The sequence below is a fragment of the Leuciscus leuciscus genome, assembly GCF_965113295.1.
Source record: "Leuciscus leuciscus genome assembly, chromosome: 20".
In the NCBI taxonomy this organism is placed as follows: Eukaryota; Metazoa; Chordata; class Actinopteri; order Cypriniformes; family Leuciscidae; genus Leuciscus; species Leuciscus leuciscus.
In genome coordinates, this window is record NC_138744.1 from 21,824,263 (window position 1) to 21,946,484 (window position 122,222).

Sequence of the window (122,222 nt, forward strand, 5' to 3'; positions counted from 1 at the left end):
GCCAACTCATTTTCATTGTTACATTGTGTTAATTGTGTCTGTATCATGTCAAGGTATTTTTCTTTTAGTTAGAGAGGACAGATACAGGGCTGGGAATATCCAAGTTTTTGTAGCGAGTGAAAAAATATTAAAATCTTTATCCAGTACTCACAAACACCTAGAAAAGTAATGGAAATTGATTGGTCAAATCGTGTGGGAACACAGAAGAAGGCAAATGTGCTACAGTTTGAATGGCTGGATTAATCTGTGACTTTAACGTTACACGTTTGGGTTAAAGGTGCATTGTGTAATATTTAGGAGGATCTGTTGACATAAATGCAATATCATATACAATAACTATGTTTTCAGTGGTGTATAAATTACCTTACTTAATGAACCGTTATGTTTTTATTACCTTAGAATGAGCCATTTCTATCTACATACACCGAGGGTTCCCTTACATTGAAATGCGCCGACATGTTTCTACAGTAGCCCTCACTATGTTGTTCGTGCAAAGAAGCTAGCTAAAGTCAGCGAATAAAACACTGACACAATGAAGAACAAGTAACAATAATATTCGCAATAACATATCGTCTTACTGAATAATTAAGTAAACCTAATTTCTTAATTTATCTTTGTAAAGAACCCTCATTGCTTAACTGGCTACTCTCTGCTGTCTCAGAGGATTGTCTGTCTGCCATCATAACTTCTGTTGGCTGCAATTCGCAACATCACCACTAGATGCCGCTAAACATTACACAGTGCACCTTTAAATACATTCTTTTTTTTTTTTTCATCTAATAAAGTTCACTTCTCTCTCTAGGTTTATGACAGACGCAGCACGGCGGGAGCATGAATCTCTGAAGAAGAAAGTTCAGCCAAAGCTGTCACTCTCACTGACCGGCAGCCTTTCACGCAATAGCGTAGCCACGCCCCCCCGTCACAACAGCGGTAACCTCACCCCACCCGTGACCCCGCCAATCACGCCCTCGTCTTCATTCAGGAGCAGCACCCCCACAGGTAGTCCCATCAAACACACACTCATGCTGTTTATTCTGGTTTACACACACACACACACACACACATCATCTGTAACGGCTTTTATGTGCACTGTTTGTTTTATGCTTATTATGTTTCCTAGAAAGATGAATTTTGGGTAATAACTGCATTAAACCCTGTCATGCTTGTTTGATGTTCTCTTGTAATGCATAATAAAATAATCACAATCTGAGTCACACACTGTTTTTTTTTCATAGCTGCTGTTTCCCATGGCCTTCTCTAGAGCAGCATGTGCTCTCTCTCCCACAATTAGATGTTTTGGGGCATTTTATTTGTGTGGGTTTGGAACACAAACTGAATAGTCTCCAAATTACTGGTATCATACTATTACTGTGCGTTAACCTTCTTAGACCTTCTTATGCCTTCCAGATTCTTTGCATAAAATGCAAATGCTTTGCTGGCTGGGCACAGTATTCTGATGAGGACTGTGAGAAAGATTACTGTACCAGTTTGCCTTAAAAAAATGAAATCACATGTTTACTGGCACAAGGGCGGGACAAACTGTCACTCGCATGAGAACACAGCAATAGCAAACCACAACCATCCAATCAATTCCTGATGGATAAAACAATTTCTGTTTCATGCCGACTTTAAAGCTTTTGTATTTGGGCTGTGGTGGCTGATGGGAAATGCTGTTTTCTGGTTCTGGTGTTGTAGTGGTTAAATATGTGGCCTGATAAGTTTTGAAGCATTGACTGTTCCATAACATGATCAATTACTAAATGATTCCTGGCTATGTGCTCTCAGGCAGCGAGTACGATGAGGAGGAAGCAGAATACGAAGAGTCCGACAGTGACGAGTCCTGGACCACCGAAAGTGCCATTAGTTCTGAATCCATCCTCAGTTCCATGTGCATGAATGGCGGTGATGAGAAACCCTTTGCATGTCCCGTGCCTGGATGCAAAAAGAGATACAAGGTAAAAGGACTTCAAATAAATAGGTTCAAGTGTCTGTTCACTGTATATTTGTGAATGATCCTCAAGACTAGAGAAATCCTGATAACTTGGAAAAACATGCAGGACAAAAATACTTCTTGTTCAGATGTTGTATTTCAAGACATTTGTCAGGTTTTTGTTCTTAAAACGCTCTTGTGTGTAGGACTCATTTCTTACGCATTTCATCCCAAGCCTCCATTGCTAATTCCAAAACGTAATTTTAGAGCCAGTAACAGAGGTTTGAGCCACTGATAGCAGACTAATGTCATTATTAATGCAGTTATTAAAGAGAGAGAGATTAAGTGTGTGTGAATTACCTCAGTCTGTGCGTGTCTCAACAGTGTTTGGCATCAGTGTCTCTACTAATAGTGTACCTGTAAGTTTATCTGCTTCTAGAACAGCGCCATTATTACCTTGCTAGTGAGAAATGTCATGTAGCTTTTATTGCTATTTTATTGATCAAATCGCCAGGGCAGCGTATGCGTGCGTTTGAGTGGGAGAGAGAGTGGGAGAAAGAGAGGATGTGCTTTCCGTACATAATACAATGTAATTATGTGGCTAAAAACATGGAAATAATTTGTCGTTTTTATCCTATTGTTTACTATATTTTTTTGCTTGGTCATTGTGGGTTTTGGTTCTTTTGACCTTTTACAATAACTGAAATCATTTGGCGAAGTGATATGGAACTAGGGCTACACAATATATCGAAAAATTATCGTTATCGCGATAATAGTATATGCAATATCCGTATCGCAGCGAGGTGCGTTAAATTGCATTTATTTTATGCCAAGCATTTGTGTCATGCATGCATAGGTTGTTTATCCAAATTCGACCAATCAAATGGGGCCTTACTATCTTTATACCCGCCTCCCCAGTAGGTGCTATTATGCTATTGGCTAGATCGGGCCCAAAGGGGAACCTAGTGGCTCAGAGCAGAGAGTGGGAAAATTAAAACTAATGGCGGGAGTAGAGACAAGCGAAGAACCTGTGTCTAAAAAGAACCGTACGTCTGAAATATGGCAATATTTTGGCTTCAATAGAGAAGACGTGTCATAAATGCAGGTACTGTGTAAGGGGCCGTTCACATATCGCGTCTAAAAACGCATGGAAAGCGCGTCCGGGCCGCTATCTCCTTCTTTCCACAAGCGCTTGCGTCTGTCGTTGCTATGCAACCATGTTGCTACAACAGCCTGCTTCCATTTTGGCACATTTTTTCCAGGCCCACCTGTGCCGCGACGAGATGAGAAGAACATCTCCACTTTACAGAATTCCGCAAGCTCATGCAGGTGATTTTCCTGCATTTGAAATAACGGAATTTGCACGCGCAAAAATCGCGACATGTGAAGTTGTGAACATAAGGGACGGTGTCGTCGTGGCGAAAATTTTTGGCGTCGTCGAGAGGAAACTAATTTCCACAGTCATCTGGAACGCAACCTCAGGGAGCTATTATGAAGACTTCAAACAGTGTAAGCCCAAATCTACCAAAACATCTAACGAAATGCCAAGTGACAATAACAGACTCTCACAGACAACCATTAATCAAAGTGTTGCATGTGTAACGTTAACTCTTTATGAAAAAACTGAGATATTCTTCTGAAGATCAGAAGAATATCTATTAGCCTAACTTACCTGTTTATTTTAGTATGATCATTACATATATAAATTATTTAAAAAAAAATTAATAAAAATAGCATTTCTCTAGGGAAATGTTATATCGCAAGAAATATCGTTATCGCAATACTCAACAACAATATCGCATATCGCATATTTTCCCGAAATCGCGCAACCCTAACGTTATATGGAACTGTAATGTGGTCGAAACCTGCCTGGAACTACTTTAGCCGTGCGTTTCCCTGGAAATAATTGCACACCTGCGTTCGTCAACCAATCAGATTCAAGCATTTAGCAGCCCTGTAATATAAATTATTTGAATATATATATATATATATGAAGATAAATGTATTACCACCATTATTTAAACCTGTTTATTGAGGTTTTCATTCTCTAAAAAGCAAGTTTACGGCACACGTGTATCCATTAACAATACCAATCACCAGTGGCAAAAATGTGATCAAACAGTGAATGCTGGCCTCTCATTGTTTAGCCGTCAAACAGTTTAAAAAAAGAGCTGTAATATGGACAAGACTGGTAGCTTGACATACATTTTAAAGACACACATGCAGTCCACTGCAAGGCCTGTGTGTTTTATGAGATTTTCCACTGCCATCTGGTCCTGGCTGCGGAGATAAATGATGTACAGCCTGTGAGAGCTGCATTCAGGCCGAGGAAATGGATGATGACAGCCTGTTCAGATGTGGCTTTATTCGGGTTCAGTCTTCACCTCTGTCAAACAGCTGACGGGTTCCTTCATGATTTCACACAACACTGGATGGTTTATATGTCTGGAATTATTAAAGGGCCTTTTTAGTCACGGATCATTTTGTATGCCATCATATTATTGATATTTATATGTTATAATATCAATACAGAATTTAAAACTGGTGATAATTGAATTGGATTGTAAAAACATTTGTTTGCTCAGTTCCAGATAGGGACTGACAGAATTGTACAGTCCCTATCTGGAACTGAGTTTGCCTTGGACCTCAAAACCATTCCATTGGCTGAGAGAACTTTTGATGGATATTCTTTTCCCTTCCTGATTAGAAATCCTACATGCTGCTAACCAATTAGCTTGCTAGCTTAGCCTAAACCCTACCCTAATGTTCAATTATATGTTTTTATACACTACAATTTGGCGTTGGTAAGATTTTTTTCAATGTTTTTCAAAGAAGTCAATACAGTAAAATACAATAAAAACAGTAATATTGTGTAATATTTTTACAATTTAGAACCACTGCTTCTATTTTAATTAGTGCTGTCAAATCGATTGATCACGATTAATCGCATCTGGCATAAAAGTTTGTATATGTGTGTGTGTGTGTGTGTGTGTGTGTGTGTGTGCGTGTGTATATATGTGTACATACACACACACACACACACACACACTTATGTTAGATGTGATTAGTCGTTTTGACAGCACTAATTGTAATATATTTTAACATAATTAAATTTTTTCCTGTGATGGCAAAGCTATATTTTAAGTCTTCTCTTCAGTGTCACATGATCCTTCAGAAATCATTCTAATATGCTGATTTGGTGCTCAGGAAATATGTATTATTATTATCAATGTTGAAAACAGTTGTGCTGCTTAATACTTTTGTGGAAACTGGAAACTGATACCTTTATTTCAGTATTTATTGACGAATAGAAAGTTTAAAAAAACAGCATTTATTTGAATTAGAAATCCTTTGTAACATTATTGTCTTTACTATCACTTCATAAATTTATTAGAAGTATTAATTTCTTTAAAAATTCTTACTGACCTCAAACCTTTGAATGGTGGTGTTTATATTATAAATACATATTATGAATAATAAATATTCAGATACAGTTTTGTGGGTCAATCAAGAATTACTTCAAAACGCATCAGTGAATTGTTTAATTTTTCCTGTAGTCAATTATGGTGAATATCTGTTGTGGATAGTAGATGACTGTCTGTTTTATGCCTTTCTCTTTTGCAGAATGTGAATGGTATCAAGTACCACGCCAAGAACGGCCACCGCACTCAGATCCGCGTCCGCAAGCCCTTTAAGTGCCGGTGTGGTAAAAGTTACAAAAGCTCTCAGGGGCTTCGACACCACACCATCAACTTCCACCCGCCCGTCTCTGCCGACATCATCCGCAAGATGCAGCAGTAAAGAGTGCCAACATCCCACACACACACATCCATCCGCACCTGCAGCCGTGGCTGTCCGTTAACTTCCGTCTCGTCTGCAGAGTTTTGGAGGACATCCCAAAAAGATTTGTCTCGAGGACGTTTTTGTCTGTATTTTACTCTTTGAAGAGTAAGCCTCATTTTCCCTGTTCATTCCACTCCTCATGAGGAGGAAACTTTAATCTTTTTATATTCCTCTTCCTCAAGGAAGACTCCCTGAATCCCTGTATCATTCCGTACCTCCATGAGGAGGATTTGATCCAGCCAATCCTTCGAAACACTACACTCTGAATTGCATGCTTTACTTTTTTTGTTCATTTTGTATTATTTCTATTGCTTCTTTGTATATTCAGTTTTGTATTTTTGCACATTCGTTATTATGCTTTTTATTTTCCTTGTTTCCTTATTTTTTATGCAAGGTGCTTATTGTAAAAGACTGATGATATGTTTGAAAAGGAGATGATCGTGACTAGATGGAAGACAAGGATTTGACGTGACTTTGTGAGAAATAGGAAAGCCTTGAAAAGTCTGAATGTTTGTAATGTAACGATATCTATCCCTATATAAGCAACATTCATAGCTACAGATTGTGTATATAACTATATTCTATAATTGTTCATAGTCAGATCTAGATTCTATACTTTATTTCCTAAGTTTGATTTTGTATATTTTCATCCGAACTTCAGAGATGGATTGATTATGGATGTGCAGTTTTTCGGTTAATCTCAGAAAAGCACCAAATGACTCTCAGGTGACAAATCACCAGCATTTCACAACCATAATCCTGCCCGACTTCTCCGATAGTATTTTAGAGTAAGCTGTTACACGCTTCCCGGGTCCGCTGTGGCCGGAATGTTCTAGAGCGTTCTAGAACTCCACAGCGATCTTTAGGTGAAGAACATAAAGCACTTTGTAGTGACCAGTTGCCAACCTGTTTAGGGCATTTTGTATTGCCAACAAGTCTGATGCTGCAGAATGTTGTCTGCAAATCAGCTGCGAAATTCAAAGGACTAATATGGCACTTTGGAGGTTTCTGCTTCTAAGGTTTTTCTTCTTTTTCTTTCTAGCTAAGGGAATTCATTCTTTTGCTATACCTCCAGTGTGCTTGTTAGTTGTGAGATTATTGAAACTGGTTGCCTTGAATTGTGGTACACCACAGCATTCCAGTAAGTATATGTGTAGCCGAGTGATTCAGATTGTCTGTTGACCCTGATTCTGGCTCGTCTCCGGTGTTGTCCGTGTGACCTTTCATTGGGATGATGTATAGTTACAGCCAACCCCGAAGATTCTCAAACCTTGAATCAGAAAGGTACTTGGTTTGATTTGCTTTTGGGCTGGTCACTAGACCCTCCAGAGATCACAGCCAGATCAGGGCCTGCCAATCATTCATTATGACATCACTGCATGGACGTTAATGTTGTTGGAATTGCAGTGTCGGTTTAGATGCAACATTGTAACAGTATTACACTGCCAGTATAGAGGGAAGTATTTGATATATTGTGTACTTAATGTATTGTCTCATTGTGAGTGATTTAAATTATATTTTCTTAAGTTTCTGGACAACAATGTTCCTACATGTAATGAAGTCAGACACCAGTGGTTGTTTTGGAACTGGTGACATTTTCTGCAACAAAATTCAAAAAGGAAAAAAAAAAAGCTGCTTCGTAAATGTAAACCTGGTTACATTTTAAATATTAAAATGGCCTTTGATCTGTTTAATGACTTTTCTTTGTCATTTATTCTCTCTAGGATTTTTTTTTAAATATCAGGCTTAAAATGTGGATTTAATATATATTATACACGTACACACATTACATTTTATAGATATACATGTGTGTGTGTGTACAGTTATGTATAAAAGTGTATAATTATAATAATATATGTAACAGTAAAATATAATTCAGTTGTTTCAGGCCACTTTGTTTTTATGGAACCCATTTAGTATGAGTATTCAATAATAATGATAATGATAACATTTTGTAACCAGTATAAATTTAGTTTTTTGTCTTAACAATATTGTCAAAGTTCTGGTGGGACAACTTCCAAAAACTTAAGCTCCCAAAAAGTAGTTATTTAAAATTATACTATGTTCCTTTAAAACTTTCCAATAATAATACTACTCACTACTGTTATAAATATATTCTAATTATTTCTTGATTCATAATAAATGTTATTTATTACTGATAATCCCCAAAATCAAGTTTTACAATGCAGTTTTGTAAGCCAAGGCAAATATTTTAAATGATAACTCCACATGACCAGAATAAATATTGCTTCAGTAAATCTTTATTAGTTTAGATCAAGTTTGTAAGACACACTCACACAGTAAGAGACCAAATGTATTTAACTAAAGAAATGGAACCAAAAAAAGAGGTTTGTGATTTCAGTGCAGAGGAAATGTGAGCATGCAACTCAATTAAAATAAGTGATTTAAATAGATAAAGGAAAAAACGCTAACTGAAAGTGCGATTATCAAGGTTTATCTTTAAAAGCTTATTCTAAAATAATTTTATAATATAGAATCACCCTCTTAGCTGGTCACATATATGCCCAGACAGAAACAGCTCTGCTCTGCCTCGCACAGAGTATAGTAGGCGATACTTGACTTACACTATTGAACCTGGGGCCGGTTCTCAACAGAATGCTTTATTATGACATTTTCTCAGTGTTCTTAAACTATTCTTCACCACCTGCCCTGCCAACTTGATATGAGAGGCGTTAAAGTGAGCTACAACAAACAGTACAAGTCCTATAGACAAAATTAATCCCCAACTAAAATGGACACAAATAAAAGACCCTAAAACGCCACCCATTCATTAACAGTATCCAACCTTCACCTTGACTGTGTTTAAATAAAGAATCAGTTCTCTACAGATGAATGCTCAAAGCTAAACATGCTGTTTAAAGTGGCTGTTAACTGCAACACAAATGTGAATGTGAAGTGGAGGCAAGTATCCTGTTCCCCGACTAGAAGTTCAGCACGTTACTGTCGAAGTGGGTGAGGACGTGCTTCTCGAAGAGCTGCTGGTCGCAGTCGAGAGGGAACTGTTCGCTGCACATGGGGCAGATCTTCCAGTGGCTCTCCACGTGCTCCTCAAACTTCGACTGGTCGTAATGAGGAGGGAAGATGACTTCACACAGCGGACAGCGCTTCTGCTCCCCACTGCAAGAGAGAGAAATTACATTAAACTGGGTGAAACCTTTGTATAAAAATACAAAACAAAAGACTTATAACACAAATTGTGGATAAGTTGGTGCTGGACCAACAGGAGAGTAAACGGCAGTAAAACAACATCTGTGTGAAGGCAATGTGGGTGGGCTAACGCACATATTCACACCACAACCAAAGCTCAACCACATGATAGGTAACAGCCGTGAGGTTTGTGTGTGTGTTCTTACCTGGGTTCAAAGCAGAACGGTATCTGTCCATCATTGAGGAATTCTGCAGGGTCAGTGGCTGTAGGCTGATCATTAGTTGGCTGGGGAGAGAAGAAAAACATTTCCTGTCATTTTACTCAGGATTTAAAGCTGCAGTCCGTAACTTTTGGCGCTCTAGCGGTTAATAAACAGAACTGCATGCGTGTTGCGGAAGAACATTGTAGCCTGAGATACTTTTTTCTGTTTATGTCTATGACGAGTCACGTAGGTGCAGTGGTACCAGTCTAAAATAGTCCCAATATAAACACTTCCTATATTGTAGTGATTCAGGATAAGACAAAAACAAGGTTTGGAAAATGGATTCATGATGTACTCGCTTATTATATACACAAAAAAAGCTTTAAGGAATGGAATATATACTGTATGCAGAAGAAAGTAAGTCATACAGGCTTGGTAATGATGACAATTTTCATTTCTGGGTTAATTTAAAAGTTTACTTTTTCCATTTAAAAAAGTATGCTTTATTTTTGTGTTTGAAATGGTTTGTGAAATTTTTTTATACTTTCGTATATTTCAGTCACATCAAACTTGGTGTGAATAGGCCTCAAGTCAGTTCAGATGAAAAGGGAGTTTTACAGTAACTGACTGAAGCTCTTCCATGTTTAGTTGAGTATATCCACCATTATCCAAGCAAGGCTAATGAGCTCAATTAGTTGCGAGCGTGAGCACTTCCTTAATGGGTCTGCTTTGGGTTACCAGGGCTTTAATAATGCCAGCTTAGCTTAGCCGGAGGCCAGCGCAGTGAAGAGAGAAGCACAGATAAAAGAAAGACAGATTTGAGAAGAACTTAAACCCATCCGCAGTTCTGACTTGATTAAAACTTTAATCCCACCTCTATATCACTTCTAACGGCTGAACGTGGAGGAAGCCCTAATGAACTCACAGTGCTCTGCGGCTCGTCTGGTTCCTCCAGTCCATCAGGACGACTGAGGTTACGGGCGGGCTGTATGCACACCACATTGCTGTCCCAGGATGGGGGCCCAACTGGGGGCAGTCGGGGCATCTGGTCATCAGAGAACTCTCCATCGGCTCCATCTGTCAGGGAAGGAAACGTTTTAATGCCTTAATATCTAGATTTATACCTTTGAGAAAACCCCCTAGCTCAAACAAATACAGTATAAGCATCTACAGTTGGCCATAAACAGTATTTAAAGCCTTAGGACACGTTATATTATATACTATATTAGATACAAAATATCAAACCAAATGGCATTTATTTTGCCCAAAAAATAATACATAGCAATTCTAGGTGTCAGTGTCATTAAAATGTTTATTTAAAACAGAGTGCAACAGTTCCTGCCCCCCTTTTTCAGCGGCGCTGGTTCCAGAAGTACCTTTTCATTCATTTCTCCTATAGGGATTTTTGTTATAAGCCGTGAACCAAGCCAATCAGCTACGGGGTGAATCACAACAATACAAACTGATTTGAAGCAAAAAAGGTTTTGAAAATCAGACAAAAAGACAAAGGTACAAGAATGTGTACTTCACGGTTTTAGTGAGGGAAAGAACTACAATCCCATGAAGCATTGCAAACAGCATAATCGAACTAAAAACGATGGAGAAATATAAAACTACTCATTTACAAATGTTGATTACATGTATAAGAACATAAGCTTATTGCAAAATGTGCATATAGATCGACTCGATTACGTCCTTCGCAGTGCTTCATGGGAGTGGGCGGAGCTTGGTGATTTTTTCGACTCTCTGATTGGTGTAATTTTCTTTACAGCATCATGGGTAATGTAGTTCCAGAAGAAGCAAATACCATGGATTAACAACCTCGTAGTGCACAGTAGGTCTGTCTTTAATCAATTTCCTTATGGAGAAACTGAATGGAGATTTTCCTTCCGGAACCAAACCGTTGCACTCTATTAAACGATTAAGATTAGTGGCTTAAGTTGTTGTCATATTAGCGAAATTTTGGTGAAATATTACAGAAAAGAAAAGCTCCATTGTCTACCATCAGCAGTAGCGTAGTGATTTAAAGTTCAGGGATATTAAAGTCACTTTCAAACTAGACAGCTTAATATTGGTCAATGCTGCAAATCCGCATGACAAACTTGAACCCGTTGCGAAATCTGCTTTCATGCAGAATTGTCAATTGCATAGGTTCCTATTAAAAGGGCTGGACTTTTCCCACAAAATAATCTCTGAACAATGGTAAATGCGACCACACTTATGTTCTATGGTTCTATACTGATCAAATTTGACCCCTTATTTAAAGGTGAACAAATGATGAGATAGTATCGTACATACCCCTGGAGTCAGTAGAAGAGTATGGGTTCCCAAACATCAGATCAGTGGGGCGCTGGGGCACCAGCAGAGGAGATGGGTCGTCTAGAGGGTACGGCATCGGGTACTGCAAGAAAACCGACTGCACATCCAGACTGCCATCTTTCTTTCCGTGTTCTTCTTCCCTGCTCACACTCCTTTGCAACTCCTGAAGGGACACAGGAAACACCACGGCTGTTAAGTTTTGGTTGGCTTCAAAAACGATGACTGAAATCAATAGCTAATTATCTGATCCACACATGCCAATTGAAACTTTAATGCAAATTAAAAACTAAACTGGGTGAAATTGGCCTAAAAGTGACAAAACTGAAAGCAATGTCTAATTCGAGGCCAGGCATGATGTATTGACATTAATTGAGTCAGGTCCCATTTTTTCATCCTTCTCTTCCTTGTTCCCTCTATCTTTGAGTCCAGACAATACATCACTCACCACAGTGAGCAGCGGCAGCGGCGTAGAGAAACTCGCCACCCTCACACAAACAGTTTAATTAGGCCCTTCATTAAAACTCCTCTGCCTGTTCAAAGGGAGGCAGAGCTCTGCCTTTTATTGAAGTCTTCGACAGGCGCCAATTTCATTTAGTCTGAACCTCAAATTGGGCCATTTTGCTTCTCGAGCGTCGAGTTTTGTGTTATACCTCGACTACGCGTCCCTCTCTGTGGTCCAGGGTAATTGAATGGAAAATAAGGACTCACTTGCACTGCTGGCCCAATTAGAGAGATATGTTAAACCCAAACCAGATCCTGAGAATAAAACAAGCAAGCAAGCAAAACAACTGCATTTTTAGACTGGCAGAGAGAGGCCTACAGAAAATGAAAACGAAAGCACGCACCCCCTCCAGTTTCTCTTTTTCTTTGGTCAACGCAAAAAGACTGTCCTTCAGCTCCCTGAGTTCTCGGCCCTTCTCTGCCACCTGGCTCTGGAATGAGAAAAGGTTATTATTTTTTAGATTAATTTGCTAAAAACCTTGACTATAGAGTAGTCACATATTATCGGTTAATATGTTAGAAATAATGTACGGGGGGGGGGGACTGTAAGCCTTGAGGGTGACAAGTCCCCTCCAATAATCAGATATGGCCAAATTGCTGTCTCTCCCAATGTGTGATATTGGTGATGTACTGTTGTACTCTATCATGCACTGCTCTGTATGTTGTTAGGATGACAAAAACAGCACTTGTTAATGTCACAATTGTTAGAGATGGCCAATCAAATCAAAGACAGGCTTTCAGAGAAGCAAAACATGAATTCCAGCACATCACTTCAGTTTTTACAGTGAAAAAGTGCGAGGTAAGAAGAAGCGAAACATTTAATGTTAAATGATCAATCCAAATTTCACTGTTTTGATTTGAGAATATATAATCTGTGCGATTCATGTAATTTGATTGCGAGTGAATGCATGCATATTTTAAAATAATATTATTTGCAAATAGTAAAAAATCGATTACTTAAAAATACATTCTAAAAATACTATTTTACTTTTTTCTTTATTGCCTTAAAACACTTTAAATGCTTTTGTTATATTATAGGCTATATATATATAAAAAAAGAATATTAAATTAAAGTCACCTCAAAATCAAAATGGACAATTCTTATTTTTTTATGGATTACCGTATTTATTATAAATTATTTATCCATGCAAATCATTGTTTTTTAAAAATTCATGTGCCATCATAATCTTTAATCAAAATAACTTCCCTCCCTCTTGCAGCGACATCTCTCCTCTGATGACACTTTTCTCTGTCTCTCACAAACATCACAGCAATAGCAAACCACAACCATCCAATGATCCAATCAATTCCCCATGGACAAAATCAAGTTCCTTCCTACATTTTTCCTTGTTCGAGAAGCTGTTTTACTTGGATATACGTCACAATAGGGAAGAAAAGACTATTGCAGCTTTGACTTCATCCCGACTTTAAATAAAAAGGACCTTTACATTTGTGACCCGGCTCCCAATCCCAAAAATTGGTTTGGTCCCTCCCAAAGATAAAGACATGTTTATGGCCTTTCAGATAGGTTCGAGATCTTGAATCCACTGAAAAGGTTTATTTTTCAATAACAGCCAATAATTGCTGAGCTGACTATTCAATAACAAGATGCAGGAATGCATGAGTAAATAAATAAATGAATTTGAATTAGTTAGTTTATTATATAAAACATATTTCTGCCTGACTGACCAAATAGAATGAAGTATTCCAGAGCCATATAATAACATTTATTCACTAAAATGTGAGAAATAAAAAATGATAATAAAGGAACGGTCTTGAAAATGCTTTCTGATTGCAACTGATATGCATGCAAAAATCTCAATGATACAAGATGCCTTCTCTGCTACTCATTTACATCTGTCTTTGCATGGCTCCATGTGAGTCACGCACAGAAAAAGTCAACTTCACCTAAAGTATACCACTGATCTGTACATGACCTTACTACTTAAACAGAACTGAGTCCCTCGCTCTGTCTCCTGCTGTGTAGGGAGGCAGCCAGCAGATGCATTATCCTGTCTTGATCCCAGGACTCCCAACTGTCCTTCCTCCACTGTCTCCATGTCTCGTGTAAACAGCAGTAAAAGTCAGTCTCCTCAGTGACACACTCATAAACCAGCACAGTCAGAGTATTTGTGCTAATGCAACAATACCGGGCTTGACTCAGAGCAGCCGTAAACAGTGTGGAGGAGAAACGGCACTAAGGTCTTCCTGAATCTCTTATCAGAACATCTGAAGGTCTGCTTATCTGAGATCACATTTCCCCCTGATCTGAGTCATTTGGTTCTAAACTGTATAAAAGAAGAAAGAAAAAGAAAAAACAGCACAGCTTCCTTTTGTTGAGATCTTAGACGCTGAACATTGCTTTTGATACTTCCTATAGCAGAAAGAAACTACACTGTAATATTAGGAGAAGTGGAGATAAAGGCAGCCTCAACAAGAAAAAAATGAAGCATGTAAACGCTTGAATCCAGCTATTTTCAACTGGATTCAAAAATACCTTGCACACGTGCAGTGCAGTGATTAATAAGCGAATTAACAAATGGTGCATTTATATAGTGCTTTATTATGTACTATTGTACACCCAAAGCGGATTTAAAAGTCTCATCCGAAGGACTGTGCTTTTTACAGTATAGTGTCCCTGTCACTACTGGGGCGTTAGGTAAGCATCTCCTGCTGGCCTCACTATCACATCTTCCAGCACCAACCTAGTTTTCCCATGAGCTCTCCCATCCAGGTACTGACCAGGCTCAAACCTGCTTAGTGGTCAACCAGTCTTGGGCTACAGGGTGATATGGTGTTAGATGCGCAAGTTTACACGTGTGTTTCTTTACGTCTCATGTCTTGCAAATTAGTCAGTGGAAGAATATATTAACTAAACATTTGATAAAAAGTTCTTCTGATATACAGTATGTTATCTGTCTTTTTAGATATGTTGCCAAGGCAAAAAAACGGAATTATGCTCTCGGTAGCTCCGGTGACATTATCGCAGTAGTTTTCTCTGGTTCTGAACACGTTAACCGGGCACTGTGCATGCCTTTAAGTATTGTTCCAGATACAAGTAAATGTATATGTTCATCCGATTGCAACTTTTAGGGTTCCTATAAACAAAACTTTCAGAATATGAAATCAAAAAATTCATTGAACAGCGGTAAATGAGAACGTAACTTTAGACTTGATGGAATCTGGCTGAGCAGTGGTCATCTGGTTGTCATCTGTCTTTAATAACATTAAGTCTGGAAGCATGATTTTCTGAGTCGTGTAACTCAGAAATTCACCCTTCCAGACTTAAAGGTAAGGTAAGCAATTTTTTTAATAAACACCTTTTGTTATACTGGTTGAAGTTTTCTTCACATCCTGATAGCAATCAATACTAGAAGTGGTCTAAATATTAAAACATGCACATATATCTCCTGTGGAAGTCTCAGGACCAAAAGATTTTTCGTCCAATCATTGCATTCGGTCCGAATACAATGATAGGATGTCCTACCTGCCTGTCGACATATGTATTTCCATACCGCCAAGCATCCTGCTAGCGCAGATATCACACTTCATCAGTGCGTTCCGTAAGGCTATGCAAAAGATGCTGTAGTTGTAAACAAACAGCAACCATCTTTTACAGTTCCTCCAGAACCAAAACAACAAGCTTATGCTGCGTTCACGCCATGTCGTATCCGTAATTACAAGATGACAACCCGTCACATTATTCCAGGAGCTGTTCACATTCTCAGATTTATCCATTTCTGTGTCAACACTATCAATGCAGAAATGAATCTGCAGCAGTCACGTGGTACAAGTCAGAACCAGAACGTGGTACAGTTTAATGTTCCTTATTATTGTAATGACTCTGAAGGGAGGGTGGGATCTCATGCTTTCAAAGCTAGCTTGCTATTGCTAGCCTCTCTAAAATTGCCTACCCTACCTTTAATGTTATCTGTGTTTTTTTATAACATAGTAGCATGTTAAGCCCAAATGTCCTCTAGTATAGTATATAATACATTTTTAGTTTAAACTCTGGACCAGTAGGTAATGCTGACCTTGTAGCGATCCTCCTCAGCAGCCAACTGCATTCGCAGGCCCTCGTTGGTTTTCAACTGCTCCCTTAGCTTCACCTCCATCTTTGTGAGTTCATCGTTTATCATGCTGCACCGCTCTCTCTCCTCCTGCAGGGGGGTACACTAAATACTTAAGTATATCAAACAGATCCAGTATGTCAGGGACAAAAAAGAAAAAAGAAAAACCTACATTAAGCAGCTGTTTGCATTTCCTGTATTTGTCATTTTTGTCTGGCTCCTTGCTTGCACTTTTCAGCCTGCCGTGAATGATAGCATCTAGCACAGCATCTGAAGTACCTGGGCTTCCTGTTAGCGGTCAAGAGAACACAACAGCATGTCCATACATTGTCCCCAGACATCCTAAAAACATGGAATTTCTAGTTTATATCGCTTAGTTTGAACTTACCTGGTGCAGATGCCTCTGGACTGGCAGACAAAGGTTCAGACCCTGGACTTCTCTTCACCTGAGCAAAACACAAAAGGTAGGCCTACTTTAAAAACTAGCAAACCACTAAAAACTCAAAACACAAGACTCTGCAGGTGGTATAGCTATATAATTGCAAAGTGAGGGTTAACTCACTCCTGGCTGTTCAGAGAGCTTGGCCACTTGTTTCTGGAACTTCTGGCATTCCTTATATTTGTCTTTATAGTGTTCAGCAGCCATCTGCAGCCTGAGCCGTAAATCTTCAATTTCTCTCTGCATTTCGACAACAGCTAACCCTTCTGTCTCCTTACACTGCAGAGGGAAAGAGAGATTATTCAGTTACACCATGAAAACAAAAACAGTTCCTAACATTCTTTAGTTAGAACACAGAATGCAATCTACGGTATAGAATAGACTTATTCCTGGAAAGTGGCGGGCTATCTTGATTAAGGCGTACTGGATTCAGGTGATTATTCAAAGTGTAATTGTGGCCTGGTCAATAGGCTTTATGCCGAACATCATATGAGTCGACATCGGCATATGCGATGGAGAGCGGTTATGCTCATCTTTGTTTGCTCCTTTGAAGGCATCTTGAGTAAAACGGCTCTATATTTAACGAAGCATATACAAAAGACCTGAACTGGAAGCGATGCGACCTGTTTTACAGAATACAGAAGTCTGTTGCACATCACAAACATGATAAAACGGTCAAACAGGTGGGCATCTCTTTACCGCCTCCTGCTGGGTTGAGTTTTTCATCTCCTCCAGCTGCTTTTCCAGGCGGCTGCATTCAGCCCGGGCCTCTGTCTGTCCCTTCTTTAATGACTCTGCCTCCAGGCGGATACGGTACAGCTCGGCCATGCTTCTGTCACGGGCATTGGAGGAGTCGCGCAGCTCAGCTTTTAGCATGTTTGCCTGCTGCTGGGTAGCCTGCAACTGCTCCTCTTTCTGCCTGAGCTGCTCCTTAAGAGCATTACTTTCCCCCTGACAAACACAAAAATAACACTTATGTGAATACAAACCTACACAAATATGCACACATTTCTACTGCTAATAAAGCTAACAGCAAACAAATATAGCCATAATCTGTTTTCCAAACTGATACGTTTTCTGAGTGTTGGCCTTTTTGCCAATTTTATTGATACATACAAGAAATTATAAAAGAAAAGAGGTGGAAACGGGATCATGGAGCCAAATATGAACTCAAGTCATTCACGTGAGCACAATGGCTCAATGTGTTAACTAGCCCACAGCTCCGACCACAATGTTTTTAACGGATCAATATCCCTACAATATAGAGTGCTGCAGGGATGATTATATTTGTAGACCAACCTGGAAGTTGCTATCAGGGGTTCCTATGACAAAAAGCCAATAGGATTATTGGCTTTTGGATTATTATAGAAAAGAAGTCTGTGATCATCGAAAGTTTATGATTCTTACATGTTTGTTCATAAAGATAATTTTCACAAATGAACACAACTTTTATTAATTTTGAAGTCTAAATACAATTGCCAGAAGTAACTAAAGTTAGGCTATACACAAACTACACCATTGATGCATTCAACGTCACCACCACAAAGTTTCTGACAGCTCTTTCCATTTTTATAAAAAATCTACAAGCTGGAAAGTTTGAGTTGAATAATTTGCAAGAGTGCAAGTACAAACACAATGAGACTGTAAAAATGGACTAGGGAGTAGATGAGTTTTCCTGTTCACCCATTCGTCCCATTTGGCCACTTTTTAGCAAGCACTTTTTCAGGACACGTACAAGCTTAAAAAATCGTTGAGTACTGATGCATTTTATGTTGTAGAATAAAACATGAAAATATCTTAAGCTTGTTTTAAATACAGACCTTTTTTCAGGCATTTAACCGAAAACCCAATAACTCTGGTTGGAACCAGAGGTGGAAAAATTAACAAATTTCCGGGTTTTAGGATTCATTCCTGCAGCACTTTATACGAAATGTAGGTTAAGCAGAAGCTTTTTGTGTGTGTACCGAGGGTGAACTGTTGGCCAGTAGCTGGCGGTGCTGTTTTTCTTTCTCTGCCAGGCAGGATTTGACTCTAGTGAGTTCCTCCTTCAGCTGAGCAATGGTGTTCTCCTTATTCACATCCACTGATTTCAGCATCTGCAGCTCAGCACTTAGCTTAGTGTTCTCAAGCTCCCGGTTCTTCAGGTGAATCTGTGCCAAACACACACAGATACTTTATTCAAGTAGACTGTTTGACTTTCTCTTTGCACATCTGCTGTGCAATAACCTGGGCACATGGCACATAAAACTAGCAGTGTACCAAAGCCAGTCCAGATCCTGGACGAACCCCCAATTATCCACACAATCTCTACAATGAGGTGTATTTCCGCCTGGTGAGGAAGTATGTGAGCTAGACCTAATTATAATGCAGCAGTAAGAGAGCAGCAACTCTGCTCCACCCCCACTCTTCTCTGTCTGTGCCTCGGGCAGCTGCTGTGAAGTGCGTTTCCGTGGCTACAGCCCAGCGTTAACGCCCAGTTCCTGTCCCCGCCACAAGAAAGTGGGGATAGAGGGTGAGACAAAGTGAGTGATGGAGAGTGAGAATTACAAAGTGCTAGTCAGAGTAATTAGGAAAAGAATGAGGGCCTGTATTGCACTTCTCCATGGATAAATGCATAAGCCTTTTCAAAACAACAGCTCAAAAAATGTCTGTTTGTTGGTTTTAGGTAAATTAAATAGATTAGGGATAAAAAAGGAGATGAAGAGGGAATGAAGCATGGTATAAAAATGCCAAGAGAATATACTTAGATGGGTGATGGGTGTCACTTTTATTAATTAAAAGTCAAAGTATTATCAGATCCCGTCTACGGAGAGCCTGCCCACTCCCTATTAAGTCCTATTGTACTGAATTTTGGTTGTAGTTCCACCAGAGTTCCACTGGGGGCGATCGCCCATGAGTGAAAAATGAATGGGAGTCTATGGAGCTAGACGGCTAAATTTGTCTCTTTCACCCGATTGCCATAGAGAAATCTCAGATTTGATTGTAGGTTTTGCAAGTTCAACATGGGTTATAGGTCGAAAGTTGAATGAATGAGTATTTATGTCCTTTCGATTTCTTACAGGTTGAGTTGTTGTTGCCCATAACACGCTAGAATTCTGCTAATGAACGCTGATTGGTCAGTGAAGGACTGATTACGACCAGAGATACCGCTTGATGGCATCGTGGCATCCAAAGCGGGACCAGAAACAAACAAAACAAAAACTCTTCTAGCACGTGTATTTACCTGTGTCAGCTGTGTTGTCGATGCCTCGAGAGAAAAGAAAGTGTAGAGTGCGAAAGCACCAAAGTGACTGAAGGATTGCAGTAAAGCAGTAGGCCTATCTCTGGTCGTACGATGTGTATGACGTCATTGACACTTTAAAATACTTTTTAAAGCAAATAAGTGACTCTAAAAAATCTAACACCCAGCAATGTGTAATTTCTTTGCAACTCCTTTCGAATACAACATTCAAATTACTAGACAAAAAATTATATCCTGAGAAAAGTGGATTTTGACGGGTATAGCGCCATAGACCTCCATTCATTCTGCACTCGTCCTGTGAGCGCCCTCATATGGAATCAGAGTGGAACTGCAACCAGTTCAGAAGTCGGAAGTGTACTGAGTCTGAGAGTGAAACTTCTCGCCTTATTAGACATTCTCTGGTATTATAGTATAATTGCTTCAAAACCAGTGATGTAACCCTCTCGTTGCTGAGAAATATAATGTAGTAAATCAGTAGCAAAGCTATTTTATTAATAAAAGTCGTGGGGCAGCGTTAATAAGTTTCCGTGCTCCTGAATGTTACTGTGTGTGCGCAGCGCAATCGCTGGGTGACATAAGCGTGTGTGTGCTTCAATGAAAACAGCTCATTAATATAGAACGGAGATTAAACTGACTTGGAACTAGCTGTGTATTAAATGGTTTTATTGTACACCTTCCAGCCAATCAGAATCGAGTATTCAGACAGACCATGGTATAATGGAAAATGAAACAAATGAAAATGAAAGCCGCTCAAGCTGCAATTTTCACACTCTTTTAGGAAAACGATGACAGTCAAAACATCCGGTATGGTGGGTTTTCCAGGTAATGCGTGAACACCCTGGACCTTCGTTTCTCGTAAATACGACCGTGTTTTGTGCATGTTATTTTTTGACAGACATTGATGCAGTGATATTTAAATGATTCGAATTTGAAAACAGATGGATCGCAAGGTAATTATAATTTATTTCTTAGCCGGCAAGTATTCAGTTAAGTGATTGATGCCCATGATTGTGTTATGTCGATGTTTCTAGTTCTAATATTCCAACTGACAGCCAGCCTAAGTTTTTGACGGACATGATAACATGCGTAAGGGGTGAACTGTTTGATTTTTTTATAATTATAAAATGTGCTGGAGATGTTCAAAATGCTTTATGCATTGTTGTTTTATGGAATTAAGTTTAATTTGCGGCTTAAATAAATTATATGTTACTCAGACAGACTTATTTGAAATTTTACATTCAGCTGTCGCAAATTCGTTGACTTTTGAAAATCTAGTTCTTTTTCTTTAATTTTTTTTCAAGGAAAGGAGTGGTTTTGATGCACAAATTTGTTTTTATTGTCTCTTATAACAAAAATATTTTATTTAAACCCATGAAAATGCAGATCCTGTTGTAAATAGTGAAAAATCACTTTTCCACAAGTATTCAGTTTCAGTAGTAGTAGAGTAAAGTACAAATTCCTTAATACTTTAGTATAGAAATGAAGTGCAATTACTCAGGTACTTTACACCCCTAGCACAGAAAGCATATAATAACAGGGATGTGTGTGAGGTAGTGAGCAAGTGACATTACCTTATAGAGCTCCTTCTCATCTTTCTCATTCTTCAGCTGACACTCAAGAGCCTCTTTCTCCAGAGTTAACTTCTTCACTCGATCCTTCAGGCTGTCAAATCAGAGCCATTATCAATCATTCACTCACACAAGGAACATATCTTGGATACGTTAAATAAACTCGTCAAAGTTCTCCAATCCAGCAGTTGATCTTCTAAAGATATGAATCTAACAAATCTAATCTACAGTTATGACATCTTCTAATCTTATGATCATATGTAAACCGTACTGGTACTTCAATACCAAAGTCGATACTAGCATATTAACAATATCAGTTTTTCTACAGTATGGCTAGTACCAGCAGTTCTTGCTTAAAGTTTACTGAGAACTTCACTGAGAGAAACTATACTACGATAAGGCTACATGCCTTTGTTTTGATTTAATCTGTTAATAATTATTATTTTATTTATTTTTACGAAGAAATGGACCAATAGTATATTGTGTTAGCTGTGGTATCTTCATCTTTTAGTGCTTATTCCTGTTCTGTACACACAGTTCAGTAATTACGGAAGTGACAACTGCATTCTACAACCGAATAAAAAAATGCAAGTAGTGACAATGGCATTTAAAAAAATTATACGCAGTGTGTACGAACCGAACTGAACAACTAGTTGTTCATGACGTATTTTAACATGCATCAGAAATGTTTCTCTCTTCTTTATGTGCGGTGGAAGAAATCACAGGGAAAGCGGTACGAGCCTTGACTCATTCGTGTTGCAAGATCTTGCTAAGAAAAACAGCAAACAAGAACAAGTCCACAATAAACTGAAATAAATCCAAATGCTTTATGCTGAAAATAAGACCAAAATATCACGACCTGCACCTGCAATAATGATAATTTAGGGGACTCACTCCCGCATTTAAATGTGGTTGTCACTCCTGAAACTTTACAGTGTGTACGTGGCCATTGAGAATCACAAAATTTAACTGGAATTGACTGGAAATGTTGGTATCATGACAACCCTAGCTTGTTAATATAATCAAAGAGATTTGCATAGTTTTCTCTGATTAGCTAATCATGGCTACTTCAATATGGTTTAAAAAAGGCACCAGTCTAGTTCGGTCTCCTTCTGCAGTCCTTTCTGCGTGACTCCGATCAGGTCCTCCTCTAACTGTAACACTCGTGCTGTACTCTCCTCCATTCTCCTTTTCACCTCCTCTTTCTCCTCCTGCAAGCTCTGGGCAGACAACTGCAACTCCTGTGTACACATACAAACACATGAGCCATATATCGTTTTTTTCTTTCTTTACGCAAGTATGTCTAGCTAGTGCAGAAAGGATGGGGAGTTATTGCAGAAAAAATGTTGGCTTTTGAGTTGTGTTTGTGTGTGGTCTCTGAGAATCTGCAAACATGACTAATGGAAAAGCAGGTCTCCAATTCCCACTCCAGTCTCTTCTGCAGTACCAGTTCATGTGCAGAAATTTTTGAATTATTTTAGCAGCACATAAAAAAACATATAAAAGTGCGGTCATAAAATTAACAGCCAGAAATGGGTGTGCTTGTTTTCATCTTTAAACCAGCTCAGCCTCACAGCTGATACATTTATACTTTATGAAAATTGCCACTTAAAAGCAACAAATGGTGCTGATGATTGTCATGTCTGTAAAGATGTAAATTATTCTTATATTTTATGTATTTTTTTATGTAAAGAGTCTGAAGAGAGACTCTCACTAGGGGGTGCTGACAGCCTGTGAACTTTATATTCTAAAACCATTTAAAACCAAACTGTATATGACATAAAGACTTTTTTTTGTCATATTTGAGAGGGAAAATACTGTAAATATATATAAAAAAACATCCTATATTTAACTACTGCAATAAAACAGGGAAAAAGCATTTATATTTCTAAAATGTTATGAGGTCAAGTCAGGACAAAAAAGCCTGGAGAAAAACCTTTTCCTCTTTTTAACTTGTGAAATTTTGGCTCTCTCTCCTGTCTCACCTGCACATCTTTCCTGAGCTGAGCGCTGGTCTCTTGCTCCAGCTCATATTCTTTCTGTATTCTGTTCTTCTCATCAATCAGTTCATCCCTCTCTTTCTGAAACAGGTCCAGGTTTTCCAAAAGCTCCCTTTTTTCCTGTTGAATTTGTTCCATCTTTTGCTGGAAAAAGATCAAAAAGTGTCAACTCTGGCATGTGAAAACTGACAAGAAATCTATCGTTTTGAACTGAGTAGTTTGAATCACCTCCAGGTAACTGGCTTTAGTGGTGACCACAAGAATATCGGATCCTCCTTCATCCTCCACTGTCAGCAGTTCCTCCTCCGTGGGGCTGTTGGCGCGGAACTGGAAAGGAGTGCTGGCCCCGCGGATCTCTCCCTTGTGTGTCACATAGCAGAACTGGTAGAACTCAGCATCGTCATTTGGAACATAGTAACCTGCAAAATACCCCAGAATCAAGCAGAGATTTAGATAACGGCCCTATCGTTAAAGTAGGAATGTATTACAACAAACCTGTTTGTATTTCCCATAGGTATTAAAGCAAATGACTCAAATGAACGACAGCTAAGACTAATGAACATAGCCTGAAGTCCAACCTTTACATCAAAACTTTAGTTCCACAGCAGTTTTATGACAGACTTATGTCTATTCTGTTTAATGGTATTTTTTTTCTCAATTGCCGTAAGGAATCCGGACTCATGCCACAAAAACCATGTAATCCCTCACAAAGATTCCAGTATGTGACCTGAACCACTCCAGTAAAACTGGCCCATCAACACTTCAACCTTCTAATAGGAGGCGTCAGTGTTTCCTATTTTATTGCATCCGTCACCGCATACCCTGAACGCACCTTTGAGGGGCCTTTTCTCTGACACAACATTCATCGAAGAAATGGTTGCATAAAACCCCATTTTAGACAATGTTATTTTACCTTGGAAGACCACAGATCTGTTGATTGCGGTTCCCTCTGTGTAGTTGTCTGGAAGAGGTGACCACAGGAAAGTGTAGTAGTCACGAGCGGTGCTCCAGCCAACCTGTCAGGAAGAAAGAGAGAGATTTTAAAAGGCTTAGTATATTTGTCTTAAAACTAAATGTTGAAATACTTTTTCTTTTCCGAGCGTAATATGCTTAACACTGGCTCAACCAATGGCAGGCAGGCAGGCAGGAAACCTGTTTGAAAATTACCAAAACACTTGTGTGTGCAACTTGTCTTGCTTTCTTACAAATCAATAAGCCATCAGGGTGAAAATGGTGAAAATGTTGAATGAGTAACTTTTAAATAGCAAAACTGATTAAGAAGAGGGTAGGGTACTGCGGAAAACAAGGTCCTACGTGTGCGTGAGAGCTTCTGTGCACAGAGCTTTTGTATGTGTATATGTGCGTGGGAGAGAAAGAAAGTGAGCGTTGCAAAATACTTCAGATATAAAACAAAGTTCTTTGACATTTTTATCCTTTATCCTTGTCAAATTTATATGCTTGGTCAGTGTATTTGTTTTTTGTGGCTCTTTTGATGCAAGTAAGCCACTTTGAAATAACCAAAATAATTTGGCAAAGTGATGTGGAACTGCAACACGTTCAAGACTTGCAACAATTCTCAGCAGTGTACTGAAAAGTAGTCATCGCCTCTGGACATCTGTCAACCAATTAGAATCAAGCATTCACAGCACTTTGGTATAAGATATTATAAATCTATACTCTTTTAAACAAAATCAAGAATCTAAAATACAGATCTAAAATCTCCATTCTAGAATTCTAGAAAATGAGAACTGTTTAGTACATGTATAACCTAGCAAATAAATATATAAATATATATATTAAAAGATTAATACATAAATATGAAGACTGTAAAAGCTTTGTCAGGCTGTAGTAGTCTTGACCACTTCTTTTGGCACATTGTGCATTTTTCTCATCTCCATTAGTTCTAGTAGAAAGCCTTTGAGATGAGAGAATAAAAACATGGATTCGGCTGCGCTTTACGGGGCGAGTGAAACTCAGCCTGTCTGCCACGTGTTTCTCGCCAAACCCTCGTGAATATGTTCGGTTGAGGGAGCGCGGCTACAACTCAGCCTTAACAGGAAGAAGAAAATAGGTGAAAATTTTATACATACTTCAGAATGGAAACCAAGATGTAATTATATGAATTTTATGTGTTGTTAACTGATGGTTGATGAGGGGGGAGTACAGAAAATACATCCATAATTTCAGCCCTCTGTCATAAAACTGTCAAACAAAATCAGACTCACATCGGGCAGGCTGTGTTTGTGAACACGCAAACGCACAAGCCTAGTACCTGCTATTGGCATCTACATGGGAACTCTATCCTGGAAGTAACACACAGAGAGACACACACTAAAAAAATGCAAACTCACTACAGCTCAGTCATGTTAGAAAGCTGTGTGGCTTGTTTGCTCAAACCATAGCTGACCTCTATGTCCACAAGAACATTAGTGTTGCAGAAATCCCCTGATTGTATAAGAAAGTTGCCTGAGGTGCTGGAGCTGTAAAGAGCAGGAAGCCATTAAAGGCATAGCCCATACAGAGCGTCATTACTGCCTGGACCAAACTCCACTCATTAGAGACGTTTGGGGAGGGGGGAAAGGAGGGTGAGAATTAAGCCCCTGTGTGTCTCTCATTTAGGGCTGAGGAGTGAACGCTAACCGAATGGAGAAAAGATGGATGAGAATGGCATGAGAAAATACACAAGAACATTTCAGAATGAGAGCAGCTCCAGCAGCATTTCACAATAACGATGATGCACAAATAAAAATAGACTACAAAATATTACAGTACAAATACAGAGGAAAATTACTAATTAGGATGATTAATTTCCTGGATTACTATTTCAGTACTTACTTTATTAGTACTTACATTTAATTTAAAAAACAATAAAAAAAAACATAATAATACAAAATATTATTCTGTATTTGGATACTTCACACAGACCTAAACATTTATAATTTATATAATAACAAGCACACTTTTGAAGCAACACATTAAAAAATGATATACTGTTGTCACAGTATGGGGTGCCTAATGCAATAAAAAAAAAAATAATTTAAACGTGTATATGTATTATGCATATAATAAATGAATAAAACTCCACAGAGAACAACAGGACATCCCAGTGTCTGTGAGAAAGTACCTGATTCCCTGACTCAAAATGACGCACAGACTTGGCCCATGACTCTGTCTGTGCTGGCTACATGCTGCATTGGAACCAGCGGGTCTATATATCAGGATGCAGTACAGAGAACATCTACTGCGCTGACAGGATAATTATAAAGCAGTGTTCACCTTCTCCATGGTTAGTCTGATGGCATGTTCTGACAATCCAACATGACGCTCACAAGTTTTTCAACTAGACACTCTCTGTAACCATTCCAACTTCAAGAGAGCCACAGGCAGCATGCCTGCTCAAACAAGAAACAATTTAGGCAAAAAGGCAAATGTCAATGACACCGAGTGGATTTCTCCGTAAAAAAATCCCTACATGTCATCTTGTCACACAGACAATGCTATGGCTCGGATATAACTGACTGAGAGGGGGAAGTAGTTGTCGCTTTTCATTGTTTGAATCAGAATTAGGATTTTCTGATTTCAAGAAATGTACCCAGATTTTTCATAAAGCTGGCATTCAGGTAAGAACAGTTATTCTCCTGAACACTAGGTGGCAATGATAGCCTTGCGACTACCTGCCGCTCCAGGCAAATGACTCATGGAACAGGTCTTGCAATTTTCTGGTGTTTGGCATGGCTGCCTTTTGTCTGTCAACACAGACATAGCCATGTTAAGATTTATGATCTTATGCCCTTCATCGCCAGAGGTTATTCTGTTTCTCTGGGTGCAGTCAGTCAGCTCTGTTTGGAGGAACATGCCTTTCCTTCAGGGTATATGAAGACACTGCTATCCAATGGCACGTCACAAAATAATAATGTCGTAAAAATATATTAGTTATTTCACATAACAATGAAGTAAGTTCCATCATAATTGAGAAAATAAACATAGATTGCCATCGGGAAGTAAGAACAATTATCTATAGAACCGTTGTTCTCAAGGACCAACTGCCATTATGCATTAAATCAGGAGTTTAGCTTTGTGAATTGCATCAGCATTTGATATATATTGTGGCCTTCAAGTGGAGTCGAAAATATATTGGCCTTCAGAGTTTCAAGCATAATAAACATGACAGAAGCCTTTCAAACTTCCCTATGTCATCACGTGTCATAATAATAAACACGATTACCCAACTCAAAAGTAGGAGCTTCCCTGGTACACTCTAAAGCCACGTTCACACAGCAGCAGAATATGGTTGTCTCTCCTGCATTTGAGCCCTTAATATGGTTACATTCACACACAGTTCAGTTATTTACAGGAGTGACAACCAAATTCTATAGTTCACACCAAACTCAAACTCATACATTTTCACATCCAACGTGAGCGAAATGCCAGCGCTCAATTGTCTAATCATCATAGGTAAGTAGTGGCAATGCACTGACATTAGCTTTTGGATCTCAGGAGTTATGTCTCCAACCGTTAAAACATTACATTTAAGTGAAAATGAATGGCAGATTAATATCCAGCATGATGTATGTTTTGAAATCAGCGAAAATTGCAGGTTAGTGAAGTACAGCTACTGTTCAGGAAATATGCTCAAATGGAGTTAAGGTTTTTCACTTGTGAATGTCAGAGATTTGTGTTTAGTCAGTCATTAGAACGGTCGCATCTGAGACAGTAAGCGCATCGCATTTTGTTTTCATCAACTTGAAAGTTCAAAGTTTATTGTAGCTACGTGGGCGTTTAATACATTTGGCCAAAATATTGTGTTATAAAAGGCTGTATTGGCAAATACCAAACTAAGACACTCTTCTCTGCTCTTCAAATACATAAAATATTAGCCATTACAAACATCGTGTTTTTTGAGTGAAGAAAACGCTGTACTTATTCAAAGAACCAGTTCTCCATTTACCCTTATACTGCAAACAAGCAGAGATGGTCTCCAAAATGTGTGCAGGGCGGGTGGAGCTACTGTATGAGGTTTTGCCGTCAGTTTGAGGATCCACTGGAGTTACGAGGTTTAGTCACAAGAAACGTAAAATACAGATTCTGCTCATGGTGAAGCGAATGATTTTTATACATTGAAGTCCTGCCCACAACCGCATTCTAGGAAAACTCTTGCTGTGTGAACGAAACCAGACTTGACAACTAGTGCTCCGCTTTCCTCCCAGATATAAAAGATGCTGTAGGTTAAAGAAGATTTGACGGTTGAACTCGTGGATGATTGGACTCAAAGACTTTTAAGTTTTATGGATGTGGCAATCTTTGATATTACTTTGGTCATTGTTACCGTTGCACAATGACCGTATTCGACACTACTGTAAGTTGCTGTGTGAACGGGACATTGAGAGTCACACCTGTAAGTAACAACTGACAGTGTGAACGTAGCCTAAACCTCTCAAAACCAGATATTTGAATATCGCCATAAAGTCTCGTAGCTTTTTCCAGTTAAGAACCCCTTAGAGGGGAATATTTGTATATATGGATGTGTGAAAATAATATTTAATATTGCTGTAATGTACCACATTAGAAGGTTCCCTGAATAATTTACAGCATTAAGTGAAAGAAAATTTGATTTCCACCTGTAAGCAAAACAGACATTATAAGAATATGCCAAAATGATTCAGAATTGAATCCAATCAAATGAAAATTGGAATCAAATCTACCGCTTGTGAATCAGATATATTCATTCATTCATACATTTCATTAATTTGAAATCAGATATACCACTTAGTGCTCAAGGACAAGGACATATTGTTTTTTTATTACTTGAGCAAAACTTTAAATATCTTTGAATCATTTAAATGGCATGAACCTGACAAACCAGAACAAAACTGGTGATTTCAGACAACTCTTCTGTGTGATACGCATCAGATGGTCTGTGGACTTTGGAGATTTTAACCCACCTTCCAAAGATTTAAAAGGGATACCTGTTTCTCATGGGGGGTGGGATTGTATCTTTTAATCAAGAACATTGGCCACAATGTGATAGAGCTGTTGAGAAGCAGCAGCCGTCCTGACAGCTGGCCATAAAACAGCTTCATCAGACTCGCTATATCACACGCAAAGTCAAAAGTTCTAAAACACCACTTTGATCTGGTCGGATCCAAACCCAGATACTAAACCCTGACAGTGACCACACTCAACTCCCCCTCCACTAACCTACAGCAGTCAGATGTTCTCTTTTATTTCCTCTCACCATACAGTTCACATCCATAATGCTGTAAATACAGTTTGTTTTATGCTCACTCATTCAGCAGTAGCTGGGGAACTCCAGAAAGCAGAGACGGAGCCAAAACACCCCACTTATTCTGCCAACCCACATATTTCATTCCCATGCACACCGTCATGTCCACATTCGCGTTCAACTACACTCTGGCATGACTCACTGTTTTGTGCCAAAATAGTGGAATTTTCAAACTACCAGTGGGTTGTAATATTTTATAGTTTTTTTTTTCTTTTTTTTCACTGCAGAGCAAACTGCCAAGATCTTTCACAAATACTCAAACCGCATTCTGTTATACAAGCGGGTAGTAAATGTTCATGCTCACTTGTTGAAAACCTTGTTAGAAGGGGAAACATTTGTGACTGATATTTTCCTGGATATGATTCACAGTTTTTCCCGAATAACGTGAACAAGACATGCATACCCCATCGGTTCAGGGAGTCGCAACACATTTTCTTCAGGTTTAAAAAGAGATTGATTTCCTAATGAGCTCTCCATAAAAACATTTGGTAACACTTTAGTGTAGGGTCCAATTCTCACTATTAACTAGATGCTTATTAGCATGGATATTTCTAGGATATTGGCTCTGTTTATTAGTACTTATAAAGTACATATTAATGCCTTATTCAGCATGAACATATTCTATATCCGCTAATCCCCTACACAATTCCTAAACTTAACAACTACCTTACTAACTATTAACAAGCAATAATTATGAGTTTATTGAGGCAAAAGTCATAGTTAATAGTAAAATTGGATCCTAAACTAAAGTGTGACCAAACATTTTCCTCAAAAACCATAGCAGACGAGCAAATGAAAGGGTTAGTTCACCCAAAAATGAAAATTCTGTTAGTAATTACTCACCCTCATGTTGTTCCAACCCAATAAGACTTTCGTTCATCTTCGGAACATAAATTAAGATATTTTTGATTAAATCTGAGAGCTGTCTCACTCCTCCACAGGCTTCTTTGTAATTTAAACTTGCCGGCCCTTAAAGTTAGTAAAGACAATGTTTAAAATAGTCCAAGTGACTACAGTGGCTCAACCATAAGTTTATCAAGCGGCGAGAATACTTTTTGTGCGCAAAAACAAACAAAAATAACGACTTTATTCAACTATTCATTTCTTCTGTGTGGGCCTCTGAGTGAGTTCACGTAGTGTAACAGTGCAGCGCTTCTGGGTTGTACATCAGAACGTAGGCTCACTATTGGCCGACGCTGGTCAGGTGTGTGATGCGTGTGATGCTGGCTAATAGTGAGCCTACATCCTGACGTACAACCAAGAAGCGCTGCACTGTTAAACTAAAGTCGTTATTTTTGTTTTGTTTTTTGCGCACAAAAAGTATTCTCGTCGCTTGATAAACTTATGGTTGAGCCACTGTAGTCACTTGGACTATTTTAAACATTGTCTTTACTAACTTTAAGGGCCGGCAAGTTTAAATTACAAAGAAGCCTGTGGAGGAGTGAGACAGCTCTCAGATTTAATCAAAAATATCTTAATGTGTGTTCCGAAGATGAACGAAAGTCTTATTGGGTTGGAACAACATGAGGGTGAGTAATTACTGACAGAACTTTCATTTTTGGGTGAACTAACCCTTTAATGGCTTGCAGGGAAAAGAGAACTGACCTGGCTATATAGCCTGCTTTAGAACCGGATCTAAAATATGATCTAAAATGATACCTACTAAAAAGGAGTCTTTCTGGGTCAGACTAAAGCGAAATATGGTTCTGAAAATCATTTACAGCAGGAAACATTTAAGTGACCAGCAGTAAATCCAATATTATGTTAAGCACCAGTAATGGCGGCTCCCCAAATATTTCACTGCCAAATATGACGGCAGGGCCTTGTAATTTTCACACTGTGGAAACTGAAGATGGGAAAATGGAATCAAGACGTTAGAGTTGCAGGAACATCCCACATGATTCCAATAAAATGGTAGGAAACCAACTTGGCTGATTTGAACATTGTCGTGAAATAAGTGAAGGTAGATTTGACGTAAAACAAGCAGGGCCAGAAAGCCCAACAGGTTAACATTGGGTTGACTTAAATACTTGAATTTTAATACTTCACTTTAATAACGGTTTCATTATATAATTTAGTTGAATATAATGGGATAGTTGGATATCAAATATTATATTTTAACTCTATGCACAGCCAATTTCAGTGCATGGATAATGTGCATGAAAACTAAGCACCGAATTAAAGCGAATAAAAGAGTGTGTGTGTGTGTGTGAGAGAGAGAGAGAGAGAGAGAGAAATAGTCTATTTAAATTTTTTGGAGAATCTTATAATTGTAAGTGGCAGTGCCTTGTTTAGAGGTGGAATGGTGATGAGATGAAACAGAAGAAGCCAAGTGAAGTTACAATCTCTTATCTATATTTCTTTTGGTAGATACATATTCAAGAATTGTACAGAACATGGCAGAAAAGCAAGGTAAAAACAGAGGCAAAATGAAAGCGAGAGTCACCTTGAAAATGCCGACCCAATCCTTGGGATTTGGTTTAATGAACTGCGTGAGGGTGTAATGGCATTCTAATGCTGCATGAGGAAGGTAACTTTTCCCCACATTCTGGAAGATGACATGGGCAAAATTGGACGTTTCCATGGTGCTGCTAGCTGCTGTCCCCTCCAGGAATAAAGCCATCTGTCTATCAGCAGCTGTGTCTGTGGGAAGACAGGACCCATAAGAGAAGTGAAACAGAGAAGAAACACCTAAAAATATTCTGTGCCAGATTCTACAGTAATCTAGGGTGAATGTCTTTAAGTAACATTATGAATCAATTTTCTAAATCACACACAAGTAAAAAACGGTCATCCAGATTTATTATTGTAAAATGATTCTGGTGCAGGCACACTGGGTCTGTATTGACTGTACGCCCACTTGTTACCAAATAAATAAAGAAACTGATACAAAATATTGATTTGAGTTGAACTTTGTTTGCCTATGTGAGGAAAAAAGGAAACATGAAGAGTTCAAGAATCATGAACACCCTTTTATGTGGGGGTGTGCAATATCACGATTATAGATCATGAACGATTAAAATGTCTCCATGACCTGCTTTTGAAGAAAGATTGTAGTAACGTTTCACATCATTTCATAGTATCAGTTGCAGTTCTGGCACCCCCGTCCCAACATACTGTACACTGTGACATACATTCACATCACGTTTAGCAGTACAAGGGTAGGTTGCGTTCACGTGAAATTGCAGTTCACCATCCCGAAAGTTTTTTATTTGCATGCGTTTTAATTCCTTGCCAGTTAAACTCTTAATTCGCACACTGTTCATTCGCTGTGTTTCTGAACAAGTACACCGGAAGCAAAGTCACACACCTTCACAGTACTGAACTAAGTTCTCTTTCGCATTTTATTGTGATTAAGGGGGTCCTATTATGCCCTTTCACAAAATCTTGATTTTGTTTTTGAGATATGTCTAGAATATGTTTTCATGTTTGATTCATGATTGTTAAAAAAAACTCATTATTTTTCACATATTTTACATTATTACAGCTCCTCTCACCTCAGTCTGTCTCGAACACGCTGATTTCGATGAGGCCCCTCCTTCCGAAATACGAAATATGCTGTGATTGGTTAGCTGGCCCACTGTGTTGTGATTGGCAGCGCTTAGCGTCTGTTCGGGAAATGTCCCACCCCTCTATAACTGCGAGTTCTTCTCTAGTGTAAATATTGAGGATGTCAATTTCGAACCAATTCAAGCCTGATTCAGACCCTGACTATTTTAACGAACAAGAGGATCGTGCAGAACGGATTTCATGCAAAGACTTTGCAAGCACAGATTTCACAGGACGTGGTGTGGGTTTTTTTTGTGTAATTATTTTATTCATTAAAGATATGTTATCCACCATTTAATCGTGATATTTGTCAGAAAAAGTTAATACAAACACTAATCGATCACAAAACCATGGTTAATTTTCCTAAGGAGCGGTGAACCAACAAAACCGAGAGCTTACAAAAGCAAAAGAAAACAAGCTGTTCTCCATAAAATGTGCAGCACACAGATAAAAGTTGGGATTTTAATATTCAGGAACACTGTTTAAAATAAATTAACCACTCTAAGTTTGTCAGCCTTATGAGTTAAACAAATGAGTTTGGGAAAAAAATGTCTCTTTGACACAGCGACAACACTGTCTTCTCTCATGCAGCTCAACCAGGCCTGGTGCCTTTTTTGCATATTCCGTGGGCGTGGATTATTTAAATGAGTAACATTATGACTTCATAAGATCCGGAAAAATCCCGTTGTAGTCCAAACAAGCCGTTCGTTGAAGTTCTTGAAAAGGGGGTTCTGTTAAATAAAACATCTCCCTTTGGAATGGACTTTGAGCTTTGTAACCTTGCAGATCTTTTTTAATGCTCAAACAGCAACATTACACACTAACTAAAGTTGAAAAATTGGAAAAGCATAATAGGACCCCTTTAAACTGTTGTGGTACATCAAATACGCTGACCTTGAGATCAAATGCAACAGTGCGCTTTAAAGACAGAAAGCAAAACTCTCAAGCACAGAGTGTTCAAGACGAGTGAAAATATATCTGTGCTAAACTTGTACTTCGCCTCGAACTCAAACACTGGCAAGCGAAATCTAACAATTATTGAGTCGCCTAGCTAGCATGAAAATTGTGTCTCACATGCGAGTGATTTACTTGCACAAACAGTTTCATCACATTCTAAAAATGTGTGTCTATGGAGGGTGGCTCAAAGAGCAAAGTTTTGATTGGATATCTACAATTGCAAGAGATTATTCCAAATCAAGAACTAGGCAAAACAACGGATAGATGTCAAATACAAAAATAACAGTTCACACCTTTGCACCTGAGATTAATCAAGTCATTTCTATGTAATTGATGCTTACTGTGTCTTAAATAAATTAAGTAGGCTACTAAGCTTAATAATAGGCTCCCTTACGCACAAAATGATATATTTAAAAACTATAAAACTCAGCAAGGCCTGCCTGGACTTGATTAACCTTATATGAATGAACGATGAAGTATGAGAATAGGAACATCATGATGCAAGCTGACATTAATATTGCTTGATTTTTAATTGTTTTAATAAATATATTTTGTTGTCATGCAACCAGGAGTAGAAAAATGGTTGTGAAATCTTTTAAAAGGTTTTTTAATGGATTTTTTTTTTAAAGTGCCCCTTTTATGCTTTTTCAAATATTACCTTTCATGCAGTGTGTAATATAGTCTGTGAACGTAAAGGTTTGCAAAGTTTTAAAGATCAAAGTTATATACAAAGAATAAAGTTATTGGGCCTCATTTATCAATCCAGCGTAGAAACGAGCGCAGAAATCATCTGAAGTCAGGGTTCACGTGTGATTCATGAAACATTTGTACGCTGCCAATCCCATCATACAAATTATCGCACGTTGATAAATATGGCGGCTCAAAACAATCGAGATGGAGAAACATAACCCGGCCAAGAAGAAGTTGTAATCTCATGAAAGAGAAATTGATCTTACACCAAATACACCTGTTAACCTCATAATTATAAACAATTAAATTAAGAACATTAAAAAACGGTAAATAAAACTAAACATTTACAAACATTCTAAACATATAGCTTAGCAGCACACATTATTTTCTAAGTTTTGAGGGGGTTTTTTTGTTGTGCTTTTTATTATATTATTATTATAAATGTTTGTTTTTATATTGATTGTTTGTCTTTGGTGTTGTGAAAAATTAAAAAAATAAACCATATATTAAAAAAAAACATATAGCTTAGGCTATTTTAGTTCCCCTCACTCCACAACAAATTAAAATTTATCGGTATGCTATTCAGAACAGAACAAGAATAAAAAATAAGTAGCAATTTAATTATAAAATAAAACACAAATAAGGCTACAGTGCCATTCATTATAAACAATATCTCAACATCAAGCCAAAATGAATTTATTTAAAGCAAAACTGAAACGGCATTGGGCTCACGTAGGCCAACTCTCTCATTCGGCACAAATCCAAATGTTTCTATATTTGTGATCAAACATTTGTTTGCTAAATTATTCATTATGTAACTAAGGCTTTGTTCTTCACTTGTGTCCCAACATCCACGTATAAGAATCTATAGGAAAATTAGTTCATTTTAGTTTAATTATGTTTTTTTGTTCTTTTTCTGTCATCCTTTGGCTACGCTACAGTATATGAACACGTTTTCACTCATTCAATTGATATTAAACCATTCAAGCGCAATAAGACGCAAAAAAAAAATCTGTACTGGTGTGCTGTTTGTGAAGCGGCTCTCTGTGAGCAAACATTTCTATTTCAGATAAATGCTGTTCTTTTGAACTTTCTATTCATTCATCAAAGAATCCTGGAAAAACTGTTTTCAAGATTGATAAAAATAATGAATGTTTTTTGAGCAGCAAATCATCATATTTGAAGGATTTTTGAAGGATCATGTGACACTGAAACACTAGTGATGCTGAAAATTCAGCTTTGATCACAGGAATAAATAACATTTTATAATATATTCAAATAGAAAACAGTTATTTTTAATTGTGGGCCTAATATATTTCACAAAATTACAGTTTTGTTTTTAAATCTTACCAATCACTAAATTTTTGAACGGCACTATATATATGGGTGTGTGTGTGTGTGTGTGTGTGTGTGTGTGTGTGTGTGATATTTTTATCCATATGAAGTATTGAGTTATGGTGTGAGGTCAGGTGGTTCATCAGGGAGCGATGTCAGAGTGGAAATGTTACTATTTTTAGTTATGGGATAATTTGTCCTGTGTCTCAAGAATTTGTATTAAGCCCCTCACCACTATAGATCAATAAGTGCAAACGTTCTCCAAAGTACACAGTGTTTGGACTTTGGAACTTAGAAAATGTTTACAGGAATGCGGATTGAACCCTTAAGGACACAAGTCAATTTGATCTTAGATCAAGGGGCACTGAGCTACTCCATATTTCTCAGCTCCCTCAAAGTTCTGGATATTTTTAATAAAGACTCTTTAAAGGGTTAGTTCACCCTAAAATACTCAGCCATCCTCGGCGAATATGACTTTCTTCTTTCAGCTGAACACAATCAGAGTTATATTAATTAATATCCTGGCTCTTTCAAGCTTTATAATAGGAGTGAATGGTACCCTAAATTTTGAAGCCCAAAAAAGCGCATCCATCCATCATAAAAGTAATCCATACGGCTCCAGGGGGTTAATAAAGGCCTTCTGAAGTAAAGCAATGCATTTTTGTATATATATCCATATATATATATATATATATCAGACATACACGAGTAGTTCTGGCAGACGTATGATGCATTGACGAATGTGGAAGCGCAGAGGATAGAGCAATACAAAACACTGGCCATAAATTAGAAGTCTAAAATGAGAATTTTTAAAGAGAAATGTCAGAGAATTTTGAAATAAGAGAAGAGGAGCTTAAGTTTATTGCCCAGCCCTATTTGTTTAAACCGTGAGAGGCGGCTACTCTCACCTAAGCTTACACTACGCCTCCATCCTATCATGCTTCGGGTCAGAGGTCACTCTTCCACCAGAACTAGACTTGCGTACGGCCATTACCGGAAGCCAGTGATTATAGTTTATAAAGTTATAAACATGGATTATTTTTCAAAAACGCATCGCTTCGCTTCAGAAGGCCTTTATTAACCCCCTGGAGCCATTTGATTACTTAAAGCTTGGAAGAGCCAGGATATTTTTTAATATAACCCTGATTGTGTTTGGCTGAAATAAGAAAGTCATATACACCTAGGATGGCTTGTAAATATTTTTTTAAGGTTGATTGAAATGCTCGCAATGTCTCACGCTCATATGGAGATGATGACTCAGTAAGAAATGAACAAAGTCTTCTGATTGTCAAGGGGGTTTTTTTTCTGCGTGGTTGTGAACAGTCAACACTAGCCACACTGATAAGACAGAGTCATTTGTTTTGTAATCACGGTAATTCCTAAATAATATTTCAGTGGCAGAGAACAAAGTTGTGTGTAACAGTTAGTGGTTTCCTGACTAGTTTGTAGGCATTAGGTGAAAAATAATTGTAAACGTGATAAACATGAAAACCTTATTTTCATATACTTCACTAAACTGTCACATATTTTTTTCTTATTTAAGAAAGAAACAACGTCATCTTATGTATGATAAGAGAGCTGTAAGTGCAGCTGCAGAGCATGGATTTGCTGACACTCGGTCAAGCTTTAAAAACAGCTGAGCTCTACAAAAAACGAACAAATCGGTTATTTTTTCACACGACATATTTCAGCATTTGCCCGAGTGAAAACTTCCGACAATAGCACATAAAAAATAATAACTCCTCCTTTTTCAAATAAAAAATATGATTACCTTTAGCCGAGTAGTGACGTCACCCGTGACGTATTTACTAACTTGAACTGTAAAACGCTTCACGTTTTCATGTTTACACAATCATGTAATGTTAGCCCTGTTACAACAAAATTAACTTACATTTATTGCGGCAATTTAGTTATAACTTCCTTGAACCTAATTTGCCTGGCAATCCAAAGGTCGTCACAACACAGAGTATTGCCAAAACACAAACAAAAGTATGACATTAGATAATATAGCAACCAATGAATTAGTTATACGTTTAAAAGACTGTCAATAAAACAATGACCCTCAAAACTATCGTTTTTAGACATTAATGTGGTTCTATTAGGCCGAAATTTTCTAGCACGGCCGCTTGCAACTTAATTTTAGTGTTTACCATGTTGTAACGAGAAATAATGGTTAGTTTAATAAACGATATTCCGCACAGAATATAATAGTCTATGTATATTTATACCAAATATAGTCTATACATCAAGTTTCTATATTAGCTAAGCTAGTGTTAGCGATGTAGCTTGCTAGCAGGTTTTAGCCGTCTGGCTAAACAATAACAAACCATAATGTCAAGACAACTACAGCTCATTAGCTTTTGCCATTTAACCACTGTTCAATCATCCCAAACCAACATCTTATTTGCTCTTTATTTCTCTATAAAAATAGATCAGTTAATATTTTAAGTCTAGTCAAAGTGTGAGGCCGATAGTTAATGAATAACCCGTATCATGCTCCCGACCAACTGTTTTTCACCAAAACAGAGCTCAAAATTATATTACAAGTTAGTCAAATAAAATCATAGTAGATAGGAAAGACTAATACTCATACAGACCTATAATAGAAGTAAATAAAAAGACGGTACAATACCTCATTCTTATGCTGAAGTATCACAAAAAAAGCCCAGCGCTGTGTTTGACGCACTTTCCAGTCTCAGCGCAAGTACATCCCCTGTCTGTCCGTGTCAGTGGTTTCCCGGAACAACACAATAACAACACCACACACATGACATATCTTCGACCATCACCTGGCTATGACTAACGTATGAAACTACCATTAGAAAACGTATTTATGTTTATTGTGTAAGTGAAGATAAAGCATTTAGTTGCGCGTGCTTCAGTTATTTTACGAGAAACCACTGACTTAAACTGTACAAATGTTTCATGTTTTAATTTATTTTTATTTTTTACAAATAACAACAACACTATAATTATTGAGGTTCTTTAGCTAATTTGTCACTAATAAATTAACATTGGCACATAGTAATAGAAACGTGACTAGCAATACATGACTGTCAACATTAAACTCTAAGTTACATGTTTGTATCAAGTAACCTTAACATATTCAGTTATATTCTCGCGTTGTTTTATAGATAAATGAAATTCCGTACGAGTTAAATGTCCAAAGAGTGAGTAACGTTAGTGGAACAATAAGACAAATGTTTCTCTATCTGTTTGCATGTACAATTAAAAACAGAAAAGCAGTAAAACATATTTGTATTACATACAAATAATAATAGTTCGTTGAGATTAATTCAATAACAGACTAAATAAAGGCAGTTAAAAGTTATTTATTTATGTTCTAAATAAATCTATTATGAGATTTTGAGGATGTCCCGCCTTCCCTTGAATGCCATTGGATGAAGAGATCCGAGCTGAATAAAACGTATGGAGGCACATGTGTCAATCATCGATTATCCAATCGCGTCACTCTAAGTCGAAGGTCAAGAGCGAAGCAGCATGGCCGCTCTGTTAAGGGGTTCGAGGTGTCTAGTAGGAAAGTGTCATAACCATGTCAGCGCCGTGCAGGGTAATGTGTTTGCAATGTTATCCGAAAATTGTATGTTTTTTGTTTCTGCTACTGTGGATTTCTATGCATATTTTCCGTGCAGCAACATCTGATATAAAGCAATGTACTGGGAGCTCTCGATAGCTGTTAGGCTAAAGTCACAGGCGTGTGTATGTCACTGAAACACAAGTAGACAATTTTACTAAAAATGTCACCAGAATCTGCCGCCATTGAACTAAATGATGGACAGTTGTTAAATTGTTGCATTTGCTAACAAGTCTTGTCCGGTAAATGTGGGAGTGAGATGTAATATGTCATTAATAGCCTAAATCAAGTTCATCTAAACAGATTGCAAATTGTAAAGGGACAAAGCATACTTGAGATTCAAGTAATATTAAATCATTTGATTGAGTTTTTTTAATTGAGCTTTTGTGATTGTGTTAATTAATTGATTTTTTTATTTTTAATTTCTGTTTTATATATTAAACATTAAATGTTAAAATTGTAAAAATTGTAAAAAAGCACATACTTTGCACATCTTGCGACAGTCAAATGTTAAATGCTAAAATATCCCATGTGACATTCTAAATTTGACACTAAATAGATAATTCATGTCTCTTCTTAGTCTCCATCAGGTCCATGGCCTCTAAAACCCAGGTGGGCTTCATTGGCCTGGGGAACATGGGAAACCCAATGGCAAAGAACCTCATAAAACATGGATATCCAGTGATAGCCTCAGATGTATTTCCAGAGTCCTGCAAAGAGTTACAGGAGCTTGGAGCTCAGGTCAGGATAACGGACATAAAACGTAACTTGGTCACATCTGACTTGCGTTAAACACCATGATGTACAAGCTTTGTATGATTGATTACATCTTAGTTGTTCCTTTGGATGAGCCTCTCTGACTGTTCATGCTCTGTTCTCAGATCCTGGATAACCCTGCGGATGTTGCGGACAATGCAGATCGTATCATCACAATGCTTCCCTCCAGCCCCAATGTTGTAGATGTGTATACAGGCGCAAATGGTATTCTGAAGTAAGAACATCTTTCTGTACAGGCTAAATAATCAACATTTGAACATCAGTTTAATTAGGAAACTAACTTCATTCCTGAGTAAAAAAAAAAAGTCAAATCCAACATATATTCAGCCAAATTTAAAGGAACAGTTCACCCAAAAATTGAAATCCCATAATTTACTCGCCCTCAAGCCATCCTAGGTGTATATGACTTATTTGACAGCCGAACACAATTGGAGCTCTATTAAATAATAATGGTTCTGGTTCTTCCCAGCTTTGTAATGGCATTGAAATAAATCATAAGACTAAAAGTTCCACCATTCATCATAAAAGTAATCCATACGATACGAATCCAGTCGGTTAATAAATGCCTTTTGAAGCAAAGTAACAGTTTTTCTTAAGAGAAATATTTATATTTAAAACTATATACTATACATAAACTATAATCACTGGCTTCTGGCAACGGCCGTACGCATGTCCAGTACCGGTGGAAGGGTGACTTCTGACCTGATATACAGTACCAGTCAAAAGTTTGGAAACGTTACTATTTTTAATGTTTTTGAAAGAAGTCTCTTATCCTCATCAAGCCTGCAGTTAAAAAACAAAACAAAAAAACAGTAATATTATGAAATATTATTACAATTTAAAATAATGGTTCTCTTTTTTAATATATTTTAAAATGTAATTTATTTTTGTGATGCAAAGCTGAATTTTCATCAGCAAGTGTCTCTTTGGTGTCTTATGATCCTTCAGAAATCATTCTAATATGATGATTTGATACTCAGTTATTATCAATGATGGAAACAGTTGTGCTGTTTAATATATTTTTTTGGAATACTTTTTTCAGGATTCATTGAGTAAAACGTTAACAGCATTTATTCATAAAAACAGCATTTGTTAAAAATAAAAACATTTCTAACAATATAAATCGTTACCATCACCTTTTATCAATTTAACGCATCCTTGTTGAATTAAAGTACTAATTTCTTAAAAAAAAAAAAGAGTTATTGTTCCCAAACTTTTGAACGGTAGTGTATATTGTTACAAAAGATTTCTAATATTCTAAATAAATACAGTTCTTTTTAACTTTTTATTCATCAAATAATCCTGAAAAAAGTATCTCAGGTTATAAAAAAAATATTAAGCAGCACAACTGTTTCCAACATTGATCATAAATCAGCATATTAGAATGATTTCTGAAGGATCATAAGACACCAAAGACTGGAGTACTTGCTGATGAAAATTCAGCTTTGCATCACAAAAATAAATTACATTTTAAAGTATATTAAAAAAGAGAACCATTATTTTAAATTGTAATAATATTTCATAATATTACTGTTTTTTTTGTTTGTTTTTTTTAACTGCAGGCTTGATGAGCATAAGAGACTTCTTTCAAAAATATTAAAAATAGTAACGTTTCCAAACTTTTGACTGGTACTGTATGACATAGCTCCTCTTCTCTTTTATCGAAATCCTCCGTCATTTTTCTTTAAAACATTTTAGACTTCAAATTTGTAACTGGCATTTTGTTTTCTAACTACTACGCCTACATCATACGTCCTACATCAGCCGATGCCGAAAGCCAGCGATTATTAGTTTACAAGTTTTAAACCGATTTCATAGGGCTCTTTAATATCCAGATTAAATGGAATTTTAGCTGAATTGATTGTGATGAGAAACTTATTTAATCATTTAAAGAAATGACACATGTACTCTGTACCGGACAGGTCTTGTATTCTAAAATCTTTATTCAACAGGAAAGTGAAGAAGGGATCCCTACTCATTGATTCCAGCACTATTGATCCAGCTGTCTCCAAGGAGATGGCAGTTGCTGCAGAGAAAGTGGGAGCCGTTTTTATGGATGCCCCAGTGTCTGGAGGTGAGATGACAAAAACTCTCACTTCCTTTCCATCATCATACGAAGGGCAGCCGTAGATGCAGTAACTCGTGTTGTATGCGGTAACCTTGATCTGAACCCTGACTGCACACAAACCACTTGTGTAAGTGTAGACAATGTTGTTAAGGTTCCATAAATCACACACCCATAGTCACAGTTATGAAACTAGTCACTGTCTGGGAAGAGGTACAAGTACAAATCTCTGGCTCTAGTTCAAACATTGTGGTTTTCGCAAATCATAGGTTTGTTTAATAGTGGAATTCCAGTTCCAATTCCAATCATAACCATCCTCTGGCTCTTATTTGTCCTTGCTCTATTGAAACCTACAACAGTGTAGTTTGCTAAAGATAAATGTAATTGCCAAAGATACATTTATATTTAAATATATTTCTTAGAATTTCTGCTAAGAGGGACATTGAAAGTGAAAACTCATGCCAAAAAACAAATCTAGGTTTGCAAAGTCAAATTTCAGGACACCCAAGTTTTATTCTTTCTGTCCTCTGTTTCAGTGTGTGGTGGGTGATTTGCAGGTTTGTTGATAGGAAAGAGTTTTATCACCTGCCTCATCTTGCCCATTTTCTTAATCCAGCCATTGGTGTGGACTCCTTGAGTTATAGACTAATTCAAAAGTCAGCATCTGGGAATTGATCTTATGACCTCAACTTATGGTGGAGATGGAGACAAGTGCTGAAAATCAGTGACTAATGTGGTTATCTCTCATGTAACCCTTATTTTAGAAACATATATAAAATTATAGGGAATATAGGAAACTTTTCTGATTTGTTTGGATTTGTCCATGCTTGTATTTTTGAACTGGCATGGGGAGAATAGACTCTAGTTGTGTCCCAAATGACATATTATACGCTATGCACTGTGTACTCTATTGTCTAGTGTATGAATTTTTATGAGGTTAGTTTGTCCACAAGCATTGGAGTCTGGTAGCCCCTCCCGTTTTGCTACACAAGGAAATCTATGACAGAGTTCAACGTTCCAAACGGGTATTTGAATAAAAAAAATAAATAAATTTTTTTCAATGTGAACACCCTACTCTGTTTACAGTATAAGATAGTGAAGAATAGCACTTAGTTTGCAAATTTGGACACACTGTCTGAATCTGTGCAGATCTACATTCTTCAATATTCAATATAAGATCATTTTGACCTAAATAATTTAATGTGCCAATTTGACAAAGTTTTTGTCCTATGTCGTTACCAATAAAGGTAGACAGTTTCATAAAGATAGGTCTTGACTAAAAAGGGCAGCAGTGAGGTTTGAAAACTGAGGAAAGTGAAATTAACTGGACAGAGAATGATTCAAGCCTTAGTTTTATTTCTGTCCACTTTGTAGCCGTCTAGCTGCTTAACTGAGACTTATGCCTTTGCTTTCTTTCCTACTGCACTGAATTGAAGATATCCACTTCTACACTCAACCTGGTTGGGGCAGTTTTAAGCTAAACGGTATTTGGAAAGAACTGTTCCTCCAGTCATTTCTGAACTAGTGTTGCTTTTACAGTTCGGTTATCATATTTGTTGATTTGATTTATCATGCAAAAGTAGTTGTCCTTTATCTTTTCACAATCTTTGAATGTTGTGAAGTTATTCTGTTGCTGACTTTATATTGTTGGTGTGAGATTGAGGTGTTCATTGGCACTAGCAGTGATTGATATCATAACTGTTGACTTTTAACAGGGCAAAGCTTTAACATCCTCTATTTCCGTAAATTTTTAGACTTTAGACAGATTTATATGAACTGAATGCTTAGACATCAGTAGGACTATACACACTCCGCTTAACCACGGATCATTGTTTTAACCCCTGCTTTTAAAATGATCACTAATTACTCGCCCTCGTGTCGTTCCAAACCATTATATGATGAACAGATTAAATTGAGCCTTTTATTCACATATAAACATTTATCAGCGGACATAAACAGAAGCACAACTGAACCTGCTTGACGTGTGAGAACAAACCTCTTGCAGAAGCTCAAACGTGCTGCGTAACACAAGAACAAACCTCACTGGTTCTCGCACGTCAAGCGAACATGCTCGAGCTTCCATTTACCACAACTGATGTGTGAGTTAAGTTTATATGTCAATAAAAGCCTAACTAAACCGCTCAATTCATATGGAATAGTTTTACGATCTCTATGAACTTTTTGAAGAGTCAAAGTGGTAGTTGCGTAGCTGTCAATGGAGGGACCGAAAGCTCTCAGATTTCATCAAAAAGATCTTCATTTGAGTTCCGAAGATGAACAAAAGTATTGCGGGTTTGGAAAGACATGAGGGCGAGTAATTTATTTTTGGGGGAACTTTCCCTTTAACACCAGGTGAGGGATTGTTTCCCACTTTTAATTCAGAAACGGGGTTAACACCGCGTTTTACCTCAGGAGCAGGATTAGCAGTGCTTTTGCTGTGTTAACCCCGCATTGCGTTGCCAAATTTGTACAGTGTGAAATGAAGCGGGGAGAGGGGGAAACTGTCATCCCCAGTGGCCCATGCATATCGACTGTCACTAAAAATCAGTGGTAAAACGTGAGGAAATGCTAGATTTTTTTTATAGCTGGCAAAGTTAAAGTCTAATGAAACACAGACACCTTATTTTTGTCCTTTCAAAAGTAACTGAATGCCCTGCTACATATATTAGCCTACAGTAATCGTAATTGTATTTAAAACATATAAATGTATATGTGTAATTGTCATTATAAAATATATATTTGTTTATATACACACTATAAATGCAAATATTTGAAAATAATCGATTTTCCGCTTAAAAAAAAAAATCCGTACATAGCCTAGATCTACGCGCCCCCTAAACATCGAAATTTGCACAAATTAAGCCTACGTTCCATACAATTGAGGTATTATCGAAATATCTTAATTTTAATAACGAGTGATTATTTAACAAAAGGCAAGTAAAACGGTCAGGGTTACATTTTAGACAAGCGGAAAAAAACTAAAATTTAACCATTTTCCCCCTACTATTAAATATAACACATGCTAATATTGTCTTCAATGGTGTTCAACACGCATACCTCTGTTAAAATTTCAGAAAATTTGGTTTAGGGTTTCATGACCCTTTTAAGTGTTAGAGAGAATGGGGTGTCTTCCTGGGATGAGCTTTGGTCACATATTACAGTGAATAATTTGTTAAAAAAACTCTTATTTTGTATTTTCTTTTATTGTTAATTATGTGCCTATTATGGGTGTAGCGGTACACAGTCACGGTTCGGTTCGGTATATACCTCCGTTTTGGGGTCATGGTTCGATACAAGTTTGGTACAACATGGAAAAAAAGAAATCCTCAACACTAGGTTTTTTTTTTTTTTTTTTTTTTTTTTTTTTAAACAGACAGTAGTGCAAATTACAGTTTTTGCCACCTAGCAGCATTTAGCCAGTTGGTACAGTTCAGTCTCCTTTAATGTATTAAGCACGAAGCATAAACGGAATGCACTCTTGTGTAGGTCTTAATTTTTTGTAGGGTTCATAAAAAAAAAAGGTTTTTGGACCTAATCAGCTACAAAACTGAAAAGCATATCTTGTGTTATTAAAGTACAAAATAAGTAGAATAATGAAAAATAAAACCTGTGCAGTGAAAGTTCATTTACATGCGGTGACAATGGCAAATGCACAAAGTTCAATGTTATGTTTTTTCAAGAAATTGCTGGAAAGATAAGTGAGAATGTGTCTTTACCTTTCCATGCGGAGACAGCGAATGAAGTGGTACCTGAGGCTTCCCATTTTCTGGACACGCGCATTTCATCACGGGACTGTAGTAGAGAGACTTCCACGATGCAAATCGTCACAATTCCATGATTTTGATTCCATGATGCGAATGTAATCTATAATTTAACAGTGGCAATGACGGCTACATTCATATAGTGTTTGTGTGTGTCTCGAAAGTTACAAAGCAAGCCACAATAAGTTCATGGAGCGAACTTGTCAATCATCTTGATGGATGACGCAGAGGAAACGCTGACCAATAAGAGGACAGTACTCACATGTGACTTGCGTGAACACATTTTGGTACACTTTGAAAGATTGCCTTGTAAAAGTGAACCAAACCAAGAAAAAATTGCAACATAGTAACAAATTAAGTCCCTGTTTTGGGACAAAAACAGTCTATAGGTGTGAAAACGGCCTAAGACCTTTTTTTGAAACTGTGAAGGGTCTGTTTTTATTTGTGTACAGTACACTCACAATAAAAACAAAGCATTGTGCTTTTGTAAAATAAAGAAAACAATCAGAGGGACTTCCATAAATTTGATGCAGTGGTTTGCAACCTTTTTGACTCAAGACACTTAAAATGGCAATCAGAATTGGCTGTATAGTGTGATGTTCTGTACACATACTTTTCTCTGTGTTCAATTCTGTGTGCCTCTTATAAACTTGACTGAGGTGTGAAAACTGCGTGTGTTGTCGCGTTACAAGAAATGTTTAACTCAGTCAACAGCTAGTTTGTGCTTTATGACGATCCTCCTTTTTAATCAGGAAGTTGTTCCCTCTGGTCTTTGGGCACATAAAAACAATGTGCTTCTAGTTTGCTTTCCTTAAATTGTTGCCTCTCCCAATTCATATGCGTCAGTGGGGTTTGGCTAACATACCGTTGGACCCGCTCTTGGTTTGTGAAACAGTCATAAGAAATCCACAGACCTGCTCATTCTCTTTACTTAGACCCTCCAGACATTATTCTCAGCTCCGTGTTAGCGCCTGTGAAGAAGGCTTAATGAAACGTGAGCCACAACAAACTGTCCTTGACGTCATGCGTTTCTCTGTTCACAGCAGATGGCGAAGTGCTTGTGTATTTATAGAACTTTCCTCTCTAAGAGTAATTATGGCACTTAGATGGTGTTACATTTTTAAAGACCCATCCTCTCAAACTTTTAGGCTTAAAACGGGTTACTAGCGGGATGTGGAAACAATCACATTAGGACTATAGTCACCAACTAAATTAGTCACTTGTTCATGCAGGTGATTTGCTCATTCTCTGATTGGTCATTTCACTGACACTTTTACGCAAATCTCCACATCCATTGTATTTGTTACAATGCTCTGTGGAACTTGTATGTCAGTTTAAAAGGTTTGTTCACCCAAAATTTTTAATTCTGGCATCATTTACTCGCCCTCATGCTCCAAACTTGTACAGAATTTCTTCCAGAACACAAGGAGCTGTTTTGAAGAATGTTTCAGCTGTTTTTGAGCTGACAATGAAAGTCACTGGCATCTATCGTCTAGTATTTTCAAGTTCTAAAGAGAACATTAATCCATACGATGTCTTCTGGAGTGACTAAGAATTACTTTGTCTAATGAACAAATCCAAATTTAATAGTTAATTAGCTTAAAAAAAATCTAAACACAATCACATCACAACGGACACAAACCTCAAATGTCAGCTAACATCAAACCTCATTGGTTCTTGGATGTCACATGACCAAGCATGACATTAAGTTTGTGTTACCATATTTGATGTAGTCTGTGTTAATTCAGAGTGAATAAAGGCTTAATTCTGTTCATACAAATCTGTACATCTTGGACAAAAACAGCTCCAACTTTCTTCAAAATACTTTTTGTATTCTGCAAAAGAAAGTCATACTGGTTTGGAACAATATGAGGGTGAGTAAATGACCATTTTCATTTGTGTGAACTATCCCTGTGATGCAAATAATTTAGCTCCCGGTTTCACAGACAAGGCTTAAGCATAGTACCAGACTAAAATTCCTGTTTGAGCTGTTTTAACCGAAAGCAACTTGCACTGACATATCTTAAAGGGGATCTATTATGTAAAATTCACTTTTACATGGTGTTTGAACATAAATGTCTGTCGGCAGTGTGTACACAACCACCCTATAATGATAAAAATCCACCCACTCTCTTTTTTAATCCCCATAAATCATAAGGAGTGTCTCAGAACAAGCCGTTTTCAGTTTCTATGCAGTGACATCACAAATGCTAAGGCCCCGCCCACGCCTGCTGATGGACTTAGCATAAAGTGAGCTGTACACAGTCCGCCATGTTTATCTCCTCGTCAGAGCATTTAACAGCAGCATTCAACTAAGAAATGTATTCTTATTAAAGTTACTAAGTTATTCAATCAAGAGCAGTGAGTGATTTTCTGTTTTTCTTTTGTTGTTTGTTGTTGCATGTTAACAGCATATATAGCAGTAGTACTGTATATTACGCTGCTTTCTCTTTAATACAGATCTAATATACACATGCAATTTCTTTATTAGCTGTTTACGTTCACAGAAATGTTTTGACATGACATAATGTGTGTTTGACAGTTTTAGCGCAATAAGTTGTGAAATAGAACTGGGTTTAATACTCATGGGACGCACCGTCTGACATCCAGGTCTCTGCGTTAGGGCTGTGCGATTTTGGGAAAATATGCGATGTTGTTGAGTATTGCGATAACGATATTTCTTGCGATATAACATTTCCCTAGAGAAATGCTATTTTTGTTAAGTTTAAAAAAAAATCATTTAGCACTATATATGTAATGATCATACTAAAATAAACAGGTAAGTTAGGCTAATATATTCTTCTGATCTTCAGAAGAATATCTCAGTTTTTTCATAAGGAGTTAACGTTACACATGCAACACTTTGATTAATGGTTGTCTGTGAGAGTCTGTTATTGTCACTTGGCATTTCGTTAGAAGTTTTGGTAGATTTGGGCTTACACTGTTTGAAGTCTTCATAATAGCTCCCTGAGGTTGCGTTCCAGATGACTGTGGAAATTAGTTTCCTCTCGACGACGCCAAAAAAATTCGCCACGACGACACCGTCACTTTATGTTCACATATCGCGTTTTTTGCGCGTGCAAATTCCGTTATTTCAAATGCAGGAAAATCACCTGCATGTGCTTGCGGAATTCTGTAAAGTTGAGATGTTCTCACTTCTCATCTCGTCGCGGCACAGGTGGGCCCAAGTATAGGTCTGCCAAAATGGAAGCAGGCTGTTGTTGTAGTAGCATGGTTGCATAGCAACGACAGACGCAAGCGCTTGTGGAAAGAAGGAGATAGCGGCGCGGCCGCCCTTTCCATGCGTTTTTAGACGCGATATGTGAACGGCCCAGGCCGGTGACACACTGGATGCGTGGCGTAAGCGTCTCACCTGCGTGGCGTGTCCGTTTTTATTTCGGCTCCCATGTTAACAGGTTAGAGCTTGCACACTGCCTGCGTGTACCGCGCGTCTCAAGGCCAATTTATACTTCTGCGTCGAGTGTACGCCGTAGTGTACGTCGTAGGTACGGTACGCACGTAGGCGACGCCGTCGTGAGCATTTATACTTCTGCGAATGTCTGTGTTGCTCTGCAGTTACACCGCCGAAACGCTAGTTGGCGCGGGTGGGTTTTAATGTTCCAGTTCCACTGTGTTTACATTCCTCGCGGCTGTTTTGAGTTTAGGTTTCTACGAGCAATGGCGACTGAAGGAGTCATACAGATGGCTGTATTTCCGCACTTCTTCAAGCAATCTCTCGGTCACTTGGTCTGTTTCCATGGCTCTTCACTGATCTTCGGAATTTAAAAATGGCGGGCGGGCGGTGCAGAGTGCAGAAGATCATTCCGGAAATGCGTAGGAGGAAACGCGATGCTATCCAGCCGACCAATCACAGATCTTGCGGTCCGCGTCGCCGCGACGCGTAGTTACATTTTTGAGGAGGTGCGCGTCAGGGTACGGCGAAGGGTACGACGTATGGTACACGTCTCAAGCCCTCATTATGCTTCTGCGTCAACTCCACGGCGTAGCTACGCCGTCACTCCAACGGCGTCGTGACCGTTTTATGGTTCTGCGTCGGGTTGCGTTGCATCGCGGTGCATTTCACCGCCAGAACGCTAGGGGGGTGGTGTGGTTCGCGAATCTCTTTCCTAGTTTGTTTTGGTTCCATGCGCCGGTTCCGCTTTTTCATTTCCGACAATGGCGAGCGAAAGAGAGAGAGTGTTGTCGCAGCTGGAGCTAATCAACGTTGAACAACAAATGATTTTATTGCAAATGTTTAATCGTAGAAGAAAAAGAAGACAGCGAAGGTGGTCTGTACGACCAGTGCACGAAGACAGGGGAAGGATTGGCGAATTTGTTACGGTTGTTCGACCGCTGAGGGACTTGGACGAAGAAATGCACTTTAAGTATTTTCGGATGTCGAAAGGTCGATTTGACGATCTTGTTCATCGTTTAAAGCCGTTAATACAGCATCAGACTACACACAGTATGCCTATTGACCTCGCTCAGAGACTGGCAGTGACTTTAAAGATTTTATCTTCGGGTGCAAACCAACAGATCACCGGGTTGGGCTACAAAATGGGTTCGACCACGGTGCCATGGCAGGATAATGTAGTGTCCCGTGGCAGACTTGGTTAATTACTTGATATCCATGATGTACCCGTGAACATTGTATTGTAAATAAACAACAAACTTTTTTTCAAAACAAACATTGATTTGATTGATTGAAGTTTATTTCTAGCAACAACAAAAAAAGAAAAGAATATATATAAATATATACATATACACTACCGGTCAAAAGTTTTAGATCGGTAAGATTTTTAATGTTTTTAAAAGAAGTCTCTTCTGCTCACCAAGGCTGTGTTTAGTATATAAAAAACAATAAAACAAAACATATTTTATGACAATTTAAAATGACTGTTTTCTATTTTAATATATTTTACTCCGGAAATGATGTATAATCTGACCAATCACAGCCCCTGCGGTCTGCGTCACCGCGACGCGTAGTTACAATTTTTTGGAGGTGCACGTCAAGCTACGGCGGAGGGGTCGCGTCGAGGTTCGCGTCGACGCAGAGGGGTCCGCGGGGGTACGCCGTCGATTCGACGCAGAAGCATAAAACAGGCTTCAGGCGCGGCTCGAGCCGCGCGGAAAACGCGTGCATGCTAGAAATAGAACCGACGCCTATTTTTCACGCGACACGCAAGCGTCTTGGAAGCGTTTCCAAGCAAAATTGAATAGGAAAAGATGTTTGTATGACATTTTGACACGAATACATATTAATAAATGTCATTTTGATGTTTGAAAGTCTAGGGTTTGACATAAATGCAATTTAAAAAATATATTATTGATTTTCAAATACTGCACCTGTCAATACAGAACGAAATATTCTATAGCCGATATTGCCGTCAACACTGCCGACGTTGTCTTTGCTGCTATATATTTATGTTTAACATGAAGTATAGGCCTTCCACAACTCTCTCCCCATATGTCAATGAGGCTTATCATATGTCACCTAGCAGCAGCAGTGCCGCGTCAGACACGCTTCTGGTGTGCAAAGACATGGAAAACGCCACGCACACGCCACGCAGCTGACACACAACAGAAACGCCACGCTCACGCCACGCAGCCAGTGTGTCACCGGCCTAGTACCTGCATTTATGACACGTCTTCTCTATTGAAGCCAAAATATTGCCATATTTCAGACGTACAGTTCTTTTTAGGCACAGGTTCTTCGCTGTTGTCATTTTCCTCACTTGTCTCTACTCCCGCCATTAGTTAAAATTGTTCCACTCTCTGCTCTGAGCCAATAGCCAACCCTTTGGGCCCGATCTAGCCAATAGCATAATAGCACCTACTGGGGAGGCGGGTATAAAGATAGTAAGGCCCCATTTGATTGGTCGAATTTGGATAAACAACCCATGCATGCATGACACAAATGCTTGGCACATAAGATAAATGCAATTTATCGCACCTCGCTGCGATACGGATCGATACGATACATATACTATTATCGCGATAACGATCATTTTTCGATATATTGTGCAGCCCTACTGTGCGCGTGCTTCAGATGTGTGCGCTCAGAAAACCATATATCAGAAGTTTAGACTGATATGATTTTAAAACGCATGCAGATAATAAACTTTCATGATGAAGAACTGCAATGCCACGTGAGCGTGTTTTGTTGGTTTCTGGCAGAGTATCTGAGGCACGAGCTGTAAAGGCTCCGCCCTCTTCTGCAAAGCAAGGTGGGGAGAAGCTGCTCATTTGCATTTAAAGATACATGCACGAAAGCAGCATGTTTTTTCTTCCACTCAGAAATGGGACACCTGAGACTTATATCACATCTTGTAAAAAGGGTCATAATAGGTCTCCTAAAATATCAGTGCCATTGTTTTGTCTGAAGATACACACCAGTAATGTTTTTTTTTTTTTCTAAGGCACATTTATAAAATCTACTTAAAGCTGCCGTCGGCAACATTTTTTTGATCATATTCAGTGTAATCGACACTATAATCCGACAGAACAACATAAATAAGATGGTTTTAGAAAAAAAACCGAGCTTCTAACTCCACCTGGAGCGTGTTATTTGTTTTGCAAAAATCCAGCGCTCCCGCTTCATCCGGTCCAATCAGCGCAGGGGGGTGTGAGATCTGACTGTCAATCACAGGTCGTGCACACGCCACAGATCCCCCTCACTCGCGCACGTTAATATCACATGCACACGCCACGCCTGAAGTCCGCCTGGAGATTGCATGATGCGTGATGGCGGAGAGAAAATCTACTAACAAGCTTCCAATTCCTCGGTTATTGCTTGATTTACAGAGAAAATCAGGTACACACGCACAGTGACGCACTGACGAGCACGACCTCGATGGGAGGGTGCTCGCTGGTAGTGGGGAGGGGCATGAGAGTTGTAAACATTAAAAATTTTGGCTAATCGACCCAATCTGCCAGACTTGCCGACGGCAGCTTTAAATACCCTAATTGAATTAAGGCTTAATCCTGGCTTAATCTGTCTGCGAAACCAGGCCTAGGTGTAATATGAATGATTTGCATTGTGTTCTTTATTTTTCTCAGGTGTTGGTGCTGCCAGTTCAGGTAAACTCACCTTTATGGTGGGTGGGCCAGAGGAGGAGTTCAATGCAGCCAAGGAGCTTCTGACCTGCATGGGCGCTAATGTGGTGTACTGCGGCCAAGTTGGCACTGGACAGGTACAAATAGGATGTGATTAAGAATATAGTGGCATTCTTGGAAAGGTTTATGCTGACCAGAGTTTCATAATCTTTCTTCCTTGTTTGTAGGCAGCTAAAATCTGCAACAATATGCTGCTGGCCATTGGGATGATTGGAACAGCAGAGACCATGAACTTGGGAATCAGGTGCAGTTTACAGTTGAATTACTTCAATAATACAGCTATCTTGATGCTGTTACTCTTGCTACAGATTGAATTATTTTCTACTTTTTTGCCTCTTTTTATTATTATTTATTGGAGATTACTTGTGCAATCACAGATTAGGGCTTGATCCAAAGCTTCTTGCAAAGATCTTGAATATGAGCTCTGGCCGCTGCTGGTCAAGTGACACATACAACCCTGTCCCGGGAGTGATGGAGGGAGTGCCCTCAGCAAACAACTACCAGGGTGGCTTTGGAACTACACTAATGGCCAAGGTTTGCTTTCATATAAAAATATATTTACTTATTAACTTTTTGTGATCATTTTAGAGGTGGTGCTGTTTGTGTACTGTGTATTGTTTTTACAGTCAAAACTTTGAAATTCATCTGGTTTACAGTATCACTGCTATATTCATACACATTCATGCTAGTGTATCATGTTTCCCAATGTTGTTGAGCATCGTGTAGTCTCGCTTAGCCAGACCTTAAGACTGATGGCAGAAGGTCTGGACTCCATCGCAGCTTTCATTGGCTAAGCACCGCCCAGATGCCATCCGACATGTAAAGCAACCAATCACAGTTCGTTTTGTTCAGCGCCATGTTTAGGGGAAAGAAAATGTAACATCGATGTCCGTACAATAACAGACCAGCATTTCAAACTCTTGGACGTATTTTAAAGAGTCTATGCCGTAAAATTCCCATACAAAATCCAGCATTTAGTTGATCCTGATAAGTGCTCATTGTCACGGTTGTAAACAAGACTTCAAGCGAAATCGTTTCGGCCTGATTTTGTTCAAAATGACGTCACATCAGTTCGTTGTTTAAAGTTTATTTTGGGAGTGCTAAACACCTTTGTTCTACCATTGGTCTCTGGCAATTACGTAATAGTTTGGTGTGTGCGGGCCGCCTTTCACATGGAAATCTTTTCTGGTTCATTTGGCCTGTTCAGTCGGTCAAGATCAGACGTCCCTGAGTAAAAACATGAACTCGCTGCAGAGCTGCTTTACAGTAGAAAATGAAGTTGTACTTCTGATGAAACGAGACGCTGACACTGACTGTTTTCAATGTTTAATACGGTAAAGCTGCTTGATTTTTAGGCTACATCTATTGAATAAAGTGATGTATAAATAAACCTGACATGACTTTACTGGAGTGCTGTAGAGTTCGTGCAAACATATACACAATGCTATGATCAGATGCTTTATTAAAATGCTTGCTGTCTTAATTTTGTTGTGTGTTTATTGAGAGGAAAGCGCACAGCATATATTTACATATCCATCTAAACGTCGCTCTCATCAGAGTGGGTGGCATCAGATGTTCGATAGCAGTATATCGCTGGTCACGTATTTTGAACTTCGTTTCACCCCTAAACAAAGAACAAAAAAGAACTTCGCCGTGAGTAAATTGGAGCCTTAAGCACTGTTTTTTAACATGCCATGTTAAACTTAGTCTACTTTTTAAAATTGTGTCAATCCCATATTCTGCTCAAACAGGATTTTTTTTAATTTTTTTTTTAAATGCAAGAATGTGTCTTATGGGGAATCCAATTGAGGCCACCTACTTGCTAGTTAATTTTTAAAATGTGTAGTTATGCACATCCTTAATTGACTTTTACTGACATTTATCCTCAGGATCTGGGACTTGCTCAGAATACAGCAACCAACACAAAGACCCCAGTGCCGTTGGGCTCTCTGGCCCATCAGATTTACCGTATGATGTGCGCACGCGGCTACGCCAGCAAAGACTTCTCATCTGTCTTCCAGTTCCTTCGAGAAGAGGAGGGCCAGTAGATGGCGACACTCTATGCCCCTTCCACAGCCTTACCCAGCACTACCTGCCTGCCTTGCAAAACTTTGACCCAACTATGTGATTTCATTGGCATGCATGTGCTGGGAGCCATGAATGAATTAATGAATACCTGTGTAGATTGAAAAGACTGTGTGTTTGTACTTGTTTGTTTGAGGCTGCAAGTTCCTGATGGAATTATGTTACTCATGTTGGCCCATCATGCACAATTAGTAATCCACCAATCAATTGATGAGATGCTGTGAATTGAAGTTTTATGACTTTTTCTTGCCTGTGCGGCTGTTATGTATGTTAACAAAAGATTAAAAATGTATCATTTCATTCTCAAACTCAGATCAGCCATTACACTCCTTAAAGCTTTCTGATAGCAAACAGGTTTGCATATGTACAATTTTAGTTATGTTCTTATTGTGTCTTTGAGTCATATTGGGTTGGCTACTGTTGGTAATTGTTAGTGGTGTTGGATCTACATCGTATCATTGTAAATTTAAAACCCCTGGAAATTAAAGCAGGAGATATGTTGATTTGACGTTAAGACTGTGGCGTGTTGATACATGAATACACATTCATATAACACCAATGTTTCATTTGTACATAAACTCTTAAGGGTTTTAAAAACCTGGAATCTGAAGTGGTATTGCCAGGGAACTAAGCCAGATTTACAATTAACGAATGTAGCTAACCAGTTGAAAGTGATGCAACACAGCACACATTTTATCTGGTCTCCTCCTCTCCTCAAGGTCACTTGCAGTGGAATGTCTTTTGATGCTTTATGAAGCCTCACCTTGAATTCTGTGGCACGTAACATGCACATTGCACAATAAATATGAGTCATCAATACTAGGGATCTTTTGCACATCAAGGAAATTGTAATATTTTTGTTGGACTCGAGGGGAAAGTTCACTCAAAAATAAAAATTCTATTATTATCTCACTCTCATGTTGTTCCAAACCTGCGTTTTTTTCTTCTTGTGGAACACAAAAGATATTTTGAAGAAAGTATTGAAGCTGTTTTGGTCTGTACAATTAAAGTTGATAGGGTCTAAAACAACATTAGACCCCACTGACTTTCATTGAGTGGACCAAAAAAAATAAAAAATACCTCTTTTGTGTTTCATAGACAAAATGGGTTATGGTTTGTGAATTTCAAGGTTTGGAACCCAGTCAAAATATTAGAACAATTATAAATAAATGTGTAATGTCTGTTTCTGTGCCCCGGATGGATTTGGTCACAGTTCCATGAAGCTAATGACAAAGTCAAGACATGACCTTTCATTCTCTCACTCTCTTACTTGCTCACTTTGTTTTTCTTTGCTCCTATTTCTCCCTTCACCCTCAGAACTTTTCTTTGCCGCCTCATATTCTCTCATTGTCTTTTACTTCTTTTCACACTCACTTTTGCTCTCCCAGTTTCCAAAATGCAGTCAGCGGTATGTTTCTGATCTAAGAGCCACAGAGAGGACATAATGCTAGAGGTCACATGATCACAGGACAACCCCATAAAAAGTCCATTAAGCATGGAGGCCTAAGTGCTGTGTTGTTATCTAGTTGGCAGGTCTTACAAACAGAGGACCAAGGGGTAGTTAGACTTCAGACAGCCCAAAACCCGGTATCCCATTCCGGTTTGAACCATTTAACGCATGACATTCTGTGGTCATTGAAACACCTGAAGAAAAAAATTCTCAGGCTTTTCTTAGAGGTAAATATTTTCTAAAATTAAACATTTATCTTCTAACTGTTGTTCATTGTGCTCTTTTTATTCGAATAAGTATTCGTCTAGTTTTCTCTTCTGTCGCCGGGCGGCAGCAGCCACGTCAGATTTGTGTTATTTTTGGCAAACGTGATTGTGAACAATCATCCAAACTGCTTAAGGACACGTGGTGAATAACACGCATTCAGGCGACGAATCTCAATTTCTGTTTCGTTATTTTTGCATTTTATTCATTGGTAGCCTATAGCCTATCCTTTAATGGTGTATTGATTGCATTAAACATGTTTCTAAAAATATCCAACAGGTGTAAACTCTTATAGGAGATGTAGTGGCTCCTAACCATGCTTTTTTTTTTTTTTCGTTAAGTGTGTGCATTCTGTAGTCTGAACTGTAATTTTACCTTTACAAGAAATCATTTGTTTTCAGGAGGTAGGTTCACCTAATACTTTAAAATATGCTTTCTGAAATGACCAATAGCAATAATACATATTAGACATCCTTCAAAAGCTGTCACGCTCCGTGTTGAATGACCTACGAGTTCTCAAAAAACTCTCAAACCCTTAACAAATTGTCTAATTTTATTTTATTTTTCATGTGGCAGAAATAAGTAGGCTACAGTATGGTTTAATGTCTTTTATTTAGGCTAATTGTGTGGACCTTGACACGATCTCCAGGTGTGGTCGAAATAGGATATATGTATACTAAGGTTTTGAGTAGGCTAGGCCCGAGGTGTAATGTGAAGTTGTTAGGTTTAACTACTTGAAGAAATGCCTCACTATCTTTATTTCAAGAACAGCAAGCTTCATAATTCGGTAAACAGAAACACAATATATAGCTAGACATTTAGCTGAGAAGACCTGTGTGTTTACAAGATGGCTCGTTGCCTTTATATTTAGCTGCCTTTATATTTAGCCCATGGTTCAAAACAAGCTTATTTTATTATTTATTTTTCACATGGCTATTGTGTTGTTCCATCAAAAATAATTTTGCATGTAAATGTAATATTACCTTGGGACAAAAAAAAACAAAAAAACATAGCCTATGCTACTGTACAGTTTCCATTGACCAATTTATTAAAAACGTTTTAATTAGGATAATTTATTATTTACGCCTGTACACTATATCATTTAATTGTATAGCCTAGTCTGGAACTTAAAAGAGTAGGCTACAAATTAAAATATTTAGTCAACTGTTTTCGCAGCTATATGTCGTGCTATAACACACGTGTAACACAACACACACACACACACACAAATAAAACTTGTAAGTCAAACTGTTTGGTTTCAGAGAAACAGAATTATGCATGTGACGGATGTTTGGACTTTGAATCATGATGTGCCAATAAAACAATTTCTTCGAGCCTATTTCATTAAAACATTAACTAATGTTATGTGATCTTTGCTTAGGGACAACACACAAAATAGATTATTAAAATATACATTTTCTTTTTTTATTCGTTGAGGTAACGTTTCATTATTGCGTAATAAAGGTGGTTGGCGATATTTTATCAGAACTGACAGGGAGCAATAATTCCACATTAGGCTACTCTCAAAATAAACTGGACATCCGGTTTATGCTTGCATCGAAATTGTGACGTTTATGAAAATTGTACATTTATTTATGTAAATATAATTTAATTCCAATGCAACAATAACGTCAGAAAAAGATGTTCCTAATATTAAATCCCTTAAAGTAAATTAATAATTAAGATAATTAATAATCAATAATCTATTTTAATAGGCGTGCTCTGCATGTGTTTTAGATGTGCCGTTATTTAAATTTATAATATTTTTTTTTACATTTTCAGTAGCTAGGCTACCTCAAATTTTAAAAGATTACGCGAACTGTCACACTGCGTTGAACAAAAATTTGATTGGAAAGTGATTTTTATTTTATTTTAATTATCCTATGAATTAAATAAGCTATACCTGTTCGCAATATCAGTGTGTGTCTGAAATATGAATAACATTACCAGGTGAGATTTTAAGCCACGGTTCTAGTGTACAAAATAAGGACAGAAGGTTTCGTGCCTTTCAAATATTTACTTTTAATATACAGCAGCCCCGACTCTGCCTATATTGGTTTTCATGAATGTTTGCAGAAGATGAATAAAAGTATACCTCGTTTAGAACCTGAACCTGAAATTAACATTTTGTAAATTTGTCTTAGGCAATAGTTCACTCAGTTCCAGTTCTTTGCTCGTGTTTTTGAGAGGAAATTAGATCCAAGCCTCGTTATTTAGCCTATTTGGTTGAAATTGTTTAAAGATTTGTTTCAGTCTATTCCAATTACACAGACACATAGGATAGTTAGAAAGTTCTGCGATCCACATAGTGATTTAAATTATCCCAAATCGTATACAATTGTCTTCGGCATCTCACAAATACCAGTGCATCTATTTTTAATAAACATCGCCATAAGACCTTAATATGCTCTGTGAGTGTGTATAGCCAAATAGCGCATGCAGGAATTTAAATGATCCCAATTCTCTTCTTCTGCATCTCACAAATACCAGCAGAGCATATATTTTTAATAAACATCATCTTAAATCCTTAATATTCTCTGTGATTGTGTTGCCTAAAATAGAATGCATACATTAGTCCACTTCAGGCCTTTACTGACTGGGCTACGACGAACAAACACGACAATTGTCAAATCTTGAGGGATTTTTTAATTTTTTTTAATTTTTTAATTTTTTATTAGTTGATGAATAATGTAACCCATTACCGGTTGTCTCAAACTTCGAGGTCAATAGCTGTGCGTTGAATCTTCTGGGTTTAGTCTGTGCACCAACCATTCTCACATCCGCCTGTTTACATGATGACTTTGTCTTTACACCGTTCAGCTATTGTGAGAGGGTCGGACAACGCTGAACGCTAATAGCTCAAGAAACCTTAAAAAGATCAAATAGGGACTTGGCGCCTAACATGCCAGTGTTTCCACGCCACCAGCAAGCTTATTTCCTGTGTACTTTACTTTGCTGTATAGCGAGCGTATACAAACGGATGCCCCTCAGTAACTAAAAATGAACAGATTTTTTTTTTTTTCATCCTTCATCTATGCATCTAACAAACAGCTATGCTGAATGCATAATAGTAATTTTAAATGTACCTATATTGTTAAAGGAAATCACCATATCTATCGTAATTGTAGCCTATACTGCAGTATTCTTGAGGCTGATATATTATTCATGAAAGTGACAGTTTGTGAGCTATTGGGACTCGCTGTTTCTCAGATTAGGTGGAAAATATAGGCTAGGCTATTTTGTTAACTATTTTAAAGGATCGTTCCAAAATCAAGGGAGTTTATTAATTCAACCGCAACAAGAAACTTACAAATTTCTGTTTAAATGTATCATGTTTAAAATTAAATGTTAGACTCATTGGGTTCGCATAGGCTAGGCCTTCTCACAAAGTCGCTCACCGTGTGCTAATTTAAGAAGAAAACTGATTTGAAAATAGACTTAAATAAATGAAATAAGACTGATAATGAATCCTATGGGATTTTTATATCATTTTTATTGAGGTAACAATATATAATATAACAGTAATTATAATAATAATAATAATAGTCTCCTACTATGATGATAACAGCACACACTGTAAAAGTTTTAACATTACTTTAACTCAAAATAAGTTTATCACTTTTTAAAAATAAATTATTCAACTCGTATTTTTAAAGTCAGTTTAATGTAATTCAAGTGGAAATGACTTAAACACCCAATTTGATTGTACTTACATATTTAGGTATTAAAAAAAATAGTGTAATAATAACAACACTGTAAAAAAATATATTATTAATAAGTTATGACAACATACGTTTTTACATTGCTTTGACTCAATTTGTTACTTTTTTATGTTATAGAAGATTCATCTCATTTTAAGTCAGTTTAATATCATTTAAGTTGAAATGACAAACATCCAAGTTGATTGTAGGCTACTTAAAAAATTAAGCAGCAACTTAAAATAATAATAATTATTATTATTCTTTACAGTGAATAGCAATAATATAATACGAAGCCTGAATATTGCCTCTCTTTATAGCTTCTCGCTATTTAATTCCAGCAGTGCCAGACCTCTGTGCCAACAAATAACCAGAACTGTAATGGAAACATTGATCAAGAGACGCTAATGCTGAATCTGTGGCATCACAACACAAGCACTGTAATACCTGTGTGCTCCTGTTTACAATTTACCCGTAGATGGTCGTTTCCTGCCAGACGGTCTAGCCTTCAGTGACAACAAGGGCCTTGGCTAGACTGCAACTTTCAACTTGACCTTGGCCTCCAGCCGTGTGTAACTCATATGTAAACGAGGCTTGCCAAATTGTGGGCTGGATTTCTAGCCGTATAGAGTAATAAACTGGTGGTCATTTTCATAAAGTGTGATTTGTTTTTTGACAATTTCATGGGCTCGAAATAGTCGATGGCGTTACAGAGATGGTTCCCTGCAGCGGTGCAAAAAAGAAAGAAAGAAAATAGCCACTTTAAGTCTTTTTTCTGTTCCTTGTTAAATTTGCGTGATCAATATTTTTGGAAGACAAAAAATTAGACTGAAGAAATGATAGTTTTTCTAAAATAATAATAATAGCTTAATAAACCAAAACAGTTGCAGGCATGTTACTACAAAATATATGGGGATTGAAACGCACCAACTAGAAAAACGATCCGCGTTGTCTTTTTCATTAGCCTACTGTTAACTGTATTTTAACAGTAGCCCATATGAAAATATGATATTTACGAATTTGCAATAATCTTACTGTTAAAATAGTTATATATGAAGGTGCGTAAAATGTAGTGCCATTGCGCAATGGAAAGCCACTTGGTTTCCTCTTTAGGATAAAGCTTATCATCAGAATCTTTATAGGTATTTTTGACCAAATCCCTCCACTTTGTTTCAGTTCAGTGCAGTATGTATGTCTTGCTAGATCGGCGTTATCTCCAGTTTAGACGTTTATCAGCCTCTTTGCATATCACGTGCCTCCGCTCGTCCAATAATAGTCGGATCTTGACGCACACGGGACGCATGGGTATCTGTTACTCCACTGATCCACTGCTTCTCTTTCAGTCTTGGGGAATTCTAAAAGAGCTGCTAGGCTCCATGTAGGGCGTGCTATGACAGCGTCTTTACTCCTCCATTCCCGCTGGATTGACCCGGTGATGTTTCTCTATGACAACGGCTTGGATGATATGAGCAAAAACATGGAAGGATTTGTGGGAGGCAATTTTGCTGCAAATCAGTGCAGGAATCTTATTGCCCACCCGTCTTCTTTGGCCCCGAGCACATACTCGTCGAGTGAGGTGCCAGGGTCGGGCATGGGAGAACCTGTCAAACAATGCAGTCCGTGTTCGGCCGTGCAGAATTCTCCCAGTGCGTCTTTGCCCTATGGATATTTTGGCGGCAGCTACTACCCGTGTAGGATGCCCAAGTCCTGTCCGCAGCCCACCTCCTATGGGGAAAAATACATGGACACGTCTGTTTCTGGAGAGGAGTTCCCTTCTCGTGCTAAGGAATTTGCCTTCTACCAGGGTTACTCGTCTGGCCCTTACCAGCCTGTACCGAGTTATCTCGACGTGCCAGTCGTACCTGCGCTGAGCAGCCCTGCGGAACCGAGACACGAGTCTCTTCTGCCTGTTGAGACCTACCAGCCCTGGGCTATCACGAACGGGTGGAGTAGTCCGGTGTACTGCCCGAAAGACCAAACACAGTCAACAACCTTATGGAAATCGTCCATCCAAGGTAAAAATGCTGCACTTCTGCTTTATTATGAGAGGGGGAAAAGTTGCTGCCTTCAATTTTTTTTTAAGTACAATCAACTTGGATGTTTAAGTCATTTCAACTTAATTACATTAAACTGACTTAAAAATTAGTTGAATCTCGTATAACAAAGTTGAAATTTGCTTAACTTATTTTTATGAGTTAAAGCAATGTAAAAATATATGTTGTTATAACTTCTTGATCATATAATTTTTTACAGTGTAAACTGGAGCTTTACTAGACTTACACTGTTAAAAATGCTGGATTGTTTAAACCCATGTTTGGGTCAAATATGGACAAACCCAACCATTGGGTTTACAAATTTAATTAAAAATGTTTAACCAACGGTTAGGTTTGTCCATATTTGACACAAACATGGGTTGAACAATCCAGCATTTTAGGAAAAGGAAGATTCTAATCAATTAAAACAGGAGCTTACTAGAAATTATTAATCTAAAAAGTACAAATGGTCTACAATTTCTATAGGTTATGCCCACCACTTTTCATGATTGCAAATAGTTATTTTTTTAATTTAGGCTATGTTATTTTTTTATTTGTGCATGTTTTACTTGAGGCATTTTTTTTTGGTTGCACTGCCTTGGAGACATATATCAATGTTTTTATTTTATTTTTTATTATATGCTGTATTATTTGACACTTATACTGCTTTTGCAAGCAACCTTATTTTGGTTTTGATCTGATTCTGACCCCTAGATACTGTGTCAGGTACCGATGGAGCGTCAGTGCGTCGAGGGAGAAAGAAGCGGGTTCCCTACACCAAGGTTCAATTGAAGGAACTAGAACGAGAATATGCCACAAATAAATTCATCACTAAGGACAAACGAAGAAGGATATCTGCTCACACAAACCTGACCGAGCGACAAGTTACCATCTGGTTTCAAAACAGGCGGGTGAAAGAGAAGAAAGTGGTCAACAAGTACAAGGCCATCAGTTAAGCTCTGGAAAAAAAAATGTAAAACTGAAATACCAAAGGGGTATAAATGGAAGGACCTTCAACATTATTTATTCTGAAATCCATTCCATCATCTGTTCCACGTCACGAGATTATGCGGAGATGCGCAGGAGGGAAAATAATGTGTAGGCTACATATTGCCAATCACAGACATTGTTTAAGCAAAGTTACTGCTCAAGAACAATATACCCATATTCACCAATTGATTTTTTTTATTCTTTTTAATCTTTGTCTTTGACAGAAACACGTGGGAGGATTGTAAATTCAACTCAACACAGTGAAAGAAAATCAGTGAAGTAAACAGACAAAACCATGGCAATTCGTGTAGGCCTATTTTTTATTTCGATTTTTACACATCACGTTTCCATCAAAACAACTCAACGTTTCAGACTTTGGATATGCATGCTACGCTAACTGTACACTAAATTTACCCCAAGACTGTTTCGAGCTTTTCTTTTCTTTTTTTTTGAACCCCATGCGCACATTTGTAAATAAAAAGTCGCTTTCATGCACCTGCGAAATATACAAAGTCGCACGTGTTACTGCAGACTCTATGCAAATAAAACTCCCCATTTTAAGTGATGTATTTCAATATTTGTATCTTGATAATTATTCCGAATGTCAACTTTTTTGCCAAAATGTTTAACATAAACATAATAATATCTATTTATTTTGAATGTAGATATTTATAAAGCTTATTCTATTTCCAGGAAGTAATGAGCAAAAAGAAGAATCAGCTGCTAATACGAATGAGTGAATAATGGCTGTGATATCATATTGTTGTCTTTCTCCAAATCCCTGAGAAGTGTTTTTTTTATTATTTTTTATAACCCTTTTCCATCCGCGTAACAGTGCTGCCATCTAGTGGCACACATATGCATTTGCCTTGACTTCCTGCAAGTGGGTCATTGTTCCTCATAGAAGTAAGTATTCGAGATCTGAAATCTACGAATACTAGGTTTATGTGTTTGAGTTAGTTAGCAAAGCACCGAAAAGTTATAATACTATTTTTTCCGTATTTTCAGTCATCAGATTCTACACACTTAAGAAAGGTTCTATAGATTCTGTCAGGCGCTTCATAAAGGCTAGCTATAACCTTTTAGTGGTTCTCATCATGATATATTTTAGTGGATTTAGTTTAAATTAATTAATTTAGATTAAATTACATTTTATGAATTAAACAGATCGTAAAAATAGGCACATTTTTTATCACTAGAAAATAATCGAAATAATTAAACATGAAAGTATTATTCAATCATTTAAGACATTTATCCTTATATATAGAACCTTTATGGCATGAAGCGCTCTTCAAAATTGAGTCAAGAACCGGGTTTTAAGCTACAGAAAACCTATTAATTTTTTCTTTGTTAAAGACTTGAAGATGAGTGACTCGGATTCCAAAAACAGGTAAAGTGGGGTAATATCACAGTATGTTTGTGTCGGTGTTTTGTGTGTGTTTTTTTCTTACACCATGCAAATTAAGCTACTTTAATATGAATAACATTGTCAAAAATAAAAATCTGAAGGAGAAAGAAGTGAGTAAAAGGCATAAGACAGAGAATGTCTGATATTGGTGGTTGCCTATAGCTATAATATTTTTCACACAATGCTCAATTTAGCCAAATACAGCTAAAAAGACTCCCAATTTAGCCTTTGGAGTCACTCTGAGGTAGGCATATTGTTTTCCACAACAAAATTACAAATTAAGGTTTTAATTGAGTACTTCTAGAATTCCAACTAACAAATATTTATACATACAATGTTATATAGACATCATTTTAAAACAAACCAAAAAAGAACAAGCAAATAAATAAATAGATACCGACCGGTACGTAAATAATAAATAGGCTATAAGTTCCGTTGAAATCAGCTTCCACAAATTAGAGAAAACCAAATGACACATAAAAAAGAAGAAAATGAATAAACACACGTGTATTTCCGATCAGATGTGAACTGAATAAAATGATTAGTGACATAACATTTCCCGTTTCAAATTTATTCATTTCTGACAGTCTTTTCAAATATATATATTTTTAGGAACTTTAGACATATTAAAGATTGCCCAATAAATCTATTTTCAAATACAAACTCTATATGCCAATTGCTCAGGTTAAATGCAAACCAAAGCCACCAAGACATCAATAAGAATAAAATACTGACACACACACACCAGAAATTAAATGCAATAATAAATAATCCAGTTTATTTTTGTGTATTTGGCTTTTTATCTTTGCATTCTCGAAATTAATTAAGTCACACCGTGTATCAATGTTTCACCGCCAACATTTTTATTCTGCAAAAACGGCAGCAGCAGTTAATTTATACACAACTTTTTAAAAATATTATTATTTCGGAAGTATTTTGACTTATCATCAACTTCTTTGCGCTTGTTACAGAGCTGATACAATTGCATTTCAAATAAGCTGATACATTTAATCGTTAATATGTTTCATTAACAACTGATCCTTGATTTTATTGTATTCTAGAAATGCATTAAATAACAACAACTCTACATTTAGATTCGTTATGCAATTTGTCGTTATGTCCCAAGTAATTCGTAGCCTATATCACAGTATGAAGGCTTCTGAATAGTCGCAAATAAATGATCATAGAATCTATTTGTGGGATCTGAAGGCAGCCAATGAGCTGCGGTCTTGAAAAACGTCTGAGCATTCGGAAAGTGTGGAGAGGAGTTCATATGGACGGGATTTACAATTTGCGTTTCAGTGTATCAAAGGACATTTCAATTTAGACTGTGCTGCCACCCAAAGGCACTGAAAAAAAATTCATTTTAGTAGGCCTAAACCAGTATAGGCTACTTCTCAACATTGGGGATGGTCTGTGTAAATTGAATTCAGATGCTGATTGACTTCAGCTTATCGAAAGAAAATGGCTGGTGTTTATACAGCCTACTTTTGGATATGGCTATATTCGTTTTACAAATATAGGATAATGTAGGATGATGCCAACACACACGTTAAGATGTGAAACCGTAATGCATAGGCCTACTGAAAGAAACAAGCAACAACGACAACAAAGCTCTTCCATTTCTCATCCAAAGCATTTCAGCGTTAGGTGCTTGTCTAATAGGCTAATTTCTGCAGGCCTATAGCATAGGCGAAATAGAAATAGCCTAAATATAGCCTAATGTTTACAAATAAATCATACAATTAATTATTCTGAAAAACACCTCATATACGTCTGACTTATATGGGCATGAGCAAGTCTTTGGTGCACACCAAATTATAAATTGTAATTCAGCTTTGAAAGTTTCATAATTTGTGCACTTGTGCACACGCAAAATGTTAGTTTTTAAAAAAAATAAAATTATGATGACCGAACAAAGCGTTTACTAAACTAAAATGTTTTATAAAATATGTTTTACTAAACTATAAATTCTGATATTCCTACTGATACTAACATTTATTTATGAAACGCGCCTTTTCCCTAATTAATATTTAGATATGTTTCAATAACATAAATTAGACGAAAGTGTGCTTTTTTAATACTTTTTAATATGCGTTTTTATCGCATTTTCCTCCCAGTGAAGGGCGCATTAAAGCTGTTCATATCAACATATTCAGACACAGATTTATTTCCCTTGTTTGTTTTCTATACAGGTCTGCACTTCTGATAAATTTGGTCCCCTGTAAAACTGTTGTTTCCCATGCAGGTCAGCGTGACATCAACGTCGACACTCACCAAACTTTACCGTGCAAGTGCAAGGCAAAGGTTGGGTTTACGTTCACTCGTTACCAACCTTCATCAGCCAATGTGACGGGAATCAGAAAGCAAAAACATGGGGTTATTTTCTTCTATATTTTTAAAATTTCACAGAAATCACCTAGGCCAAAAACGTATAAAGACACAGGGCATTTTAGAGCATACATTTTCAAGCCTATATCTTACGTCATTCCTATGGAAATATTAAAAGTGGGCCCTAAACTGCATGCGACAAAACAATCTGTGCTAAGTAAATGCACCAAAGCGAAAGGACAGTAAGATCACATTTTCACATCAAAATGACACATTGTCGTTTCTTTTTTAATCTTAATTACAAAATAAAATAGCATTTCCAATATTGAATTCATTGAATGCATTCTTTTTGAAAAACAGACTCTTGCTACTAAAAATATTTTAAATGATTTTGTTATATAATGGCACGTTTATAATAATATGGCATTCCATTTAATTTAAATTAAAACGCATTCTCAAGGTGTCTAGACGTCATTCAACATAAGAACATAATTTCATTATTCCAATTTATAGAACTTTGTAAGGTAAATAGCCAAATCTACATTTCTTTAAATGCATTGAATTGAAAATAGTGTTGTGAAATTCATTGCATTCGCAAAATAGGATTTTGCGCGAGCTTTACCGCGCTTTTACACGACAATTGAACGATTTACAATTTTCAGAGGAGACTTGGGTTGTTAAAAAATCCAAAACCACAGCTTTTCAAAGTGGATTGAGTCGAACACAGACCAAATTTAATTAGTTCTGAGTAGAAGTGATGACAAATTGGCTTGGACTGTACCAATACTGTGCCTCTCAAGAAAGAAGTGCTAACTTGATCCAGTGCGAAAAGTTAAGTTTATCGGTCATTTGCCTAATTCCTTTCAGAGTCAAAAACAATGCTGAAGAAAATGCCAAAGCTCCGTGCAATACAATTAAGCCTATACTCGTGGAAACCCTCAAACCTCATCCGGGGCGCTGTTTGGGCTATATTTGCAAACTACCACTTACTATGTGGAAGTGACCATCACCCTTAATGTCTTGCTCACACACTCTCAAATAAGCCAAAACGCAATGTAAAGTTTCAATTATTTCTTTGTGGAGTCATATAGAGCCAGTCCTGGGCCTGGTCAGCAACGCTACACTGAACGGCATCTTCTATTTTAACTCTAAACATAGCACGATTATTGTTACTGACCGAGACATGCATGATCACCTTCGATGAACACTTGCATTTGTTATTGTGGATTTAAGCCTGGAAGAAGCTAAAAATAGGACTCTCACCCGATACAACGCACGGGACCGTTGTCTCCCTTTAATATACTGTTACCCGTGACTTCAGGTCTCATTGAAGTTCACGAATTCCAAGTAGGTGGCGTCTCATGATCACTCTCCGACGGCCATGGCTTGTCTGAGCTGACAATGGCTGGAGGAAGATACCAAAAGCACCATAAAACCACGTCTGTCTTGGACTGGTTTTAGTTTTTGTTGCCTCCCAGCACAAGATTACTCATTAAAAGCTATAATACCAACGATATCAGCGTTGACAATAAGGGAAAATGCAAACCATTCTAATCTCACAAAGAGCGCATTTTCGTTGTTTAACACATACAATCGCTTTACAGGCTTCTCTTTTTATTTTATTTCTTCATAAATGTATGTATTTTGAGATTTTCGGATCTTGTTCATGGTTTAATCCAAAGTAATTCTAAGGGGGTCCTAAGCTAAAACTTAATGGGCCTCAACTGTGGTTTCAAGCCGCTTCACTGCATGACTTTGGTGCCCAACCCAGGCAAATTCTGCCTTTGTCTTGCCTTATACACAGACTACAGCCAGGCCACCTTAAAAGATTTTTTTTTTGGCAAGCGTAAAACGCTTTATGAATTCTGCACAGGAGAACGCAAATGCACCCTTATTATAGACTGTGTTCTTGAATAAATACTGTAGATATGTGAAAAAATTATTAAATAAAAAAGCACAAAAAAAAAAACATTTAGCTAATTTATGTATAGGTTTGAACCAAATCAAAACAAGTATTGTACAAGAACGTGTACTATTCATATTATGTAATTAATTAAATAGCCGGATTCTGCAGTCAAAATTAGAACTCATATTATTAATACTAAAACTATCTAAATGAATTGCAATTGTATGCAGCACTCTTAAAAGTAAAGGTATCTTAAAGGTATCTTAAAAATAAGGTTATTTAATGGCATTGATTGTTCCATGAAGAACCTTTAACATCCATGCACTCTTTCCACTCCACAGAAGGTTCTTTATAAAAGGCTGTTTGTATTTTTAGAAAGTTCTTCACACTAAAAAAATAAAAACGTTTGTTTAAGATCTGTTCACTGAAAAGTGATTTGGGGAACCAAACATTTTTATTTTATTGAATCTGTGCGAAAAACCCTTTTGGAACCTTTATTTCGAACAGTGTGATTATAAATAATACTATCATGCTCATCCAAAATCGCCTTTTGTAAAAAAAAAAAAAAAAATCCTTTATATTGCTTCAATATTATCTAAATGTCCAAATATAGCAAAACCTCAGAAGGGCTTCAAATGAGTAAAAGCGTAATGTATTCTTGAGCAAATTGGTCGAAGGATATTTAATGTTCTGAACTAACTATTGTGAAAGAAATGCAAATATACGAAACACATAACGTAATTCTGTTTTATTTCCCCCCACACATCCATACCATTATGTTCGCTTTAGTTTATTACATGCAACTCTCAATTAACAAGAACCTCACTTGCGAGTTCAAATTGTACACATCGCTGCGAAATTCCTGGAATCTTTATTTTTAAGAGCCTATACAGTAAGAGAGAGAGAGTTACAGCGAAATGAGATGTCTGAGACAATAGAACAAATCCATAAACATGAGAAGCCATGGTGATGTTTAGTAAGGCGCGTTGGCTGTTAAGCAAGCGGATGGGTTTCTCCAGCAATCCAAAGCGTCAACATAACCAACTGTGGTCCACTGCATGCACACGTTCATCAATTAAAGTATCGCTCACTCCACGACTTGAACATCTGCACATGTTGGCATACAATATTCTAAGAGGTACATGTCAATTTCTGCCCTTGGTCACATGACTGGCGCTCTCTGGAATGGATGGAGATGGATCTCCACGTCAGCTCACGTCTCAAAAATTTCTGCTCGGCGGATCTGCTTCAAAGCCACTGAAGCTGAAGCAGTTCTGTACGACGATGCGAGGCAGTGCTATGGTTGTGGCGTGCCCAACCAAGTGTCATGATGGATTTTGATGAGCGGGTACCCGTTGGGTCTAACATGTATTTGCCCGGCTGTACTTATTACGTGTCTGGGACGGAATTTTCCAGCCTTCCTCCTTTTCTGCCCCAGACCCCGTCTTCATGCCCCATGACATACTCATACTCCACGTCCAGTTTGCCACAAGTTCAGAGCGTTAGAGAAGTGTCTTTCAGGGACTATGCAATTGACACGTCCAGTAAGTGGCACTCCAGGGGCAATCTGCCACACTGCTACGCGACCGAGGACATGGTGCACAGGGACTGCCTGTCCAATCCTGGAACTCTGGGGGACATGCTATCGAAAAATAACTCGGTTCTTTACCACTCCAACACGAGCCATTCGGCCAACGTGTATCATGGCAGCGTAGGGAGGAACGGAGTGCTTCCCCAAGCGTTTGACCAGTTTTTCGAGACAGCGTACGGGAACGTGGAAAACCAGCCGAGCGAGCACCCGGTGGACAGAGCGACCGGGAAGGCGCCTCCTCCGCCCGCGGACTCAGTCAGCGACAGTTGCCGGGGAACAGAGGAGGCAGAGCGGTGTGAAGAAACCAGCAGCCCGGAGCCATCTTCCGGTAACAACGAAGAGAAATTCAGCGGCAGCAGCGGCAGTACGTATTCAAGCAGTTGCGCGAGAAACTTTCAGATGTAACGTGCTGTTGTTAAAGGTTTTATATGCTGTTTTATAAGCATATAAGGTTTACAGAGGGCCCTGTATATTTACCCTAACAAAACTTTGTTATAAACGCGAGATCACGTGCTCGAAATTGAAATTGGCCGTGAATGATAGGCCATTTCCCTTCGAGTCTTCTAAAACATGCTTTCAAGACTCATTACAGTCGGGCTATTTGTTAATGCAGCGTTATTTAAGAGATCATGGATATCCTGTGCTTATTTATCGCCTCTGACTGCACGTTTTACGTCAGGAAATTTAAAGAGCATTTTTGTTTGGTATTGCTCTGACTTGAGTTCATGTTAAATACTAAAAGGCAAGTTTTCTTATGTGGTTATTATTATTTTTTATTTGATTTGACTTTTGTGGTGAATGAAAAGAAGGTGAAATGTTAAGCCTCCATTATAATCAAAGGAGCCTACACGTGTGTGTATAGTTGTAGAACTCGATATTTCATTAAAATAGCAATTTAAGGGCTGAATGTAGACTATAATGTGTTATTACTGATTATTAATAATAATACAGTCAGATTTAGATAACCGAAACAGTTTTGTGTATAATTTTGGGAAAACGGCATTTGGGTGTAGCCTATTAACTAAAAGCTATTCAATTGTCTCTTATGTATAAGCATTTATTTAAATTGTATATTATTTTATGCAATTATTTAAATTTAAAGATCAAAGGCATTGACTGAATTTCTTCTTTATATTTCAGATGGACAGAAGACACGGAAAAAAAGATGTCCTTACACGAAATATCAGATCAGAGAGCTGGAGAGAGAATTTTTCTTCAGTGTTTACATCAACAAAGAAAAAAGGCTACAGCTTTCCAGAATGCTCAACCTCACCGACCGTCAGGTCAAAATATGGTTTCAAAACAGAAGAATGAAAGAGAAAAAACTAAACAGAGACCGTTTGCAGTATTACACCACGAACCCTTTGCTTTAGATCGAAATCATTTATAGGGCGAGATGGTTAATTTCAAGTTCGTGGATGAACAATCCGGATCCCAGAGGAGATGCGACCTTTATTCCTTTGACAGACTTTTTCATCCATAAACATGCATTTATATTCTCTGTAATCTTTACCGTTTGAATTTAAAACTATTATTATGATGTTTCATTTTTTTCAGTTAAGTGACTATTCAGTTTACAGGGATTTTGTTTTTGATATTATTGTTATTATTATTATTTTTATTATCTGACCAAGATGTGTAGTTTTTACATATGTGTCATATAGCAGTAAGTATATGCTTGAAATCTGTTTAGATGGAAAAAATGTTTGGGAGGGCGAGATATAAATACTAGTGGACATGAAGGTGTTTTCAATCTGTTAAATAGGTAACACTTTACAATAAGGTCTCATTTGTTAACATTACTTAGTGCATTAACTAACACGAATTAACGATGAACAATACATTTGTTACAGTATTTATTAATCTTTGTTAATTATAAAAATACAGTCGTTCCTTGTTTGTTCATGTTAGTTCACAGTGCATTAAGAAAAACATTTGATTTTAATAATGTATTAGTAAGTGCTGATAGTTGCTGAGTAAATGCTTATAGATTAATAAGAAGTGCAGTACATTCTTAGTTCATGTTAACTATAGTGAAACCTTATTATAAAGTGTTACCGTTAAATACTGTTCCTTGTGTTTTATAGGCCTACATTATTAGACAAAAAAAGATTTTCTCATTGAATGACGCATATTTCATGAGCTGATTGTGATCTAAATGCATAATGCGCGCTATATTCTCTTATACTTGAATTGTGTTAACTTAAAGTGTATATTTGATATTACTCGTCTTACTGCGCATTCTCCAGTAAAATCGGGTCACTTAACAACACTTGTGTTCAAAAATGTCCAAAAAAAAAAAAAAGAGCAGAATTCTTATTTATTTTTCAACAGACATTGGGCATTTAAGGCAAAAGCAATAACTGAACCAGCACGGACAATGCTTGAGTCCCTCTGAAACCCCGAACCTCAATTGTATTTTAATTCTGTATTTTCTCCACCTTTTTCTTTAAAACGTGTGAACAAATATATATATCAATGTTGCAGGAGCTCATTCATGTTCACAATAATCTCTCATGTTTATGACGTCTCTTCAGTGTTATATAAATCAGTCTCTTGAAATATCTCGTGTTTTCTCTCTTTTTCCTGGAGCGGTATCAAATGTTTGATGGATCTTGCGTTATATTGCCTCCACGCGTTTTCTTTGATTCAAGGATCAAGTGTTTGCTGTTATTAATGCCTAGTATCCATTACGGAACTGCCCAAAAAACATGGCTGTGTATGTTTCCATGAATCAAATGGCCTTTCAACAAATTGTTCTATAGATGTCGACCATCCAGATAGGCCTAAGTCTTCATATTATATTGCAGTTTTGAAAGCATGTATAGCTAACATCTCAAACCTTCTTGAGAATTAAAGGAAAGTTATTTTGTCTTGAGCATGAAAAAAAAAAAACACAACAACAACAATGAAAAGTCTCTTGTTACTTCATAATTTTACAGTTTCCCTGTGATCCAGTGCGAGAGGGTCACAAATATGATATGGCTTATGCCACTCGGAAGTCTAATAAACCAGGGCGAGCCTGGGCGACCATAAGATAATAAGGACTGTTTTACGCGATGACCCTGACGGTTTGCGCATCCTTTGAGGCTCGATGGAATTTCGCTCTATAATTACGGCACATCCCCCCGTTGCTGCAGCAACTCGGCCATAAAACCAGTCTTAGTCTGGAGCATTTGTAGAATTGGAGCGAGGTGCCATAAACCGTCTGAGAACCAAGGTTATTAACTGTGACTAAGAGCTAGAAAACAACGCCTGGAACCATTGAAAGCTTGTGTTCACGGACTTTTCCGCCATCATTTGTCTCAGTGTCCCATCATGGAACCACGACTGGATTGTTCACTATTTCGCAGCGCCGACGATACACTTCATGTACACTGGGTGGCGCACTTTAGATCAATGTCATTGCCGGGTATCTAAAATCCCTGCTGAAACATGTTTACTTTGTGTGCGGGCAAAGGACAACATCTTCGTGACTATACAAGACGCTGTTTCAGGTAAATATAGCCAAGCAACCATTTAGATTTTTTGTTGTTGTCAGAATTGCATTTATTATTATTTTTTAGATAACAGTAACACAATAATGTTCCAAACGTAGCCTACATGTAAAGTTGAATGATTAAAAAACCTTAATTAAAAAAGAAAGAAAGTAGTAACTAGTTGTATTAGTGCGAAAATGTTTGTTTGTTCCTGATAGTTAGCCTATCAGAGCTTTTCTTTTTTTAAAGTAGTCTAATTTTGAGAAATTGTAGACTTGTTTTGATTCTTGATGGCCTAACCTTGATGGACTATAGTTTTTGTATTCCAAAATGTTTCCTAAGCAATATAAAAATACGTCTTTTGCTGATTTTTTTATGTGTTAAATAATTTAAAAAAAATTCTCTTTATTATCTCTTTATTCGTTTTTATTGGCTAATTAATATACAATTACGTTGCCTTTTAAAACAATGCCCGTTGATTTGATGACGCATAAAGCATAACCTAAATAAATATAATGTAATAAATGTAATCTAAATAAATGTAGCCTATTCCAATCGTTAAAATTAATCTCTCAAAGTAGCCGAAAAGAAACTTTCAAATAATAATTATTTATTTTTTTAGGCAATAAAAAGCATGTCTCTTATGGTGACATTGTCACTCGTTAAGATTCCACAATGTGATTCAAAACATGATTATTGGAGCAGGAACAACTTAACTATCAAGAAAATTAGTTCGTTAAATTAGTTTATTTCTTTATATTGGTGTCCCATTTTTTTTTTTTTTAAATGGTTCTTTCGACTCGAGTCCTCCAATTGTTCTATTTAGTCACTTTTTAAAAGCGCATGTTAATGGTCATCTTGTTATCAGTAATAGGCTATGTTAATTTCAATTTTAATGTTAATTAAAGAGCAATGCCTATTTGTGGATCTCTGTAGGAATATCAGAGTAGCCCATTTAAAAACCGCTGGAAAGAAAAGTTCAGAGATAAAGATTCAGCCGCATAGACAGAAAAAAAAGAAAGTAACTAAAATCTGAGAGAAAAAAATTGTAATAGTATTTCCTGTAATTAAATGCAAATTAAATTACATAGCCTACAACTGCAGACATCATACACCCAGGCTGCTTTTCAGATGGAAATATCCCCTGAGCGTCAAAAATAGGCATAGGTGAATCACATTCAACAATTGCGTTAAAATTGCTATCCGTAAATCATTTAAATGCCATGGGTTTGTGGTTAGATTTGTCTTATGAAGGTTATTATACCTTTTACATTATGTGACTCATAACAGCATTGTAATTATAAAGCTTAAATAGGCCTATATGTAGCTTTAAGATGATCACATGCTAAATGTTTATAATATTCTATGGAAATCCACATCCGCCACATTGAGTGTTTCCTCTCGTTTTGAACTTGAGTGTAAATAAATTGTTTTGCCCCACCGCGTGCATGAAAACCAGAAGAGCAGTCTGTAACTCACTGTTTATGTGCTTAAAGGACTGTTGGGGCAATTACAGTGTATCATAAAGGTTTACAATTTTAGCACTTGATCTCCTTTTCGATACCTTGTTGCTTTTTGGTTTTATACGTGGCTCGCAAGGCTCAGCGGCAATGTCAGTGTTAACGAAGTCAGTGGTCGTAAACATAATGCTGTTCAAGTTAAATTCTGTTTTTATTCGCTTATACTTTCCGAAAAACGAGTGATCAGGTTAATGTTGATTTGACTTTTAAAAAAATCAAGTAGCTTGAAAAAGATATGGGACACAAGGGTTACGTGCGCGCACAGAGGGAGGAGTCATCGGTGCTCGTTGCGATTTAATTGGCTGTTAGCTCACACCGAGTTGTATAGTTATCAGTAATTATATTCAGCATGTTTTGCACAAGAAATGTCATCCAGAAAGGGCAATCTTCTTCCACCGTCAAATTTTACCACAAAGATGTCATGCTCCGATAGTCCATCTGGAAACTCGTTTCTGGTAGACTCCTTGATCCACGGAAGGGCCGAGGGAAGTGGACACTACTACCAAAACAGCGGAGTCTACTTGCAGCCGACCTCAGAGTATTCTTATGGACTGTCGAACTGTGGCTATTTTTCTGGACTCAAACGGAACGAGGGCAATTCGCAAAATGTAGTACCTGCTACATGTGGGCCATATCAAGGCATGGAAACATGGCTGGAGACGTCGAGGTCCTGTCGCATTGAACAGCCTAACAACCAAATCACCCCACGCTCGTTCTCGCCCACCATAAAAGAGGAAAACTCTTACTGCTTATACGAGTCTGAGAAGTGTCCAAAAGACACGGTTACAGAGGATATATCGTACTCGCGGCTGACACCGAACTCATGTCCATCTAGCAACAATAACGGCTGTGTTCCGGTGCCCGGTTACTTCCGTCTATCTCAGACTTGCAGCACATCAAAAGGTTTTCCAGACAACCAGTCTATATCGACTCATCTTGCTGCTGCTGCTGCTGCTGCTGCTCAACGCTCGAGCCGATTTGACAGCTCTCTTTCAGCCATAGCAGCAGAAGCGAGCCGGGAAGAGAGCGAAGAACCCCCCGCATGCGCACCATGTGCCCCGGGAAGAAACAAGGAGCTAAGGGGGTCCACTGGCACCGCTTCATCTCCCGAGCCACCGGACAGCCCGGAGAAGGCGGTCACTGTTACTAAAGGTTAGTTTTGTTGGCCAGTCTTAAAGTCCAAAGGATTTTGGACGTCATTTGGGCGCGTATGGAAACATTAACGCCCTTGCGCGCGATAAATATATGGCTTTGTTTTTTGTAGATTCCATATACAGTAATATTTTTTTTATTTTAAACACCCCATAAGCCAAGTTTAGTAAGCATAATAATGTGGGAGATTCTTCTCATTTAGAAATACATTTCGGAGGAGGTGCAGCACGCCCAAACCAATTCAGCTTGTGTCTGTATCCTTTACACATAACATTCCTTCGAGACAAATGCAATGCACTTAGATTTTTTTTCTTCTTGTTTTTAATAGCATACAGACCATTTAAAACATATTGCTCAATATATATAATTTAATAAAAGTGCACATTTTATTAATATGTTCACACACATTCACATGGCAATATATTCCTTTGTGTCAAACGCAAAACTGTGCTTCAGTTTCCTAAATGTATCTCAATTTTTTTAAACGATCACATTAAACATTCAAAAAGCAAATAGGGCCTATTGCTCACGAGTCAGGACCCATGGACTATCCCCATTTCAGTGTGTATTTAGCAAGCCTGTTTTTCATTATGCTGTTGTGACAACATGAGATCTGGTGAGATCATCTAAAAAAATCTAGATGCATATGTGGCGAGTTTGTTTAGTTACACTGCCCGTGAACAAAAAAAAATATAAATTTTTGTACTTCTAATCTTTCCACAAGAAACGACCGATAAAGCGTCGTCATCAGTGCCTTTATAAGGCAATTGTTCTAACAAACAAAAACGAAATATCGATTTTAAAAAAATCGAATTTAACTTTCAGATAATAGTAAAAAAAAACTGAATTAATAAATCGCACGCCAATATTATTGATATGGCTACACGCAATCATCTCACAAGGGTCATAATTTACATTAAAACATTAATGTAAGAAGAACATATTTACGCAAGTACTAATATGCAACTGCTGAACAGAATGTATACTTGATGTGTAATTATTTTATGGATTTTGTCACTTTAGTCGGTGTTATTACTAAGGTGTCTTTGTTACACTGTAATTATACATTTAAGTTCTGAGTAATATTAAGCAACTGCATGTACACTGTAAAATTCTGTTTAATAAGTTATGACCATTTTTTTCACATTGCTTTAACTCATCAAATAAGTTAAGCAATTTTCAACTCATTTTTAAAGTCAGTTTAATGTAATTTAAGTTGAAATGACTTAAACATCCAAGTTGATTGTACTTAAAAATGTAATGCTGCAACTTTTGTTACAGTGGGGTTAGGGTAAGTTGCATGTAATTATGCATAATTTATAGTTATTGCTATAGTATCTACATGTAACATATGTAACAATGCCACTGTAAAATAAAGTGTTCCCCTTTAGTCATTAATTAGGCGTATTGAGTCTATAAAGTGTTGTGGAATGGGGGCTAATATTTTCCTCCCATTTCCAGCAGGAGATTCCAAAAGTGAGAGTACAGCTAACTGGCTGACTGCGAAGAGTGGCCGCAAGAAGCGATGCCCCTACACCAAACACCAGACACTAGAGCTGGAGAAAGAGTTCCTCTTCAACATGTACTTGACACGAGAGCGTCGCCTCGAGATCAGCCGCAGTGTTCACCTCACGGACAGACAAGTCAAAATCTGGTTTCAGAACCGACGGATGAAGCTGAAGAAAATGAGTCGAGAAAACAGAATCCGAGAGTTGTCGACCAACTTCAGTTTTACATGAAGCCTCTTCGCTTTATAGATCTCTGGCGCCCTCCTCCTCCATCAGCTGCAGTGCCATACAACAAACCGTCTCCGTAGGTGTGTGTGTGTGTGTGTGTGTGTGTGTGTGCATAAATGACTTGGTGCAAGATACTATTGATAACTTATTGTGTGTCGTATACTGTTGACGTTTTTATCTGTTTATGTATAATTTTATTTGATCCCAGTCGTCATAACATGTCATGGTTATTTATAAACTGTCAAGACTTCACTGTAAAAGCAAGAGAGGAAAATATATGCTGAAGGTGTTCATTGTACATAGCATTCAGACTATATTGTACATTTATTGTATATAATTGCGATATTTGCATGTTGTAATAATAATAAGTATTATGGAACCATTTTAAATAATAACAATACGTTTCTTCTTAAGTACGACCTTGTCATGTAACCTATTTGCTGTTCTAGGCATAAGTCCAGTTCTTAGAAACTTGTATAGTTATAAACATGACGGGACTTCCTATATTGTTTTAACAGGATTGAAAGGTACAATCTTTCTGAAAACACAGGCTGGACTCAGATGTAAATTAATTATTCATACGTGACAGAAAATAAATAAAGGCATGTACGTAAAACTGATAGCCTACTTTTAAACGATTCTTTGAAACACTCTTGATTTTCTTTATAACGGGGATTTGTAATGGAGTAGTGATGACTGCAATTTTACTGACTGTAAAATTAAATGATTTATATTATTTCCTCTACAGTACTGGTCCCGTGAAGAGTCACACAAAAATTATTATTCCAATCATTCCTATTCCTGTGACAAATCTACTTCTGTCGACATTCAGATTATTTTAATCCAATTTAAATACAAGGGAATATTCCATGAAAAGTAAAAAAATAAATAAATTATGCATCACAGCAGTTTGGGCAAAAAAACAAACAAAAAACCCCCACATTTTATTGTATTTATTTGTTTGTGCAACACACAATGTCGATAAAATAAATAGATAAAAATACATCGTTGCCTTCTTATCTCCTCAAGCAAGAAACCAAGACAACTGCTGAGTGATTTAGGTAGTTTCATGTTGTTGGGCTCTATTTTACATCCCCACAACACGAAACTGTCTTAATTGCCTCGCAGTGGGATTCAACACAACAACAAGACAAATATGTTGCGGCGAAGTCTGAGAAGAGTTTAATTAGAACTATAAAAAAAAGTTGTTTAATTCATTTCAACTTAAATTACATTAAACCGAGTTTAAAAAATGAGTTGATCTTGTATAACTTATTTTTAAAAAGTAGAAAATTGCTAAACTAATTTTAGACTTCTTATTGATTTGTTTACAGTGTATATAGTCTAGCAAACACAAACAAAAACACCAGCATGCAATTCTCAACAACATTTGATATATTAACGACGTAATTTGAATGCATGAACTGCACTGTTGAACTGAAATCTTTAGATCATTGTAAAAAGTAAATGGTGGAGCGCAGGTGTAGATAGCAAGGCCTCGGTTACGATCAATGCACTTTGGCCAAAGCCGCGTGCGCACCGGAGACTGAGAGCACGCCCACATTGCCGGATGCGTCTGCTGGGCCGGAGGAAAAAAACACAAAGGCTTTATTGGCCATATTCAGGCCAGACCGCCAAGTTACAACCCGAAGAAAAACAGAGTAATAGCCCCTGTTATAAACAGAGTCTGTTGAAGTGCCCAGAGATCCACTCTTCCGAGGACAAGATCACAGCAATGCTCATTGACCAGAGGGAGAGAATTTGCTTCTGGTCGCCAATGGTTGTCCTCTATTGTCAATGTTTTCAAGGATAAGGCTAAAGAGATTTTACTGTTATCAGCATTAAATTCAACTATCTCCCATTAGAACAACACTGTATATAGTCACAGTTTACAATAACAGCGTTTCTGATTTTCAAACACCACGCAGGCTATTGTTTATTTTCTGAGTGATTATAACATATGCTTTCCAACGATGCTACGTTTTATGCTTAAATTTAACCACTGCAATTATACGAATATATTTACAATTTTACAATTAAGTCTCTGAATATAGGCAAAAATTTGTTGCCTAAAATTTTTAAGTAGCCTACAATCAACTTTTAACAATTTTAACTTAAATTACACTAAACTGACTTTTAAAAATTGAGTTGATTCGATTATAACCTATTCAAAAAGTTGAAAATCGCTAAACTTATTTTGATTAAAGCAAATATGTTGTCATAACTTATTAATCTTTTTTTTTTACAAAGAGGGATATTGTAAAACAGATATTTTCTGCTATATATTATCTTAATAACGAATACAAGAACAGTAGCCTATCACAACAAAACTGTGATTGTTCCATAATATTGTGATAGATGATAAAAAAATCATGATTGAATCTGGTTTTGCAGGGTTGACCAATACCATTTATTAATTTCTTTATTTGCACCGTTTTAATATCTACATATTACTATTTCACAGCTTTTGTAAGATTTTATTTTGATGCGTAAAGCTTAATTTTAAACATTAAACAAATTTTCTATTTTGTAGAAATAGCATCTGATCAAGTTTTTGTAGCACTATTGTTTTTTTCTCAGTTGGATTTAATTCACAATCAGTCGTTCGCGTTCAGATTTAGTTTAACTTGTGTGCACATCACAGTGTGCCTTGCAGAGGAGAAGACTGAAGGTTTGCGCGCGCGTTACTGAATGACTGGTCACTTAACAGGTCATATCTCAACCATCCAAGTGGCACTTATTGCCATATAAAGTATACATACGGCTCACGTAAAGATCATTTTTATGTCTGGACTATTTTATGTCTTCTTGTGCTCGACAAGGCATTGCGGAATACGTGTATTCATCATAGATTTGTCTGCAGGATTTGTGAAAAATAAACATGTTCTGTCTAAAGCAAGGTTGATGTTGAACTGGACGCCAGTGATTAAGCTATAGCCTACAATGATATGACAATGTATTAACGCGTTTATGGATTTATTTTATTATTGCAAAAAGTAGGCTAGGCCCAATACATTACAATTTGGATACGAACTTCTACAACGACGCGTCTCAAATAACCATTTTTGTTACGCTCGGTTATTATATGCTGAAATTTAACAACATGAATAAAAGCAAATCCACCTTCATAAAAGCATATGGCTATACCATTAAAAATATGACTTGTAAAATGGAGGCCATTTAACCGTGCGTACTGGCTAGGCTTTCCCCTTTATCTCCCACAGTCACGTGTCTAGCACATCCAATCCAATCTCTGCAGTGATTCAACTTATCAGAGGTCTGTAGTTCACCGCGAAGTCAAGTAGTTAGTTACTTGATTTCAACGGATTCTGCTTTTGTGGCAGTTTCATTGTGGGTGTATCCGTCCGGCTGCTCTCTCTTTGCTTGTTTTTTGTTATGTCGACATTGGGGACTCTGAGTTACTACGCTGACTCACACATTCCACACGAGAATGACGATCATTTGGCACCGAGGTTCTCATCTGGACCTTTGGTCCAGCAGCAGGCTCGCGAACTGACGCTACTTGAATATGGCGAACAGGAGCCGTACACTTTCCAGGCCAAATCGTCAATTTTCGGTGCGTCGTGGGGTCCCGTGCCAGTGCATCCCCCAGGCGCATCTATCGCCTACCAGCCGTACATTCATCACCCATGTTCAACAGGAGAACCCGATGGAGCATCCGTGCGTTCCTGGGCGCTGGAACCGCTTCCTGCCCTTCCTTTCACGGGATTATCCACAGATACGCACCATGATATAAAACTAGAACCACTGGTTGGGAATGGTGAGTGCACCACGCATACACTGCTTGTGGCCGAGACTGACAACAATACGAGCCAAGCAGAGAGGAAGGTACCTGACGATGCGGTTTCCAACGGATCACAGGAGGACAAAACTCCAGCAGAGAAGAAGCTAGATATAGACCCAAGTAAGTGCAACTATCAGAATGTTTTTAGTTTTTTTATATGAACAGGCTTCATTTTTGGCTACTCAAACAGATGAATCCAATAAGAGTCGATTTGATATGTAATGAGAGAAGAGATCTATTGTAGATTGTAGATATGCTATTTTTCAGTATAGGCCTAAAGCTAAAGGTCTTCTAGCCCTTTCTTTTTGTTCTGTGGATGGCAATAATCTGCATTTGCATTTGACAGCATATATGCCTGTTTCAATTGAAAGTGTCCAGTAATTAAAACCCACATATTTGCATTAATATAGACCACTGCATGTCATATTTACAAGAATTCTTTGAAGTGCTGCCCTAAATTATAGTGTGGTTTTAGACACAATACATTGGATTAAATTGTATATATAAAGCACAATTATTGCATGCAATCTGGATTTTCTTTCTTCTAACAGACAGTAAGGCCCTTGTTTCCCCTTCATTCAAGGATGCCAAAAACTGTCAGTAGGAAGAAAATTATAGCTTGCACATAAAATTTTCGATCATATAAACTATATACCCGCAGGCCGGAAACATTTAATCCATGATATTGCTTTCCAATTTCTCAGCATATAAAAAATTCTAGTCAAGTAGCCTTTATTTTAGACTCTTCTTTCTTCTCGCGCGCTGGCCATAAAATGGCCGCAGTATTTTCCAAGTGGCAACATGACTAGCTCTCTCTCTCCGACCCTTCTTGCAGATAACCCTGCGTCCAACTGGCTGCACGCGAAGTCCACTAGGAAAAAGCGCTGTCCATACACTAAGCATCAAACTCTCGAGCTGGAGAAAGAATTTCTGTTTAATATGTACCTCTCACGCGACCGTAGATATGAAGTGGCAAGACTCCTAAATCTCACCGAGAGACAAGTCAAAATTTGGTTCCAAAACCGTAGGATGAAGATGAAGAAATGCAATAAAGATCGTCCAAAAGACATTTAAAAAAAAATGGAAAGCTGTAAATGCGCACTGCAGATGTGAATTAGCCTGTCTTTTCCCTCATGCACAACCACAGTAGATTATTATTGATAGCCAACATTTTGTAATGTTAGATTGCACAAACCTTTGATCTGAGCTTGTATATATATGATTGTGTCTTTGTATACAGCTTGTTGGTGATAGTTCTCTTATTTGTTCTGCTTGTTGTAAGTGTACATTTTAAATATGTTAAATTGTGTTTTTTTTTAAAGTAGCCTATACCAGTTCATGATTTCAGGGAAATATAGTTTCTGCGATATGAAATGCTGATGATATGCATGACTATTTTGTTTTGTATTCAAAAATAAATGGTAGCGTAATGTATCAATGTTTAATGTGACTACCTAGATGTATATGAACTACCTATGTATTAAGATGAATTAATTTATGTTGTGTTGTTCGTCTTTGTAATATTTCAGTGAATTTTGTAACATTTACGTGCTTGTAATGTTATGTGTGAAAATTGCATACGCCAATACCTCAAATCAACAGTGTTAGTTCTTTTCAAATTAAATGTGTACATAATAAATACATTTCTGATAAATAGTATATTTCGTTAAGACTCTCTATACCAAAGGTCTATTCGAAAATAAGACTTTTTCTTGGGTTTCATTGGTTGCCAAATCTGCATCGATAGTGCAATAAGTTGTAATTAATAATTGCAGTCAAGTGTTTGTGTGCTATACCGCTCATAAAGTTCCAGAATCATGAAAGACTCAACATTAATAAATCGTACCTCAACGAGGTTGACAGTGACTGCAATCCCGTGCTATTTTTACTCGAGAAATATTTTACCGCCCTCCAAAAAGTTTTACACTTCTCATGCGCGCTATAGGCTACCGTTATCTTGCAACCCACTGTTTAGTGTCCTGTTAACGACCAGGATGCCGTTTATCCGAATAAATAAAGCTTAGTTTGATGCTCGTAGGCCTGCTCGTTCTATTTGTGCCTCGCCCCTGCAAGCGATATTAGTGGCCGTGCGGCAATAAACCACAATCACAGTCTTAACTGTTTATGGGGTGCAAAGCGCTTGAGGGCGGAACTACGACTTTTTGTAGGCGTGTCAATACAATTACATGGGATATATTTGATAACATTTTTAATGTACGTTTTTTATTTATTTAAAAATTAAAGTTTATTTTGTATGACTTTTTATTGTATTCTTATTAATATTATGCTATTATTATTATTTGTATTATTTGTATTAAATAAACAAAATAAAGGAAAACCGAAAGCAAAAAAAACCTATACCTTGCTTGCAGATCTTCAAAGGCTCTAACCCAGACAGCATCGTAAAATGGGGCTTAGCCACACTGCCTGTTTTTTCCTCTGCTAATTACTTTATTACTCCTCAGCAACAATTAAAACGTTGCAGAACTGATCACCCATTTGTTGCGGAAACAAAACGATTGACGCATTGTACTTTTTCTTGCTGTGTCCAGTGTCTTTGCTATTTTGCATTTTTGGCCATTTCAACGTAAGCATACTTTTTTTAAAACATTTTTTTTTACTTGATTTATTTAATTTGTTTACTTTTATGAACTCTTGTTCTGTTTCTTAAGCCTTAAAGATGAATCATAAAGGTGCACTCGTTTTTGCTAAATGGTATGACCATAGGAATTCTAAATATTTCCGTTTTGGTAAAGGTGGTCCCTTATTAACACACGATCCATCAGTGAATCAGCTCATTAATAAAGTGCTTCATGATCTATATTTGGTGTGTCTGATGAGTGAGACACCACAATTGGGCAGTGCTGTGGGGTCTCCTTGATCAGAATTGGGAAACATTATATTGTATTTGAACAAACACACTGGCCAAATGAGCCACCACTACCATTAAATGAGCCATTACCATTAGTATCCAGCAGGTGGCGACAGCGGTTTGTTTCAAAATACCAAGTGACAAAACGGATTCTGCATTACAGCAACCTAACTTAACAAGGGCCAGCCACGAACAAGACCTAGCCTATTTATTGCTGCAAATATTTCAACAACTGTCCATTAAGGTTCAAAACCATTTTTTGGTTAAAAAGGCCTGTGGACAAAGTCAGATTGAATTGCTATTTAATTTAGTTTTTATTTTGAGCGTTAATGCAAGACTTTCAAGTTGAACTGATAATGATAATATTGCAAAAAAATTAAGAACCCATATCACGTGCATCCAATTTTACATGCTGTTACCTTTTTATTTACATAACGTTTTTTTTATTTACATCAACCATTAAAAGTACATCATGGATTGATGTTTGGAAACTTATTTTAATTCTCTTGAATGCTGACCCTTATAAGTTACTTTTTTTTTCTTTTTCTATCTATGGTTCCATTAAAACCTTCCACCATCCATGGAACCTTTCCACTGGACAAAATGTTCTTTACACTCTTACAAATAAAGGTTTCAAAAGAAAGTTTTCACAGTGATGCGATAGAAAAAATATTTTGGGTTTCCCAACAAACCTTTCAGGGAACAGTTCTAAAAAAAAAAATATTAGTGAGTCAGAACCTACAGAACCCCTTTCCACTATAAAAAAACCCCTTATATGTCCAGTGGAAAGGTTCCATGGATGTTACAGGTTCTTCATGGAACCAGATGCCAATTTATAAGAGAGTATATAATGGAAAAAGGATATTTACGTTAGAAATGTTCTTCACACTAAGAAAAAAATGGTTCTTTTAAGAACATTTAATTGAAAGGTTCTATGGGAACCCAATATGAGTCAATATGGGACGACAACCTGCAATTCAAACCATCACCTAATTTTATTAAAGGAACACTCCACCGTTTTTTGAAATAGGGCTTATTCACCTTCTTTCCTACATTTAGATAGGTGGGCAAATGCATTTTTGTCTCAGTGCATGCATTGTTTTAGTTTGACAGGGTCGGCGCTAGCTTAGCTTAGCATAATGAATGGAATCCTTTGTTGCCAGCTAGCATGTCCTGAGTAAAAGTGATATAAAATTTTTTAAAAACCCCACCTAATTACTTCTTGTGGCCTGCGTATTCACAACAAGTACAAATAGCGATGCAGATTAACACTAGACGATTTCCTATGCAGATATTGACTTGGGACTATATTAGGGGGAAGCACAGGTGAAGCACTGCTACTTGGGCGCAGAGATATCACGCCCAAGTAGCAGTGCTTCGCCTGTGCTTCCCCCTAATATAGTCCTTAATATATAAGTCAATATCTGCCTAGGAAATCGCCTAGTGTTAATCTGCATCACTATTTGTACTTGTTGTGAATAGGCAGGCCACAAGAAGTAATTAGGTGGGTTTTTTAATTTTTTTATATCACTTTTACTCAGGACATGCTAGCTGGCAACAAAGGATTCCATTCATTGTGCTAAGCTAAGCTAGCGCCGACCCTGTCAAACTAAAACAATGCATGCACTGAGACAAAAATGCATTTGCCCACCTATCTAAATGTAGGAAAGAAAGTGAATAAGCCCTATTTCAAAAAACGGTGGAGTATTCCTTTAAGTTGAACTTGAAAACAAATCGAGTATGGTATTAGGTCCCAAAGTGTTAAAAGATATCAGAGGGGTGTACTGGATGTTGTATGTATCCAAATGGATTGTAGCCAAATGGAAAATGAGAAAGAGCTAGAATGTGTTGGAGTGTACTGAACCAAGGATACATTTTGTAGCTTTGACCTTTATACCTATTATTAGTTGTCTACACAATCATGCACAACACACTACTGATGTGAGCGTGGGTCGGACTGCTTTGAGAGGAGGTGGAGTGTCAGGTTGGGGTTAAATCAGTTAAAGGGATCACCCAAAAATGTAAATAATGTTATCATTTACTCACTCTCATGTCATTCCAAACCTGTATGACTTTCTTTCAGAAGAACATTTGGTTGCACTTTGTTTTACAGTATGTGTACTTACAGTGTACTTGCCTAAAAATTACTGGTATAACATGGGTTAAGGGTAGGTTTAGGTATAGGTTCAGTGTTAGTAGTTATTACCAGGTTATTGCAATTACTAGTACATATAGTATGTACGCAGAACATTTTAGTTCAAACAACACTGGACCCATTAATGTTCATTGTATGACCTATCATATTTTTGGGGCGAACAACCCCTTAAGTTTAAGAGAAGGAGAGTAAGTGCACCAGGTAGACAGAGACACTGCATAAGCTGCTAAAACCTCAAAACGTGACATGTTTATTTCTTACATATATGCAAGAATAAATTAATATTTCACTGGAAATCTGTTGGCTACACGACCTATGCATGGAAATGATATTGCAACTGTTAAGATTACATGACAGTTGCAGATTTCAGTGCACTTGCCAATTTCAATGTATAATTTAAAAAGTAATTGATGGTTTAATTTTAACATTTACTATATGCTTGCATATTGTTTATACTGTGTTGTAGATCAAGGTGAAGGTGAAGAGCTATTTAAGAAGAAGCACCTTATGGTCTTATGAGTGGTCTGGGCCCCCTTGTTAATCCGCGAGCGTTTCTATGTGCCTATAGGTGAAATGTAGACTAACGACGCATTTGGGAAAGAGGCCGAAGTGATAAAGTAGCACTTACGAACTTCGGTCGCACTTAGTCCAGTGTTTCAGGAAACCAGACAGTTGTTTATAGTCATTTTCCTCTTTCACTAAAAAGAGTAAAATCCATGTAGGCCTACGTATCACGTTGTCTATAGTTAGGTCACATATGCATACGGAAGCAATATGTAAAGATAATGAAGATATTATGTTGCTGTGAGCTGGATTTCCCGGTGATGCAACAAGCCTATACAAAACACGCATTTTGGATGATCTTAACTAACGTCATACGGTATTTTACGACAATGTAACGCCGGTTTCTCGAACCAGAACATAAATCGCTAGTTAATTAGGCCTAGCCTACTCATTTAAACTTAAGTTCATCGTTACGAAAACCAGTTCAGGAACTAAGGCTGGAACTTTCGCCAATGCTTTAAAGAAATAATAATCAACACGGAAGTAGGCCTACCGCGAATATCGAAACATAAAACTTGAAAAACTTGGTTTTCAAAAATATTCATACTCAGACACCATAGTGATGAATTAAAGATAAAGTCATGTCATATAACTGCTCACATTGTGTATCATTATAAAGGACATGGGGACACTAGAAGTATTAACTGGTCGAAGATAATATTCGTTACGTTAGAGAAACCCAGCTTTACGCGTTTATTGAAGCAGGGCGGTAAGCAGAAAGAGGGCGATGTTGAGCCTCCGCTGATCTATATAGCCTAGGCTAGGCCTGCACGCTATTGTTTATAGGAAAACTGCCTAATAATCTAACAATAAACGTATTAAAATGTATGCTGCACTTTACTTCTGATTGTTTTAGGCAAACAATACTAAAACAATGAAGGCTAATCATGAATCGTAAAATATCATTGGCCTACAATAGCCTTATAACAAATGTGCATTATTAACCAATCTATTTCATGCCTCCCTACGAGTACTGAAGACATAAAATATTCTTTCACAAAACATTTACAATAATTGCTTGTTGTTGCTACTCCATTATGCTGCTACTCCAATACCTTGCATACAAGAAGGCATTTTCGTTTCCTGATGCAAGAGACTCATGACGTCCCCCCAAGGATCAGACACGATTAGCCAGTGAAATGGTCAACGTTATTGGTCCATTGGATACATTTACTCTAATAATTTACATTCAACTAATCCACAGCTTTCCAGGCAGGTAAAAGAGGTGTCACACACACGTGAATCTCTATAGAGACGCATTTAATGAGATCGGGTTGTAAATCGATATGCATTAGGTCTCCTAATTTTTGTTCGTAAAAGTATTGATGAAAAGAAGCCCCCAATATATAGTAGATAAGTCTAATAATTTGGAAAAACCCTAAACGTTGGCTTTATTGTCTTAGCATCAAGAAGTTCTAACTAAATTTTTTTAAAATTTTTGTTAACGCCAGCAAGTCAAAGGATCTAATCTTCATGGTGCACTAGCTCTCACAACGTCATATCCTAAATAAAACTGCATGATTCTCTTGTCGGGCAGGGGTATATAGTACATATGCCCGGAAATGACATAGATCTCTAGCACAACAATAGGAGCTTGGAGCTCGTTTACGACCCAGTGCAATGTGTGTGGGTAGAAGAGGGTCATCCATCAAACGCCACTGTTGCCAGAGCTACTGCCTTCGCAGACATCATAAACACCCCATATACGCCTCGCTCGCACTAATTTACAAAGCTCACTGAGAAGGATACAGACGGATCAAACCCTGCTTTTACACAAGCGTAAAGATTTGGAAATGTGGTTGGACCGAAGCAGCAGAGATAAAGTCCATTCAGCTGACCATATCTCATTCACATGGCCTACTGTCATAATTATATTCAGAAACTGGCCTATATTATAATGCAGTGTTATTTACCTTAACTCCATTCATCATTCAGATATATGTGTTATTAAACAGGCCTCCGAATCTACATAAATCACCATAAAGAGTTATGGAGATTTATAAAAAGAAATAATTCGCTTAAATAGACAATATAAACCCAAGAAGAAAATATTTAATTGCTTGTTCAAAAAAGAAAATCCGGTCAGTAACAAACTACTTAGCCTATACTTTTTACCAATGAAAAAATAAAACTCATATTATATTATTTTGAATTAAAAAAAAGGTTTTACAATCTAAATACATGAATAATAATAACAATGTAGGATATGTATAAAATATATTTACGCATTTCAATATGTAACCATTATAATGGTTCCATTTTGGAATGCGTAAAGATATTTTATTCACTGAAACTATTAATGCATTAGCTTTTAATGTAACACACTGAACGCTTCATTTGTTTGCTGATCCAACGAGCCAAGTTTTCACTCTTAACTTGTGTTTTATGACCGTCAGCATTCATTATTTAGTCTAACAGACGGTCAGCGAGGCTGTCCATCGTGCCAGACGCATCCAAAAAGACTGGTGCTGGAACATCTACTCAGCACGTGGATGAAAATCACGCAAACTGCCAAATAATCAAACAATTATTTAATATCTCATTTAAAATGATAACACTTTTTTAATAAATACACTGGTTTGCCATTTTAGAAACACCGGCTTTAAAACGCAACAAACAGAATTGTTTCTAATTAATATTTTATTTGCCAGTCATGAACATGAATTAAAATGTCGAAATGTTAATTACACACACTGAGGCATTGTTAAAGGCTACATTAATTTGAATTAAGGTAACTCACAGAGTCAACAACATTATATCGACATTGAGAATTTTACTCAATCCAATAAACAAAGATTGTGCAGGAAATAGCCTGATAAAATATTGGAATTAAATTCGAATTTGACAAATATTAAAACGCCTTTCAGATAAAGCACATCAATTCAGATATATTAAGTATTCATTTACATGCATTAATACATTTACAAATACATATAAAATGTACAGTTCGATTGCCAATTTGCAAAAACAAAAATATGCTTCATTTAAAGCACTGCAATTTAATTTGATATACTCACATATCCATTCTGTCAGGCCTATCTAATTAGAATAAACACAATGCAATGTAAATATGATTTAATATTTCAACAGATAAATGAACATATAGGCGTATTAATGTTACATTTAACTATACATAAAGATACATCCTTGATAGATCTCGATGTTCAGCTCGTGGGAAACGATGAAGATTTTTCGTTCGTGTTGGAAATGTGTAGGAAGGAGTGGGTATTTTTGAAGAATGCCGACACCCACGTTCTTCTACACACAATAGCTCCTGTGTAGCTGCAAAAACACACGTTTTTTCTCTTAAAAACAATATGTAATCCTATTCATTCCCAACCCTTCGATAAAGGCTGGCTTTCCAGAAACGAAAATCTAAAAACAAACGATTTTAAGTCCGAAATAACGCTGGTCCATTCGAAGCACATCCGGTGTGAAAATTATGATCAAGGCCAATCCTTTAATCGGAAAATATCACTTAAGTCATTTTAATTTATAAAATGGAGAAAGTCTCAACCGTTAGTACTACGTTGTTCTCTTCTTCCTGGCCACATATGATCTAAGGGAGTGTTAGATGGTTTAAATGTGTTCTTAGGGCACTAAGCTGTCAGACCTTTTGGCGTGTAAGATTGATAGCGTGCAGGCTTCCAGGGCTCTTTGTTTGGAATATAAGCAATAAAGTGCTCGAGGCCTACACCTACTTAGCTAAAGACTTCTGAGGGCAACATAGAAGAGACATTCTTGAACGAAAAAAAAAACTAGTGGATTTACACTTTTATTTTACATGAATAATAACATTGGTGTGTAGCGATGTGTTTCCTGTTAGACGATTTAGCACAGTTCAAACAAATTACGGAGCTCAATTCAGGTAAAATGCATAGTGTGTTATTATTTACATACTACAAAATATATTATTTTTCAACTGAATGTATTATCAGACATTTCAGAAATTCTACATTGAATATTAACGATGTTAGATGCCCTACTAGTAGAAGAATGTAATAAAAAAAATCGGAATTTGTGTAGTTTTATAAGTCCAGTAATTAAAAAAATAACTAGACTACAATGTCTCAAACTAAAACAACACTAATGCAAACGTAATGCGTCAGTGCGCGTGCAAACACGCGGGCACGTCAGGGCTTTCAAAGAATTTGCCTGCGCGCGCGGTGTGCGCGCGTACTCTCTCGCGCGCGTTTGCTCGTGCATTCACAAACGAGAGCGCGCATTCTCTAAGAAAGTAGTAAAAACCCCGACTCAGGATTAATGGGTTTCCTCGATCGTGGCTATTGGTGTGTTTTATGTGTTCAGTTGCTGTGTTGAGGGATCTTCAGCCGAGGGCCGGTCAAAAAATAAGGGAAAAACAGCAGACTGTCACTCTGTTTCAGGTACTGTCTGGCTATACTTATCATCTACGGAGCACTGGGCAAACTGACCATAAATGCGCAAATAAACTAGCCCGTCCCAGAGAGTGAGGCGTTCCTCTCGGACTTTTTTCGATCAATCACACAGACAGTGGCTTCTTTTGATTAAACCCCAAATTGTCATTGGACAGAGGTAATCATGTGACAAGCAATACGGTCCAATTTCAACCTTGTCTCCATGAAAGCAATAGTTTAATGGCACCGCGGTCCCCATACGGCCGTAATCAGCAAAATAGTTTTTTTTTTTAACCCGGCACGATATTTCATTATATCTTCCTTGGGTCACAAATTTGTGAGCGGCGAATTTGCAAGACTTGGAGGAGATGAATTACGAATTCGAGCGAGAGACGGGTTTTATCAATAGTCAGCCGTCGCTCGCTGAGTGCCTGACATCTTTTCCCCCTGTCGGTGATGCATTTCAAAGTTCATCAATCAAGAGCTCGACGCTTTCACACTCGACACTGATTCCTCCTCCTTTTGAGCAGACCATTCCAAGCCTGAACCCCGGCAGCCACCCTCGCCACAGCCGGCCCAAGCAGAACCCTAATGGCTCATGCCCGCTGCCTGCCGCATCCTTACCCCCAGAGTACCCTTGGATGAAGGAGAAAAAGGCATCCAAGAAAAACCAGACAACTTCGACAGCAACAACCACCGACCCCGGTCCACTATACTTCTCCCCTCAAGGTATTTGGATTTAATGCAATTTGATCGTGTTGCAGTTCATTGCAAACGAAATGCAATTGTTTTTATTGTCAGTATTATTATTTTTATTTGCCGTGTTGCGCAAGGCCATGCTGGTGAAAGTGCATGATAGTTTGTTATCCTCATGGGTCATGTGAACTGAAAGCGAACAAGGTAATACCTAAAAGTTGTTTTGTTCGTTTTTGGATGCGGAGAATCTGTTCTGGACAACTCCTAAACTCTGTGTTAGCTACTTGTAGTGCAGGGCATGAATTTTAATATTTGACAGTAATGAAGAATGATAGATTGCCATTACTCAACTCGGCAGCTGGCGTGTTCATTAATCTTCACTCGGACCTCTCCGCACTCACAACAGACACATCAGTATATTCTGGCATAGGGGATGAGGACACAAATTATTCAAGTGCCGTGGCTCCATTCCCACAAACAATTTATGCTCCCTGAGAAACGCAATATATTTGACAAGTTTGTGGGGTCAGCTTTAAGCCCCACAGCGCCGTTGTAAAAAATCAGGAGTTATAATTAGTGGCGTATCAATAATGTGTGATGCTATAATCCCTTCATAGGCTCGCCCGAGATTTCTGATGGTGGCAGTGGGGCAACTCGCCGACTCAGAACGGCGTACACCAACACTCAGCTGCTGGAGCTGGAGAAGGAGTTCCACTTCAACAAGTATCTCTGCCGACCAAGGCGCGTGGAAATCGCCGCTCTGCTGGATCTCACCGAGCGGCAAGTCAAAGTTTGGTTTCAAAACCGGAGAATGAAACACAAACGGCAAACGCAGTGTAAAGAAAACCACAACGGCGATGGAAAACCACCGAGCTTGGAGGAGGCAGGCGGACGGGGTGATGGGAAATCTTTCTTCGAACAAGTGGCAAACAATGTATCGGGGGCGCTTTTGGAAAGAGAGGGTTATCCATTTCAGCAAAATACCTTAACTTCACAACAGTCACAGAATGGACACAATAGTGATTCCCAAAGCGCAACTGTCTCTCCTTTAGGTAGCAATGACAAACATCTGAAACATTTTCCCAACCCGTCACCCACTGTTCCTATCTGCGGCTCAACAATGGCCCCGGATTGTGCATCTGCTCAGGACAATGGCAGTCCCTCGGCCCTGGACGTCTCTTTACAGGACTTCAACGTTTTCTCCAACGATTCATGCTTACACCTCTCAGATGCCGTGTCCCCAAGTTTGTCAGAATCTGTAGACAGCCCCATTGGTTTATCAACGGAGGCCTTTGATTTCTTCTCTGAGACGCTTACAACAATCGACCTGCAACACTTGAGCTACTAACTCTAACTGAAGTTTCATTATAGGGACGTCAATATTTTCTCACATTGATGGTCTGTGTATTTAATTGTGACTTTAAATATAGGCCTAGACCATTAATCAATGAGGTAAGTTTTTCAATAATCGAGTGATAATTTTTGTGTACAGAGAAAATATGTCAGGAAAAAAAAAAGTGATATTTTTCACGTTTTATTTTTGTATCGCTCGCCGGCAAAGCGCCATATTTTCATAGAATAAATTTGTACTTGTTATTGAAAATAACATCGGTGTTATTTATTTATTCACTATTCAGATTAAGAAATAACAGGTTTGTTATTAAACATGATGTAAGATTCAAAGTATACATATATTTATTACTATTAACTATTTTGCTGATGTATTATGATAGAGTTTTGTGTAGGCTATTTACCTGTTGAAGATTAATTAATTTTATCATAATTTTTTCGAGGGACAAATTTTGATATGTATAAGGATGCCAAATGTAGGCTAAGTTTAGAACCGCTAATCGAAACTAATATATGTAATCTTGGAAACTATTAGTGCGCAAAATTAATACGCAGTTAATTGCGTGCTACATTCTTTTTTTTTTATTAATCTTTGCTAATTTCCCATTTGCGTAGTTGGCGTTAAATTTAGATTTTTAACTGTATAAAATTAACCCAATGGGAAGTTTTCGATGCCATCAAATCAGTAGACTAAAACAGATTACACCCAGAAAGAGACTAATGTTTTTGATGCTGTGTACACAAATAAGCCCTTTACTGTATCTGACGACACAGGGAATCTCCTGGCCAAGAGCTATAACGTTTTGGAGTTCAGCAATTACATTTTATTGCCTATTAAACCTTCGACAGGGGGTTGGTGTTGAGGCAGCACTCCGCGTAATTCAATCCGCCGCTGAGAATGAGAACGGATTTCAACAGTCAAACCACATTTAAAAAAAATTATTATTTAGCTTATATAATTTATAATAATTATTCATTTATATACATTGTGTATGGGATGTGATTAATGTAGGCTAACGGTGTCCCAAATCAGACCAATGCAGCTAATAACTAGAGTTATCACACACACAAAACTATGGTTTTATCAACAGCCAACGCCGTATAAGGAATGATCTGACAATAGGATAAACTAAGACTTAGGTCTGCTCGTGTTTTATTAATATTTATACTTTTTAACCTCCAAATCTGAATAAATAGCTAATAAACGATCTCATTTGAATGCTTTGGCCCTCTGTGAACATAGAGGCCTGTGTGTCCTCTTGGACTAATTATATTGATATCCGCTCGTTGTTACAGCCTTAAAATAAATGATTGGCAAATGATTTTTACTTTTTGCACAATAAAAAGACTGTCAATTCTGGTTCTATCGCTTAACGGACACATTTAGGTAGCCTAATTTATTTAAAAAAAAAAAAAAAAACAGTTTAACCACGATTATCCGTGGCTGGTGTATCCTGTTTAATAATAATGGTGACTCGAGTCATTTTTAATGATATGTAGCCTACAGGCCTACACGATAAAGTGCAAGTTCCGTTCCTGTAGGAAATTCAATTGTGAGGATACCAATACAAAACTCCATTTATAGGCTATGAGACGAAATCAGTTGTTCAGTGAAATCTAGCTTTGGGGAATATTTCCAAACATCTAACGCCACGTTGCAATCGCAGCGTAAGTGTTGAAATGGAAATGAGGCCTAGCAGCCAACAGCTCACACCGCACAGAGGCATTTGTTAGAAACGCAGAATGATCCGAGTAGTAGCCTAATATAAGGTCTGGCTTAGTTACTACACAGGACTGATGTAGGACTGATATATCACCATGGTAGACCTATCGGCACAGTTTATTATGTCTACAATCATGGTCTGAGGGCTTTTCAGATATTATCAAAGTATATGTTTCAAATCCTCCAATCTTAGTTGGTTTAATAAATGAGTATTATGATCTCTAAACTATTATTTTAAAAGTTTAAATCATACACAAAGAGATGTGTAGGCTACTTGTTCGGAGCACTATACGGGCTTAGCGACAAATCGAGGCTGAACAAATAGTTTGACTGACGTCCTTTGACGAAACCAAACACGTGATCGGCATTCTTCAACTAAGTTAAAGACTGAGTTGAGATCTGCCACAGAGAAGTGATCCAAATATGCAGGGAAGTACTACACTACTGTAAAATACACTACTGTAAAATAATTATTGTTGGTTTAACTTAAAAAGTAACCTGAATGGCTTAATTTTGAATTCATTTAAATAAAAACATTTGAGTTAATACAATGAAGGAGATTGGTTTAATCAACCGAAATTAAAAAATATGTTATCTGAACCACATAGCCTAAATTATCTAAAATATATGTTTTTTAATGATAAATCATGAAAAAAAAATGTACAGAAAAAATGCACTGAATAAAAAAAAAGTCTTGCTCATAAAATGTCATTGTAACCCTCTTCCTGAGAAAACTTTGTACATAATTTTGAAATATATGAAATGTATGTTGGATTTGGAAGTCAGCTCTTTCACAACTATTGTGAGAACCCCAGATTCAATGCTGAGATTGTAAAATAGAACGCTGGATAAACCAAATTGACCTTTCTATAGTATATGCATCACAATCACTCACATGAGCCCCCATAGGACCTGCGTATCACTGCAGAGAGATACATATATTAAAATATAGTATTGCAAGGACACTAAGTTTAATTACCTGCTATTTACTTATTAAAAACTGGCATAAAGTTTGACAGTCACACCATTTTCACGATCCCACCCAAACTGAACAATCAACTGTTTCTTAATGCAAACTGATGTGAAACCATTCAGAATGCATAATATGTATATGCAGTTTGAGGCTCCTACAATGATGTTATTTTCTCAAGTGTTTTGCAGCCTAAGTTTATGGCTTTAGTTAGGGAGCCTGACATATTTTTGGTCGTCCCATCATCCCATGAACGATGAACCATCTGTGCGAAGTACAATTCCGGTCCCGACAGCTAATGCCTAAAGAGGAAAGGCCCGTGCACTGCTAGTCCTCTGACTCAGGCTGTGATGTCTATGCAGGCATTTAAAGTCAGTGCACTCAGCCTTCAGCTGGTTTCCATGGAAACATGCATTTAAGCTTGGTGGTCCCTTTTGTCATTCCTATGCAGGTGGGCTTCATGCAGATATTCTGAGGGTGGAGCAAAATTTGAGCAGAACCACCAAATATAAACAGCAAGACACACATAGCTGCAAATTGATATGAATTTGAGTGTGCTGTTATGTAAAGCTAATACCACTTAAAGGGATTGTTCATTTAAAAATGACAATCTGTCTTCATTTTCTCACCCTCATGTTTAATCTTTATGACTCTGGAACACAAAGAAATTTTTTTTTTTGTTATTGAAAAATGTCAAATGTTCTTTTGGAATCTATTGATTTTCAATGTACGGACGAAAACAGGTTAACAGAATCAGGTTCCGTGGATGAAAAAGAAAAATAAAGCCATAAAGGTTTGTGAAATAAGTGTGCATAAATGATGACAGAATTTTCAGCTTTGAGTGAAATATCCCTTTAAGGGTCTGAATCAGAACTGGCTCAAGTAGAAGAACCAAGGCCAACCACAGAATACAAATGAACAAATTAGCTCTATGAAGCATGATATTATCTCATAGATCATGTTTATGGAATTCCTGAAGTATGCAATTATTGTTCTCCTAGTTGCACTTACGTGGTCTGCTTCTTAAACATCTATTTTCACCAAACATAAAAGTGTTTTCTTCTTAATGCTGCAACCGAGGCCTCAGTGTGACTCAGAGTCACTGCAAACGCTTCATGAATATATTAAGAATAATTAATAATCAATGAGTCAAAGCTCTGCTAACGAGTCACACAATTACAGCAGTTACAAATGTACATTTCAGATATGATATATGATCGTCACATGGATTCATTTGTTGACATGAAACATTAAACGTGAACTCAAGGTTCAATCCAAGGGGGCCCAGACTTTTTTTCCTTCAGAAAACAGGTGGTGAAAGTGTCAAAAGACAGTTTAAATGTTTAAACGTAAGCTAATTCTAAGTCTTTTAAAAACAACACCTGAGCAGCCTAATCCCTCAGAGGCCAAGGGGCAAAAACACCATCTCATCCATCACAAAGTTGAACTTCACAGATGCCCCTGCACCCTACAGGCAGTGTGAATTACAGTGGCAAAAGCGTGCCCTCAGATGTTCTTCCTTTATGTTTGGGGGCTGTTCAGGTGGTCTGATTCAGATATGACTTACCTGTCACATGACATGTCATAGTATTTGCTGGTGACCTCATCCATCTCAGGTACGTTCTCAAGGCTTTTATGTCTTCACTCGGCTGCTATAAAACTTTTTATTCAGTGCTGTTTGTGTTCTTCCAATAAATGAATGATTCTGAAAAAAACCCCAAAGCAAATGCAAAAGTTACAGACTCAAGTCACAAAGCTGACACACAAAAAAGGAATGAATCAGAATCTGGCAGTCTGTGGTTTCCACATGAACTAGCATGACAGTGCTGGCGACCACAGAGTCATGTCGACCAAAAATGATTAAAACATTGTTCTTGCCCTAGAGAAAACAAAGTATTACGCTAGAACTTTGGGATGAAGAGAAGTACAATATGCCTAATTTAATAAAGATGATGATATTAATGTAGCAGTTAAAGGGATAGTTCAACCAAAAATGAAAGTTCTTTCATTAATTACTTAATTACACATGTCGTTCCAAACCTGTAAGACTTTCGTTCATCTTTCGAACACAAATTAATAACTTTTTGATGAAATCTGAGAGATTTCTGTCCCTCCATAGACAACTACGCAACTACCAAGCTCAAATGTGCTGCATAACATTAGAACGAACCTCATTGGTTCTTGCAGAAGCTCAAACGTGATGTGTAACAGACAAGAATGAACCTCATTGTTTCTTGCTAGGGCTGCACGATCAATCGCAAATTAACGTGAAATCGCACTTAAACCGATTTGGATTATTGCGATTATGAAATCGCAAAGGCGGCGATTATTTTGTATGCTCAGCTTGTCAGTGACGTACGGCTCTGCTCCATCTGAAAGCACTGCGAGTTTGAGTCGCTTATAACGTGCATTTGAAAAAGCAACACACGTCAAACATCTTTACAAAAATACAAGAAGCATTTATAACCTCTCGTCCAACAAAAGACAACATTTAATAAATCAATCAATCAAAGCATTTAAATCTTTTGTTTATTCAGCTACAGCGATGGTATGATGCCATAGGGATTTCCTGGAATGACCATAGACAATATATAAACTGGACACAGCAACCCCATAGGTTTCAACGGAGAAAAGTGAAGTAAATTAGAAGCTCTCACTTCCTGATGATCGAGCGTACTGCGCAGACTCAAACTGAGCTTGACGATGTAGATGTGACGTGAGCAACCCGTCTGTCTTCTAGTAGCTGTGCCAAGAGAAATCGGAATCATTCCCTTCCGAAACTTAAGAGATGTAGATCGTGAGTAGGAGGTGTCCATGAGCTAGGAGCAGGAGCAACTTTTGCTAAGTATTCTGATTAATTACTTTTTCATTTTGCCTCCACGTCCCCCCGTGAGCAATCGCCCGTGAGCTTCTCCTCCTGTCTATACGGTAATTTCTCTACTGTGAGTCGCGTGGGTCGCGTGGTTATGACGCCATCGTTAGCCTATTTTTATAAAAACTGCATCTACGGGGCCATAACGTAAGATACAAGGTAATGGAGCCTTTTATACATTTTCGTGTTTCTTTAGAAATAAATAATGGACAAATGGAGTCTTTAAACGCCTCAGATGTAAAGTTATTCGCTGTCAAAGTGACGTCAAAATGAATGGGAGTCAATGGAATGCTAACAGCAGGTGGGGGTCCGCTAATCAATGGCGGGGAAGCTTCAATGTTTTCCGAAACACTGCCCCCCTGGGAATGACGTGTGTTGTCTACTTCAGCAGTGGGGCATATTTGACGTGTCTGCGTGAGAGCGCCCTCTGGCTTTCAGATGGAGCAGCATTTACTACCGATCAGCCAAATTGCACTGATAAGCTGCGCATAAAATAATCGCAGCCTTTGCAGTCGCGTGCAGTTTCATTTCGATTAATCGTGCAGCCCTAGTTCTTGCAGAAGCTCAAACGTGCTGTGTAACACGAGAATGAACCTCATTGGTTCTTGCACGTCAAGCAGACATGCTTGAGCTTCTTTATATCATAACTGATGTTTGTGTTGATGAATGTGTATATGTGAATAAAAGCCTAAATTAAATCTGTTCATATAAAGCGATCGAGTCTCTTCAGGAAATCTGTATTAACCGCTCAATTCACATGGATTAGTTTTACGATCTCTTTATGAACTTTTTAAAGCGTAAAAGTGGTAGTTGCGTAGCAGTCAATGGAGGGACAGAAAGCTCTCAGATTTCATCAAAAAGATCTTAATTTGTGTTCCGAAGATGAATGAAAGTCTTATGGGTTTGGAACGACATGAGGGTGAGTAATTAATGACAGAATTTTCACTATCCCTTTAACTGCATTAAAACACTCACACACATTCCTCCACTTTTGGGCCAGAAGCTGAGACGTGTGAACTGAGGTGAGTCCAGATCAAACAGGCACGGCCAAGGAGCATGAGATATGAAGCTGCTTCCCTGTCCTTCAAAAGGTCAAAGGGCACTTCACCTCTCTTTCCCCCTCCTCGCCAGATGGATCTGTGGCCAGGTCAAATGAGGTTCAAGCAGCGCTCAAGCCGAGTGAACAAGCATGCAGGATGTCAGTGTTGAATACCAGCCAATACCTTTATAAAGTAACTTAGCCTTTTAATCTTTCATTCGGGACATTCCTATAAATGGTCTCGTTTGCTTATGTGCATAAATATATCACTAGGCTTGTCTGCAAAATCAGTATCCATCCTACTCCAATTATAATATGAAAAAAATACATTTAAATCTGTATTCCTTTTAAAAATTAAACCTCCTCACGAAACAAATTCCTCTCCTTATCATCCTCTGAGAGAAGTACTTTGAGAAGGTGACAGAGTGCAGGTCTCCTGGCAAGGATCTGCTCTCTGCAGTAATCTCTACGAAGCAGCAGAGGAGCGCACCGAGAGAGAGAGAGAGAGAGAGAGAGAGAGAGAGAGAGAGAGAGAGAGAGAGAGAGAGAGAGAGAGAGAGAGAAAGAGAGAGAGAGAGAGAGAGAGAGAGCGAGCCAGATGGAGATGGATAGCTATGTGTTTTTCTATGAAAGCTGTGCATCACCCCCATTCTTCACCTGTCTCCATCCTCAGGATAAGTGGGCCCCACTCCAAACAGCAGGCCTAAATCTCTAAAAGGTCCTTAGATCCTCTCACTAAAATCCTCTAGCTAATGCACCAGCACTGAATGTATACAAAATTACAGTTCAAATTCAGTTACTTACCCAAAGTCACGGAATGAGGATTGCTGCCTTTGTGCCTTAGCTATGGAAGGAGTGGCGTTTTTGTTGTTGTTTTAGATTCAGATTAGATCAGATTGGCATGCGTTGTGTTTCTCATCTGTTTTTCCGCTCTCACGCTAATGAAACACCAAAGGTAAACATTATCACCGACACATGTCAATACAAAGAATAATGCTATAAATGCAGTGAAATTACTAATGTAAAGTGTTCTTTCATTATTCCTGTCAAAGCGAGCACGTAAAAGTGGACGAGGAAGCGTGTGATTCCCCAGTGCACTGTTTGAGGTACCCAAATGTTTCTGCTGGAGCCGACGTGATAAATAATACTGTCTAATTTGAATAGCTTGTGGTTTCTGCAGGGTAGGCATTTGCCTCTTCCGTATTTCACAGTCCACTTGTAACTTCCGTGTTTCGAAGGCTATCTTACTGGGTCAAGCTGTTTATCACAATGAGGTCCATCCCTGAAGACTTAACAACACTCATTTCAGGTACCATCGCAATATTTGGATAAAACAAAAGTTTATAAAGCGAACGTTTAGGTCTCGAGCGCAATCAGATTAGGCTGTAATAATTTCGTCCCCAGTTTACATTACATTCTGGCCATATTTGCCTGAAAAGAGGAAGTTTAGTCTACCGATGGACGTTGTGAATATTTCCCTGTAGTTTGAGCAAAGTAACTATTAGTCCGCTTTTGGTTATTTTTTTTTTCTGGCGCGGATAGATTTATTTTGTGTTTTAACTAACGTTAAGTAAGCAGTTCTAAAGTAAAGAGTCTATGTTAAGTTTCAACTGCAGATGGAAATAAAGTTTTTATTTTTATAATTTTAGTCGGTAACATACCTGTTGGAAAGTCCAGCATGATGGTTTTGAAAATGGTAACGTTACTGGTTTACGCTCGTAATTAGATGGTGCAGGTTGTTGTCATTAACTGGTTGACCAGCTACCATCCAAAAAGCAAGTTGACTGCCTGTAGTTGGGTTGTTTCTGGCCAACGAGTAGCCTATTTTATCAAAAAGCCTATATTTGCTAGTAAACTAATCATATTGTCATTAGTTTGGAATAACGTTAGTCGTAATTCTAATGAGGAATTCAAGGGTGCAAAATGACAGGCTACACTTCACCTGTTTTCAGATCTGGAAACATTTTTGACGGATGTCCTCAAAGGGGAGAATTTGAGCAAGAAAGCAAAAGAGAGAAAGGATGCCTTTATCAAGCGCATTAAAGATGTGAAAACGAGGTAGATTTATGTAATTACTGTTGACCTGAATATGTGTTGGACCCTATGTTGATATAGTATTAAACAAATCTAATGATCTCTGTTCCAGCTACTCGCAAGATTTCAAGGATAAACGTAAGTTTCGATGTGCCTGTGTGTTTGTGAATGTGCGTGTGTCTAGGGGAGGGGCTAAAAGACAAGCATGATGAAGTGAACTAGTTGCCCACTTCCCCACTGATAGGGTAGGCTACTATGTGCTGCAGTTAGCATTCATTGAATTTGAGAGTTTGTTTACTTATTCATGATATGCAAACATCTTTGAAAGACCTTTTTCTCTCCTGATGGGAACGTATGAAAAGAGTGCTTAAAAAAAGTTTTAAGCCAGACTGTTCCCTGATGAATTTTGTGTTTCTTATAATGAATTTACGGTTAAGATGTGGGTAGAGCGCTGGGTATGGTTTAGCACGTTGTGGGCAAGGAAACACATGCACTTTACAGCTGCACTATTTGTATTACCCCCATTACAGTGTGATCAGGAAGTACAACATTATACCACAAACATGTGCATAATTCATGCTTTCCCATCAGTATGCTCTTTATACATGAAATTATCAGGAAATGTGATTAAAACAGGCTAGTGTTATAAGATATCTTCCATATTAATATCCCATCACTATGCAAAGTGAGTTCTAGTGAATTGAGACAACATAGCTGAGTGCCACTCAATGCTACATGCAACTGGAGATCACTGATACAAACATGCTTCTCTTCCCTGGCACCATGCAAGCAACATGCATAACATCTGAATTAGATCATCTTAGTTAATGTGTCTTTTTCTGGTGGAGGATTGAAAATGTGGCCTCCTAGCTGCCTGTCTTTGGGAATGCTGATGAAGACTCTGTTGTGTAGGAGATGAAGAGTTCCCAGAGCCTGACGAAGCGGACACCAACGACGGAGGATCGCTTCACTCAGAGCAGACTGACAGGGATGATGAAAACGCTTATGATGGTGAGTGTAAAATTGTTGGATTTATTGCAATATTAAAAGTGTTACAAGAGAGCATGGGGACATCATGTGACTGAGCTACTATTCCCTTGAATTCTCTCATGGAAGAATGCTGTAATTGTGAGTATTATAAAAGAATCATGGCAATTTATTCTGCACACAGGTTGCATGTATAAAATTCACATAAATTAAGAAACAAAAAACCTATCTCTTTCCGGTTATGAATGAATCACTTATCACCTTTTCTGCAGCTTTAGCTGTCATAACACAGTATCATTGTGGCAGCCCTTTGTCATGTCCTGTCTAGGATTTTTTAGTAGTGGTAGAACAACACAAAAGATGAATGAGGTGCTTGAAAGACTGATGTAACCCGGCAACAGACTCAGGAACGGTTTGAAGGCACAGACGTTAAGGGTTTAGCTCTCTTTTGTCTCTGAGCAAATGGTTTATGGTCTGCAGCTCAGACAATGCCGTCCACATCCAATGTCAATTCAGGCTTCTGTTTTAGTAGCTTCTGCTAAATGAACGCTGTTGGTAGAATTTACATTTAAGGGAATCGAATTCATCCGAATCATTTTTGAGTCATGCCACATATCCGATATCCGATTATTGCATTCTGAAACTCACAGAATCAAGAGGATAGGATACAGGCTGGGAGTGGTTTGTGTGTAATGTATGTATATGGTAGGCAGAGGTTTACAGCTCTAGTGCACTCATGTGTTTTATAGGTCCTTTTGCCCTGTGCTTGCCAGAGAGAACAGCTGTTCAGCTCGAAGATGGGACCAAAGCTTCTTAGTGCACACTGCAGATGCTATATGAATATTTATTTTGGACAAATGCACTAAAGAAAGTGAAGTTTATAAGCTCATGCAACTGATAATGCCGCTATTTGGGTAAATACAGGGTGTTTGTCTTTTTATTAATTTTTTGTGAGATTTCTTTTTGAGATTTCTGCGAGAACACACACATCTCTCAGGCTTTATTTGTTAAGAGTCAGAGCTTCACCTCTGTAACTTGTTTGAGAGCTGTAAGTTTTTACTCTCTTCATACAGTCAGCCCATAAAAAGGAAGCTTGTTTTATAGCTGAAGATGAAGGCAAAGCGTGTCGCCACTATTTATTTGCAGCCTTCAGCAACCACATTTGCTGCTTTTGAAGTTAGCACTGTAAGTTAACATGGATAAAGTTAGTTTAAGGGTGTTCATATTAACCCCAGGTTTCACAGACAAGGCTTAAGCCTAGTCACAGACTAAAATGCATGTTTGAGCTGTTTCAACTGAAAGCAACTTGCACTGACATATCCTAAATGATGTCAGTGCCATTGTTTTGTCTTAAGATGCACATAGTGTGTTTTTCTTAGTTTTTCTTAAATGTCCTAATTGAACTAAGGCTTAATCTACTGTGGAATGTAGATTAGATTACTGTGGAACGTCTGTGGAACCAGGCCTGAATGTTTTAAGCCATGACACATAGTTGTTTTGTGTTACACTACCGTTCAAATGTTTGTAATTATTTTTAAAGACACATTCAGAATCACATTTTTGATAAAAAAATGACACATATATATATGTGTGTGTGTGTGTGTGTGTGTGTGTGTGTGTGTGTGTGTGTGTGTGTGTGTGTGTGTGTGTGTGTGTGTGTGTGTGTGTGTGTGTGTGTGTGTGTATATATATATATGTGTGTGTGTGTGTGTGTGTGTGTGTGTGTGTGTGTGTGTGTGTGTGTGTGTGTGTGTGTGTGTGTGTGTGTGTGTGTGTGTGTGTGTATATGTGTGTGTGTGTGTGTGTGTGTATATACACACACACACACACACACACACACACACACACACACACACACACACACATACATACATACATACATACATATATATATATATATACACACACACACACACACACATATATACACACACATATATACATGTGTATGTATATATATATGTGTGTGTGTGTGTATATATATATATATATATATATATATACACATGTATATGTATATATATATATATATATATATATATATATATATATAATGTGTGTGTGTATTTTTATATATACACACACACACACACACACACACACATATATATACATACACATATACGTGTGTATATACATTATATATATATGATATATATATATATATGTCTGTATGTGTGTGTATATATATATTTGTGCAGTATTTAACTATATTACTATGTATTTTAATCAAATAAATGCAGCATTGGTGAACATAAGACATTTTCATTTAACTAAAATCTTTTTTTGATCCCAAACTTTAGATCAGTAGTGTACATGGTGTTTTTATTTAATTTAATTGTTTTTTATTTTGCAATAAGGGAGAAAAAAAAACAAGTGATGCTCTGTGCCATTGTTTTCTTATTTTCTTATTATCCAAAACACTTTTTGGCCATTATTTTGCTCTAAAAAACACATGATTTATGTTTTCTTTGGCAGTTGTTCTACCAGACATTTTTCTTCCAGATTTAACAGAAATCAGCTTTAGCACTGAGGGTGTTTAGTTTACTTTTCACAGTCAGCGTGTGTCATGCTCCCTTGACAGCACTTTATACATAATTGCAAACATTCCACAATTTCTGGTGTCATTCATAACACTGCTCTGGTCACTCACACTCATTCAGCAATGCAGTGGTAGTGTGTACACAAGAGAGGGGAGGGCAGTGTAAACGAGAGGGGAGGTTTGCTTTGAAAACAGACCATGCATCTGTTTCACATACTGCTGTACTCTATCCAGTCCATCCGGGGTTTGAATCTCTGCTAACTTTAGTCTCGCTTGACATCGACCTTTGATTTTTAAACCTAAAGGGGGTGGAAGTAGCTTTCTGGTTGCCTTTAGCAAATGTATTAAATTTGTTGTGAAGACAGGTGCTTCTCTTTGTGGATTCCTCACTGCTAGTCATAAAAAAAGCTGAAGTAAGATTTCTGTTTCTGTCTGTTTGTTGTAATCAGGCGTTCAACAGTCCCCTCCGGTGGCAGCTCAAGAACTTCAATCTGTTTTAAAGAGTGGCTACCTGGAGAAGCGCCGAAAGGGTAGGTTACTGTGTTCACAAACAGGTTGTTGATGTGGAAAAAATAACCTCCATTTGACTTCTTATAGATCACAGCTTCTTTGGCAACGAGTGGCAGAAGAGATGGTGCGCCTTAAGTAACAACATGTTCTACTACTATGGCAGTGAAAAAGGTTGGAAAAATACTATTATGATCAGATGTGTCAATACCAGTGTTGGGAAAGTTACTTTTAAAAGTAATGCGTTACAATACTGCGTTACTCCGTGGCTTATTGCTCTACTTTTTATGGTAAGTAATGTGTTTTGTAACTTTTGCGTTACCTTTTCTTACTTGGGCTGGGCTTGCTTGTTTGTTTTTTAATAACAAAAAGCATTTTTAATTTTGGCAAATGGAAAGGCTGTTTCAAACCAAAATTGAAATGAATAAGCCTCAGGAAATGCAAATTCACTCCTGTACAGTAGAGGGCGCAGCTCAAACAAACCTTGCAGCTGTGCTGCCATTCAGGATCGCAGATAAATAGGATGCAGGAAAAGATGGGCCCTGTCCCAATTGGCACACTTGATATGCACTTTCGGTCTTAGGTCTTACAATGGCTACCGCGTGTCCGTTAAGTCCATGAGACCGTAGGGTGTCCCATTTGTCATTTTAGGTTTCAGAAGGGTGCTCGTGAGCACTTTGTGGTCGATATGCTCCCTCGAAGCACGCTTTTGGCGAGCCCGCACAGCAGCGAGCTCCGCAGCAGACTTCTTCCCGATAGCCAAAGCGGCGTTACGTCACGAAAGTGCGGACTCAGAGGAGGACTCCTTATTTGTGCAATAAAAAAAAATTAAACACGAATGAGAGATTTATCTAAAATTATTTTTTACTTATTAGTATTGTTGAATTGGATTACCGAAGGACAGCAGCAAAGATATTGGTTAGTAAAGTGAGATTAAATACATAAAGTATATTTTTGTAATTTAACATAGTACTATCCATTTTGAGGAATACTGATTTGTGCAAGTGAGATGAGTAAAATGCCTTCTCACTTTTAGTCTAAACTACAATAACCATCAGGTTTATACCGTGCTCGCAACATGGGGACTGGAGAGGTTTCAGTCAATAAATGGGAAAACAAAGTAACTTGCGTTACTTATTTGAAAAAGTAACTCAAATATTTTGTTGTAAGTTTAAAAGAAATGCATTACTTTACTAGTTACTTGAAAAAAAGTAATCTGATTACGCAACTCGCACAACTTGTTATGCATTACTCCCAACACTGGTTGTCACCAATTAAATGCACTTCTGATGCACTTCTTAATTCAATTTCTCTTTTCTTGAATCGTTTCATTCAATAATCTGCACTAATGTTCACTAGATAAACAGCAGAAGGGAGAGTTTACTATTGTCGGATACACTGTCAAACTGAACAACACCCTGCGGAAAGATGCAAAGCGAGATTGCTGCTTTGAGATCTCAGCCCCAGACAAGCGTGTATATCAGGTTGGTCACCTCTCATTTCATGTAAAACATGAAGTGTTTATTCTTATCATCAGATAGTTATCTCTTATAACACATTTTTGCTACAGTTCTGTGCTGCTACCGAGAAAGATGCTAAAGAGTGGGTGGAGCACATTGACTTTTTGATTAAAGGTAGGACTGCGCATCATTAAAACATCATTGACTATGAGAGTCAATAACTAAACTTGTTCTAGCAGGGTCTTTTTTTACACAAATGCATAATGTCTTGTATATTGGTTTTCACTCTCAGACATGGGTGGAATCATTCCTGAAGATGAAGAAGAGTATGATGACTGCTTACCTGTATCCCATTCCCAATCCCTATCAACCATGCCCGAAATTATCGATGATGACATCTATGAAGAACTTCCTGGTTTGCACTTCAATTTCATATTTGTTTGTGTATTTATCTGATAATTATTATATTATATTATATTATATTATATTATATTATATTATATTATATTATATTATATTATATTATTTCTCCTGGTCCTGGAATAAAATGCAAATTTGAGCTGTTTTAACTGAACAACTTGCAGTAACATATCTTAAAATATGTTAGTGCCATTGTTTTGTCTCAAGATGCACATCAGTAATGCTTTTATCTAATGCATGTTAATAAAAGCTCCTTAAATGTTCTAATTAAACTAAGGCTTAATCTAAGCCCTGTCTGTAAAACCAATGTTATATTATATTATATTATACATTTATATTTATTTATTATATATGATTTATTCGATTTTGATAGTCAACATAAATATTAATGTAAAAACCTCTCAGGTTGATTCCCCTATGGATGTGGTGGAAAATGTCTACAGAAATTGTGAATTTGGTATATTGCTCTTCGCTCTAACTGGAACATCTATTCTCCCCCTCTCAGAGGAAGATGAACCCCAGCCTGTTAAAAAAACAGTGACCCTGTCCCTGGCCAACAAACCTCCACCACCATCCACCCATATGACAGGTAATTACCACTGGGTCAGCAGGCCTGTCCATCCCCTACCTGCCCCGCTGTCCCATAACACCACATATATTCCCAGATCTGCCTGGGTGGCTATCATTTGTCTCTCCAACTCTTTATATATATATATATATATATATATATATATATATATATATATATATATATATATATATATATATATATATATATATATATATATATATATATATATATATATATATAAGAGAGGGAGGAGGTCTTTAAGTGATAACAAAAGATGGTAAGTGGAAAGAGAGGGAATGGATATTGCGTGTACATATGGATTTGGCAGGTTAGATGGTGAAGTAACACTGATGATAGGAGTGGGAAGGTCGTCTGGACCACAGGAACGGCCTTCAGGAAGAGACCTGGAATTTTTGCTGAATTTTTATTGATTGTTTCTTAGAGTAATGATATTTAGTTTGACATATTTGTGCTGATTGGTAAGACAAACGCTAAACAATGCTCTCACAGTTTTAATTTAAAAATGGTTCAGTGTTTTTTCTGTCCCTGTGTGGGGGAAGCAAGTATCCTGCTGGGTGCTGGGCACTGGGCAGGGGTTGGTAGGCACTGGCAGGAAGCTGACTCCATTGGTGCACTGTGGCCCACTATGGCCCTCTGCTCCAGGCTCACAGCACAGGAAGTCCTGCTGACAGAAACGATGGCTGAGGCAGGATCTTGTGACAGATGCTCAGGGGAGGAGGCCAGCTAGAGCACTAGACAGAGCCATAATGGAGGGAAAGCAGGCTTCATGGATTCTGGAAAGCAAGATTATCATATGAATTTTCTTTATTAGTATTTGTTGTCATCTTTTGATAGGGTTTTTCTTTCTTTTTCTTTCTAAAATCCTGAAAAGTGGATGCATTTGTGTAACTGCTGATACCAGACCACTGCAGCAGGTGTAACACTAATGCCTGGTTGTTTAAGACGCAGCCCTGAATAAAATCTTAAAAGCAGCAGTGGGTATGGTTATATTTAGAAAATGATTATAATAATCTGCCAAATCAGCATAGCTGGGAATCTGCCAGCTATAAAGTCTGGTGCAAGATATTTACCTTTAGGGTTTTTTTCTTTTTTTCTCTCTATGAAAGCACTTTTCTTGAACACCCACTCATGGTGCCGCCTTTGGTCAGACATTATAGATTAGTAAATATGAATAAATAAATCTCTACACCAAGAGCAAGCGGGGGTAATTGTAAAGCCAAGAGCAAATCTACCTGAAATACCAGTTTAACATATTTCATCCACAATCGAGACAGAAAATAAGAGACTGAAACTTAAAGGGATACTTCACCGATTAGCATTAAGCTTTGTATTAGTAGAAACCCGGTAGTATTTTCGAATGACCGTGCTTCCCTCCCTCATGTCCCCCTGAGACGAGAGATTTCTGTATTGTGTGTCTGGAAAAAAAACTCAGATGACGCAAAATTACGATTTTTGTGTCATCTGAGGCTTTTTTGGCCAGAGGCTAGAGACTACAGCCAGCTAGTTCTGCATGTTTTCAACCCGCCCATAGGGGGTGATCTCACCATAAAACGGCATCTTTTCAACTAGTAGCCTAGTTGTATCATTTCTTCCAATACTGCCCTCTGTAGCCGGTAGGCGTGGCTTGGGAGTGGCCTCATAGGGCAGTGAAGCAAGTGCATTCTGGGAGTTGTTGTCTTTCATCCTCATGAGCCAAAAATACATTTTCTGGCTTTTCTCAGTCTAGAAGGCACCAACTTCTAAAATAATTTCACATTTCTACTACATAAATGACCCAATTTAAATTCATATTCATCTTTCCAGCGGTGAAATATCCCTTTAAACTCAAGATTGTTTTATATATATATTATATATATTATTATTATTATTATTATTTTATTTTTTTTACTTCCAACAAATATGTCTTCTAACATTACATGTTAACAGTTTCATCCCATCTGTCAGAAGCCACAGCTCAGCAAGTTATACTCTCTGCTGCCCACTAGTGGAACTTTCTGAGCCAGAAAAACACTTATACTGGGGGTCTTTAACCAAGGACCCCTTGGTGGATAGAAAAAAACATAGCAGGGACACTTTAAGCCATATAATAAATGTGTATAGTACCATATTAAAGTATTTACATAAGAGATCAAACAATAATTGGTGAAACTCCCGTTGAAGATCCATTCACATGCACCAAACCACCATTGCATGTAGAGAAACTCTTGGAATTTTTCCACTACCATTTAAAAGTTTGTGGTCAGTTTGATTTTTTTTTTTTTCTAAAGGAAATAAATACTTTTATTCTGCAAGGACGCATTAAATCGATCAAAAGCAACAGTAAAGGCATTTATAATGTTACAAAAGATTTATATTTCAACTAAATGTTGTTCTTTTCATTAAAGGGTTAATTCACCCAAATTTTTTTATTTTGTCATAATTTACTCACCCTCAAGTTGTACAGGTTTGTATGAGTTTCTTTCTTCTGTTGAACACAAAAGATATTTTGAAGAATGTTGGTAACCAGAGACTTCCATAGTATTTTTATTTTTTTCATACTATGAAAGTAAATGGCTACCGTAAAGTTGTTGGGAAATGAGAAGTTTCCAGACTTTATTGAGAAGTCTGGGAAATTATGACAGATTTTTCATTTTTTGGGGTGATCTATCACTTAAAAGAATCCCGAAAAATATGCATCATGGTTTCCACAAAAGTTTCCACAATATTCTCATAGTATTAAGCAGCACAGCTGTTTTCAACATAAATAATAAGAAGAACTGTTTCTTGAGCACCAAATCAGCCTATATTAGAATGATTTCTGAAGAATCATGTGACACTGAAGACTGGAAAATTCAGCTTTGCCATTACAGGAATAAATTACCTTTTCAAATATATTAAAGTTAAAACAGAAAACAGTTATTTTAAATTGTAATAATATTTCACAATATTACAGTATTAATTGTATTTTGGTCAAATAAATGCAGATGCAGCCTTAGTGAGCGTACGAGACTTTCAACATTCATTCAAAAGAATCTTACTAACCCCAAATTAGTAAACCTTTGAACAGTGTACATGCAAGGACAATAAGATCTCTTTGGTGTTCAGAGACCAATCCAACAAACCCCACAATCACCATTTTTACAGCTCATTATCATAAACATTTTGTGACGCATAAATTGAGAGCGTATAAAGTTTGAAATGCCATCACAAATGCTCTTTATTCTTTCTTCATTAATTAAATAACTGATTAAATCTTCTATTATTCTTGCCCCTGCAGCAGTGAACAAGAGCACAGACTATGAAAACTTCTTCCAGGGCTTGTGGGATTGTGCTGGCGACCACCCCGATGAGCTGTCCTTCAAAAGAGGAGACACAGTCTACATCCTCAGCAAGGTAAGATGGGAGCCATGTGATCGAGGACAGAAATACTATTTAAATGTTTATTGCCCTGCCCTGTTAGACGTCAGCAGGAAAACGTGAATTTGCTAAATAAACGTTGAAAAAATATTCGGTGACATCTGGTTAACGCATAAGAGTCAGATGTAAAAGGATCGTTTGGGTGTCTCGTGTGCTCGGCAGCGGGGTTTCTAAACTAAATGCACCCTCTCTCTGCGCACGGTGATGGGATTAGTCCTGTCACTACGGAAACCGTTTTAGTGCTCTTGGCCCTGAGCTGGGCAGTCTGGCAGCCAGTGGCATTCTGTCACCTCTCTCCATGTCTGCCCACTCGGAGCTCGTGTGTGTGTGTAGGGGTATTTCAGTGTTGGTGGACTGCTCAACGCCATGTTCCGTTAGGGCAAGCGTACGCAGACCTTTAGCATATACACATCTCAGCCAGTCACTATTTATGGCTGTAATGGCAGTCTGTGTTCTCAGGAAACGCTGAATCCACCTCTCTATTCGTACCAGGTGTGGTGTAGAAGTGAGTTTGGTTGAAAACTTCCCCTACCTGTCAGCTCCGATGCATAGGCTGGCTGTGCAGATCTGGGTACTGCCTGTGGGGTTTGTACCTGGCTAACAGAATTAGCTCAATACCTCTCAGGGCTACTTAAAATGGCTCGGGCTGATCCGTTCCCAGGAACAAACTCACTATCTTGCGGTTTGTCTACTTAGCACTGTTGCCCTTAAGAGAAGGAACTGGAAATCTTAAATTAGAATCGTGTTCTTGTGTTTTTATTTCAGAAAGAGGGGTTTTGAGGTATTGACGATATGGTGGTGTTTTTATATAATCTCTGTTCTGCAGGATAAGTAAACAACTGTAAAGACCTTTGTGGGACAATGATGGACTATAAGTGTCCATAATCTAGACCACATATGCCAAATTATTCTAAATATATTCTTTGTATTCTTTATGGCTTTGGAAAACTTTAATACCATTTTCAAGTTTATTAAATACCATTTTCATTTTCAAAGTTTAATGACTAATTTAATGACAAAAATGTCATGTGGTGTAACCATAAATAAATAAATATATATATATATATATACACAATACAAACTGTTTTTGTGACTGTAGACTTCCACTGTATCTACAAAAAAAAAACAGACATTGAGACATTTCTTAAAATAGCTTTTTTTCCACAGAAGAATGTCATACAGGTTTGGGACAGAAGGTTCTGGGGGTTTTACAGATTTTTAATTGCGAACTGTCCCTTTAATAAGGTTTTCTTTTTAAGAATATCATTCTTTTTTTTTTTTTTTCATTAGGATATCAGGACAGTTTTATCATCCTGATATTTTCAAAATGAATTTCAATACATTAATTAAAAATTCTCATTATAGAAAAGTGTCAGTGTATGTGTGAGTTACATTTTAATGTATTTTTGAATAAATTAATAGATGGGACAAAGAAATAAGTGTATCCTCTTGAATGGGAGTTTGATTCTAGGATTTAAATTGTTTGGGGCTCGGCTTCTTATTGGAACATGAGCTTGTTATGTGGGTCAGAGGAATATTATTGCATTAAGAGTGAGCGATTTTTAAATGACAATAATTTTTAAATAAATCAAGAATTGATTCAAAATTGCATCTTTTTGTACAGTGATAGAAGTGGAGGGCTACAGTAGACTGGAATAGTGCTTTATACCGAATATAATAATATGATATAATATACTGTCACCGCATATGCTGTTGTCTGTCATCGACTAGAAAAAAGGGTTTTATAAGTTAATGTAATTCGTTTTTTAAATGATATGGTAAATGGAAGATTCAGAGTAAAATCATCTCTGATTTCTCTCTGCAGCCAACCTAAGCTTTTCAAGTGGCCTGACGGATTCATCTAAGATTTTTTAAGGGCAGAGATGAACACGTGTTCTGAAGCCCCCTAAAAAAAGCCTAGCAATGCCTAGATGATGTCATCTAGTGCGATCCATTAAGTAATGGTGAAAGTTTAGGTCTCCAGAAGTGATTACACGGGAAAGAAGCTGACAGAAAGAACTGCTGAATGCAGCTTTTCATAATTCTACCCAATTTATTTATATTCATTTTACTAGAGACACAGGAATGTGCAGTAGCAAGATAATGTATCTTCAGGAGAAATAGAGATGACATTCAATTTCACCAGTGGCGAAAAATCCATAATTTGTAATGGATATATAAAGCATGCCAATGGGGAAATTATCTCATTCTGTTAAAAGTCAGCAAGCTGTCAGAAAATGACAGAATATGGTCTGAATGGGATCCAGGGGTGACTGGGTTTTTCAGAGCAAGTCTGCCATCTTGTGCCTAGAGTTAGTAAGGCAGCATACTTTATCAACAAAAGGAAATTTGCCTTTTGGAAGACATGATTGTGTTGTTTTGCTTTTTATTTAACTAAGGCACCATGTAAAGCTTCAGGTTTGAGCAATTGATCATGATGTCCAACAGTGGAGTGACTTCAGTTTATTTTTATGTTTATATTTACTCTAATTACTATATTAGTAATGTATGTATATATATTAGTAATATGTGTGTGTGTGTGTGTGTGTGTGTGTATGTATGTATATATTTTTATATTTACTCTAATTACTATATTAGTAATGTATGTGTATATATATTAGTAGTGTGTGTGTGTGTATGTATAATATATGTGTATATATATACAGTATATATATATATATATATATATGTATGTGTATATATAAGAACATAAATTAAACATAATAGTAATAAATGTATTACTATTATGTTTAATTTATGTTCTTATTTTTATTGATTGTAACATTTTTATTAATATCTTCTAAGGCACTTCCAGGTTTGTTTGGGGTGGGATTGAAATTGTAAATTGCATTGTCTCTGTACAAATAATAACATATATACATGCGTATGAAATACACATGAAATGTATTGCACTCCATAAAAGAGATAAGCATAAACCCAGCACGTTGCCAAAATATGCTAGGAAAGATCTGCTCGACACAGTCCAGTGATGCTGTGTTGTATTCGTGCTATTTTATGGGCACTGCACGGCTTTGGTTTACCATGAATATTGCAGGCTGTCTTTTGTAGCGTAGCCCCTTCCCCCCTTCCTTCAGCCAGGCTTGCGGATGACCGTAAAGCTGGTGTGGGTTTAGTGTCCAGCTGTGGCTCACAGGCCATTCAGAGCAGTCTGGGGAACGGGCCAGTGGGGCTATTAGTGGCCTACCTCCTTCCCCTTGGCCATGCAGCAGCTGCAAGTCTAACACCCCCCCCTCCCCTCCCTCCATTTACCCCCCTGTCCAGACCCTCAGTGGCTCTGAAAGGGTATTGACCATCAGACCAGGGGGAGGTGTCAGGGCCCTAAATCACACACACCAAGCTCTCTTCTTTTCAAAGCAGGCCAGTGTGTGCTGTAAATGATGCTTGGTCAAAATAGTGCGTCACATGGTCCGTCTGGGGTCCAGCAGCATTGTAAACCTCAAAGACCCACATCATTTCAGTTGAATATGACATGATAGCTTTATTTTAATAATGCTGGATTTTAAATATTCATCTTATAGTAAATTATACATAAATGACCTTTAGAATATTCTTTTGGTCTGCTAAACACTAATTTAGCAAGTCTATATTAGATGGGCGCTGTGTGTGTGGGCATGTTGGCGGAGTGTGAGGTCTGCATTGCTTTCCTCTTGCAGACTTATTTGTCACACTCGCCTTCTAATCTGACCCTCCTGCACTCGCACATATTCGCACACACACGGCACCAGACGCTGCGCTGTCAGCGAGGTGTGTCTGTATCAAAGGACGGCTACAGGAAGCTTTCACATGTGCACTTCCTGTCTCGTTTCACACAGCCCGGACAACTGCCCTATATCTGGCAGCCTGTGTGGGATGAGGTGTGTGAATCCTGCTCCTTAACACATTGCACTTTTATCTCTGCTTGCGTAATTCTGCAGTCGTGTACAGCAGGAGTTTTCAAACGATTTAATGCCACAGACTCCTGAATATCACTTTTGCTATCAAATATGCTATATATTTTAACACAAATGTATACTTTGTGAAAAATAGTATGATGTTTGGCTGTGTGTGTGTGTGTGTGTGTGTGTGTGTGTGTGTGTGTGTGTGTGTGTGTATGTGTATATATATATATATATATATATATATATATATACATACACACACACACACACACACACACACACACACACACACACACACACACACACACACACACACACACATACATACATATATGTGTATATATATATATATATGATATAAAAAACAACATTAAATGTATAGTGTGTGTGTATGTGTATATATATATATATATATATATATATATATAATATGTATATACACATACATACACACACACATACATACACATACATACACACACACACACACACACACACACACACACACACACACACACGTGTGTATGTGTATATATATATATATATGATATAAAAAACAACATTAAATGTATAGTGTGTATGTATGTATATATATATATAATATGTATATACACATACATACACACACATACATACACACACACACACACACACACACACACACACACACACACACACACACACACACACAATGTATTTGTAAAATGTTATTTAAATCATTAATTAATATATAAAAAAAAATTTAAAAAAAAAAAATATATATATATATATATATAATATGCACATTTGTTAAAATGTATTGTAATGTTAAAATGTCATTTAAATCATTAATTAAAATGAAGTATTTGTTGAATTAATGAATTAAAGATCATCATTAAATTTACATTATCAAAAAATTACTTCATTACAAATCGTTATGAATCATTCAAATGTATTTGTATTGCACATAGGTTCGTGACTGTGGAGGCTAGCAAACTACCTGGATGACTTAAAAGTATTTAAATTAATAAATTAATAAATTCATATTAATATATTAAAATAGTTAATTATCATAAAATCAAGATTTAAACGATGTATTTGAACACATCAACACTCCCAGATCCTGTAATAGAAAAGTCTGAAAACAAGCAGTTTAAAAACAACTGATCTACAGACCTGACTTAATTAGAATGCATAAATGTAATATATTTTAGGCTATACAGCTTTACAGATAGTTAAAGAAAGATTTATTGAACCCTATGGTCTTTCAGCAAGTTTTTCCTTTTCTTTTTAGTCTTGTGAGGAGGATGGTGCACATTGAGGACAGTTGGCGGTGGAGAGACAGTGTGTGTGTGTCTGCGGCAGCTGTCAGCAGCTGCATAACCAGACCTGTGTTTTATAGACAGTTACGTGGACGCAGGCAGTAAGAGGTTTGCTGGCCGGAGCTGAGCACTATACATTATACAGCAGGAATCACTTAGGCTACCGGGGTCAAGTAGGGGCCCACAAACTTCATATTTAACTTCAGATGGGGTATGATTCAAACCTCATTGCTCTTTCCGAACCATGCAGAGAGGATTTTTTTCTCCGATAGTGAGGTGAAGGATGAAGGTAGATGAGCAGTGAGTGTCTTGTCAGCTTTGGGGAGATCAAAGACTTGAATGTCAGAGAGAAAAAAGGCTTTAAATGTCAGTCCGAGTACGCGGGATTGAGATGTTTCAGGGTTTCTCTGTAGCTTAGCGTTCTTTTCAGGAGCAACAAACGAGAGACCGTGTTTATGTGGGAACCTTTTCAGAAACACAGTTGAGGTTGCAGATTCGCAGACTGGGCCCTCTCTATATACCTCTATGCTGCCCTACGAAGGCAAAGCACAGTAACTACACTAAAACTAAAACCGAATCTGAACTTCTATCCCGTGCTAAACTCATCTGTCTCAGGACAGATCATAGTTTAAGAGACCCCATTCAGTCATAACTCAGTTTTGACTAAATGTGTTACTGTGTTCTGTCTTTGCAAGATAGTATATTATAACCCCGGGATTTTCTTTTTTTTTTATGCCAATATAATGAATCCTAAAATATAAAGGCAGCTATATATTTCAAAGCATATAAATCAGTTGAGAAACTGTGTGAGAATGATTATTAAGTGTGATTTGTAACAAAATTAACAAAATAATCAGAAATTTCTGAAAATTTCAATACCGTCCAAAAAGTATTGGGTTAGTGAGATTTTGTTTTTAAGAAATTAATACTTTTTATTCAGCAAGGATGCCTTAAATTAATCAAAAGTGAATACAGTAAAGTATGAGTAATGTTACAAAATATATCTAATTCAAACTTTTGAACTTTATATGCATTAAAGAATGCTGAAGAAAATTCTCATAGTATTAAGCAGCACAACTGTTTTCAACATTGATAATAATAATAAATGTTTTTTGAGCACCAAATCAGCATATTAGAATAATTTCTGAAGGATCATGTGATACTGAAGACTGGAGTAATGATGATGAAAATTCAACTTTACCAACTCAAGAATAAATTATATTTAAAAAAATACTTACAATTTTCACAACAGTATTGCTTTTACTGTATTTTTATCAGATAAATGCAACCTTGATGAGAATAAATGACTTCTTTCAAAAACATTTTCCGACCACAAACAATATGCAACCGTAGTGTATAAATGGTAATTGGCTTTTTTATTGTTGTGCTAAATGGTTAAATATCTTCTGGAATGTAGTTAGTTTTTATAAACTTGACAGCATATCTGAGAATATATTTTTTTTTTTTACTTTATAATTATTATTTGTTTCCGCTTACTGTTAAAACTGACCTTCTAGTCAATAGAATAAACATAATTGCAATGAATATCATAATTTCTGTGTTTTTATATTAATTATCAATGTTATATGCACATGTTAACTGCCCTAAAAAATTTTTTTAATTTTTTTTCTCATGGGCCCCCCAGCACCCCCTTGCAGTTCAGTGGGGGTCTGTGAACCCCAGTTTGTCCGGTTCTTCCAAAGGTCTGCTGGGAAATGGAGTTTTATGTGGAGATCAGACACACTTTCAGTGCATCTAACGTCCATTTCAGTCCGGTCTCCTCTCACTGCCTCTCGACATTCTCCTCTTTGAAAGAAATCCCGATGTGTCCTGACAGATCCGCCTCAGTATAACCTCAGAGTTTAGAGAAACAGAGGCGGAAAAAAAAACACAGGGTTTAGTAGCTTTGAAGTGAATGGCACCGTGGGATCTGTTTGTAATTATGGAATAAAGAAAGAGAGACGGATTGACGGATCTTATCTGGTTCTTATCTTTATGGTTATCTTTTCCGTGAGCTGGTGAAGAGCTGATCTGTCTCTGTATGCAAAGAAAAAGACTCTGTCCTCAGGCTCACAGATCTGTTGTGCTTCGTAAGAAATATATCGCCCGTTCACATTCTCTTGTGTAATCTTTATAGGTCCTATGGGCCTTGTGTCCTTGAATTGGCCTTGGAAAGACAGACAGAATGGAGGAGATTGGGAGGGGTGCGGGAAAAGGGGGTAGGGATGTACGGATAGAGACAGTATGAGAAGAAAATGAGGCAAAACCCGAAGATGAACGGGTAATATGAACTATATATATTGATAGTTTTCATTCCCCTGGGCGTTGACCTATGAGATTTGACCTCGCTGATTGTGTCACTGCTCTGATTGGTCTCAACGGTGAGTGAGTTTAATGAACGTCGGTTATCGGTTTTTCTGTTGTTTTTTTCCCACAGGAGTACGACATCTTCGGTTGGTGGGTGGGGGAGTTAAAAGGGGTCATCGGAATCGTGCCTAAGGAGTATCTTATGGAACTGTATGTGCTGTAACGGGTCTGAGGTGAGAAAATGAATGGCAGCCCATATGCCTTGTTTTATTACACTGTAAAAAAATAATTTTTCAAAATTGTAAATAAAACAAAGATTATTAGAGTATATGTGTCACAAGAAAATACTATTTCAGTCTTTCTACTTCAAAATGTCACTTATAATTCAATGTCACTTGTTGCGTTTCTTTGCTATTAGTGTTCTAGCAATTTAACAAAGTACATTAAATCCTACATCAAATATTTTTCTTTTTTGTTCATTTCTAGGAACCTCGGATGACCTGCCATTGTAGCTTCATGTTCCACAAGATTCCATCTCATTCTGTGTGTTTCTATTATTTTTTGTAGCTGATATGTAAAGCATACTGCCTGTTAAAAAGCACAATTAATTGTAAAGCAGCCTATGTTCAGTGAAGAATGTGATACTTTTTGCTTATTATTTAATTAACTTGCTCTAGTATGTAATATAGATGACTGATTGAATGTGACTTTCTTTCAAATGCATGATGTTGTAAGGAAAAACGACATGAAATAAAGCTAGCATGTTGACGCTATCTTTTTGTAGCAGTTTGGATTGTAGCCGCCAGGTGGCAGCAGCGTACAGTGTTATTTTTAATAAGCTTGCGTCACAATATTTCAGTGCAGATGTGTGGAATGTCTTCATTTGCAACTCCATTTGATTCCTCCAGAGGAACAGAGTAGACCACAGAAGACAGGTTTCTACACAGGCTGTTTGTACGTACAGTCACAATGTAGCTGTACGAGGCGAACTGATGGGAAACAAAATCTCTGACCTTTTATGCAGAACATAACAAACAAATCAAAAAGCAGTTATTCAGATGTGGAATTAATTATCTGCTGTTGGAGAGGTGTTTGGCATATCGGATCGTGTCTTCATGGACCGCTGCGTTGACATCCACAAATATCTGGGCACTGAAGTGAGAAACTTAATTAAAACACATGTCAGGCCGTTACCTTCTCTGCCAGCCAGGAAGAACGTATCCAAACGAAGTGTTACTATTTGCATATTAACTTGCTCAGTCAAGCTTCACACAATAAATACTAAAGACATTTTAATTTGAT

At 37.5% G+C, this 122,222-nt stretch overlaps 9 protein-coding genes and 1 long non-coding RNA gene across 16 annotated transcripts in view; 8 read left to right on the forward strand and 2 right to left on the reverse strand.

Annotated features, from left to right (window-relative positions):
• The window catches only part of jazf1b (JAZF zinc finger 1b), a 25,199-nt gene extending 17,732 nt beyond the window's left edge, over positions 1-7,467 (forward strand). Inside the window, exons 3-5 of the mRNA XM_082150022.1 lie at positions 803-999; positions 1,786-1,955; positions 5,555-7,467. Of these exons, the coding sequence (XP_082006148.1) occupies positions 803-999; positions 1,786-1,955; positions 5,555-5,731 (544 nt within the window). The 3' untranslated portion in view covers positions 5,732-7,467. The remainder of the gene's footprint in view (positions 1-802; positions 1,000-1,785; positions 1,956-5,554) is intronic.
• A 549-nt stretch (positions 7,468-8,016) lies between these two features.
• tax1bp1b (Tax1 (human T-cell leukemia virus type I) binding protein 1b) lies at positions 8,017-38,884 on the reverse strand. Of its 3 annotated transcripts, XM_082149984.1 has the most exons (18): positions 38,729-38,884; positions 32,012-32,208; positions 24,196-24,298; positions 23,511-23,701; positions 23,268-23,426; positions 22,375-22,523; positions 21,286-21,376; positions 18,438-18,623; positions 17,173-17,424; positions 16,597-16,752; positions 16,423-16,480; positions 16,207-16,322; positions 15,999-16,124; positions 12,309-12,395; positions 11,443-11,626; positions 10,070-10,221; positions 9,148-9,227; positions 8,017-8,911 (listed from the first exon to the last, which is right to left on the reverse strand). In XM_082149984.1, the coding sequence occupies exons 2-18, from the start codon at positions 32,186-32,188 to the stop codon at positions 8,716-8,718; spliced, it is 2,463 nt and encodes an 820-aa protein (XP_082006110.1). In that variant the 5' UTR covers positions 32,189-32,208; positions 38,729-38,884; the 3' UTR covers positions 8,017-8,715. The 3 variants fall into 3 exon arrangements, with proteins under 3 accessions (XP_082006110.1, XP_082006112.1, XP_082006111.1); XM_082149986.1 differs by lacking the exon at positions 18,438-18,623; XM_082149985.1 differs by lacking the exon at positions 12,309-12,395.
• A 627-nt stretch (positions 38,885-39,511) lies between these two features.
• Positions 39,512-56,003, forward strand: hibadhb (3-hydroxyisobutyrate dehydrogenase b). The gene is made up of 8 exons (XM_082150019.1): positions 39,512-39,667; positions 40,272-40,432; positions 40,573-40,682; positions 42,421-42,542; positions 53,354-53,487; positions 53,578-53,654; positions 53,788-53,944; positions 55,300-56,003. The coding sequence occupies exons 1-8, from the start codon at positions 39,598-39,600 to the stop codon at positions 55,456-55,458; spliced, it is 990 nt and encodes a 329-aa protein (XP_082006145.1). The 5' UTR covers positions 39,512-39,597; the 3' UTR covers positions 55,459-56,003.
• Positions 56,004-61,817: 5,814 nt separating this feature from the next.
• Positions 61,818-64,505, forward strand: hoxa13b (homeobox A13b). 2 transcript variants are annotated; one of them, XR_014200715.1, is made up of 3 exons: positions 61,818-62,922; positions 63,655-64,038; positions 64,155-64,505. XR_014200715.1 is itself a non-coding variant. In XM_082150197.1 (2 exons), exons 1-2 carry the CDS (start codon positions 62,298-62,300, stop codon positions 63,894-63,896), a joined length of 867 nt encoding a protein of 288 aa, XP_082006323.1. In that variant the 5' UTR covers positions 61,818-62,297; the 3' UTR covers positions 63,897-64,505. The 2 variants fall into 2 exon arrangements, 1 of the variants encoding a protein (XP_082006323.1); XM_082150197.1 differs by having other exon boundaries at positions 63,655-64,505.
• A 2,277-nt stretch (positions 64,506-66,782) lies between these two features.
• On the forward strand, positions 66,783-73,728 carry hoxa11b (homeobox A11b). Its single transcript, XM_082150196.1, is given in 3 exon segments — positions 66,783-70,898; positions 70,900-71,530; positions 72,307-73,728. Coding segments are annotated over 3 exon segments (1,002 nt in total). The 5' UTR covers positions 66,783-70,760; the 3' UTR covers positions 72,540-73,728.
• A 146-nt stretch (positions 73,729-73,874) lies between these two features.
• On the forward strand, positions 73,875-80,056 carry hoxa10b (homeobox A10b). Its single transcript, XM_082150193.1, has 2 exons — positions 73,875-77,317; positions 78,779-80,056. The coding sequence occupies exons 1-2, from the start codon at positions 76,531-76,533 to the stop codon at positions 79,054-79,056; spliced, it is 1,065 nt and encodes a 354-aa protein (XP_082006319.1). The 5' UTR covers positions 73,875-76,530; the 3' UTR covers positions 79,057-80,056.
• Positions 80,057-81,339: 1,283 nt separating this feature from the next.
• hoxa9b (homeobox A9b) lies at positions 81,340-86,255 on the forward strand. The gene is made up of 2 exons (XM_082149136.1): positions 81,340-82,978; positions 83,694-86,255. The coding sequence occupies exons 1-2, from the start codon at positions 82,450-82,452 to the stop codon at positions 83,930-83,932; spliced, it is 768 nt and encodes a 255-aa protein (XP_082005262.1). The 5' UTR covers positions 81,340-82,449; the 3' UTR covers positions 83,933-86,255.
• A 2,728-nt stretch (positions 86,256-88,983) lies between these two features.
• LOC309484054 lies at positions 88,984-103,421 on the reverse strand. Of its 3 annotated transcripts, none has more exons than XR_014200716.1 (4): positions 102,280-102,487; positions 101,412-101,573; positions 99,132-99,269; positions 88,984-91,731 (listed from the first exon to the last, which is right to left on the reverse strand). It is a non-coding gene; the product is annotated as an uncharacterized lncRNA (long non-coding RNA). The 3 variants fall into 3 exon arrangements; XR_014200717.1 differs by lacking the exon at positions 88,984-91,731 and adding an exon at positions 103,137-103,421 and having other exon boundaries at positions 97,289-99,269; positions 102,280-102,413; XR_014200718.1 differs by lacking the exon at positions 88,984-91,731 and having other exon boundaries at positions 97,290-99,269.
• Positions 92,402-95,113, forward strand: hoxa2b (homeobox A2b). Of its 2 annotated transcripts, XM_082150192.1 has the most exons (3): positions 92,402-92,834; positions 93,356-93,554; positions 94,139-95,113. In XM_082150192.1, the coding sequence occupies exons 1-3, from the start codon at positions 92,748-92,750 to the stop codon at positions 94,867-94,869; spliced, it is 1,017 nt and encodes a 338-aa protein (XP_082006318.1). In that variant the 5' UTR covers positions 92,402-92,747; the 3' UTR covers positions 94,870-95,113. The 2 variants fall into 2 exon arrangements, with proteins under 2 accessions (XP_082006318.1, XP_082006317.1); XM_082150191.1 differs by having other exon boundaries at positions 92,403-93,554.
• Positions 102,626-121,693, forward strand: skap2 (src kinase associated phosphoprotein 2). The gene is made up of 13 exons (XM_082150195.1): positions 102,626-102,784; positions 103,428-103,533; positions 103,622-103,647; positions 104,422-104,520; positions 107,488-107,568; positions 107,636-107,719; positions 108,905-109,029; positions 109,116-109,179; positions 109,298-109,420; positions 109,931-110,013; positions 113,264-113,389; positions 121,051-121,153; positions 121,407-121,693. Exons 1-12 carry the CDS (start codon positions 102,745-102,747, stop codon positions 121,141-121,143), a joined length of 1,050 nt encoding a protein of 349 aa, XP_082006321.1. The 5' UTR covers positions 102,626-102,744; the 3' UTR covers positions 121,144-121,153; positions 121,407-121,693.
• The last annotated feature ends 529 nt before the right edge of the window (positions 121,694-122,222 follow it).

Bases quoted from the DNA above. Each gene is read 5' to 3' on its own strand.
- hoxa9b (XM_082149136.1), top strand. From the start codon at position 82,450: ATGTCGACATTGGGGACTCTGAGTTACTACGCTGACTCACACATTCCA. The intron at 82,979-83,693 runs GTAAGTGCAACT...CCCTTCTTGCAG, and splicing joins GAAGCTAGATATAGACCCAA to ATAACCCTGCGTCCAACTGG.
- hoxa2b (XM_082150191.1), top strand. From the start codon at position 93,194: ATGAATTACGAATTCGAGCGAGAGACGGGTTTTATCAATAGTCAGCCG. The intron at 93,555-94,138 runs GTATTTGGATTT...ATCCCTTCATAG, and splicing joins ACTATACTTCTCCCCTCAAG to GCTCGCCCGAGATTTCTGAT.
- hoxa13b (XM_082150197.1), top strand. From the start codon at position 62,298: ATGACAGCGTCTTTACTCCTCCATTCCCGCTGGATTGACCCGGTGATG. The intron at 62,923-63,654 runs GTAAAAATGCTG...TCTGACCCCTAG, and splicing joins ATGGAAATCGTCCATCCAAG to ATACTGTGTCAGGTACCGAT.
- skap2 (XM_082150195.1), top strand. From the start codon at position 102,745: ATGAGGTCCATCCCTGAAGACTTAACAACACTCATTTCAG. The intron at 104,521-107,487 runs GTGAGTGTAAAA...TGTTGTAATCAG, and splicing joins TGATGAAAACGCTTATGATG to GCGTTCAACAGTCCCCTCCG. The intron at 110,014-113,263 runs GGTAATTACCAC...TCTATTATTCTT, and splicing joins CACCATCCACCCATATGACA to GCCCCTGCAGCAGTGAACAA.
- hibadhb (XM_082150019.1), top strand. From the start codon at position 39,598: ATGGCCGCTCTGTTAAGGGGTTCGAGGTGTCTAGTAGGAAAGTGTCAT. The intron at 39,668-40,271 runs GTAATGTGTTTG...GTCTCTTCTTAG, and splicing joins CCATGTCAGCGCCGTGCAGG to TCTCCATCAGGTCCATGGCC. The intron at 53,488-53,577 runs GTACAAATAGGA...CCTTGTTTGTAG, and splicing joins GCCAAGTTGGCACTGGACAG to GCAGCTAAAATCTGCAACAA.
- hoxa10b (XM_082150193.1), top strand. From the start codon at position 76,531: ATGTCATCCAGAAAGGGCAATCTTCTTCCACCGTCAAATTTTACCACA. The intron at 77,318-78,778 runs GTTAGTTTTGTT...TCCCATTTCCAG, and splicing joins GGCGGTCACTGTTACTAAAG to CAGGAGATTCCAAAAGTGAG.
- tax1bp1b (XM_082149984.1), bottom strand. From the start codon at position 32,188: ATGGCTTTATTCCTGGAGGGGACAGCAGCTAGCAGCACCATGGAAACG. The intron at 22,524-23,267 runs GTGAGACAGGAG...ATGTGTACACAG, and splicing joins AGCTCAGGAAAGATGTGCAG to GAGTTGCAGTTGTCTGCCCA. The intron at 16,323-16,422 runs GTAAGTTCAAAC...GACCGCTAACAG, and splicing joins TCCAGAGGCATCTGCACCAG to GAAGCCCAGGTACTTCAGAT.